Here is a 121896-nt window from a genome sequence, read left to right on the forward strand (position 1 = left end):
AAATTTCACATCATTTTTGTAAATAAATCACAAAATACAGTAAATTGAAATTGAAGTATTTATTGATGAAAAAATATCAACTAATGTTCATTTACAATACGTATGATTGCAGCCACTATGCACATGCAAAGGACTTTCTAAACTTTCGATCATTTCTACTTTCTTAGCATAAAAGTGTCAAACTCCTTTTGAATGTTGTCTTTTTGGTGATTAAATGTTTCCTTTCCAGAACTGAAACTAATGAATCTCTGATATCATCTAGCGTTTTGTGGAGAAAGACCCCAGCTTTCATTTTATCTGAAAAGAGAATGAAAACAATTGTAAAATACTAGACAAGCAGTTATGATAAAAAAACATTCATTTAACAATTAATAATACAAATACAAACTGAAAGGCCACAACAGGGAAATTTCCCAAGCGAGGACTGATGCTGGGAATAGGTTTTTAACTCAAGCAAGGACGGTGAGCAAACAGATGGTGTTCCAAAAAAGATGGGATAGTTTTAAAAAGATGGCAGAACAGGTGAAACCCCATTTTCACCTTAGCATCATGCATGGAACAAAAAACATGCTCCAATACACTTGAGCAGAATTGACTTCTGAGAGGAGGGGGGGGGGGGAAACCAAGGAATTTCCTACAGAAAAACTTTGAGTTACCAACCTTTAAAATGATCGAAAATGATTACAATAGCACGTAAAAGGTGTTTTCTTTTGTAATATTTTTTTCTGAAAATATTTGAAATCATTATTATAATATATTTAAAATTTTGCTGACAAGGGAGGTGGAGGGTATTGGAGGAGGCCAAAATTCTTCTTACACAATACAGTAGATGCGGTTTATTGAAATCATGCATAATGCTATCATTTGGATATTGCTATCAATCACTAATATAAAATATAGAATGGACCAATATTGTAGCATAGGCAAAAGTTCATCAGGACTTATGGCTTTTGTTATCTTTTTTTTTTTTTTGCATTTAGAAGCTGAGGTTTAACCATACTTTTGTAGGAGATTAAAAAATGCAACACCCCTCCACCCCATTGACAAACATTTCTGTATTCTGGTTGATGATTTTTGCTTGCACATGACATTGATAGGCTATCTGAATATTATTAGCTGCTATAATCCATGGACTTGTGGGACGTGTGAAGCTGCTTTTGTAATGAACTTACGGCAATGCAGGCACACAAAAGGTAAGATCAAAAAAAGAAACTTCAAATTCTCAGTCAATTATCCAAATCCAGTTTGCTTGAAAGACTGCCTTGAGGGATCTATAGAACACATACAGTACATAAATTAAACACATGACTGAATTAAAAAAAAAAGAGATTTTTTTTCCCTCAAAACAGTCCTAAATAATGTTTTTCGACTTTTCAGAGACTTAATGACTCCTCCTGATGTTGAAAGGCACACCGCAATAAAATCAGAAAATTTTGTGCCACCCTTAGACTCCATTTTAACAATCGCATGAATTTCAGGCGACCATTTACCCATTTTATAATCACCACGTTGACTGAGATTTGTCAAGCCCTGAGCTATATGTAAAATGGAGTTGCCCTGTTTTCATGTATCCTGTTTGACCAAGTAGATCATCATTTGGCTTCTGGGTTTCTTTCGGCTATAGTTATCAATTGGTTATTGTTATCTGAAACTATACGAGTCCACATTTTGGAAGAAAAAAATATTGGTTTGTTTTTTTCTTCATTTTTTATGAAAGCCCCATTTTTTTGTGATTCCAAACCAGGCCTTTGACGCTTAGAACCGAAGCTATGCCCACTTTAGAGTTGAATTTTCACCAGGATTGGCAAGTTACCTCAAATATTGCTTTTCAATATAAAAATTCTCATTGGAAATGCATATGTTAATTACATGTAATGTTCAAAGTGACTGTTATACAAAGAATAAATACTTAATATGATTGTAAAATAACTTTCTACTCTAAAGAATTATTTTGGACAATATATGTTTTCTTTCTTACAAATACACTTTTAATAAATATACATTTTTTAATAAATATACACTTTTTAATAAAGCATAGCATAAATTCTGAACGAAAAACTATGGAATGATTTAATATTCTTCAATCCAAGATGATTCTTGATCCTCCAAAATTTCTTTAACTGCTTATACATGTGTATTGATATAAATCATCTGCTGTACTCTCTTCATAACAGAGAGGTATTTAAAAAAGTTCTTTTACATCATATATGTAATGTTGCTTTCTGTTATTATTAAATTATCTAAATAATCACTGATATTCAAAGCGATACCCTTATCGTGTATAACATTAGAATATATCTAGCAATCAAAATAATAAATTGTAAGACTAAAATTTTCTCTAATTTGGCAGTGCTGGCTTGTATATGATGCTTAAGAAACTCTTGTAACTTAGTGCATGAGTAAGGATAAATTTTTTTACTATGATATGGTATATTTACTAGCATTTATAATGCAATGGTTTTTTGGCTGAAGCTGTATCTAAATATGCAATGGGCATCATGTCCTGCCAGTTCTTTGATTAAAAATACTTGTTAAAACTCTGGATTTATATGACCTAAGATATAAAATTTTTAGGTGAGAATAAATGAGCACAATTAGTGTATTAACAGATGCTACACGAGAAATTTTAAATGGAATAAAATTTTGTGGGTAGATCAGAAAATTTAAAATATCAAAATAGATATTTTGTGCTCAGTAATTATAATTCAAAATATAAAAACATGTTAATCTACATAAAAGCGTTTTGTTATTCAACCTATCTATCAGGTTAACAAAAACTGTTTGACATCAGTAAGTTTTTGACTGTTTTAATACTGAGCTAATTTCTGAGGTAAGAAACCTATCCCTGATCTCCTATCACACATATTTTGAATAAACAGCTCCACTTTGCTAAGTAAATTGAACGCAGGTAATCAGTAGTGTAGATAAAATGAAACATATGAAAGTGTTTTTCAAAATATTATATACTTATTGTGTTCAAAACATCATCCAAAAGCATTCATTTAAGATTTTGACGGTTCAAACCAGTTTTTGACACTTATGTCTTTTGACCCAACCCTGGTTTTTACATCAAGTAATCTGTGAATGAAAATTTTAATGGCGTTTTATGAAGAATGTTGTTATTTCTGACATTTTACTTGGGTTTAAAACACAATTTCTAAAAATCTATTGACTGTATCATTGCAAAATTTTATTATATTTTGCCATTTATTATTAAGTGTCATAAACCAAAACCTAAGGTGTATAAAAATCTAAGTATTTGTCTAATTGCAGTGTTTTACATACACGATATGTTAAGTGAGATTTCAAAAAATTCCCATGTACATCAATTGAGTGAAATGATACTTTTGCCAAAATTTGGGATTCAAATCGGAGTGAAAACGTAGTGTAGTTGAAGTTATATGATGCATAAATGAAATATAACTTTTTTTTAAAAAAAGTATAGAGAATAATTGAGGATAAATCTAAACGTAATATAAATGAGAAAGTATTATAAATTAGATATATAAACAGGGTTCCACTGTAAATAAGTGATTTCCCAAATTGTCTGGAAATACAATATCCTGTTCCCGGAGGCTCAAAAATATCAGGAATTTAGAAACCCTAATGTCAGCCTCTCTCGCAAGAGTTTTCTTTAGGGGCAGCACACAAGGCTTTGCACCCAGGCCGCAGTCAAGCTCGAGCTGCCCCTGGTGGAGGGGGCCATGGTACTATTTCTAATATAACATTGATTTTTAGATTGTTTCTGTAGTTTTCATGGCTATAACATTTTTGAAAAAAAAGGGCACAATTGAATATAGAAAAATGTAGGTTAGTGTGTTAATGACTTCATTGCTACCAACATGTCATTAAATATAGAGGTAGCTCAATAACTAGAAAAGATGCATTAAGGAAGGGGGAAGAATCACAATTTCTTGCCTCTCTGCTTTGGTAAGAGCCAAAGGTTTGCCCAAAGTGACTTTGCCAGTGCTGTACTTTGATTCCTGAACTTTCAAATAATATTATTTCAGCAGTACACTAGACATTCATCTTTCCGCTACCCTGACTTTTGCAACCTCTATGGCTAGTGCATCTGCTGGCGAAATTTCCTGACCTATGACAGACAAAGGTCTTCCACATTCATTTTGTATCATTCTGATGCTGCTTTTGATAAAAATATTTTGACTGCCTTTCCAAAGATCAAAATCTACAAAAAAAGAAAATTGTGTATTTAAAAAACACAACTCAGGGCCAGAACTGAGGGGGGGGGGGGCACAAAATTCAGAAGGGCTACTAATTTCACATGGGGAAAAAACACAGTTGCAAAATCAATAATCAAATTCTAGTGGTGGGAGCAGCAAAATCACACTTGGCCCCACAAAAATCACAGTAAACCCTTACAGCGGCAATCTTGAGATATCTTGTTAAACTTGATCTACTTTATTTTGGTCACCCCGAAATATCTCTGGTTCTTTTAGCACACTTTTATAAACATAAGTGGCAATTGCGATGCACATCAGGAAAATTTTAAAAACCGCTTAAAGGGTTAAGGTTCTGGAAAATAATTTCCATTTTCAGTCATTTTAAAGTTGTCGCCACTGGCGATTTCATGGTGGGGTGAACAAAAAAAAAAAAATGTTTTAGCTTTGTGTTTGCTTTACACGCAAACAAACGTATAATTTAAGAAATATGTCAGATACTAAAGATATGTTTACATAGATTAAATGAATTAATGGAAATACAGTGAACAAGCGTTATAACGACCATGTTCTTATCACTACCCAATTCTTCAACGTTTCCTATAGTGGAAAAACCATTATTTTATTCTAATTAGCTTATTTATTCAATATAAATTGAAATCAATTTTTTAAATGTATCATGATATCCTCATTGAACCTTGGTTTTCCCGCATGCTGGAAATGGACTAGACTACAAATTTCAATAAGCTGGATTCTCTCCTAATTTTTAAGGCATGCATTTCCTGCATTTTCTAATGCAGGAAATAGGCTACTGTAACTTTGATGCCAGTGTCATCTTAATGCATGGGACCACCCCAGCGTGTGCCTGAGGGCCTTGAGAGCAGCATGACTGAGATCCGGTTTAAATTGGACAGTAAGCATGGCAATTGGTGGGCATCAATTTGTCCAGGTGGGGGCCCCTCATTTTTTCCTAATTTTTGGTCGGTTTGGGAAGGCCCCCCCCCCCCGGCACTGCGTACGCCTCTGGGGGCCGTGATGCTCTTAGAACGCCCCTGCCCAACAATTTTAATGATGGTCGTATCACGATTTCTTTGATTCAAGGAATTTTAGGAAGTTTCTGTGCATATATCTGCATTAATAATGTCACCCCCTCCCCTCCCGATAAAACAATTTTCTCAATTTAAAGTATGTAAATGCCGGTTTTACACAATTCATTAAATCGAAGTTCGACACTTTATTACGAATAATTTTAACAAACGAATCAACTCACCCAGGATCGATGAGAATACATGCTCCTCGCATTCAATTTCATGTCAATAGCTTTTCAATCAGATGATTGCGAAGAATGTCGAGCCGAGTGCTTTCACATTCTGAACGCATCAACAGTAGTCGAAAGTAGAATATATTGTTTGTTGGCCGTTTATTTTCGTCATGGAATGACAATTACGAATTAAAAACCCGAGAAAAAACAAGCGCAAAACGTGAGGGAAAAATGGCGGTACGATCAGCGAAGAAGGAAAGCATAAACAAAATGAAATTTCGACGCCAACCATGTACTGCCACTTTCTTCACCAAATCCCTCGCAGCCGGTAACCCATTCATTTTTGTTGCATCATCGGCAGCCAATCATATCACGGAGCCGTTTTGGGTTTTAACGGCTCATGGACCATGAGCCGTTAAAATGAGCCGTGCACCATGAGTCATGGTGCACACACCGGTGTACGGGGGGGGGGGGGGGTCCCCCTTCTCTGAAAGATATAAAAAATTGAAAATGTCTTTGTAAAATTGTAAAAATAAAATATTTCGATTTTTTTCCTGTTTATATTTTTGTAGGAACACTGTATAACAGTGGTTCTCAACCAGTGCTCCGCGGAGCCCTTATGGTTCCGTGTGCACTTCTCGGGAGCTCGCGGTTGCTCCAGGGCAATAAAATAAATCAATGAATCTGATAATTATAAAGAGGCTTGTGTGTAGTGCTCCGTCATGGAAATAATGTACTAAAAAGAGCTCGCGTCACAAAAAAAGTTGAGAGCCCCGCTGCTGTATATTTTGGGCAGGGTGAGCCAAGAGAAAATTTTCATCCATGCGAAACATTGATTCAGCGTCCCTTTGTCGCATCAGTAAAGAGACTCTGAAAATTCGCAAATGTTTTCTCAGCTAGATAAAATGTATAGCTTTATCGTATTTGTTTTCCGTATATTTATATTTCGCATATTTGTAGCACCACTGTCATTTTCTGCACACGAGGGCTAATTAGACCGGGATATACAATTTATTGCCGATTCCGAATGGCAGTCTTTTTTTATACTCACCGAGAGGCTAGTGCGCTAACTCCTCGGTGTGGGACTTTCCCAGCGGAAATCTTTTTCTGTGGTCATGTGGTCGTTTCTGTTGTTCCCCCTGTGTCAGGAATGTTTCTGACAAGGATGAATTGGGTATCGAACTCGTGACACCTGTAACGATCCGTATATGGTAATTTAGGCGCCCAATCTAACAGAAATTAGTTTTTTCCGAGAATCATCAGTCCAATAAAATTTCACAGTTGAAGCATTTTTTTCTTCTAAAAATACGAAAAAGATCATGGAGATTAGCATAGGCAAGTTTTTTTTCTTTCTCTTTTTGGTTTTTTTGTTTAGTCATAACGAACACACTGACATTCGTCTGTCAGAGACATTTTCGAGTGGGGTGGTTCAAATGGTGATTGTTATGCCTGGAAGGCAACGGCAGGTTTTGGTTGGTATGCTAGCAAGTTCCGCCAAATAAAAGACAACATGCACAGATGATAGTGGGGTGGGAAGAAGCATGGCCCCCACAAGGGGTGGGCTGACAAGGCTCCAATTCAGTCCTTCAACGCGATTTGTGCAAGGTATTTACTTGGGCCGTTGATCAAGTGATCGTATGAAAATCGGACATGAGTATCGAGCACTCTGGATGCTTCAAAGAGCACAGCGGTGCTCGCGAGTAACGGGTTAAAGATGCTTGCTCTAAAAGTAGCCTTGTGCATGATAGCATGAGCTCGAACATTCTTTTGGGTTCGCATTTTGGTTCTGGGGCCCGGGATGATTTTCATAACTTTTTTGTTTTTGTTTTTTCACGCTATAAATTCATCATGAAGGGGCCCGTGAAAGTCTGGTCGGGTCCCGTAAAAGATCCCAGCCTTGGGGCCATGCTTCAGGATGTGGGGGCCATGGGAAGAAGCACTGAGAAAATAGCTAACCATATGTTTGACCATGAAAGAACATAACAAAACATTTCCCATTGGATTAGGATTTTTGTCTGTGTCTTTTGTGTCTTTTTTCACAAACATCAAAATGAAAAGTCAACGTGAATGGAAGAACGATGAGATTTCTATTGGTTTGAGGAAGGGGTACTTCCACGGACCCTTTGTGGTGGACGCAGATACCCCCTTACAGGATAATATTCAGTATATAATAAAAGAAAAGAGTAAATTACTTCCTCATCCAACCTCCCCGAAATCCTTTCAAAGAACCAAAATGCGAACCCAAAAGAATGTTCGAGCTCATGCGATCATACACAAGACTTTGGGTTATGAGGTTGCGTGATTTGGATAAAATGATGGATTCAGGATAATTGATTAATTTCTTAAAATAATTATTTATTTACAACACGAAACATAAGACGAAATAAAAAATCTACGGAGCGACATGTTAAGCTCTTGATGGTTTGATCGCTTCTCTTGCGATTTCCCGCGCGACAATCCAATGGCGTCGGCTTTACAAGTGCCGCCATCTGTGAGATAAAATACAAATCGAATCTCACCACATGAGTTTCCCCCCCCAGTGAAGGAACATGGTGAGAGAACGATAAATGAGATACAAAATGAAAATGTGATACAAAAAATTATTCATAAGATGCAGAATAATAGATGTGCAAGACATAATACAATGATGCAGGAAATCATGTGCAATAAGTATACACTTAAAAAAAAAATATGATGCAAAATGTACAATTAAATGCAGAAAATTCAATAAGCTGTACAAAATATATATCGGATGCATAATATAAATGAGATGCATGAAATACAAGATGCAAAAAAATATTATGATGCACAATTCGAAACAAAATTAATTTCGGTTATCAGCCTAGGACTACTTTTCTGCCAGACCTAGTGACATATGGTTGTACTGGCACAGTGTCATTTTTCTTTTCTTCGAGCTTGTTTTTGTCAAGTTCCACACAGACATCGTTAAAGATAAATGCGGGTTTCACTCTGTCAAGTGAAACACAGGTCTTTCTCCCATTTACATTTAAAGTGATATTTTTTTCATTACGAGAAATCACTTCATGGGGTCCAGTATATGGTTGTGTCAAAGGTGGTGTGATCTTGTCAATTCGAAGAAACACATGTGAGCAAGTTTGCAGTTGAGGATGCACATAAATTTTGGATTGACCATGAGCTGATGTTTCCATAACGGCAAATCCAACCATCGAACAAGGCACGACAAACTGTGTCTGCTGTGATGTCTGCTACAGGTATGACCTCCGGCCATCTGGTGTAGCGATCAATTACTGTTAAGCAGTATGTCTTTCCTTCTGAAGGAGGCAGAGGCCCAACCAGATCGATATGAATATGAGAAAATCTTGCATCGGGTGTTGCAAAGGTGCCTAAAGGTGTTTTGGTATGCTTATGAACCTTTGAGCGTTGGCACTCATTGCAACACTTTACCCAATCTTTGATGTTCCTTCTCATGTTAGGCCAAACGTATCTTGCAGATATTAGCTGAGTAGATGATGTTACACCTGCATGAGCAAGATTGTGGAAATGATGAAAAATAGTCTTGCGGAAGCTCGCTGGAACAAATGGTCTTGGTGAGCCTGTAGACACATCACATACCAGTTCTGTTGCGGTAAATGGACTTGGCATTGACTTGAAAGTCAGTGAACTAGAGTTGTCTTGCTGTAACTGTTTTAATTCAGGGTCCTCTCGTTGAGCGGTTGCAAAAAGGTCAAAATCCAGGAATGGTGATTTGGAAATCGAGTTGATTTCTATTCTTGAAAGAGCGTCAGCTACCACATTATCTGCACCTTTAGTATGACGAACATCAGTGCTGAACTGCGAGATGAAGTCGAGGTGTCGCCATTGACGTGGGCTGCATTTATCAGGATTTTGCTTGAAGGCGAAGACGAGAGGTTTCTGATCGGTGAAAATTATGAACTCACGGCCGTCTAGCATGTGCCGGAATCTTTTGACAGCAGTGTACATTGCTAACAGTTCTCGGTCGTAAGTGGAGAACTTCTGTTGACTCTTTGTCAGTTTCATGGACAGGAATGCAATGGGTTCCCATCCTTTTCCATTTGATTGCATTAGCGAACCACCGACTGCTAAATCACTGGCGTCAACCCATAGACTTAGCTTGGCACCAGGAATTGGATGGTGAAGTAATGTTGCACCCGCTAAAGCTTGCTTTGCATCGATGAATGCTTGCTCGGCTGGATGAGTCCACTGAAGGATATCAGCTGGCTTGGTTTGAGTAGCTCTTTTGGATTTCTTTTTGTTTTTTATTCCCTCCAAAAACTTGTGTAGAGGTGTTAAGATGTGTGCAGCTCTGGGCACAAAACGACGATAAAAGTTGAAGAGACCAAGAAAACGTCGTAATTGAGTGATGGTGTTTGGCTTAGGAAAGTTCAGGATGCAATCAACACGATCTGTTAAAGGCTCGATGCCAGATCCAGAAACTTGGTAACCCAAAAATTCAATTGATGAAACACCAAATACACATTTAGAGGGCTTGATGCTGAGGCCATATATTTGCAGACGTTCGAATAACAACCTTAGATGTTCGATGTGCTCTTCTGGTGATTTCGAGGCTACCAGTATGTCATCAACAAAGGCATATACAAATGGAAGTCCACGAGTGACCTCGTCAATAAACCTTTGGAATGTGGCTGCAGCGTTGCAAAGGCCAAATTGCATTCGAGTGCTCTCGAATAACCCAAACGGTGTGATAATAGCACTTTTATGGACATCTTCCGGATGTATAGGAATCTGATGATAGGCCCTAATGAGATCTATATGGGAAAAGATTTTACTACCATGCAATTCAGATGTAAAGTCCAGAACATTTGGAACACTGTACCGGTCTTTCACAGTCTGTGCATTTAAAGCTCGGTAATCACCAACTGGACGCCATTCATCACTGTCCTTTTTCGGGACCAAGTGCAGAGGTGATGCATAGCAGCTGTTAGATGGTCGTAAATGGCCGAGGTCAAGCATCTGCTGAAATTCTTGCTTCACGATTTTCAATCGATCAGGAGCTAGACGTCTTGGTTTGGCATGCACAGGTGGACCAACAGTCTCAATATGATGCACGACAGAGTGTTTCACAGGTTGTCCTGGTTGTGGTGGTTTGATGATGCCGGGAAACTTGCTGAGAAGGCTGTGGTAGATGGTGTCACCTTCGATGAGTTTGATTGAGTGAACTTCTGCAATGTGAAGATCACAGTCAGTATTGAGTTTTGTTGTCCTATCCAGCAAACATCGTCGTCGGAGATCCGGAACAAGATCAAAGTTGAACAGAAAGTCTGCCCCAATGATGGGTGTGGAAACATTAGCCAGTAGGAAAGTCCAAGTGAAATTACGACGGAGATTGAAATCTAATGTCACCCTCTTTTGACCATAAACACTAATGGATGAAGCATTAGCAGCAGAGAGCTTCATAGTGGCGTCGCGGCGTCGTTGTGATGGTGATGCTGGAAGGATGGAAACATCGGATCCAGTGTCAATCAGGAATCGAATTTTGGAATTTCTGTCCATGGCAAAAAGGCGACGAGATGCCTGTGGCAAGGAGCATGTCGCGATTACTCCTCGCCCGCCCCGTTTTTTTGAAACTTGCACGGCGACACGCACTTTTTGGCGTTGTTGCCGAATTTGTTGTGATACCAGCAGTTTTCCGATCGTGGATGCGGACTGCGCGCACGTGAGGTACGTTGACGAGAGTTGCTACGCGAACGCAGGACGTTTTTCAACTCGCGGCGTAACTGAGCCACTTCGTCCCGAAGTTGCGCGACGGAATCCGGCTGTTGCGGTTTCTCAACTGCGTCAACATGATGAGGGTTCACTTCATGAATTTTGTCGGCGAGTTGAGCAGCTTTCTCGAGAACGAGTGGAGTGACAGCAGCGAGAATGAACTGAGTTGATGCCGGTAGGTGTTGGAGAAAAAGCTCCATCAGCAATTCGTCGGAGACAGAATGCGATTCCGCTCGTCGTCGCAATTCGCGGAGAATGTCGGATGGTTTCCGATCTCCCAATGACCCGCATGTTAAGAGCTTTCGAAGTTGAGTGGACGACGACTCGCTCGACCGTTTAATCAGTTCCGATTTCAGCCTTTCATACGGATCCGTGGCCGGCGGATTAACGAGAATGTCCCGGACAAGAGCCGCACTTTCCGGAGGCAGATTCGCGACAACATAGTTGTACTTTGTGACAGATTCGGTTATCGGTTTCGGAACAGCGAGAGCGAAAGTGCTTTCACACATGATAAACCACAGCGCTGGATCATGGTGGTTAAAAAGTGGTACCTGAACGGCACTTACTTCCATGATGAAAATCCAGGAAAAGTGATGTCAAGTTCCGGAAAGCGAAAGTTCACTCACGGGAAACGCCAGTAGATTGCCTCGTGCTGCAGTGAAGAAACTGGAACTTGTTTGAAGTCCGCGGTCACCATACTTTGGGTTATGAGGTTGCGTGATTTGGATAAAATGATGGATTCAGGATAATTGATTAATTTCTTAAAATAATTATTTATTTACAACACGAAACATAAGACGAAATAAAAAATCTACGGAGCGACATGTTAAGCTCTTGATGGTTTGATCGCTTCTCTTGCGATTTCCCGCGCGACAATCCAATGGCGTCGGCTTTACAAGTGCCGCCATCTGTGAGATAAAATACAAATCGAATCTCACCACAGTACTTTTAGAGCAAGCATCTTTAACCCGTTACTCGCGAGCACCGCTGTGCTCTTTGAAGCATCCAGAGTGCTCGATACTCATGTCCGATTTTCATACGATCACTTGATCAACGGCCCAAGTAAATACTTTGTACAAATCGTGTTGAAGGACTGAGATCATCCCGATTTCAAGCATGGGGTTATGGTGTTCTTTTTTTGATGATGGGTACAGGCAGTTCTCACGACTAGAGAAAGGTTGAACACTTCTGTTTTAGAGTGAGTATCTAAAAATCGTGGCCTCTCCATGAGAAGGAGAGGGGACTAACAGTGCTCCAGCCCTGAGAGAGTTCCTATTTTTGTGTTTTGTTTATACTAAAAATTTGTTTTAGAGCTGCTCGTGAAAAAACTTGGGCTTGGGCTCTTCGAAATATCTCAGCCTGGGGACCCGGCTTCAGGATATGGGATGTTGAAAGTGCCTCCCTTTTTCAAGCAATTGCTATTCATGTACCCCCAAGTGGGTTTTCAGGCCAGAATATTTAAGGACATCTTTCAAATACATTTATGGTATGGGAAAAAATTAGACCTTTGGCTGAATTTTTGGCCTCCAATGGGCGGGAGGGGGGGGGGGCATGTTTACATTAAAACCTTCAGGAAACTTCCCTCGGTTGGAATGTACACCATTTATCATTCACTTTTTAATTATACCAGAAGAAAAAAAATGTAACGATTCGGTATTGTTAAGAAAACTATTTTATATTGGCTACAACTCGTTGTCATAGATTTTTTCCAGGGTCAAAATTTTTTCTCTTATCCTTTTTCTTTACGCATAGTTTCCTGGCCCTATCATCTTTTTTTTCCCTTCATAAATTTTAAAAATATCAAATATCCCTATGTACACTAGCACCATTCCTTAAATACTGTGACAAACAAATTGATAATTACAGTTCTATTATCACGTTAATTATATTTCTACCAGGGGGCAGCTCGTCATGAAGGCGGGAAGGAGGCCCCCCCGCCCACTTCCCTAGAGCCATCAGTTTAATGCCCTGAAACGTCTAAAATGATAATTCAATGTATTCAAGAGTGGATGACATAAAGCATGGCAGAAAAAAAAAAAAAAAAACCACACAAAAAATTTAGTTTTACTGCAGTGTATGCACAGTCAATCATTCATTTGTTACGCTAAACCGTTTCCTGCATTACATTTGTATTCCAGGAAAATATTGTTACGAACTATCGACGATAGATGGCGCGATTCGTTCGATGGCTCTCAGAAATATCGAAATCGGTTGATACCGGTTTCGGTTTGGCGGAAATGACTGTGATTGATGGAGAACTGGCAGGGCGTGTAGAGAAACAACTAGAAAGTCCCGCCTCTCCAGGCAGTCCGTATGGTGGCGCCGTCGACTAGGAAACTGTAAAATAGAATTTTGTGGAATGTTCTTTTTCTCGAAGTTTCCCCGGGGTTATAAATAGCGCGGCGCTCACAAGATGGCAGGCTAGACAGGCTCAGAGAGACTCGAATAGAGAGATTCAGTCAGTTGTGTTTAAACTTTGCGAGGAAGTTGTTAGCTCTCTGATTAGCTTGTAAATACGTGTAAATTGCTGTTCTGTAAATAAATCTGTGTTTGTCCGTCGAACCGCTTCTTGTTTTGCAATCTCGAAGTCTTGTGGAAAATTATCCGGAACAATATTAAAAATACTGTATATATATATAACATTCAGATGACTGAAAATAGACTTGATTTTGTGCGCAAGGTTTATGTGGATATAGATGTTATGTAGCAATAATTTTTTCACAAATTATCTAATAAATTAATTAGAACAAATTCGTTATCAAAGTTCATTAAAAGAGTAATGTTTTTGAAAATTGACCACCTGTATCTAACAATGAATATTTGATTCGGCAACCCCCCCCCCCCCCCCATCCTGAAAAAACTTCCTGCCAGGAGCTGCCACTGAATTCTACTTCGGAAATACTGTATAGCGGCACCCTGCCCTGACCTATCTCACGGCACACCTCTTCAGGAATCACTGCTCTACTAGCATCTACTAGGGATAGATTCTCCTCTATCTCTAGGAGGTGCTGGCTCTACTCGGCACTGTTTAATTTTGAAAGTCAAAAATATCGCTTCAAATGAAACCATGGCTCTAGAAGCGCACGCAGGGAAGGGACAAAGACGGTTCTTGTTTTACCTCGGGTGATCAGAAATAGATGGTTTAAAAATTCGAAGAAAAAATATAATGTGCAATATTTTATTTAAATTCCTTCATTTTGAATTGCTAATTTTTTTACGTTAGTAATGCAAAATTTTCCATAAGATATTCCCTGTATTCCCCCCCCCCCCGCCATGGGTTGCAGCAGGACTCCCAGACAAGATTTTTCATGGGCCCCTGCAAAGAGAATTTGTTGTAAGATGAAAAACTGGGCTCCTGGGTTGGAGCCCTGTCAGCCCCGAATTCGGGAGAGCCATGATTCTCTTCACTCCCCAAGTAAATTCAAGTAATCAACTAAATTGCATGCTATTGAGATTCAGTTCTGAGCATCTGTCATACCAGACATGGCCCGGCTCTGTCTCTTCAGGGATTTAAGCCTTTTGACTGTGTGGACCATGCTGGGTAGTTCTGAACATCTAGCAAGGATGTTTTAATAAATATTTTTCTTGCGTAATACAAGCGAATATGCTGACGCAGTTCTTGTTCCAAGAAATAGGAAGTTTAGTTTTTATTTTGCACTGAACACATTATTTACATTTGGGGCGGGAGGGGGGGGGGGGCACGAAAAATCCAGGTCTGGGATTCAGTGAAAGAAGCAAGCCTGGAGCGGCTTGATACCAAGGTGTGAGGTCCCAGTATAAAGGGCCGCCCCTGACTACACGGTCAATAGTGTGAGACGTAGTTTTGGCTCTCTTCTGGCGTATAAGTTGTAAAATGACCCTGAGAACCCACCGCTGTATTTTTGAGCTAGATAAAATGCTTGAAAAAAAATTATTTCTCTCCTACGAATCATTTACAGTTTGCATTTTATTGATACATGGGTGCTGGAACCTAGTGGCTGAAACCATTTCAACTCCTTCCCCCAAATAAATTTTGTGAGGGGGCTGAGCGCTAACAATAATTAATGAATATAAAATGCAATGCTATCTATTAATATAAAGTTTCTTACATAAAGAATTTTAAATAGCAGTGGTTTTCAAAGTGTGCCTCGAAGTTCCAAGGGGTGTCACTGCGAGTTTGCAACATTGATGCCTGTCAGTTCCGTGCTATAAAGTTTTTTTTTCTTTCTCTGAACTGTTGTAGAAGGCCGCGGTGAAACGATGGCTAGGAAAAAGAGGGTTGACAAAACTTCGAGAACCACTTGATACCGTATAAATGGAATTATTGCTTACCTAGTTGCTTCAAAAAGATGGTCCAAACACGTAAAAGTCTTAGCTTTAACAGTTTAAAGGAAATGAACAGCATAAATGGCCAAGCCACTCTGTCATGATCACATAAGCAAATTACCCCATATATCCGCCGGTATCAGTCACAAACAAGGAGACAAATTTTTCTTTAAAAAAACAGCACTCTCTCTTCGGGCATTCACTTGGTCTTCTGAAAACATGTGTGTCTGGATCTGCCCGTCGATGCAGTTTCATTTATTGTAATAAAACACGCTTTTACCCTTGAGGCAAAGGAAGGACACCTGCTGAGACACACTCTAGAAAAAAAAGGATGTGCAGTCTTTCTTTCTCTACGAAAATACTCTTCGTAGGTGCTTGACCATGCAATTAACTACTGGACACGTGTATAGATGAAACAAACCGACAGAATAAGACTATTATAGGGTGAAAACAAATTTTTTTGTTAGTTTTTTACAAAGGCAATCAGTAAATGGTTTCCGTTGTAAAATGTGGGTGCTCAAGCAGCCATAGCACCCCCGGGTTCCGATACCACTGCTAAAACATATGGTTTCTGGATACCCTCCATCCCTTAGGCAAAAACCGGGAATCTTTGACACAAGCAAAAATTGTGAGAAAGAAGGGTGGGCCCTCTTTATCTTCCTTTATCGGTGTCTTTAAAGGCTATATCAGTTGTCTTGAAACCAAAGGCTTCAGCGAGATTCAAGACGCATTATGAGGGAAATAGGCAATTCTTTTTTTTTTTCAATTTTTTTCCACGCGTTCGGTATTTGCGAAAAAAATTAAAAATCTACGTATGAGATTTTTATTTCTGAATCAAATTCTGTGGATGTTCTGCCCCATTCTACAAGAGAGTGTGGGTGCTCGAGCACCCACAGCACCCCCGGCTCCGACGCCACTGTCTTCAATTCACTGAGCTGTAACGAAAGTGGAGTGAGGACTGCCAAAGCTTCCTAGAAGTAAGGCTTTGGGACTGCGCGAGCCATCGCCTACGCGACCGCATCACACCTTTTTGGAGCTAGATAGGCAAAACTTTTCCTAACCGTGTTAATGCAACGAGACCTGTAAATTCCGTTTTCTTTTTTTTCTTTTCGGTCAATAATTATGCATTCTTTATCTTAAAATTTTTTATACAAATGAATACTCACTTTCATACAAGAAAAATACTTTTTTTTCTTCCAAAAACATAAGAACTATTTTTTTTATAAAAAAAAAAACCACATTTCTAATGATTAGCACTTTATTGAAAGCTTCCACTTCGAAAATTCGTAGCAGTGAATATATCCGCGAATTTACTGCTGAAAAAAAAACCTTTCAATGCAAGAAATGAGATGAAAATTAGAGAGAAAAAAAGTTTTTAATATTTTTTTTCAAACATATACGTACAACATTGTACACATACAAGTTTTTAAATAAAAAATTTACAAACATGTCCACACAGCATAATTTGCTATATTAAAATCATAATTCACAAGAGCACTTATATGTTTGCTATGAAATAATTTACAATGCAAAACCGGAACAACATCATCCTTGAAATAGCATTGAGTACTTGTAGATGTCAGTTGTGAAATGCTCAGCACAAACAACAGATGCTTTAGTTAGATGCCGAGACTTTCTTTTCACAGCTTCCGCGAATTGTTTAAGCCCTTCTGGGTTTCGAAGAGACCTTTATTTTTAAAAAAAAGTGTATTCATTAACCAGGCTTCAAGATAGCACAATAGAAGCAATCAATCATTGTTCGTAATAGTAGCTTTGACAATTGTTTGATAATTATAATACATTGATAATGTAATCAGATATTATAAACATAATTATAACACTTTGATGATTATGATACATTTATGATTTTGCATATTTCGCTTTTAATACTTAAGCAAAAACTGATTATGTAAATAATACTAATTGCATTTTACCACTCCTCATTCTCACATTATTTTCCCAAAATTATTTTTACCAGAAATAGGAAAAAGTTTAGGTTCTTCATTTCTTTAATTTACAAGGGATTGAGGAATGAAATTTTTAATTAAGCATATTTCTCGTCAGTTTTTCTGTCATAAAAATTCTAACCCAAATAGTATAAGCAATTTTCACACGATTTAAAAAAAAAAAATATTTATGAGGTTTAAAATTCATGTGAAATTAATTTGTTATTTCGAATTAATGCTCATCAAACAGAAATTGAATGTGAAATGAGAACCAAATTTTTTAATTTTACAATTGTAGTATAAAAATCAATGCATCTTTTAATATAAAACCACGCGCACTCACCTATGAAACCGAAGTTTATTTCCATCTTCCTTCAATTTTCCCCACCGGTTGGTGCAATTATAGGCAGAACACGATGTCACCATTTGTGTACGTGCAGATGGACAACTATACTAATGAAATAATATGAAAACAACTGAAAAAAATACTGAATATGGAAGTTTCCCCCATTGTTTACATGCTGAAATGCGCAATGCTTTGCCTATTTCTCACCGCCACGCCCACTTTTATATTCCTCCGCGTCGGCTCACGCCCGCTATAAGTACACTGGAGTGAAGACAATAACATAGACGTGCGCGAGCCGACGCGGAGGAATACAAAAGTGGGCGTGACGGAGCGAGACGGGCAAAACATTGCTATTTTAGCATGTACACAATAGGGGAAACTTCCATCTCGAGTGTTTTTTTCAGTTGTTTCATATTATTTCATTAGTATAGTCGTCCATCTGTACATACACAAATGCTGATATCATGTTCTGCCTATAATTGCACCAACCGATGGGGAAAACAGAAGAAAGATGGAAATAAACTTCGGTTTCATAGGTGAGTGCACGTGGTTTTATATTAAAAGATGCATTCATTTTTATACTGTAATTGTAAAATTTAACGCATGTAGTTTTCATTTCACGTTCAATTTCTGTTTAATGAGCATAATTCAAAATAACAAATTAATATCACATGAATTTTAAACTTAAAACATATTTTTTGAAATCGTGTAGAAATTGCTTATTATTGTTGGGGTTAGAATTTTTATTACAGAAATACTGACGAAATATGCTTCATATGCATTTATGTCCGAAAAAACTGATAATGCCTTAAAGAACTAAAATTATCCCGTGTAAATATCAAAAGAAACAAATGACCTAAACTTTTCTATTGCTGGCAAAAATAATTTTGGGAAAATAATGTGAGAATGAGTAGTAAAATGCAATTAATACTATTAACATCATCAGTTTTTGCTAAATATGAGAAGCGAAATATGCAAAATCATAAATGTATCATAATCATCAAAGTATTATAATTATGTTCACACCTAATTATATTATTAATATATTATAATTAGCAAACAATTATAATTTTTAAGCTACTATTATGAACAACGATTGATTGATTCTATTGCTTTCTTGAAGCCTGGTAATGAATATATTTTTTTTAAAAATAAAGGTTTCCCTCTTCGAAACCCAGAAGTTCTTAAACAATGGGTGGAAGCTGTGAAAGGAAGGACTTGACATCCTGCTAAAACATTTGTTATTTGTGCTTAGAATTTCGCAGCTGACAGATATAAGTCCTCTTTTCAACGCTATTTGAAAGAACACGCTGTTTCTACTATATTCAATTTTCCACATCGCCCTCAACCTTTGCAGATGCAATGCTGATCACTTATTAAACGCCCTCCACTGGTAAGATATTAAGTTATTTTTCCTTGTTTAATATCACATGAATTTTAAACTTAAAACATATTTTCAAACTGCTCCACTTAAATGGTTATCAACAGTTAATATTTGATTAACCAGTGTATTCAATTATGCGGCGAACAATCAAATTGCCATTGTGCACCATAGTACACAGCTTTTATATTGCAATATATATATATTATTATTATATATAGTTATAAATATATATATTTATATAATTTTCAAAATCTTTGGCAACATTCTGTTTTTCGCGTAAAAATTAGAAACAACTTTATTTGCAAACTCTATAATGGAAAATTACAGTAAAACCTTCTAACAGCGGCCACTAACAGGACCATCCAAAATAAATTAAGCCTTCTTTCCAGGGAATTTTTATGTTCAGTCAAGGCCGGACTTAAGGGGGTGCGAAAGGTGCGGTCGCACCGGGCCGAAAAACTCCAGGGGCCGCAATTCTTCCAAAAGAAACACTCTTCTTTCTCAGCAGATGTTTTGGAAATTTTTGATTAAAATTTAATTTTTCCCCCCATTAAACTATTATTGATTGTGAGAGGAGGCTTTCAGTTTAAAGCCCTTATAATATCATTTTTAGTGTTATTAGCAATGGCATTATCTTATTTCAAAGACGGAAAGAGTGTATGCAGGTGGGCAGGACCGCAACTATAGTTTGTTTCAGGTTAACTTTGCAGTGGAGAGAAAGGTAGAGAGTGTATCCCTTCGCCGCAAAATATAGTTCCCATACATCGGAGGTTTATGATGATCATTTATATAGATATTTCAAATTTTTTTTGATTTTGAAAAAGATACTGAAAAAATACCGTTTTGAACCAATGTATATTCGTTTAAAATTTTTAAATTAGAAAAATATTGGTTACCATTATCAAAAATCCATGGCGAGCTCAAGAACATTTTGGCGCAATTTCCAAGAAATTTTCCCCGCCAATATTACTATCGTGCATTTTTTTTGATTGCACAGTTATATATTACTATATATTATATATAGACGATATATTATATCGTCATTTTGTTTAATTTTTTCCGATACAATTTTTCATTCAGTTTTGCATGTAGTTATAGGCCTACACACCCAGACGAATATTCAATTAGTTTGTTTTTTTTCTCGCGAAAATAACCTCCAACGAATTCAGATATTCACTCATAGATTACAGGAAGTGTCCCTCTTCCACGACAGCGCCGATACCGTTGTGAGAGGCTCTCTTTATGGGTGTAGGTTACGGTTCCAGACCCCCCCCCCCTTTTTTTTATATCTATTTCTTGCCGTGTTCGTAGGATAGGGGTGGTTTCTGAATTCCGATAGCGGAGGGTGTTACATAAGTAATGTCTCTTTTTCACCCACACCAACTTCCTCCCCCACAGCAGAGACTGTTCCTCCAGATGCCCCTTCAGTGTCTCTCCAGATAAATATAAATAAGCAAGACAAAGACCCACAATGGTTTAGGCTTGCAGTGTTTTTTTTTCTTCTGTGACAGTTGTATCTTTCTTTTCACCAGAGATAGAAACACGCTAAAACGTTCTCCGTTCTTTTTAGCAATAATGCATAAAGCACGTTATTGAAAAAGAAGAGGAATTTTGGATTGCAGGCGGCTTGATGGAGCAACAACAATTAATAAGTAATAGAGAAACAGATAGTTCTACAACGTCAAGTGAGGATTCCATAGAATGGGAATCCGTGAAAAATGACTAAAACTGTAGTTATAATAAGTGGCATCGACGTATACCGTGCGTTTGGGTGGGTGAGCGACGGAAATTTCGGCAAGAAAAGTGAGTAAAAGAATTCTAAATTTTTCCGTATCATTTTTATTATTATTTGGGGCTATTCCCAAATTCAAACGTCAAAACCGGGTTAGTAGGAGTTACTAAGATACTTTTCAATAAAAAAAAAAATGATTTCAAAAACCGCACTTTAATTTGTGAAAGTATCGACAGTGACTTTTTTTTTCATTAGCTAATTTTTTGTTACTAACTGACTGCAATTTTTTCTACAAGCATTACGTTACACGTAAAAAATATTTTTTTCTGCGCGATTGGCGAGAATCAGCCATACCTTACCGAAGCCGCGCATCGATACATAAGTTAAGAGGCTTTCGTTGTCATAGCAACGAGTGATGCGGTTCCCTCGTAGCTTCCTCTTCACTGCACAGTTAACCTGAAACGGACTATAGAGGGGAGCAGGCGGGTCTGGTGCCTCGGACGCTGAACCAGAAGGGGGCGCCGAATTCACCCTTTAACTACTACTTCTACATTACAAGGGGTGCCAAAATGCCGGCTGTTCCCGGATGACAAAGTATCTAGTTGCGGCTCTGCAGGTGGGGTCACTTTCTTTACCATTGAAAAAGTTGAGCCTTTCTTTCTCCTATTAAAGAATAACAGGGCTATATTACAAATCAAGAAAAAACACATGCTTAGGGCATCAAACGAAAAGAGATATCACAAAAGAAATCTAGTAATTTTTTCCCCTTGAAAACCGTCCCTTTCGTTTAAGTTACCATCTGGTCTGGAGGGAGATACCTATAGTGCGCACAAGATGATCCGGCGGTGCTTCTACTATTGATAGCCTGTAGCATGGGCATCTCTAGATGATGACTGCCCCGGAGTGAGGCAACTTCCACTGCCATTCAGAGTGTTAATTGCATGTCTTCCTGGGAACATTTGAACTGGCATGATGTTTCGCTAGAGACGCTTGAGAACTTCTTCGAAATTTTCAAACACCACCATCTGAATCATTGTCATATATTCCGGAAGATGGATATACAATGTATAAATTCTAAATTTTGACAATTTTTACAATTAAACTTCCAAAAAAAAGGAAGACGTCTTCTCCTCAATCTGATTACTCATTCAGTACAGTACCGGCAATAGAAATATTTTGTTTCATGAACAGAGAATTCATGCATAAAAACATTTAAGAGCACAAAGGTCTGAAAATTTAGGATGTAGGCTACGTTGCTTGGTAGTTCATTCTCTGATAAGACAATGTGTTTGCCTACTATCAAATAAATTATACACTGGTGTGAGAAATTAAGAGAATTTGCAGACTTGGTCGATTATCTCTAGAACTACTGTACCGATTTTAATGAAATTTGATATGTACATACATTGATACAATACAAAACAAATAACCACTCAATAATTGTAATACACACGCATGATCGTGCGTAACACTCGTTGGAGTCGGAAGGTATGAAACAGCGGTTGTAGAATAAACAAAAAAAATGGGTTAATAGGGGGTATGGTCCCCTCTTACAGATATACAGGTCTGGTAGCGTGATGTCATACTTGAAATAAGGCAGTTTATCATTTCCTGTGGCAATTGGTCCCACTCGTTCAGCAACGCTGTTTTCATTCCCTGGATGGTTCCCGGAGGGGGGTTGCGAGTTGCAATTGCCCTCCCCAAAGCGTCCCAGACAGGCTCTATCGGGTTAAGGTCTGGATATCTGGCTGGCCAATCCATCCGGCGAATATCCTCACTCTCTGGAAAATCGTCGAGCAGAAGAGCTCTATGTGGCCTCGCGTTATCGTCTATTAAAATGAACTCAGGGCCAACTGCACCCCTGAAAAGGCGAACATAGGACTCCAAGACCTCATCCTATACCTCACACCAGTCACAGTGCCTCTTTCAGAGACATGGAGAGGTGTGCGGCCATCCAACATGATGTCTGCCCAGACCATTAAACCTCCTCCGCCATAATGGCCGATTTCGCGGACATTGGAGGGTAGGTAGCGGGTCCCTGGTTCTCTCCATATGAACGTACGGCGAGAATCGGTGCTTAGGCTGAACCGGGACTCATCAGTGAAGAGATCGGTCGCCCATTGATCCATACTCCAATCTCCTATGCTCTCTGCACCATGATAAACGGATTCTCCTGTCCGTAGAAGTGAGCGGGACGCACACAGCGGGTCTTCTTGCAAACAACCCTCTCTCATGAAGTCTTTTCGAAACAGTCACCCTTGATACACGGGTTCCTGTGGCATACAAGTCACGAGATAGCTGAGAAGCTGTAGCACTCCTGTTACGCCTCGCTATAATCGACAAATGGCGATCTTCTCTGGCCGTCGTGGCTCTTGGACGACCTTGCCCAGGCTTTCTCTCGATGGATCCGGTATCCTGGAACTGTTTCCATAAATTACACGCGACGCTGGGTGTTAAATTGAACTCTCTACAAATCTGGACTTGAGATTGGCCTGCTTCTAGCCTCCCCACAATTCGCCACCTCATTCCATCATCTAAACGTTGATGGTTACTCATTTTCACTGTTACAATTTGAAATTTACCGGTTGCTGCAAAATAACACCAAGAAATTCGCCGAGGTGTGCTAGCGAACGAAATGCGTCTTAACTTACGCGCGCTTATAAAGCCTGTTTCTCTACTGGCTCCGCCTACACACACGTGCACGCTTACGTATTTGACGTATAAGATTTGCATTTTTGTCTAGAAGCAGTGGTTTTACATTCAGTTCAGTTCTTTTCATGAAATTCGATAAAATATGCAAATTCTCTTAATTTATTTCACCAGTGTAGCTAAGGTTTAGGCTGATTGCAGCTAGGGTTGTTAATATTCGACAACCTATACCAGGGCGTCTTTTGAATTTTGAATATTCAAATATTGAGATTGCAATCTTGGATTCTATTTGTGGCAAGAAACTCTTGGTTTTAAACAAGTAATAACATTGAAGAGCTCACATACAACGAGTCTTACTTATATCGTTTTCCAAAAACTCGTTATAAAAAACGTTCGTTGTAGGCAGGAAAACGATTTAAACGGGAAATTTCGATAAGCGTTAGTAAAAGTTAGAATAACGAAAATTAGTCGTACTAAAACTAAACGAGAAAACTTTCTAAGTGGGAACGTTGAGCGAAATATACTGTAGTAATTTTAAATTAATCTACATTTCAAATACAGTTCCAAGTTTCAGAATTTTTATTTTTGGGAATCCCAGTATTTGATTCGGGAGCGACTGCATAAAATCTTTTTGGAGGGGCCGCAAAAATTTTTTTGCACCTGGCCGCGAAATTCCTAAGGCCGGCCCTGTGTTCAGTCCGATAGCTGAAGACGTTCTTGTGAAAAGAAGATTGACACATCCCTCCCAAAAAATTTATGCCCTGGATATTTCTCTTCATTTGTTATTTGCAAGGTCCATTTTAGGATTGAACCATGCCTTGAAGTAGGGAGTGCCACATAAACAAAGCTTTTCTAGTAATTGGACAGCTTGTGTATTAGTATTGAACATTGAAGGACCGGACACACCCCGCTTCCCATCTCAGAGAGATATCGAAGTGTTGACAGCAAGTCACAGACAGCATGTTTGGCTTGCCATCTCAGAGAGATATCGAAGTGTTGACAGCATGTCTTCTGTTGTCCCCCCTCTAATCTGTAAGATTTTTTTCCCCTCTCCACTGCCTTCAACACCTATCTAGCATTTATACCCAGGAATAGAAAGCATATACACACACGGTCGTTCTTTGGTGGGGGGGGGGGGGCTGCCTTTAAAATCAACTTGAATTTTTTTTTAAATTTTTCTCATTTATATTATATTTTTTCAGCTCCGTGTCAAGTGTGTTCGGAAATAGTTAATCGGAGATTACTTGTAACGTTAAGTCTGAGACAGAATCCTTTGGTTTCAACAAAATATGGCAGTAGTTCGGAGGTGGCCATTATAAGAGGTTTACTGTATATGAAATTAATATTTTAATTAGGATTTTTTTTTTGCAGATTTTTAAAAGGTTGAAAACTGCTGTTCACAATCATGACAACATGGCGAACACTGATGAATCAGATGTTCAAAATGAATTTGAAGCAGCTGCTCCAGCATTATGCTGTGAATAATTGCATATGTTGGAGGGAGAAAAAATCCTTTCAAATTTAGAGTTTGTCTGTATAAAATACTAGACAAAGGTTTGCATTGTAACTAAGTAATTACTTGATAGCAAGCATATGAGTGCTCTTGTGAATTGCGATTTTAATATTCCAAATTGTTCTCTGTGGATAATTTTTATTTCATTTCTTGCATTGAAAGTTCTTTTTTCAGCAGTTAATTCGCAGAAATATTCACTGATACGAATTTTCGAAGTTGAAGCCATCACCAAAATGCAAAACACAATATTAGAAATGTATGTTATTTTTTTTATAAAAATAATAGTTCCTCTTAAGTTTTGGAAAAGAAAGGGTATTTTTTGTGTACGAAAGTAAGTATTCATTTTTATACAGTTTTTTGAAGATAAAGAATACATAATTATTGGCCGAGAAGTGAGAAAAAAACGGAACGTACATGTCTCGTATTTGGAATTGCCCCATTGCATTAACATGGTCAGGAAATGTTTTGCCCGCTTCGCGCGCTCCAAAAGGGTGATGCGGTCGCGTAGGACGACGGCTCGCACAGTCCTCACTAAACTTTACTTACAGCTCAGTAGCTCGCGCTCATGGAGGAAAGAATAACAGGAGGTGACGTGACCAGCGCGCCCGTTGAGAAAGCATGGGGAATCTGGGTTGCCAGATGAAATCAGTGATCGCTCTGTTAAAGGGGACCAAGTAAGCCCAAACAAACCGTGGCTTCCCATGCTTTCCTATGAGAAACATCCCCGTTTTTAAAAATCATTTAAAAATTTACTATTCACTTTAGGAACTCGATTTTTCCCCTCAAATTCTGTGTATATATTTATACAATTAAACGAGAGCTTTTACACTTTTAGTTGTTATTTGTTTTCGAATATTAACTTCAACAACATGGAACCTTTTGCAAAAATAACCAAAATTTACCCATATCTTGTGCCCCAAAATTCCTTCTCGGCATTTTAATTAAAAAAAAATTATGCCAAAGTATGTAATACCTCAGTGCTGAGAGAGAGACTATGTTTAAAGACACTTGAACAAGCGGTGTTGGAAAAAATCTGACTGTTTTTTTGCGAAAAACATTAAATATGCAAAACATTAGCATATATAATGCCTTTCAGCTGTTTATATTAAAATATTGTAGAAATACTTCCAGTCCAGGTAGGACAACAAAAACTCGAGCACAGACAATTTTAGATTTCAAATTCAATTTGAAACTGTTTTTTGTCAAATTTTTGTACACATACCACTTTGAAAGCAAAGTAATAGGTACAAAATGAAGAGGGGGAAAAACAGCCCAAGTGATTATTTTCCTAAATACTATAGGCCAGAGAGATGACTTATCGCGGCTCGTAAAAAAAGTTTTTTATTTTTAATATTTTTTCTCTCAATACTACATCTACATAGCGAATGGTACGGTTGGCGGCATATATTTCAATCATACATATTCAAGAATATGAGAGTGGAACGGAAGAAAGGTGGCGAAATTTGTACAGCCTACAGGCAGCAAAACCATAAATACACAGTAGCGGAGGACTCACTTCTAGTACTTTGAGGGGGCGGCAAAATGCTGTTTGTCTCGGGTGGCAAAAATCCTAGCTATAGCCTTGTCAGAAGGTGCTCGAGCACCTCAGGATTGATTTAGAAATCAAAATTCCTCATGTAAAGCTTAAGACGAGCGCCCACGGGCCTGAAACACTTTCGAAATGTCCCGGATCTATGATAATAATGAACGAAACAAAAAGGCAAAATAAACAGCTAAAAGAAAAAAATATGAAAATTGCATTTCATTGGAGCTTCATATTATTTTAATTAATCATATTTCCATTGAAATGAATGTGATACATCGAATTTTAAAAATAAATTGAAGGCACTGATCTAAAAACTTGTGACGAGTTGAGAGGGAAAAATGATCTTCCCCTTTCAAAAATAAATTAAAAATATAAAAACCCCTTATACAAGGATAACCTTTCAAGGATAATCTTTCCCCTTTATTGGATCATGTAGATTACCTGAAGATGCATTATGAACAGTCATGGTGCTTAAATTTATTTAGTTATTAATATTTTAAAAGAATTCGATCCGGCAAAACACATGTTAAGTATAGGGAAAAGAGCGGTTTGTTTGGGCTTACTTGTCAGCCCATAGGGTTGCCACAACGGCTTCAATTTTCGTGCCTGATGTCACCTCCTTGTATTCTTTTCTCCATGGCTCGCGCACGTCTGTGTTATTGTATAGGGAGTCTTCATTCCAGTTTAATTATAGCTCAGTGCTTTAATTACTATATCTTTCACTATCGCTACTATATCACTATATCGTTACTATATCAATGCTTTATGCCTGAGGGCCATCCCGTTTGAGAAAAATTACACAAAATGCATAGAATATGATTCATGGAAAGTTACGATCGACAAAGACTGAAACGAGCGAAGAAAAGTCCCATCTTCTCCCTTTGAGAGAGATAGAAAAGATTAACAAAAAAAAAAAAAATAAAAAATAAATAAAATAAAAAATAAGCCAGACGAAAAAACGTCAGATGGATATATTGTATGAGATGAAAGAGGTCTTCAGACTTAGGGGCGATACTAAACCTCTTTTGAATGATATAATGACATGGAGTCCCTGGTTGAGTGTATGAGAACAGAAATAAACCAAACGACACAGTAGGGTATCTGGCAACACCGGAAAAGAACATTATTACTGGGCAGGAGATGGCAACACCTGGAGAGAACATAGATTGTCAACAACGAGAATGCCCACCTGATCACGGTCTCCAAGAACAAGGACATCGCCATTTGTATTTTAATGTTGTATAATTATGTAAAGTATATTATATTCGTCGTTTTGAACTGGAATTGCGCGTTTTCCGAATCACGGACGATGCCGATGTGCGCGATCTTATTCTTCGATGCATGGAACCGCATCTTTTCAAATTAGTGAACGATAATTTTGATCCTGTTTCGCCGAATGAAAAAACATATGCCGAGATCAAGGAATTTCTGCTCTCCTACTACAAGCCGGCAACGAACATTCACGCGGAGCGAACGAAGTTTACGCAAGGCCGTCTTAAGAGTACCATGGGCCCCCGAGCCAAGTAGTTTTTCGGATTTCCCTACCTGGTAAATCCTAGAAAATGTCAAGCGGATCTCATTTTTGTGAGGCCCCCCGGGCACTGAGTTTACGCAGCGCTATCGCCACAGTGGAGAAACAGTCAAGGAGTACGTATCGGCTCTGCGAACATTGGCGGTGAACTGCAAGTTCAAAAACTAATCTGGATGAGCGTTTACGGGATCAACTCATTCTAGGAATCAACGATTCGCGAATTCAAGAATTATTATTCCGCGAACACGCCGACGAAGCTGCAACACTCAACGAAGTGGAGAAATCAGCTGCCAACTACGAATCCGCTCTATTGAACAGAGAGGCTGTTGAATCTGCGATCAAGCCCGAACATTTGCTCGCTACTTCACAACCGTCTGCGGTAACACCGCGAAATCGAGATGGTGATGAGTGACCGTCGGTAAGAACGGTCGGTTTTTTTTTTTTGGCTTGTGTGTCGTATTTATCGCGTATATTTCTTTTTTGAGCACAGTTGTGTCTGAACTCAATTTTTAGTTAATTGGTGTTTTTCACAAATCTAATTAGTGAATAACTATTAGAAATTTTTTTTGTTAGGGTGCCGCGTAATCTGTCGTTTTGTGGAGGCTTGGAAGTCAGTCTTCACTTTTTCTTTTTTTCCTCGCTGTCTTATAGATGTCATCAAAGGAAATACTTCAGTAATAGCTAATTCCTCTAACATGGAAGTAGACCCTGTTACCCAAGTGGTATCAAACAAAACAAATTTTGACATTCTTAACCAGGCCTCAAATTCTGGTAGTGGAAAATTTAGCATTTTACTAATGAAAGGAAATGGAGATTCTTTTCCAAAGTGCAACAATTTTAACTTTCAACAATTTTTTGAAAGAAAACGTTCGTTCGGCCAAAGACATCACTTCAGCACTCTTAACATCGAAAAACCCTCCGGTTGTGGAAACATCAAATATAAATACAGCTTTGGATATTCTGAATTTAAAATCCTTCTTAGACATTGATATCAAACCACAGTTACTTCTTGAAGAACTATCCAGCCGATTTTTACTCAGAGACATAGAAGCACAAGAAGATTTGAAAGAATTACTAACAGAAATAGAAGAAAGAAATGATTTAAGTGTATTGGAGGTAAGAAGATTCTCTTTTAAAGATAAAGCAACTACCAATGTTCTCGTTACCATCTTGGGTCATTATGTGCCGGAAAAAAATCATAGTATGGTTGATCCGAAGAAATATCAAATTATTCATAGATATAGTCAGACAGTGCCTAAAATACTATAAATTTACCCATCCTACAAAATATTGCTCTCGTACAGCACCCATTTGCATCAAATGCGTGATATGGATAATTTGTAAGGATAATTGGTAACACTACTCCAGTTGACGCGCAAGAGGGTGTAATTTGGCGACAGAGGATGAGACCTTCAGGGAGAAGAAAAAACGTCGTCACAGAGTGACAGTGAACAGCAACAAGAACAGACCCTCCTGGCCATAGGCGTAAACTTATTGAAAATGTTGGGGGGGGGAGGGGCGGCTGTGCAGGATAAAATAATGGAACCTCGTTTATACGACTCGTCGTATAAAATTTTTCAATCTTGTAATTCGTCCATTAATAATAAAAATAATTGGGCATTTCACGTTAAAAATATTCTTGACAATGCTGGCTTCGGTTTTATTTGGGTTCAACAAAATCCAAGTCTTGTAAAAGCTTATCTTCCACTGATTATCGAGAGCATAAAAAACCAGAGTATCCAAACTGATTTCTCCCGTATTGTAAATAGTAAAAATTTTTCTCACTATAAAGATATAAAAACAACTTTCCTGATGGAAGACTATTTTTTCCTCCCTTTTCATATCTCAGTCAAAAGGGTTTTTGCCCAACTCAGATTTAATCAGACACCAATGTTTGTTAATGGTAAAAACTTTTCTATAGATCCCATCAGCAATTGTACGTATTGCAACCTTTTGGTATTTGAGGATTGGAATCATGTAATTTTTCACTGCCCTTTTTACTCTAATCCCAGATCCAAATATTTAAATCTCTCTTCAGGTCCCGCTAATATTGCTCAATTACTTTCGATCACTGATAACTTATACTCAATATATCTATTTATCTTATCATGTATTCGCCTACGCTCGCTCTGTTTGGACTGAAGTCCATATTTTTTCTATTCTTATTAATTTACTTTTTCTTTTATTACTTGCTTTTTGTCCGCTCTGTATGTATATTACCTATTTTTATTTGTCGGTATATTATAATGTTTATTCTGTGTCTGCTTATCATTCATTCATTATTTCCCCTTACCTTATATTAACTGTTCTGACACCAACATATGTGCTCCATTATATTGCCAATGTATGGTATATTTTGTAAATATGACTGTAAAATGTGGCAACAATGAATTGCCACTCATTGAAGGACCTACTGGTCAAATCAATAAAATTTATTATTATTATTATTACCTTCCCCGAGATGACCCAGCCGAACACTGTCTCGAGGGCATGAAGTGAACCATCATGAGATGATATTCGTCCAGGCAACAACAGTTTTCCATAAACATCTGCACCCAAAAGTACATCCACAGGACCAGTATGGAAACAATGTTTATCTGCTAGTTTCAAGTTTTTGAACTGTGTCAACACACTTGAAGAAATATTTGTTTGCGGCAAATTGCATGTTATTTTGGGCAACACAAAAGCATTAACCAGTTCAGTCGATTCGTTGTCACATGAAGATATGTTGAAATGAACCAGTCCTCTTACCTTGCCAAGCTTGGTTGACGATAATCCAGAGAGATTCAAGTTGCAATTATGTCGTCGGAGACTTAGTGTTTGAACGCATGCCTCCCGGATGAAACTTGACTGGCTTCCGGAGTCGAGAAGTGCCCTGAATGTGTGAGCTTGACCCATTTTATCGAATCCTTTGACGATGGCCGTCGGCAAGATGACATAACTCGAAGTCGACGTCTTCCTTGTACGCGACAACTGTGACGAAAAGACTGAAGTCGTTTTGACCGTCGTTGTGGTATCAACATCCGCTTCATGCAGTAGTGTGTTGTGTGAACTGTTGCATTTTTTGCAGTGTCCTGCAGAGCAACTCCGAACCATATGTGATGATCCCAAACAGTTGAAACAAAGTCGAAGCTTTTCGAGTGTTGCTTTTCTAGCTGAAACACTCTATTCGAGGAACTTTGAACATCTGAAGATGGGGTGGTTTCCTTTGCAAAACACACATATGCTAGAAAAACCATGATTTATCAACACTGATTTTCGCGATTCGAATGAATTCGTCGGGTGACCTTGCGTCTTCGACTTGGCCGAACCTGATGATTTGCTTGTGCTGACAGCTGCAAGAGCGCGAGCTCGATAGTCGATGAATTCCCGCCATTCACTGAAAGTGAAAAGTTTCTTATCCCACTGGGAATGAAGAGACCACTGGCGCAAAGATTCCGGATCCAGTTTCTTGGACAGGAAGTAGATCAGGATACTGTCCCAATGTTGCACCGGTTGCTGGAGCGATTGTAGAGCTTCCAGGCACTGATTTGTAGTATCTAGAAGTCGACGTAGGCATGTTGCTGACTCATGTGCGATGTTCGATTGCGAAAACAGCTTCTCCAGACTTGCCTGAACAATTTCAGTTTCGTTGTTGAACCGATCGTACAAAATCACCCATGCTTTGCCGTAATTGCTCCCTGCGAGCAGGGTCGCGTGAATTACTTGAGCAGCGTTTCCCTTTACACATAGTTTCAAATATTGTAGCTTTTGAATGTTACTTAAACTTTTATTTTGATCGATGGTCGTTGTGAACATATCGCGAAATGGCAACCAATCGTTAAGTTCGCCACTGAACGAAGGCAATTCAATTTTTGGTAAGTGCACGGAACTAGCTTCTGAATTTACAGTACCTGATTGTTTCGTCGATCCCGATGCCTGGGCCATGCTGAAGCGAAGATCGTCGATCCGACTTGCCAATTCGCCGAATTCCGCTTCGTGGTCTTCCAGATGTTCATCCGTTGACAAGATGACGATTTCATCATGCAAGACGTTGAACTCCGTGCACAGTTCTTTGGCTTGATCTTGATAGATTTCCAACTGATGCCGTGGGAGATCATCGCTATTGAGCTTCGGCTTGATGATGTTGCAAAGCCGCGCGATCTTGCCTTTCACCGAACTTTGTTTCTTTACCAAAGATTCCATCTGAAGACTGCTGTCGCTGGTTGCGTTTTTCATCCCGGGTTTCGGCACCATAAATGTTCACGATCTTGAGGCGTGATTTTCAGGATGGGTATCTGGTAACTAGCATTGAATATTCCGCTGAACGAACCAGCGATAATTAAGGACAATTGAAGATGAAATTAACTGAATTTATTGAAACATGAGAGGGAAAACGATACATGAGCCGCGTTGTTGTCGGTTTGATCGCGGAGATGATATTTCCGTTTCGCGCGCAGTCATTCAAGGCAACGGCCGCTCGCCAACGGTATGATGCTGTCATCTGGGGGCGTCAACAAAACCATTATAGAAAGAGAATTAGCAGTGGAGCAAGCAGGTTTCAGAAGAAATAGGGGAACTGGAGACCGAATTGTCAATATAAGATGGATAATGGAGGCAGCAAAAGAACGTCAAAAGAAGTTATATTTTTGTTTTATCGATTATACAAAGGCCTTTGACTGTGTTGATCATGATAAGCTTTGGGATATTCTTGGAACAATGGGAGTGCCTAATCATATCGTCTGCTTGATTAGAAATTTATATATTAATCAAGAGGCAAGTGTAAGAACAAACTATGGCTTAACTGAATGGCTTGGAATTGAAAAAGGGGTTCGATAAGGATGCATCCTTTCCCCAACCTATACTGAGAGCATCCGATTTAGGAGAATTAGAGGTAGTGTTAAAATTGGAGGAAAAGTGATCGACAACCTTAGATATGCTGATGACACAACTCTTATGGCAGAATCTGAAGAGGACCTTAAGAACATTATAACAAGAGTAAAAACATAAAGTGAGAAGCTTGGACGAAAAAAACAAAGATCATGACTACAGCAGATATTCACAGTTTTCAACTAGATGCGAAAGGTTTGAGATTGTGGACAGATTTGATTTCCTAGAATCAAGAATTGTAAAAGAGGGAACTAGCACAGAAGAAATAAAAAGACGAGTAGTTCTGGGTAAAACAGCCATGAGAAAACTTAATATAATAATGAAAGACAAAGATGTATCAATGAAAACAAAAATTAGAATTATAAATGCGTTAGTCTTTCCTGTCTTTATGTATGAATGTGAGTGCTGGACACTACGGAAAGCAGATAAGACAATAATTGATTCCTTCGAACTTTGGTGCCGGAAGAGGATGCTGAGAATTCCATGGACAGCTAAAACGACTAACAAATCGGTTATCGAAGAAGTCAAGGTTGACTATTCTCTAGAAGCAACAGTCATTAAATAGAAACTCTCTTACTTTGGCCATGTAATGCACACAGAAGGCTCAATAGAAAAAATGGTAATGCTTGGGAAAATGGAGGGAACGAGAAGGAGAGGCAGACCAAGCACCAGATAAAAGAGGTGTTGCAAAGCACTAGAATGAAGCTAGCACAACTGAGACATGCTGTGAATCACAGACCAGGTTGGAGAGACATGATCTATAGTCACCAGGAGTCGAAATCGACTCGATGGTTCCTAACAACAACAAAATACTGAAATACTGTATCTCTATCTTATTAGTGCTATTCTAGAAATAAAATAACCTATTTTACACTCACTCAATTATAAGAAGAGAAAATTCGTGAAATTTTAAAAACTGTACAATATTACTTGAATATTTCTTGATATAAAACTTAAAAGACATATTTTACACTTACCTCTTAAGTTATTTTAGTTCTACATTACATTAGAATCCCAACATGGAAGATATATTCACTGAAAATTTGTGGTGGCAAGCAAGGTTGGCAATACGTTATAGCAACGGAGTTCAACTATACATTCAAGATATGCAGGAACATTGAGCACATTTACTGTGAACGAATTTGGGGATAAGAATGCACCTGCAGTGACCGATTGTATTGTACATCAAATGTAAATTGTATTTTGCATCATCATCTGCCTAAGCGTAAAACACACACGCACGAATAGTCTACAAAAGTCTCATTAGATATTTGGATGCGGTGAAACGCTGTTCACCTACCTCGCCGCTGTGGTTGTCGAGTGGTCATAGTGATGGACTCGCATCGTGAGGATCCGGGTTCGAACCTTGCCGGGATCCGGAACTTTCGCCCCCGACATCTCGCCCCTGGAACGTTTCGTCCCCGTTACATTTGTCCCCCGGAAATTTCGCCCTGGTACATTTGACACCTGGTGCGTTTGGCCCCCGAAAAATTCACACCTGACATTTCACCTGCCCTGACAGTATGAGTCCACCATAGACGCTGTAACTGCATATTTTTTAAATTTGCCACATTGCTACGAATAGCAATACCATAGTAATTTTGTAGTTTATCGGTTAATTTACCTTTACCACTCAGTCCTTTCTTGGTTTTCGTCAGTTAACTCAAACGTGCACCAACCATCTTCTGAACATGGGCAATGCATTCCAATTTAGGAATGTTAGTTTGTGTTAAGGAAGAAACTGTCGGGTTCGTTTTCAATGACTGATTGCCACAATCATAATCACTGTCACTTTTATATATATTACTTGGCTTAATCATAATTTTCAACAATGAACATAATATTCACACGTCCTCCTCGCTTACAGCGAGCCTTTAAAACTACCTCCTGAGTCCACAGGAGCCACTCTCTAACTACCCAAAACACATCAAGCTTCTTTTCTCTTCACCGTCGATGGCCTTTCTCCCCTACCCACGCTTTCTAATCCCATCATGCTCTTTCCCGATAGGGGGAAACCTTACAGAAACTATTTATCCACTTTCCAACACATGCCAATCATGTTAAATTCCTTAGAGAAATGTGTATATGTGGTGCAGTAGTACCGTATAAGTGGGACCTTGATAACTCTACACTCTTATAGGATCGAGAAAATTGTCCACTTAAGAAGGTGTCAAGTTAGCAAGGTTTCCATTTTATCTCACCTTCAATGATTTTTAAAAACTGTTTATGTATGTCCCTGTTTATAATTATTGTGAATAGGCATCTTTAATTAGGCAGAAAAATCATATTTGGATTGTCTGTAGATATTTTATCTCTAAATGAGCAGTGCAATTGTCCAAAATAAGCAAAAACTTGCTCTTTCTCATTTAAAGTGAGTTTGGTCTAGCTTTCCCAAACAATCTCCTGCTCAAAAAGTTTCAGAAATCATTCACCCTACCCAAAGATGTGAGAGAATCTTTGACACATAATCAATTGTTGAATGAACATTGAAAAAAAAGTTATTGAAACACACAGGTGAGCAATTTTGTAAAATTTTTCGAACTAATCAACAAATGAACAATTTCTAGAAAGTACGCACAAGGAAAATATGAGAGGAATGTGTGTGAAGTGCATGCATGGTTGTTAGTAGTGTTCCATCACTATGGATATATTGAAATATTATTTGTAACTATTTAAAATGTTTTTAGGTTTTTGACTTTGTTGAAGTGGGGAGTTATAAAAAGGAAGAAATTACATTTTTCTGTTAACGACGTAGAACTCAGTGCTCATGAAGTGTGCAGATGGATTTAATCCATGAATTTTTCAAGTAAGTTGAACCTTCATTTTTAACTCTGTCATTTTTATGACACACACACAAAGCTTCCAATAATCATTAATTTAACCACTTCCTCCATTTCAGGTGAAAATGCTGAATGAAATGACCTTTCAGTGCTGACTTGGAAGTTGATCATCATGTATATTCATACGTAGCACGATCATATATGTGCATGTGAAATGATTTTGATGAGACTGTATACAAGTATCTAATAAATTTATTCATGAGTTGTAAATAGGTGTTTTCGGTTTTGTGATTACAATTTTTAATTCGAAAAAAATCTATGGATGTTGCTTTATTGCAGTGAATTTGACGCAAGAATCAGTTGCATAGGAAATTCACGTGTATTTTTAACAACTGGATGGAATAACATAAAGTTAATCTATCCAAATTATAGTTGCAATTTATTTTTTTATTAGATGCAGCTGAAAAAACAAAATGAACAGTTCTAAATAACCTTATTCTTATAACTTGAGTGTAAATACATTATAACAGATGTAATTACATAGTTGATAACTTGCTTGTTATGTTACAGTACAAAGTGGGTATCCTAACTAAGAAATCTCTGGTGAATACATTTCCCTGAGTGAGAGATCACACTTCTCTTGAGAATATAGTTGACCCAACTATATCCAACTGACCCGCTGATATTGCAGGGGCTCTAATTGTATGTAGCATTTGTTTAGGAATATGAGACATAAATCCAAATGGCTTTAACACTGACATTAAATTCATAGACTTGGAAAATGTTCAACATCCCACCCCGATGATTGAACATAACTGCTGTGTCAACCTCTAAGTGGTTGTGCTATGCAGCATGCGTTACATTTTTTTAATGAATATAACTTAGGTGTCGTTGATTCCCTTGGGTTTTTATCTAAGAGGATATATACCTCCCTTGTATATACCCTTATTAATTTCCTCATACTTCCACTAAGGTTTTTATATCATAGATAAAACTCAACATGGAGTTTAAAAAAAAATTCAAGTAAAACTAACAATCTCTATAGTAAAAAAATTTCTATACAAAAAAATTGAATCTAAAAATTTAGTCACTTTCGTGGATATTTAATTTTTTTGTTATGTAATTATTTAAGACCGGGAAATTTTTGAAAACGAATGTTTGCTAAGTATCTCACCCGCAAGGGTTAAAGGGATGAGCTGGCTAAAATATAATGGAAATAAAAAAAATATACATATATATATATATAATTTTCAGGAAAAAACTAATATGAGATATATAATGAAAAAACTCTGAAACTACTTATTCAAATGAAACCTAAAAGTTGATACGTATAAAAGCAAATGCCAATGTAAAGAAATAAAAATTAGGGAGGGGAAAAATACGCGCGAAATTAATGTAAATAAAGCAATTGTTGCCACTGATGTAGAAGAAACATTGATTTTCGATACGTATAGTAGTAGTTGTAAAATTTTTGCTTTACGTTGATTGGTCAAACGATGAGCTGAGCTGAAGAACCGAACTGAACGAACCGAAAGACCCGTTTTTTCTCCGCAACCAGGGGCTGGATTCTCCCCTTGTCCTTAGAAAACGCTCGGTCAGCACTTGTCCTTAGAAAACGCTCGGTCAGCACTTGTCCTTAACTTAAGGAGCTGCTCAACAGAGAGCTTCAAGGAGAATTCTCCGAGATGGATTCTCCCCCTTCTCCTTAACCATTATCCTTAGGATCACGTGACTGGTTGCGGAGAAAAAACGGTTCTTCGGCTCAGCTCGTCGTTTGACCAATCAACGTAAAGCAAAAATTTTACAACTACTACTATACGTATCGAAAATCAATGTTTCTTCTACATTAGTGGCAACAATTGCTTTATTTACATTAATTTCCCGCTCCCTAATTTTTATTTTTTTACATTGGCATTTTCTTTTATACGTATCAACTTTTAGGTTTCATTTGAATAAGTAGTTTCAGAGTTTTTTCATTATATATCTTATATTAGTTTTTTCCTGAAAATAATATATATATGTATTTATTTTTTTTATTTCCATTAAATTTTAGCCAGCTTATCCCTTTAACCCTTGCAGGTGAGATACTTGGCAAACATTCGTTTTCAAAAATTTCCCGGTCTTAAATGATTACGTAACAAAAAAATTAAATATCCACGAGTGTGACTAAATTTTTAGATTCAATTTTTTTACTATAGAGATTGTTAGTTTTACGTGAATTTTTTTTTAACTCAATGTTGAGTTTTATCTATGATATAAAAACCTTAGAGGAAGTATGAGGAAATTAATAAGGGTGGTATATATCCTCTTAGGTAAAAACCCAAGGGAATCAACAACACCTAAATTATATTCATTAAAAAAATGTAATGCATGCTGCATAGCACAACCACAAAGAGGTTGACACAGCAGTTATGTTCAATCATCGGGGTGGGATGTTGAACATTTTCCAAGTCTATGAATTTAATGTCAATGTTAAAGCCATTTGGATTTATGTCTCGTATTCCTAACCAAATGCTACATACAATTAGAACCCCTGCAATATCAGCGGGTCAGTTGGGAAAACTATATTCTCAAAAGAAGTGTGATCTCTCACTCAGGGAAATGTATTCACCAGAGATTTCTTAGGTAGGATACCAACTTTGTACTGTAACATAACAAGCAAATTATCAACTATGTAATTACATCTGTTAAAAAAAATAAATTGTAACTATAATTTGGATAGATTAACTTTGTCATTCCATCCAGTTGTTAAAAATACACGCGAATTTCTTATGCAACTGATTCTTGCGCCAAATTCACTGCAATAAAGCAACATCCATAGATTTTTTTCGAATTAAAAATTGTAATCACAAAACAGAAAACACCTATTTACAACTCATGAATAAATTTATTAGATACTTGTATACAGTATCATCAAAATCATTTCACATGCACATATATGATCGTGCTACGTATGAATATACATGATGATCAACTTCCAAGTCAGCACCGAAAGGTCATTTCATTCAGCATTTTCACCTGAAATGGAGGAAGTGGGTAAATCGATAAATTAATGAATATTGGAATATTCATGAGCACTGAGTTCTACGTCATTAACAGAAAAATGTAATTTCTTCCTTTTTATAACTCCTTCACTTCAGCAAAGTCAAAAATCTAAAAACATTTTAAATAGTTACAAATAATATTTCAATGTATCCATAGTGATGGAACACTACTAACAACCATACATGCACTTCACACACATTCCTCTCATATTTTCCTTCTGCGTACTTTCTAGAAATTGTTCATTTGTTGATTAGTTCGAAAACTTTTACAAAATTGCTCACTTGTGTGTTTCAATAGCTTTTTTTTCAATGTTCATTCAACAATTGATTATGTGTCAAAGATTCTCTCACATCTTTGGGTAGGGTGAATGTTTTCTGAAACTTTTTGAGCAGGAGATGCTTGGGAAAGCTAGACCAAACTCACTTTAAATGAGAAAGAGCAAGTTTTTGCTTATTTTGGACAATTGCACTGCTCATTTAGAGATAAAATATCTTCAGACAATCCAAATATGATTTCTCTGCCTAATTAAAGATGCCTATTCACAATAAATATAAACAGGGACATACATAAACAGTTGTTAAAAATCATTGAAGGTGAGATAAAATGGAAACCTTGCTAACTTGACACCTGCTTAAGTGGACAATTTTCTCGATCCTATAAGAGTGTTGAGTTATCAAGGTCCCACTTATACTACTGCACCACATATACACATTTCTCTAAGGAATTTAACATGATTGGCATGTGTTGGCAAGTGGATAAATAGTTTCTGTAAGGTTTCCCCCTATCAGGAAGGAGCATGATGGGATTAGAAAGCGTGGGTAGGGGAGAAAGGCCATCGACGGTGAAGAGAAAAGAAGCTTGATGTGTTTTGGGTAGTTAGAGAGTGGCTCCTGTGGACTCAGGAGGTAGTTTTAAAGGCTCGCTGTAAGGGAGGACATGTGAATATTATGTTTATTGTTGAAAATTATGATTAAGCCAAGTAATATATATAAAAGTGACAGTGATTATGATTGTGGCAATCAGTCATTGAAAACGAACCCGACAGTTTCCTTCTTTAACACAAAACTAACATTCCTAAATTGGAATGCATTGCCCATGTTCAGAAGATGGTTGGTGCACGTTTGAGTTAACTGAAGAAAACCACGAAAGGACTGAGTGGTAAAGGTAAATTAACCGATAAACTACAAAATTACTATGGTATTGCTATTCGTAGCAATGTGGGAAATTTAAAAAATATGCAGTTACAGCGTCTATGGTGGTCGAATGGTCATAGTGACGAACTCGTATCATGAGCACCCGGGTTCGAACCCCACCATTGCCACAGTGGTGGTTGGCTGAAGTTGGTTTCTTGTGGTTCCTAACTTTGAGGTGCAAATGTAAGCCGATCTCCACATTAAAAAAGTGTCGCCACAGAGGGCAACAGGCCTACAACGATACAATTACTTAATCCTTACACTTCAATCATAGTTAGAAAAACTAGGGGCAGATAGCAGCACTAAGCATAAACATCGAAACAAACTCAGCATCAGCTCTCACTACACGTACATTCCAACATGTACCAGTTCTTCATAATATCCACAAAGGAATATAAACGAGGTGCATGTGTGGTTTATTAGTAGTCTGCAGTTACAGCTGTATTTTTTCATTGTTGATCCAGTCATAAAGAGCATGAGTGGACAATGTCCAAGAGGACCTGACAGTTGGTGTAAGCATCAGAAAGCTGCATGTGAATGACATAAAATTACTGATAAATCTCCTGCTGGCCTCTCTAATGACAGCATAAATATAATAAAGCCAACATACATGAGTGCTTGTGCACAATCCCTGTTTCGAAGTGCTTGCATGGTACGCTGCAGAACAGTGTGATTTGGAGAATTTTGCCTCTAAGGGCACTTTTATCGAACTGCAAACAATGCTTTTGGGGACTATTGCAGTTCTGCGCTTTAATTCTGGCTATGTAGGCATATTGTCTGTACTTGAAATCTAGGAATCCTAGTTGATGAACTAGCGTCTATTTACTCTGGGTTGGGCGATGCGAGTGTGACATGTTCGAAATATCATACAACACTGGCAAAAAATGACCAGAAGAAAAAAAAAAGCAGAAAGTCAAAATTAGAGATATTTGAAGCAAAGGAAGTTCTGTCATACAAATGTGGAGAATTCTGAATGTTAGGAATGTATGTGAAACTTTTTTTTAATGCATTTTCTGAGAAACTGATTTACATCATTCTTGTCTGCTGCATACCTGATGCCTACAAAACTTTACAAGATATAAATTTTTTCCAGGGGTTCTGTACAGCTATGAGTATGCAATGAACTAGGATCTAAGCAATATCTTTGAAACTTTTTGTGATTTACATGATTTTGAATGATTGAGTTTTTTTAAATAAAGTTTTTTTCCCCGTAAACAACCATATCTCAAAATTTTTTCATTTTTTTATATTTCAAAACTCTTAGTTCATTGAACAAAACAATATTATAGCAACATACTGTGTGAAGAACAAGTTGATATAAGTAGTAGTATTTCACAATGTTTTGCATAAATACTGAAATTATATTAATTTTAGATGTATAATTACTCTAGGCAATATACATTTTTTTGTTTCAAAATATTAATGAAAAACATTTTCTTATGTTTACATATGTTAAAAAACATGTTTTAGTTTTATTCCACATTCAAATTAAAAACACAAGCATTTCATCCAAAATGGCGTTTTTGAAAAAGTACCTCGCATGTAATCAGTCGCCTTAATGCATGCTTCTCAAATAAAATACACATTATTTCAAGAACTTAATTACACTTAACTTTATAATGCTATTTCCTATGTAAGTTCAATGTTACAAAATTATAAATGGTTAGATACAGAAAAATTTCAAACAAAATGTAGAAAAATTAGACTTACATTTAAAGAAATTTGCCAAAATCGTACAAGATCTGCCTGTCATTTCCTTTAGAATACACCAGACTCTCCATACTCTCTAGTACAAAATATTAACATTAATACCACTAAAACTTTCACTCATAAAAATTAATTACTCATGCAATACATTGATAAAGTGCTTAATAAGCTGTTATATATGCAACCATTAAAAAAATTCAAAATCATGATACCCTATAATCAAAATTATAGAGCCTGCAGCAATTAAGGAAAGTATGCGAGTTAAATATAGAATTTGGCACTCATTTTGCATTGAATTAAAAAATAAATTTTTAACAAAATATATAGTGGGGTCTGACTGGGTGGCATGTAGTTTTTTTAGGATGCATTACATTTTTATGCAGGAATTTTTAAGCGCTTTTGCACATAGCGAGTGTGTGTATTATGTTTGCATGTCAACTTTTACATCCAAAATATACGACTGGCATTTTCATAATAGGGTTTAGAGAGCCTTGAACTGTTTCCAGTCATTAAGACGGCCCGAAAATGAGCATTAATAAGACAAACATAAGATGCGGCATTATCGGTAGGCCAAACATAATATATTACTATAATACATGCTATTCCTATTTATGAAGGGAATTTATTTACGAATATGTCTCTTACGCACACACGTAGATCATCTTGCGATCAGCACATATTTTATGACGAGGTCAGTCAGTAGTAGGGTGACCACACGTCCCGTATTTCCCGGGACAGTCCCGGTATTTTCTGTTTTTTTGGCCGTCCCGACTTTTTCGCAAAAGTGTCCCGGTTTTTCCCGTATTTTACACGAAGCCAATTTGGATTTTTATTCTTTATTGAAGTCAAAGATTGACATTATTTTTCAACTCATAAATTATTTTACGACAATTACAACTATATATGAGAATATTAATCTCCCACATTTGCCTTGAAAGTTTGTCTTTCGTGGAATACATTGTAATTCACTGCAATTTGCATCATTTCCCGCCATTGTGATTTTTCCATAATTTCAACAATATTTGGCAACTTTGTTTGGTTTCGGCGTTGCTTTTGGCGAAAATTGGCGATGTCCCGTATTTTCCCGTATTTGGAAACGCAATGTCCCGTATTTCTCTCGAGGAAATATGGTCAGCCTAGTCAGTAGGATTTTTCTCCCAAAAATTTCGACTAATTTAATGTATATTAACATGCAAAGTGAGTGATATGTCATGACTAAAAATATTACGAAAAATAAAAAATATTCGGTTTCAACACGTTAACTTACCCTTCCGTTCAACAGCATGTCTTGTCATCTCGGCTGCAACTCCTCAGATAGCCGCCTTACTAGGGTGACCATACGTCCCGTATTTCCCGGGACAGTCCCGGTATTTTCTCTTTTTTTGGCCGTCCCGACTTTTTGGCAAAAGTGTCCCGGTTTTTCCCGTATTTCACACGAAGCCTACTTGAATTTTTATTCTTTATTAAAGTCGAAGATTGAAATTATTTTTCAACTCAAATTATTTTATGATAGTTACAACTATATATGGGATATTAATCTCCCACATTTGCCTTGGTAAACGTTTTTTTTCCCGTGGAATACATTTTAATCCACTGCAATTTGCAGTAATGCATCATTTCCCGCCATTGTGATTTTTCTGTAATTTCAACAATATTTGGCAACTTTATTTGGTTTTGGCGTCGTTTTTGGCGATAATTGGCAAAGTCCCGTATTTTCCCGTATTTAAAATCCCGATGTCCCGTATTTCTCTCGAGGAAATATGGTCAGCCTACGCCTTACTGTATTTTTCGTTAACCTACATTCCTTGCATCATCTTAAATGCATATATCAAGCATTAATAGCATCGAAAAACACGAAAACGATTGTTTGAATGTGAATATATCTTCTATTAGAGCACGCATCGCCGCCGCCATTACGGGAAATGTAGTTGTCCTCAAGCTTAAGTAGGCTGACCATATTTCCTCGAGAGAAATACGGGACATCGGGATTCTAAATACGGGAAAATACGGGACTTCGCCAATTATCGCCAAAAACGACGCCAAAACCAAATAAAGTTGCCAAATATTGTTGAAATTACAGAAAAATCACAATGGCGGGAAATGATGCATTACTGCAAATTGCAGTGGATTAAAATGTATTCCACGGAAAAAAAAAACGTTTACCAAGGCAAATGTGGGAGATTAATATCCCATATATAGTTGTAACTATCATAAAATAATTTGAGTTGAAAAATAATTTCAATCTTCGACTTTAATAAAGAATAAAAATTCAAGTAGGCTTCGTGTGAAATACGGGAAAAACCGGGACACTTTTGCCAAAAAGTCGGGACGGCCAAAAAAAGAGAAAATACCGGGACTGTCCCGGGAAATACGGGACGTATGGTCACCCTAAGCTTAAGGAGAGCGTCTCCTCACTCCTCCACTAGCGCCATCTTTGTCCTTGAGTAAGGAAGTAAAGCTTTCCTTATTTAAGGAAAAGCGAGCGGAGAATACGGAATTTTTTCTCCTTTCCTTTATTAAGGACAAACAGCGGGCTGAAGGAGAAAAACCTCGCTAAGGACAAGGGGAGAATCCAGCCCCAGTCACGTGATCCTAAGGATAATGGTTAAGGAGAAGGGGAGAAGCATGTTCACGATATCTACAGACAAAATGTTCGGAAGCCCGTATTCTGTTCCCTGATTGGTTAATTTAGTAGAGGGTGGTCAGGCCATTTATCGTTGGCGACAAAATAACGTTAGCAAATATCCTGACATAAATACCACGGGAAAAAAATACTTGAAGCATAATAGCTAGGGATACGTAAATTTCGTATTTAAGAAATAACTGCGATAAATGCGAAATTTACGAAATAAATGCGGTAAATGCGAAATTTGCTAACTTTGACGAATAAATGCTGAAATTGATTTTTTTTACTACTTTTTCGCGAAATCTAGGTTATTTACACTTTTTGAAGTGGAAAATCGTAATTTTGCTCAGTACTTGTGAGCGTGCTTGAAAGGGAAACCACAAGCATCACTTTTTCCCTCTTTGGCGTTGTGTTAGATGTAAATACAGTCAAGTTCGGTTACAACATAGCCCTAGGTGATTCGAGAAGTGTATTTAATAACCGGCGTGTATGTTATAGAGAGGTGTTGAAATTAGATTACGTAGCAATGATATATATGCATTATTGAGATTGTCGTGGAAAAAATAAGCTTATACTTCACATAATTGAACTATAATATAGCATGAATATATAGTTTTTGATTGGTACCTGGAAATTTATTTAGAAAACGAGATAATATACAACAACATGCAGATATTTTTTGAAATGTTAATGAGAGAGAGATTTTTTTTGAGTTTATGCTAATGGGTTTTCCCTTTGAAGTTGACAGTATTGTACAATTAAAAAATTCAGAAAAAATAATCCCACTCTGTGATGTTCATGAATTCCCCAATTAATTGGCCACCAATTGAATTGAGACTTGAATTGAGACCACGAATAAAAAAAGATCACAAAGTTATAAAAACAAGTAAAAATTCCATATAATTCGAAAAGCATAGACGATAAAGTTCTGCACAGCAAGATAGGATTTTATAAAATGTCAAAAATTTCATTGCCAAAATAGTTACATTTATTATCGACAGATGGCGCTAAAGTTTTCCAATTATAATATTCAGTGCTATCTGTTGGTTAGGAAGTATAACTATTCCATCCATGTATTTTCGCGTTTATTGAAAAAATTTAGGTCAGATATCACCCGTATACAATGAATGTTGTCCATAAAAGGCTGTGTTTTTGACTATATAATTTTTTTTTTTTGCAGTATTATATCTGGATTATTATTTTTTTGGTTAAATTAATAGAAAATATATTTTCTTTAATTTATATAATATTTTCTTTCTTCTTTTTTTTTTTTAAATGCGCAATTTTTGATTTAAACCGTTTCATTTATTCGAGTTGTTCTTCGTGTGTGTGTGAACGAAAGTGAATTTTTTTTCATTTGGAATTCGTTATTGTGAATAAATGCGAAATATATTTTTATATATTTCTGATTTCAATTTTTTTTTTTTTGCGAAATTTACGTGTATCCCTAGGAATAGCAAATATTGAAAAGAAAAGCCCCCCCCCCCACGCCTTTTCATTGGATTTTTTGTGATATGAATATTAATTTCAAGAAATAATCATTTTTTTTCATTTCATCGCTTTTTCTCTCCCTTCTTTATTATGTAAACAGGCAAAAATATGTGGATATGCAAACGATGGAACAGATGCGCCAAGGTAGGAAAATACAAACACCTAGCATAATTAAGTTTTTTTACGTTTCTGCCGACCAGAAATGGTCCTATTCAGTTCACGCGGATTTATAAATGCAGATTATATAATGAAAAAAAAATTCCCTCCCCCAAGAGTTGAGGGGTGGGGGTTATATAATGTCTGCTTTGCCCAAGGCCATGGTCCTCACATCCTGGAGCAGGGCACCCTAGGCTGAGATCTTTCACGGGCCCCTATATGATGAATTTATAACGTGAAGAATACTGAGAAGCGTCCCAGGCCATCTCGTCCATATTCCTGGGCCCCAAGGCTGGAGATCTGTCATCCCCACTCTCGTGGGGGCCATGTCCAGAGTCCCTTGCAAAAGTTGGTTCCTAAGGTGTATACCCCGAACAGGGCCGCAACTAGATACTTTGTCATCCGGGGCAAGCCGGCATTTTGGCGCCCCTTGATGTAGAAGAAACAGTTAAAAGGTGAATTCGGAGCCCCCTGTGGTTCAGCGGCCATGGCCCCCACATCCTGGAGCAGGGCCCTAGGCTGGGATCTTTTACGGGCCTCCTCAGTCAGACTTCCCACGGGTCCTTCTATAGTTAATTTATAGCGTGAAAAAGCAAAAAATTATGAGAATTGTTTCGGGCCCCAGAGCTAGAGCCCTGTCAGCCTCACCCATGTGGGAGCCGTGGTTGCGTCCCTGAGATCCCAACCGTAGGCATATATATATATAATATATGAATTGACGTCATCGTGTTCCCCCAGATGTTCAAGTCTGTCTCCGCCTATGCTGGTTGACCATGTCCACCCACAATTACGGGTCTGACAGAGCTCAGGATGATTCTTTTAACTTTTTTATATTTTTCACAGAACAAATTTATTGTGGGGGATGGGACGCCAAAGATCCCAGCTGAAGGATGTGGGGTAACCTATACATATTTTGTGTAAGCTACCGTAAATGTAATAAATCCGGTGATTATGGATCGTCATGGCCCCCACAGCCTGAAGCAAGGCCCCTAGGCTGCGATATTTTGTGGGCCCACAGGCCAAACTTTTCATGGGCCCTTCCTTCAACAGTGAATTTGTAGCATGAAGAGAAATGATAGTCCCGGGCCCTACCTAACCTTGCGGGACTATGGCGACCATTATATATTGCATATCATCGTGCCCTTTCCCCAGAACTTCTCTATGTATGCCTTACACGGGTGGAACAGTGTCATCTTAACACAATCTCACCCGAGCCTGGAGGGATAGTCTTCAAATTTTCTTTAGTATACATGTAAATTCATAAGCAGACCATTTTTATTCAGGTAGGACCTCAGAAAAATCTTGGTCAGACATCCACCTGCGTTTCAGGTAGCTGTTTAAGATCTGAAGTTCTCTTACATAGCCAGCAATTTTTTCTGCGGGGAGAGAGAAATCTACCCCTTTCAATGACCTTGCTTTGACTACACCCAGCATAATGTTAATTCTTGAAGTGGTTTACAATTGGGCTGTTGAACATCACTCTTGGGTACTAGCAAGCAATAGGCGAGATGAGTTTTAAATCATTAATCTATAGGGAAATTCAAAGGCATCTCTTTACACACATACAGCCTTCGCTCCTCAGGACCATTTCATCACCCCCTCAAAAGTTATTGGTTGAAAAGGAGGAAAAAATTTAAGGTTTGGGAAACTGGGCTGATCACTTCTCCATGGTGTCAGAAGTGTTTCAATCATGTGGGTGATTGTCTTGAGCTTCACATAGGAAATTCTTTTATTTCTGAATCGATTCTGGAATTATTTATTCCAATAATTCAGGATTCTCATCAATTTTGGAATTATCTCTATCATTAATTCTGAATTCTCGATTAGTTTTGGAATAATTACTTAACTACATTTTAGATTTCTTTCATTCATTCCTAGAATAATTTCTTTCATTTCTTTTAGAACTATTTCCTTCATTTATTCTAGAATTATTTCTTTTATAAATTCCGAAATTACAGTATTTATTTCTTCTTGCATAAATTCTGAAATTACTTTTTCATTGATTTCGAAATTATTCTTCAATGAATTCTGTGGAATAAATCGTTTTTCAATGTTTTCAACTATTTTCAGAAAATGATCAACGGACCACACGTTGAAGACAAAGCGAGAAAATTTGCCGAGAGAAATGTATAAAGAACGTGATGGTAACCTCTCCTAGCAAAATTTCCCGCAAATAAATTTCCCTTTTGACTAAATTTTTCCCACGCATTCCAAAAAATGTGCTGCCATCAGCCGGTGAAAATTAGTAAAGTATTTTACAATAGAAAAGTATCGCACAGCATTAATATTTTTATTCAAAAAATTCTTTTGCTTGATGAACTCTCAAAATTTCCCACAAATGCTAAGAAATTTCCCACTTGGCCAATTTTTCCCGCGAATATGGGAAATTTCCCATGAGTTACCATCACATCAATTAAAGAATGACGCGACATGGCCAAGCAAAGGGAAAGTAGCCAAACAGACAGCGCTCCGGCAACCTTTGTTTCGTCCAATCAGGGCGCAGAATCTGGACTCTCGAACATTTTGTCTGTAGATATGGTGAACTTGCAGGGGCAGGGGAGAATCCATCTCGGGGAATTCTCCTTCAAGCTCTCTGTGGAGCAGCTCCTTAAGTTAAGGACAAGTGCTGAGCGAGCGTTTTCTAAGGACAAGGGGAGAATCCAGCCCCTGTATCTCTATCTTATTAGTGTTATTCTAGAAATAAAATAACCTATTTTACACTCACTCAATTATAAGAAGAGAAAATTCGTGAAATTTTAAAAACTGTACAATATTACTTGAATATTTCTTGATATAAAACTTAAAAGACATATTTTACACTTACCTCTTAAGTTATTTTAGTTCTTCATTACATTATAATCCCTACGTTGTTTACATTAGAATCCCAACATGGAAGATATATTCACTGAAAATTTGTGGTGGCAAGCAAGGTTGGCAATACGTTATAGCAACGGAGTTCAACTATACTTTCAAGATATGCAGGAACATTGAGCACATTTACTGTGAACGAATTTGGGGATAAGAATGCACCTGCAGTGACCGATTGTATTGTACATCAAATGTAAATTGTATTTTGCATCATCATCTGCCTAAGCGTAAAACACACACGCACGAATAGTCTACAAAAGTCTCATTAGATATTTGGATGCGGCGAAACGTTGTTCACCTACCTCGCCGCTGTGGTTGTCGAGTGGTCATAGTGATGGACTCGCATCGCGAGGATTCGGGTTCGAACCTCGCCGGTGCCGGGATCTGGAACTTTCGTCCCCGACATCTCGCCCCTGGAACGTTTCGTCGCCGTTACATTTGGCCCCCGGAAATTTCGCCCTGGTACATTTGACCCCTGGTGCGTTTGGCCCCCGAAAATTCACACCTGACATTTCACCTGCCCTGACCGTATGAGTGACCCTGTGAGTGATCGAGTGACCGTATGAGTGACCAAGTGAGTCTGAAATGTACTGTAGGAGTGCGTTAGTGACCGCACAGTGGCAGAATGACTCACCACGTGAGCGACCGTATCAACTAGTGTGCAATTGACTTTATGAGTGAATGACCGTATGAGTGACCAAATGAATGACCGTATGAGCGATCAAGTGAGTGATCGAGGGATTGACCGTGTGAGTGACCAAGGGAGTTACTGAGCGATGAAACGTTTGAGTGAATGAGTGACTGAGATTAAATGCTTGTTTAATTTTCCAAGTGAGTGATTGAGCATATGAGTGACCAAAGGAGAGACTGAGTAATGACCACATAAGGGACAGAGTGATTAACTGTATGAGTGACCGAGTGAGTGACTGTATATGTGACCAGGTGAGTGACGGTACGAGTGTCCAAGTGAGTGATCAAGGGACTGACCGTGTGAGTGACAAAGGGAGTTACTGAGTGATGGAACGCATAAGTGAATGTGTGACCAAGTGAGTGGCTGCATGAGTGACCGAAAGATTGATAAAGTGAATGACCGTATGATTGACCCAGTGAGCGATTGATTGAGTGACCGAAAGATTGATAAAGTGAATGACCGTATAATTGACCCAGTGAGCAATTGATTGACAAAGTGAGCGATTGAGTGATTGACAAAGTGCGAGCAGTATAAGAAGAGGTATTACCGTCTCTCTCTCCTGAACAAAATCCCCCGAAGTACCTTTTCCCTCCCCTCACGCTTCCTAGATATCCCCAGATGGGTTTAAATAAAAACCTTCATACTTAGGTTCACCATGCATCATCGAGGAGAATGCAGGAAATTGCAATGCTGAATACGGCTTATCACTAAATTTTGCCAAAAATTGCAATTTATTGCACTTATATGATCACTCGATGGGTCAGGGCGGGTGAAATGTCCGGGGGGTAAATTTCCATTGAATTTATTTAATTTCATTTCTTAACTCGATCACTCACATATTCACTCACTTGATCACTCATATGGTCACTCACATATTCACTCACTTTATCACTCATATGGTCACTCACTTAGTCACTCGTACTATCATTCATATGTTCACTCACTTAGTCACTCGTACCATCATTCATATGTTCACTCATACGGTCACGCGTACGGTTAAGGTAGGCAAAATGACAGGGGGGTCAATTTCCGATTCACTTGATTACTCACTGAGTAACTCATATGATCACTCACTGGGTCACTCATATGGTCAGAGCAAGTGAAATGTCCGGGGGTAAATTTTCAATTCACTCGATCACTCATGTATTCACTCACTTGGTCACTCATGCTGTCAGGGGAAGCAAAATGTCACGGGTAAATGTCCAACTCACTCGATCACTCATGTGGTCACTCACTCGTACCATCATTCATATATTCACTCATAAGGTCACGCGTACGGTCAGGGCAGGTGAAATGTCCGGGGTAAATTTCCGATTTACTTGATTACTCACCGAGTCACTCACTAGGTCACTGATATAGTCAGGGCAAAATTTCCGGTGGCCAAATGTACCGGGGACGAAACGTGCCAGGGGCGAGATGTCGGAGGGGAAATATCGGGGGCAAAGGTTCCGTGAACCAGAACAGAAATTTTGCGGAGATGCCTGGCCCTTGTGCGGGCCATATATTCCCCATAAGGGCTGGGAGCCCGTCACGTCCCCTTGATGAAGAGAAAGACAAGGGAGTAATGTAAATGTGAATGTATGAGGGGGGAAGGTGTTTTGGGAATAATTCCTCTTTTGATTAAAAAAGTTTTTAAATGGTTCACTGGTTTTAAATTAATTTAAATTTAAAGATGATAAAATGCCACCACTGCCTTACATTTTTAGTATTATTATTATATTAGCTTCGCTTGTGAAGAAGCGCGGTCGGGCAACGTCTTTGATGTTTGCCTAGTCGTCTAGTATTGGCTTAGACGCTTCCTCGATTCCCTATTGGCTGGAATCTGAAAATAAAACATGTTATGCACAAAATGAATTAGTGGCAAAATATAGGAAAAAAAAGACATAGTGTTAATACGATTATTTTTCAAAGTCGAGAAAAGATAGAATTTACGATGAGAAGAAAAAGTTTAAAGCACGATTTTTTTTTTTTGACACAAAAATTTTTGTTTTTTTGAAGAATGGGGATTTTTTTTTGACAGAAATAAAGATGGGAGAAAGAAAAGAATAGCATACTTCCCGATTAAATATGAAATTTCTTCGAAATTTCGTGGCGAGGTTGAACGAGGCGTAAGTTTCCGAGATAATGTTCCCGGATTCGTAAATAAATTTTTCAAAGACTGCTCACCGATCTTTTTTCGAGTTTAACTTTAGCGTTGAATTCGGGTAGTCATCAGTGTCGGCTCCTGAGTCAGCGCCGGTTGTGTCGGCCTTTTTGGTTGCCGGTGGTGCCGGGTTTGGTTCGGCGACTTTTTTGCCTTTCGGGGCGGCTTTTCTGTGTTTTTGCTAAGTCCGTAGATCGGCCGCCCGTTGAGAAGTCCGTAGAGGTGGAACTCTGATTGGAATTGGCTCCTGTGGTCTCTTTGGACTTGGGGTGGGGGGGTTTCGGTCGATGTAATTTTCGTCGATTTCTTGGACTTCGTTGATTTTTCGAGAAGCACATCTTGTTGAACGGACGTTCGAGATGCATTGATGCTCTTCCAAACACTTCTCGGAAGAAACGTGGGGCGTTCCGGCGATTTTGGTGGGGTTCCGTCATCTGCTTTCGTTGGGCGTCCCGTATTTTCCGGCGTCTTGGCTCCGGCTTTTAGCCTTTTCAGTTCGGCTATGTATGAGCTACATTTTCTGTAGCTCGCTGGGTGGGCTCCGTTTTTGCAGTTAACGCACTCCGGTTGATGTGTCCCTCTGATTTTTTTGCATGGAAGGCCGATGTGGTTTTCCGTACATTTGATGCATCTTTCGGTATAATTACACGCGTCAGCTGTGTGCGACCATCTTTGGCATTTTATGTAGCGCTGCGGAAGGATGCGGCTTGGGTGTCGTTTGTAGAACTGGAACCTGAAAATACATATTTTATACACAAAAATAAATGTTAGTGGCAAGGCATTGAAAAATAGAGGTAGTATTAGTACGATTATTTTCAAAGTCAGGAAAAGATAGATATTTTCAACGATGAAGAAGAATTTAAAGAATCTAAGAAACGATCACAAGTTTTTTTTTTTGAAGATATATTTTTCATATTTTTTTCGATTAAGACAAAAAAGATGGGGAAAAGAAGAAGAAAAAGATAGGGAGAAATTCCGATTAAATAGAGTTACTCCGATGGAGGCTTAGCTAGGCTTGATTATATTTTCTGCCTCAGCGAGAAATTTCTCGTAGACCGCTTGCCTTTCTTTTTTAGTTTTCAACTTCAGAGCGTCCTCAAAGCACAATTTAGCGTACTCGAAAATATAGTACGTCGAGTTAGGGCAGACTTCATCTGAAACGGAGGAGCTGTCAGAAAGTTCGGCACGGTTGATGGCCGGTGGTGCCGTCGAGGTTTCCGCATCTTTTGACTGCTTCTCGGCGTCAGAGTTTCTTTCGGCTGGGGTCTTCAAGGATTTTTCCAAGTTTTGCTGGAAGTCGGTAGATCCATTCGGTCATGGAGGAAAGAATAACAGGAGGTGACGCCACCAGCGCAACCATGGGGAATCTGGGTTGCCAGATGAAGCCAGTAATCGCTCTATTAAAGGGACCAAGTAAGCCCAAACAAACCGTGGCTTCCCATGCTTTCCTATGAGAAACATCCCCGTTTTTAAAAATCATTTAAAAATTTACTATTCACTTTAGGAACTCGATTTTTTTTTCTCAAATTCTTTGGATATATTTATACAATTGAACGAGAGCTTTTATAATTTTAGTTGTTATTTGTTTTCGAATATTAACTTCAACAACATGGAACCTTTTGCAAAAATAACCAAAATTTACCCATATCTTGTGCCACAAAATTTCTTCTCGGCATTTTAATTTTAAAAATATTATGCCAAAACATGTAATACCTCAGTGCTGAGAGAAATACAATGTTTAAAGACACTTGAACCAGCGGTGTTTGAAAAAATCTGACTTGTTTTGCGAAAAACATTAGCATATATAATGCCTTTCAGCTGTTTATATTAAAATATTGTAGAAATATTTCTCCATTCCAGGCAAAAACTCGAACACAGACACAATTTTATATTTCAAATTAAATTCGAAACTTTTTTGTGTTAAATTTTCGTACACATACCACTTTAAAAGCAAAGTAATTGGTACAAAATGAAGAGGGAAAAAAACAGCCCAGATTATTTTTACAAACACTATAGGCCAGAGAGATGACTTATCGCGGCTCGTAAAAAAAAAATTTTTATTTTTTAATATTTTTTTCTCAATACATCTACATAGCGGAAAGTTCGGATGGGCGGCATATATTTCCAGTAATACGTATTCAAGAATATGAGAGTGGAACGGAAGAAGGGTGGCGAAATTTGTACAGCCTACAGGCAGCAAAATCATAAATACACAGTGGCGGACGACGCTCGAGCACTTCCAGTACTTTGAGGCCATAGGCGGCGATTGACTTGGAAGTCTGGGGGGGGCAAGGTCATTATTGTTGGGGGGGCGCGATGATGATGATGTCAGCTCATATATACATTAGATCAGTCGACTCCACCTTTCCCCCCCCCCGGATCTCCGCCCATGCTTGAGGCACGGGGGCGGCAAAATGCTGTTTGCCCCGGGTGCCAAAAATCCTAGCTACGGCCCTGTCAGAAGGTGCTCGAGCACCTCAGGATTGATTCAGAAATTAAAATTTCTCATGTAAAGCTTAAGACGAGCGCCCACGGGCCTCAAACACTTTCGAAATGTCCCGGATCTATGATAATGATGAACGAAACAAAAACGCAAGATAAACAGTTAAAAGAAAAAAATTATGAAATTGCATTTTATTGCAGCTTCATATTATTTTAATTAATCATATTCCCATAGACATTAATGTGATGCATCAAATTTTTAAAATGAATTGAAGGCACTGAACTAAAAACTTATGACGAGTTGAGAGTGAAAAATGATCTTCCCCTTTCAAAAATAAATTAAAAATATAAAAACCCCTTATATAAGGATAAGATTTTATTTCCCCCCTTTATTAGATCATGTAGATTACCTGAAGACGCATTAAATGGTCATGGTGCTTAAATTTATTTAGTTATTAATATTTTAAAAGAATTCGATCCGGCAAAACCCATGTTAAGTTTACGGAAAAGAGCGGTTTGTTTGGGCTTACTCATCAGCCCATAGGGTTGCCACAACGGCTTCAATTTTCGTTCCTGATGTCACCTCCTGTTATTCTTTCCTCCAAGCCATTCGGTGGTCGGAAGTCCGTAGAGTCGGTATTTTCGTTGCGATTGAGATCCGATTTCTTCGAGGACTTGTATTTTTTTCCTGGATCGAGCGGAGGAGCGTTATCGGTGGTTTTTTGCGATGGAGGCGAGAGAGAAACAGCAATTTTTGTCCTTGGAATCGATTTTATGGGCGTAGCGGTGTCCCGATTTTTTTGGACGCTGCGAGGCACGAAGATTGTGGGGAGGGTTTTTTCAGTCTCGCGCGGTGCTACACTAGTTTTTGCGGGTACAACGTCTTGCATGTCCGGGCGGTTAGCTTTCATTTTTTGGAGTTCGGCAATGTAAGCGCTGCATTTTTTGTAACTGGCTGGATGATTGCCAGTTTTACACTTCACACAGGACGGTTGATCAACTCCGAACACTTTTGAACATGGCTGTCCCGTATGCTTTTCAGTGCACTTTATGCATCTTTCCTCAAATTTACAGTTGTCTGCTCGATGGGTCCTCCGTTGGCAGCGAGTGCATCTGGTAGGTGTAGGCCGTCTAGAAGAGCGTCGAAAAGGGGAAAATTTGATGGCAATGAATTTAAGTGACGTTAACTCGAGGATGCTGCGGGACGTGTGGTCACACGAAAGCGTGACCTTCCACAGTGGAAGTTTTGTACGCCGTGCTGATTTTTTCCTTGAAGACATCTGAGAGATGCTCAGGACGGAGAAACCAAGGCGTTTGAGTTTATTTTCGATGACGGAGGTAGACGTATTTCTACCAAGACCCTTGAGCACGAAGCTCTGGCTGTCTTGGTCGTTGTTTGCAATTTGGGAATGTCGAAGTCGTTATTGCGAAGAAATTTTGTGGCAGTGTTGAAATCACTTTTGCTGTGGAACGAGATTTTATAGAGTTCGTTTTCCAGCTTAACGTTGGTGTGATGTGCACAGAGATTTCGAAGGGAGTCCGCTATCTGGAACCAGCGGTCATCTGCCGGGATGAACATTGCGAAGCTAGGCCTGTTTCCTTTCGGTAGCTGTGAACTGTCACTCATGTTGGTGGGTGTGGTGGCTTTAGCAGAGACGCTTTTTGATTGGTCCGTTTCGGCCAGCTTCTGGGTCATGGCCGGGCATGCCGCAAGGGATTGTGGGAAGGCTTTCGTCGTGTTTTCGAAGATGATAGTCGGAATCGTTTGAAGTTCCCCGGGATCACTGTCTTTTCCTGGATTTTTCCGGGAGAATTTTTGCGATGATTCCGGTTCGTTTCTTGTATTGAATATTTAAAAATTACCTGCTAACCGTTAACCGTGATATACTTTAATGCTTTATTTGTGGCAACACATGTTTTATTTACTTTCGTTGTTTTGCGTTCGTTCAGTTCGGACGGCTTGTTTTTTGTGTATCCATTAAACTTCAATTCTTTTCTCTGCTCACTCGTACTTTAATAATTTGAATAGGTTATGGGCCCAGTGACCCTCCACTTCGTAGTGAGTTTGTTTAATGGTCGTGTGTCTACGGTTGCGGAATTTTGACTTCGGAAACGAAATTTAGTATCTATTTACTTTTCGAGCTTAAGTTTCCAATTCAAGTGGGAAAATGGAGAAGCTTCATTCCATCGATAAGTTGGAAGGTATACAGAACTGGACAAGCTGGAAATTCGATGTGGAACTACAGCTGACTATCCAAAAAGTGATGCCGGTCGTTTCGGGACAAGTCACGTATCCTGCTTCGTTGGATGAAAACGCAACCGAGCCTGAACGCATGAAGTTTGCCGCTGATGTCAAAGCTTTTGAGGAGGCTGATGCTATTGCACGATATATAATCGGGTCGAGTGTTCGTGGTGAGTCAAAGCAGCATATTCTTACCTGCAAATCTGGCAGAGATATGTGGAATGCATTGCACACTGTATACGAACAGAAAAATGAGATACGCTTGGACTTACTGTATTCGCAGCTATTTAACTACACCAAGGATCCAGCTGACAGTATCGCCTCCCATGTATCAAAGCTGCGACGAATTTGGCAAGATTTGCAAGAGGAGCTCAAAGAAGAAAATGTAAGTCTTCCTGTTTCAATGTTGCTGAATAGGATACTCAATACTCTTCCGAGTGAGTACCTGGAGTTCCAAAACGCTTGGGAGTCAGTTCCGCATAACGAAAGAAGTGTAGCGACTTTGACTGAACGTCTCAGGCTTCACGAACAGAGACTTGAAGAACAGAGATCTAGCAGTTCCGAACCGGGCACTGTAGCATTTATTGCAAAAAATGCTAGTTCGACGGCTAAGAAAAAGCTCGAAACTTCGAAAACTCAAAAGCCGAAGAAGAAAATTGTGAAGTGCTACTCCTGCGGGAAAGTCGGTCATATCAAAAAGAACTGCCGTTCAAGTAAAGATTATGAAACTTCTGACCAGAGTTCTCAGGGACAAGCATTCATGTCTGTCACAGATGTTAACAAGGACTGTTGGATAATTGATTCGGGGGCTTCTCATCACATATCGACTCGTTCGGATTTCTTCTCTTCGTATGTTCCTTTTGATGAGCCAAAACCGCTTCGTCTCGGTGATGGAACTTTCATGAATGCTGAAGGATACGGCACGATTGATGTGGAAATGCTGGTATGTGGGAAGTGGAAACCAGGTCATTTGAAAAATGCTTGGTATGTCCCTAAATCTGACCAGAATCTGTTCTCATCGGGATCTGCTCTGAATCATGGTCTCATCGAAGTTGCTACACAAAGCACAAGAGAGTTCCGAAATGGGAAGCAGACTGTTGCTGTTGGAATTCGTCAACTCAGTGGTGTGTACAAGCTTTTGATGCGTGCCATAATTTCTAAAGCTTGTCTTGCTGTGAAAAATTCTGATATTCAACTGTGGCATGAGCGACTAGGTCACCAGAACAATCAACATGTACAGAAATTCCTCAAAAGTAAAGGTATGGACATTCAGTTCAGTCGAAAATTTTGTGATGCATGTGCATATGGTAAAATGCATAGACTCAGTTTCGGTACCAGAACAACGAGACCAACTACAGTTGGTGAACTGATCCATGCAGATGTCTGTGGGCCGATGCCTGAAAAATCGTTGGGTGGAAGCAGATATTATGCTGTATTCAAGGATGACTTCTCGAGGTACAGATCGGTATACTTCTTGCTGAAGTACGAACTCGAGGTCATACTGTTAAAGAGCTACTAACTGATGGTGGTTCAGAGTTCAAGAATTCCGAAGTTGAATCCACTGTAAAAGAAATTGGATTGATTCACCGAAACTCAATGCCATACACACCAGAGCAAAATGGAGCAATTGAGAGGGAAAATCGGATTCTTGTGGAAGCCGCCAGGACTATGCTACACGCCAAGGAATTGCCAGAAAAGCTATGGGCAGAAGCTGTTAATACCGCAGCCTATGTTATCAACCGAACAGGACCGAGTAGTGTTGAGGAAAAATCTCCTTATGAACTGTGGTATAACAAAGAGTCACCATTCAATCATTTACGTGTGTTTGGTGCTGAATGTTTTGTGCATGTTCCAAAACAGAAAAGAAAAAAGTTTGATAAGAAAGCTCAGAAAGGATATTTTGTTGGGTATTGTGGCGATAAAGATGGCTACAGGGTATGGATACCCAGTAAAGATGAAATAGTGCTTTCGAGGGACGTTGTGTTCAAGAATGAAATCACGAGCAAGCAGATTTTCATCAACAATCCAGAGTTTACTGAAAAAGTTACCGAAGAGACAGATGGTTCCAAGCAAGTTGGATCACAGCCAGACACAGATACGTATAATTTACGAGACAGGTCGAAGCTGAAGGAGCCATCCAAGTTTGATGATTATGTCATGCTGGCAGAATGTGATGAACCAGTCACTTACACAGAAGCAATGTCATCAAAGGATTCAAGTCATTGGCAAGCTGCTTTACAAGAAGAGATGAATTCTCTAATTGAAAACAAGACATGGAAGCTGGTGGATTTGCCAAGTGATAGAAAAGCCATAGGAAGTCGATGGGTGTTCAAAGCTAAGAAAAATGCAGATGGTGCAGTGACAAGATATAAGGCACGTCTGGTCGCTAAAGGATTTGGACAGATACCTGGTGTAGATTACACTGAAACGTTCAGTCCAGTTGTTCGCTGGGATACCGTGAGAACGATGTTAAGCGTGGCTGCTAAGAACAAATTAAAGGCTGCTCAGTTTGACATCAAAACAGAATTTCTTCATGGAGAACTAAAAGAAGAAATCTACATGAACCAGCCAGAAGGTTTCGAAAATGGTTCAAATCAGGTCTGCAAATTGATGAAGAGCATCTATGGACTGAAACAGTCCCCCAGGTGCCGGAATGAAAAATTCAGCAAATTTCTAGGAAATCATGGCTTAAAATCTTCAAGTTCAGATCCATGCTTGTTTGCTAATGCAGAGAAAACCTTTTTTCTTATCCTTTATGTGGATGACGGTCTGATATTTTCCAAGGACTTGAAAATTATAAATATATTTCTTGACCAACTCAGATCTAAATTTGCAGTTGTAATAGATAATGCCAAGTACTTTTTGGGTATGCAAATTAATTATTTGGATGATGGATCGATTTTCATCCATCAGGAGTCTTATTGCAGACGAACCTTAGCCCGTTTCAATATGACAGATGCAAATCCGGTAGGCACACCAATTGAAAAGTGTTGTTTAACAGCAGAGATGTCTGCTGCTCCAGCCCTTGATGTTCCTTACAGAGAGGCTATTGGGAGCCTCATGTTTCTAGCTACGGTCACTCGACCTGATATAGCTTACACGCTTGGTATGCTCTCTCGGGTATTAGACAAACCTCAAGAGTGTCATTGGAATGTTGTGAAAAGGACATTGAAATACCTAAAGGGTACAGTGAATTGGGGTATTTTGTACTCATCTGATTCCAAAGCTGGTGCTTTAGAAGCATTCAGTGATTCAGATTACGCAGGGGATCCTGTGTCAAGGAGATCAACCTCTGGCATGGTGTTTTTGTGCAGCAGTGGCGCAATAACATGGAAGAGTCAACGTCAGAAATGCCTAGCTCTATCTACAACTGAAGCTGAGTTTGTGGCGGCGAGTCAAGCTGCAAAAGAAATAGTATGGCTTCATTACTTGTTTCAAGAACTTGGTATTTCAAGTGGTGTTCCTTTACTACAGGTCGACAACCAGAGTGCCATCAGACTCATAAAAAATCCAGAGTTTCACTGCAGAACCAAGCACATTGATGTGAGATACAAGTTCATTCGAGAACTGTACCAGAAAGAACAACTAGATGTGCATAACTGTTCGACTCAAGAGCAAGCTGCTGATTTATTCACTAAGCCACTTCCTTGTGGAAGGTTTAATCATTTGAAAGAAATGATAGGGATGTGTGCATTGAAGGAAAAATGATGTGTTGCATTGTGTATCGTTATATATATATATTTTTTTCCTTTTGTATCTGTTCAGTATTCTTGCATCTGTGCTTATGTATTGGTTGTTTTCTTTTTTTTTTTACTTGTTAGCATGTTTAATTTTAGGGGGAATATTGAATATTTAAAAATTACCTGCTAACCGTTAACCGTGATATACTTTAATGCTTTATTTGTGGCAACACATGTTTTTTTACTTTCGTTGTTTTGCGTTCGTTCAGTTCGGACGGCTTGTTTTTTGTGTATCCATTAAACTTCAATTCTTTTCTCTGCTCACTCGTACTTTAATAATTTGAATATCTTGCGGTATGGGCTTCGTTGGTGGTTTCGAAGCGTGGGCCAGTGGTGTTTCGGCTCTCTTCAGGTGGTCTGAAGTCTGTTTTTGTGATTCCAATTTTTTCCGGGTTTCTAGCTTTTTCCTAACGGCTAGTCCAGGGTACTCCTCGTAAAAACGTGGGCTCGGAAAGTTGATCAGGTACTTTATACCTCCTTCTATAAGAACTTGAAGGCGTTTGATTTCCTCTGGCTCCGATGTTTTTGCGATTTTTCCGAAGTCCAGGAAGGCATTCTGGAAGGTGAGACCTTTGTTGCATGCTTTTGATGACATGCTGTCAGCTTGTAGAAGGCTGCTGTAGTCATCGTGAATGCCTTCGAAGAAGTCCTGCATGGACTGCACGTGCTCGGCTGTGGATTTTTTGCTGCAAAATTCCGCGGTGAGTCGATGCCAACCGGAGTTGTTTGGTTGAGCTATCACTTCGTGAAAGAAACACACGGTGATATTTTTACAATCGTTTGAGGGGTCCATAGCAAAGCTGAAGTAAACTAGAATCAGGGGATAGTGATGAGTTAATTAATTTAAGTTAGAAGTAAATTTATGGCTCCGACTGAGTACGGACCGGTGATGGTAATTTTGTCTATCATTTGAGAGCAAAAATTTTTGCGTCTGTCCCCTTCGGTGACTGGGGCTCTTTCTTTGTTCCGTGAACCCCGGTGCTACAGTGGTGGTCGGCTGAATTTGGATTTCTGTGGTTCCAACTTCAAGGCGCGAAAGCGAGCCGATCTCCCCGTTAAAAAGTCTCGCCACAGAGAGCAACAGGACTACAACGTTACAAATATTCAATCATTACACTTCACTCACAATTTGAAGTATAGACGGCAGCACTGAAATATCAAACACAACACACACTAGCTGCGCACTCAGACTGCCACGAAGCTGGGCTGGAAGAGATGTCGGCAACGGGATAAGTCCGGTGGCAGAGCCCCTGGCGTTCATTCATTCATGTTCACCTACCTCACTGTAATTCAAACGCGTGCTACTTCATTGTTAATTATATCTAATCAAAATGTTTCACAAATGTTTATGCCCACACACACATACGTCTCGACTTTGTTGGTCACAAGATGGCACGAGGCAAGTCCCATGGAAGACATCTAAATCAAGATCGTTGCATCGGCAATGGATTGCTATATTTGTTGCATGAATTATACAAATACAACGCCACAACAGGCAAATTGCCCAACGAGGTGGCTGACTTAAGAACATCATGGATCCCCGAGCCATTTTTTGGAGGCCCTACCTACTACTGCTGCTACACCACACATGCACCCCCCCGCGGAACCCCCCAACGAACCGGTACATGTGGGAAATGTGCGTGTACGTGTAGTGCAACCTGACGTAAAGTTTGTTTCTATGTAATGCTTGTTTATGTGTAGTGCTGTCATCTGCCCCCAGTTTTTCTAACTATGAGTGAAGTGTTATGGTTGAATGATTTACCGTTGTAGGACTGTTGCTCTCTGTGGCGAGACTTTTTAACGGGGAGATCGGCTCGCATTTGCGCCTTGAAGTTGGGAACCACAGAAAACCAACTTCAGCCGACCACCACTGTGGGGTTCGAACCCGGATCCTCGCATCACGAGTCCGGCACTATAACCACTCGACCACCACAGCGGCTCCAATCAATGATGAAAGATGATGATTTCAGTCCTCGCTCTTCTCGGGTGCTCAGTAAATTCACCTGATCCTATATGATACTGTCAAGCCATACACACCTACTGACATGAAATAAAAGCATAATTAAACTTTGAATTTTTTCAAAATTTGTGAATGTATTTAGTTGAAGTTACAACATTAAAAAAATTTGGGATTTTCATTACTTTGAACCTAGAAGGTGGCCCTCCACAGATCTTACCAAGGGACCCACTTTCAGAGGTGGGGGGGGGGGAGACCACGAAATAAAATATTTCCTCTCACGTAATTATTTGAAATTCCATCGAAGGCCCCTGTGAGAAATATTGGCGTGTTGTTCACCAAAAATCTGATCATAGAAGTCCGGCTCCAGGATGTGGGGGAAAGGGGGGGGGGCATGCAATTTATTTTCAGTAATTATTCTAAATTACCTAAAAACTGTTTATTCGTTAAAAATTTCTTACGTTGAATGTAACATTAAAAAAAAAAGATTCAAATAGCACAGCATTAATATTATCAATTAACTTGATAAAGCCCTACTCCTGTGTATAGCACTGAGTTTATGAATGTTGGGATTAAGATTAACGATGTTTGCAATAATATTATATAATATTCATCAATGCATTTCATGTAATAGTAAAAAATTAACTCCCGCCTGATTTTAAATGCAGCTGTACAGGTAGGCCTATATTCCCTTCATCGAAAACAAAAGCTCGCTGGCGGCCGGATTAGCTGTTGTTTTTTCAACTATTCTTTTTAAATGACTCGGGCAACAATATTGTTTAGTGCCTTGCCAAGAAATGAATAAAATAAACATTTAAACTAGAAATTTATCATGAAAAACTGCTCGCACGTGCGTGCTAACGACTATCAATATGGCAATTATCAGTGACAAGCAGCTTCCGTCGGGGAAGGAATCAGCCGGAGCGTGATGACGTCATGGCATCGAAAATATTGCGAGTGAAGGCTTTCTGCTTTAGGTGTTTGTCCTGCGAATTCGAGTGTTGATTCCCCAATTCCTGCCTGCTATGTAGCGAAGCCTTGTGAGTAGCTAATTAGATCTTGTGTTCAGCTCAGTGATATGGTCTTTCCAGTCTAATTTGTCGTTAAAATGGATGCCCAGAATTTTAATTTCATGGACTCTCCATAAAGTTTCTCGATAAACGAATTTGTGGCGGACGTGGCGGGAGACCCGTAGAAATTTTGTTTTGCTGGTGGCTAATTTAAGGCCGTTCCCAGTTAGCCAGTTGTTGATATCAGCCAGGACTCTGGAGGCGTTATTGTCAACTCCCTCCACCGTGGGGCCCTAGACTAATACGATAATGACATCCGGATAGGCCTGCACCAGCACGTTATTTGGCCACTTGAACTGGAAGATTTTGTTAAGTACCAGATTCCAGTATAATGCGGGCAACCTTGAGTTAGTTGTTTCGTCACTACTCGATTGCCACTAACTATAGAAACTGTACGGTTAGAGAGGATGTCTTCAGCTATTTTCCTAAGCTGAGAGAACCTCATTTAATCTGCTGAGGATAACTGAATATTTTACAGAATCGAAATTCCACTGAATGTCAAGAGTTATGATTGTCATGTCATGCTTTTTCTTCTTCTGTGTATTTATTTCTTGCTGAATGGAAATCAGGGCGTGTTCAGTGGAAACACCACGTCTGAAACGAAATTTGTAGTCATTGATCCAGTTAACATTGTCCAACTCAAATGCAATTCTTTGTGCGATTTTTTCCAATATTTTTCCCACAGTCGATAGGAGATGTATAGGCCTATATGACTGAAGGCTTGGGTTTTTATCTTTTTTGTGTCTTAATAGGAGGAGTCTGCTTCTTTTCGATTTAACTTTTATTTGAAGGTCTAACGGTAAATCTCCAGAAGAAATTTGTAGAACATCAGGTGGCGTATTATATGCACCTGTTACAAAAAGTAAGTGTTGTCTTTGAGCAGTCAGTATCTTGCGTTTCATTTATCGGGAATTATGAGAGGCATCGGTTGCGTGTAATTACAAAACATAGACATGCATTTATCTTACACGAAGGGACGGACTTTATTTCACACAACATACTATATACAGGGGGAAAACGAACTGCCCAATTTGAGTGGACGACAGATGGCGCTTTTAGCGCGTACATCAATCCTCGCTTTTCGTGTCGGCGGCGACGCCACAGACTATCCCCCCAGTGAGCGAGCGAAAGCTAATGTAGGAAATACAAGATTGACATTCACATATTGATGATACAAAATTATAACAAATAATAAGCAATGCGCATGTGTGTATAAATATTTGCGACAGCTGAGAATTCAATATTTTGCAAGACGAATGTAAAATACGAATGTATACGATGTTAACATATTTGCAATGATTTGAAAAAAAGAAAAAAAAATATATATAAATTAACACTTATGCGAGAAATGCGAAAATAATATATACACATATGCGAAAATATAAAGGTATAACACAAGAATATAAATGGGTGTAAAAACATATGCAATCAAACATACGAAACAAATCGTTCTGGAAAATGAACTCTTCGTCCATAACGAGTTGTTACTGTTTTTTCTGTCGTTGACACTGGACTTTTGGAGTCCTGTTTAGAACTGATCTCATTTGGTAGTTCGGTGACTGCAGGTGGTTCTCTGTCATCCATGGCGAATGCAGGTTTGACTCTGTCAATAGACACTGAGATAGATTTACCATTTACTTTGATTACAAAAACTTTGTCGGTCCTTTGCACTACAGGATATGGTCCAGTGTAGGGTGCGCTTAATGCAGGTCGAACTTTGTCTACGCGTAAGAACACATGAGAACAAGATTTTAAGAAAGGATGAACATAAATCTTGAAAGTATTCTTATGAGATGGAGATACGGGTGATAAACTCCTCATGAGCGAAGACAGCATTGATGCATAGGTAGCGTCTGGTGTAGATTTGGACACCTCATCTGAAAGTAGGTCAGATGGCAATCTAATAGTGGTTCCATGCACCAGTTCGGCACAGGTAGCTTGAATATCCTCCTTGAAAGCGGTTCGTAGACCCAGGAGGGCTATCGGAAGCGATTCTGACCATTTAGTATTGTCGTGAGCAATGATGGCACTTTTTAGGGTGCGATGAAATCGCTCGACCAGACCATTGGCAATTGGATGATATGCAGTGGTTCGTATGCGATCTGTTCCTAGTAGTGCTGCGAGCTGCTGGAAGAGATGAGATTCAAATTGAGTTCCACGATCTGTGGTCACTGTTGAGGGACAACCAAAACGACTGATCCATGAATCAAAGAATGCTTTGCAGATGGTTTCGGCGCGTATGTCCGGTATCGGTGTTACTTCGGGCCATCTTGTAAATCTGTCTATCATGGTGAAACAGTAGATGTTCCCGTTTGATGATGGATAAGGGCCTATAATGTCAATGTGCACATGTGAAAAACGAGCGTCGGGAAGTGCGAAGGTGCTCAGAGGTGCTTTTGTGTGCCTCTGGATTTTTGATCGCTGGCATGATTGGCAGCAGCGTACCCAAGCTGTGATGTTTTTGTTCATGTTTGGCCACACATATCGTGAGCAAATGAGGTTTTTTGTTACAGCGATTCCGGGATGCGATAGATTGTGAAGGTGGTCAAAAATCAGCTTTCGATACGAGTCTGGAACGAAAGGTCTGGGTGAGCCAGTTGAAACGTCACACCATAATTCACCATCTGCTAGATGGCATGGCTTCAGTTCCAGCTGTAGAGATGTGTGCTGACCCTTCAAAATTTCTTTCAGTTCCGGGTCGCTTGATTGAAATTCCCCAAATTCTTTAAAATTAATGTCCTTAGAACCAGTTATTGCGTCGATTTCGATTCTTGACAGTGCATCTGCGACATAATTTTGAGAGCCTTGGACGTGACGGATATCGGTTGAATACTGGGATATCAAGTCCAAATGACGAAGCTGTCGCGGCGAACATTTGTTTGGATTTTGCCTGAAGGCATAAATTAGGGGGCCTCTGATCTGTGTAGATAATGAACTCCCTGCCTTCGAGCATGTGCTTGAATTTTTTTATAGATGAATAAATTGCAAACAGTTCTCGGTCGTATGCGGACCATTTGTTTTGACTTTTGGACAATTTCATAGAGAAGAATGCGATGGGTTCCCATTTGTCGGCTAATTGCATGAGAGCACCACCCACTGCGACATCTGAAACATCTACCCAAACACTTAATTTAGCTCCAGGAAGTGGATGTCTCAGGAGTGTGGCATTTGCCATGGCATCTTTGGCCAAAGTGAACGACTTTCTTGCTTCATCGGTCCACGCGAGTTGGTCGTTGGCACGAGCAGAACGAGGTGATTTTTTATTTTTAGGACCTTCGAGAAATTTTATTAACGGATGTAACAAATCGGCAGCTTTCGGAATGAAACGTCGATAAAAATTGTACATACCGAGAAATCTTCGAAGTTGTGTCAAGGTCGTTGGCTGTGGATAATCCAAGATACACTGAACTCGATCTGTCAGAGGTTCGATGCCGCTTGTAGATAGCCGGAATCCAAGGAAGTCGATGGCTTCTTTACCGAAGTTGCACTTGGAGACGTTGACGCAGAGTCCATATTCTTGAAGTCTGTTGAAGAGAGTCTTGAGATGATGGATATGTTCATCAGGATCTTTTGATGCAATCAGGATGTCGTCGACGAATGCGTAAACTCCAGGAAGTCCTCTGGTCACTTCATCGATGAATCGCTGGAAGGTTGCAGAAGCGTTGCACAATCCGAATTGCATCCTGGTGCTCTCAAACAATCCGAAAGGTGTGCATATTGCTGTTTTGTGGATGTCATCAGGATTTATTGGGATCTGATGGTAGGCTTTTATGAGATCCACATGGCTGAAAATTTTAGTACCATGCAGTTCAGCAGTGAAATCAGCAATGCAAGGAATGGGATATTTGTCTTTTAACGTTTGTGCATTTAAAGCACGGAAATCTCCGACCGGTCGAAATTCCAAGGTACCCTTTTTTGGTACCATATGAAGTGGTGAGGCGTAATTACTCCTCGAAGGTCTCAAATGCCCCAGTTGCAGTATGTTGTGAAATTCCGATTTCGCTATTTTTAATCTGTCTGGAGCTAACCTACGAGGTTTCGCCACCACAGGCGGTCCTTTTGTGGATATATGATGGATGGTGTTGTGCTTTACTGGTGCATTTGGATTAGGAAGTTTAGTGATCTCCGGGAATTCAGAAATCAGCTTGTGATACACTGAGTCACCGGTAATCGTTTTCACCGAATGAATGCACGTTGCGTTTGAGACGCGTCCGGGACGTTTCAATTTCGTTTTCAAGTCACGCAGGAACTTGTTGCTAAGGTCTGGGACTAAGTCGAAATAATGAAGGAAGTCCGCACCCAGTATAGGAGTTGACACATTGGCGATGTAAAATGGCCAGGAAAAATTTCGTCTCAAGCCGAAATCCACGGAAAGAATACGTTGGCCGTACACCTCGATGGATGATGAATTCGCGGCTGCGAACGCTTGAACAGGCCGTTGTTTGCGCTGAGAAAGGCTTGCCGGCAGGATCGAAACATCACTGCCCTTATCAACGAGGAAAGATAGATTCGTTTTCATGTCTTTCACAAACAGGCGACGTGACGTAGATGACAAAGAGCAAGTCGCCTCTACTCTTTGCTGAGTTCGTTTCCCGAATATTTGCAGGGAGAGACACATTTCTTGGCATCGGTGCCGAATCGTCGATGATACCAACACTCGTCGTGATTTTTCGATCTGCTACGCTGTCGCGGGTAGCGGTTTCGGTACGGGCTACGACTTCGCCCTCGGGAAATCTCGTCGATTCGCAGATGGAGCTTTTCGATTTCCCACAACAAGCGTTCCTCGATGGAATTCGCGGAAGAGTTAGAACAGGCACTGCTAGTTAGAACCGCTGGTGGTGCTACGTCCATGACGCGATCGGCGATTTCGGCCGCTTTGTCCAACGTTAGTTGTGTGACCGCAGCCAGGATGGATTGCACAGATGTCGGCAAATGCTGAAGAAACAGTTCCAACATGAGCTCGTCCGGAACGCTGTGTGATTCCGCGCGACGCCGCATGACGTGCAAAAGTTCACTTGGACGACGATCACCGAGTTGCTCCCCAGTGAGAAGTTTCCGTATCTCTTGCTGCGACGATTCACCACTGCGCTTGATTAACTCCGATTTCACGTGTCCGTAGGGATCTGTTGCCGTTGGATTCGTAATGACATCGCGGACGATGGAAGCTGCTTCCGGTGGTAAATGGGCCACTATGTAGTTGAATTTTGTGCGACTGTCCGTTACCGGTTTCGGGATCCCCAGTTCGAAAGTTTATTCGCACATCAGGAACCACAGCGTAGGATCGGCGAAATTGTACGGTGGTATCTTTACCGATGCAACGTCCGCCATGATTTCTCTTTTTCGTGGGCGAGAATGTTCAACAGCACGTGTAGTTTCCGTTGAGATTTTAGGAAGATTTGAGAAATTTCTTTTTTAGATATAATGTCTCAACTGATGATCAGACTTTCCAAGGTCACCAATATCGGGAATTATGAGAGGCATCGGTTGCGTGTAATTACAAAACAGAGACATGCATTTATCTTACACGAAGGGACGGACTTTATTTCACACAACATACTATATACAGGGGGAAAACGAACTGCCCAATTTGAGTGGACGACAGATGGCGCTTTTAGCGCGTACATCAATCCTCGCTTTTCGTGTCGGCGGCGACGCCACAGACTATCCCCCCAGTGAGCGAGCGAAAGCTAATGTAGGAAATACAAGATTGACATTCACATATTGATGATACAAAATTATAACAAATAATAAGCAATGCGCATGTGTGTATAAATATTTGCGACAGCTGAGAATTCAATATTTTGCAAGACGAATGTAAAATACGAATGTATACGATGTTAACATATTTGCAATGATTTGAAAAAAAGAAAAAAAAATATATATAAATTAACACTTATGCGAGAAATGCGAAAATAATATATACACATATGCGAAAATATAAAGGTATAACACAAGAATATAAATGGGTGTAAAAACATATGCAATCAAACATACGAAACAAATCGTTCTGGAAAATGAACTCTTCGTCCATAACGAGTTGTTACTGTTTTTTCTGTCGTTGACACTGGACTTTTGGAGTCCTGTTTAGAACTGATCTCATTTGGTAGTTCGGTGACTGCAGGTGGTTCTCTGTCATCCATGGCGAATGCAGGTTTGACTCTGTCAATAGACACTGAGATAGATTTACCATTTACTTTGATTACAAAAACTTTGTCGGTCCTTTGCACTACAGGATATGGTCCAGTGTAGGGTGCGCTTAATGCAGGTCGAACTTTGTCTACGCGTAAGAACACATGAGAACAAGATTTTAAGAAAGGATGAACATAAATCTTGAAAGTATTCTTATGAGATGGAGATACGGGTGATAAACTCCTCATGAGCGAAGACAGCATTGATGCATAGGTAGCGTCTGGTGTAGATTTGGACACCTCATCTGAAAGTAGGTCAGATGGCAATCTAATAGTGGTTCCATGCACCAGTTCGGCACAGGTAGCTTGAATATCCTCCTTGAAAGCGGTTCGTAGACCCAGGAGGGCTATCGGAAGCGATTCTGACCATTTAGTATTGTCGTGAGCAATGATGGCACTTTTTAGGGTGCGATGAAATCGCTCGACCAGACCATTGGCAATTGGATGATATGCTAGTGCTGCGAGCTGCTGGAAGAGATGAGATTCAAATTGAGTTCCACGATCTGTGGTCACTGTTGAGGGACAACCAAAACGACTGATCCATGAATCAAAGAATGCTTTGCAGATGGTTTCGGCGCGTATGTCCGGTATCGGTGTTACTTCGGGCCATCTTGTAAATCTGTCTATCATGGTGAAACAGTAGATGTTCCCGTTTGATGATGGATAAGGGCCTATAATGTCAATGTGCACATGTGAAAAACGAGCGTCGGGAAGTGCGAAGGTGCTCAGAGGTGCTTTTGTGTGCCTCTGGATTTTTGATCGCTGGCATGATTGGCAGCAGCGTACCCAAGCTGTGATGTTTTTGTTCATGTTTGGCCACACATATCGTGAGCAAATGAGGTTTTTTGTTACAGCGATTCCGGGATGCGATAGATTGTGAAGGTGGTCAAAAATCAGCTTTCGATACGAGTCTGGAACGAAAGGTCTGGGTGAGCCAGTTGAAACGTCACACCATAATTCACCATCTGCTAGATGGCATGGCTTCAGTTCCAGCTGTAGAGATGTGTGCTGACCCTTCAAAATTTCTTTCAGTTCCGGGTCGCTTGATTGAAATTCCCCAAATTCTTTAAAATTAATGTCCTTAGAACCAGTTATTGCGTCGATTTCGATTCTTGACAGTGCATCTGCGACATAATTTTGAGAGCCTTGGACGTGACGGATATCGGTTGAATACTGGGATATCAAGTCCAAATGACGAAGCTGTCGCGGCGAACATTTGTTTGGATTTTGCCTGAAGGCATAAATTAGGGGGCCTCTGATCTGTGTAGATAATGAACTCCCTGCCTTCGAGCATGTGCTTGAATTTTTTTATAGATGAATAAATTGCAAACAGTTCTCGGTCGTATGCGGACCATTTGTTTTGACTTTTGGACAATTTCATAGAGAAGAATGCGATGGGTTCCCATTTGTCGGCTAATTGCATGAGAGCACCACCCACTGCGACATCTGAAACATCTACCCAAACACTTAATTTAGCTCCAGGAAGTGGATGTCTCAGGAGTGTGGCATTTGCCATGGCATCTTTGGCCAAAGTGAACGACTTTCTTGCTTCATCGGTCCACGCGAGTTGGTCGTTGGCACGAGCAGAACGAGGTGATTTTTTATTTTTAGGACCTTCGAGAAATTTTATTAACGGATGTAACAAATCGGCAGCTTTCGGAATGAAACGTCGATAAAAATTGTACATACCGAGAAATCTTCGAAGTTGTGTCAAGGTCGTTGGCTGTGGATAATCCAAGATACACTGAACTCGATCTGTCAGAGGTTCGATGCCGCTTGTAGATAGCCGGAATCCAAGGAAGTCGATGGCTTCTTTACCGAAGTTGCACTTGGAGACGTTGACGCAGAGTCCATATTCTTGAAGTCTGTTGAAGAGAGTCTTGAGATGATGGATATGTTCATCAGGATCTTTTGATGCAATCAGGATGTCGTCGACGAATGCGTAAACTCCAGGAAGTCCTCTGGTCACTTCATCGATGAATCGCTGGAAGGTTGCAGAAGCGTTGCACAATCCGAATTGCATCCTGGTGCTCTCAAACAATCCGAAAGGTGTGCATATTGCTGTTTTGTGGATGTCATCAGGATTTATTGGGATCTGATGGTAGGCTTTTATGAGATCCACATGGCTGAAAATTTTAGTACCATGCAGTTCAGCAGTGAAATCAGCAATGCAAGGAATGGGATATTTGTCTTTTAACGTTTGTGCATTTAAAGCACGGAAATCTCCGACCGGTCGAAATTCCAAGGTACCCTTTTTTGGTACCATATGAAGTGGTGAGGCGTAATTACTCCTCGAAGGTCTCAAATGCCCCAGTTGCAGTATGTTGTGAAATTCCGATTTCGCTATTTTTAATCTGTCTGGAGCTAACCTACGAGGTTTCGCCACCACAGGCGGTCCTTTTGTGGATATATGATGGATGGTGTTGTGCTTTACTGGTGCATTTGGATTAGGAAGTTTAGTGATCTCCGGGAATTCAGAAATCAGCTTGTGATACACTGAGTCACCGGTAATCGTTTTCACCGAATGAATGCACGTTGCGTTTGAGACGCGTCCGGGACGTTTCAATTTCGTTTTCAAGTCACGCAGGAACTTGTTGCTAAGGTCTGGGACTAAGTCGAAATAATGAAGGAAGTCCGCACCCAGTATAGGAGTTGACACATTGGCGATGTAAAATGGCCAGGAAAAATTTCGTCTCAAGCCGAAATCCACGGAAAGAATACGTTGGCCGTACACCTCGATGGATGATGAATTCGCGGCTGCGAACGCTTGAACAGGCCGTTGTTTGCGCTGAGAAAGGCTTGCCGGCAGGATCGAAACATCACTGCCCTTATCAACGAGGAAAGATAGATTCGTTTTCATGTCTTTCACAAACAGGCGACGTGACGTAGATGACAAAGAGCAAGTCGCCTCTACTCTTTGCTGAGTTCGTTTCCCGAATATTTGCAGGGAGAGACACATTTCTTGGCATCGGTGCCGAATCGTCGATGATACCAACACTCGTCGTGATTTTTCGATCTGCTACGCTGTCGCGGGTAGCGGTTTCGGTACGGGCTACGACTTCGCCCTCGGGAAATCTCGTCGATTCGCAGATGGAGCTTTTCGATTTCCCACAACAAGCGTTCCTCGATGGAATTCGCGGAAGAGTTAGAACAGGCACTGCTAGTTAGAACCGCTGGTGGTGCTACGTCCATGACGCGATCGGCGATTTCGGCCGCTTTGTCCAACGTTAGTTGTGTGACCGCAGCCAGGATGGATTGCACAGATGTCGGCAAATGCTGAAGAAACAGTTCCAACATGAGCTCGTCCGGAACGCTGTGTGATTCCGCGCGACGCCGCATGACGTGCAAAAGTTCACTTGGACGACGATCACCGAGTTGCTCCCCAGTGAGAAGTTTCCGTATCTCTTGCTGCGACGATTCACCACTGCGCTTGATTAACTCCGATTTCACGTGTCCGTAGGGATCTGTTGCCGTTGGATTCGTAATGACATCGCGGACGATGGAAGCTGCTTCCGGTGGTAAATGGGCCACTATGTAGTTGAATTTTGTGCGACTGTCCGTTACCGGTTTCGGGATCCCCAGTTCGAAAGTTTATTCGCACATCAGGAACCACAGCGTAGGATCGGCGAAATTGTACGGTGGTATCTTTACCGATGCAACGTCCGCCATGATTTCTCTTTTTCGTGGGCGAGAATGTTCAACAGCACGTGTAGTTTCCGTTGAGATTTTAGGAAGATTTGAGAAATTTCTTTTTTAGATATAATGTCTCAACTGATGATCAGACTTTCCAAGGTCACCAATATCGGGAATTATGAGAGGCATCGGTTGCGTGTAATTACAAAACAGAGACATGCATTTATCTTACACGAAGGGACGGACTTTATTTCACACAACATACTATATACAGGGGGAAAAACGAACTGCCCAATTTGAGTGGACGACAGATGGCGCTTTTAGCGCGTACATCAATCCTCGCTCTCCGTGTCGGCGGCGACGCCACACATTCTACAGGTGGTGTTTGCAAACCAGATGGTTCGGTGATAGATATTTCTGAATAACCTGTTAATATCCGACTTGCAGCCCCCAATCCTATAGAAAGACTGGAGCAAAGCGGTTCAAGATTAAGCGTGCCCACTTAATGTTAAATTTTGATGCAAAGTTGGCCACCTGGCGGTAAGCGTACGAAACTGGGGAGAGGCTTGACCACGCCCTCATCTGTTTTGATTGACAGTTCACCCCCCTTCCCTCCTCACTTTCTCCACCAGTTTGATATTGTGTATTATTTAAAACTCAACATGTTCGAAGAGAAATTACATTATTACTTGTTTTCCGGATGAAGAAATAATTTATTTGTAATCCACCCCGGATGGCTCTTTAAATATTAATCTCTTAATCTCTGAAGATGTTTGAAGAATGATTAGAAGAAAAACAATCTCACAACAGGTAGATTATTATTATACAGGAAGAATTATCTGGGCGGAAATGTGTAAAATTTTAAAAGAATATTTGAGGTGTGCAGTAAATTAAAATTGATGGTTGCGAGATTTACTAAATTATTTCGTACCCCAGAAATATATCTACATAATACCGATGAAAAAATTTAGAAACTAGCTTAAGGTATAATTAGTCCTTACAATTTCAACTGGATGCCTACTAAATAGTAAAATTGATAAAATAAATATTAGGAAAATGCATTAAATGCACAAACATTAACGTACTGAATGTATTATGATGACATCAATAAGCAGAGCTGTCCCAGTCTATTTCCAAAATGAAAAATGCTAATGATTTATTCAAAATTATATGGAATATTGAGGTCATTTTCTAATTAAAATATTTCATACAAAGTTTAACAATTTTAATTAACTTGTGATTTAGTAATCCATGTTACAATGCATAACTTGATACAATGATCAAATGATGTGTGTGTTTCATTTAAATTAATTTCATTGAACTCAGAACTCCACTCACATCTACGTATAAAAATTCGCCATTGTCTGTTATTGTAAAAAAGAAAAACCAAGTTGTGAAATAAAAAAAATGCATTTATTTCATCCGCTAGAAACTTATGTATAACAAAAATGAATTACAAATGTGAATTCTAACATAAAACAACCACAACCAAGTAACATGCCAATGACAACACTTGTGCTTCAAACTGATAAAAATCTCTCAATGACATAAATAAATAGTTCTAAACTGGAGGTATAATAAATTATTTGTGGAGTGCAAAATGAAAAAAAAAAACAAAACAAAAAAGTTGACTCAGGAAAATCAAAATGAGAAAAATTGAATTTTTTCATTCTCAGGAAAATCAAAATGAGAAAAATTGAATTTTTTCATTCTCAAAAAAATTATGAATCATACTGTCATTTAGACTTCTCATATTTTAGCTGTCACTTGCAAAAATGTTGAATGTGAAATTCATGTTGCAAACATTGCTTTTATGGTTGGTTTCACGTTTCGATGCAGGAAAAAAATGTCATTAATACCCAAAATATTAAATGGTTTGTTTATATGAACATCAAATGCCCAAAACTTGAAAGTGCCAAACAAACAGTCTCAACGGTTTGCTGTTGCGTCTAAAATTAATAAAATAAAAAATTTATGTAAAATAAACCAGTAATTAAAAGAAAAAAAGTATAACATACATCTTACCATACATTCTCTTACAAGGGAAAAAAATCTAAGGAATGTTGTCACTGTCAGCACTTATTGTGGACCAAGTATGGTTTTAATGGCACTTCCTCACACACACAAAAACCAGGGCAAACAATCAATCATTCTTGCTTGCCTTTCCCTGGAAATATAATTTCAATGCAGGGTACACATACATATGAAGAGTACCATATGTCCTGCTTGACATTTCAATGATGCTTGGGACTTTGGACTAGCGTTATGAACCAAACGATCTTTCTGGCTGATGTTCATGATACACCATTCCTGGAAATGATGGTTTCAAACATTGGCAATCATAGTCAACTTTGCCGCAAGAACCCCAACTAATATTGGATTTTTAGACACATCTTCCCGTGCTTGACGTCTGGAAAAAAATGAAATAAAATATTAAATGCAAGGGAAAATGTTACTTATTTAAATTGATAACAAAATTACGAGAAACAATATGTGCAACAATGAATGTTTTTTGCTATACATAAAGCTGGGCACGACAAATCCCTAAAAAATTGAGGTGGCGGGAAGACTTTTAGGGGCCAAACATTTTTTGAGAAAAACAGGTTCAAAAATATTTCTTTCAACTTTTCCAGGACATAGCAAATGTGTGGCGATGCTGTCGGCAAGAGTGTGTAGGTGTTGGTTTCGAATAGCATAAATCTGCCAACACCTCGTTATGTGCGCGCGCCTTTTCTTAGCCTCTCTTCCGCTTTTTGGCAGAGAAGGCTTTGGTTTCTTGCAGAGTAGAGATGTCTTTTGACTGTGTGTCCGTGTATTATTATTTCGTATATATGTGTTAACGTGCCGTGTGTTTCTTCTAATTAATAAACCGTATATTTAACCGTATCTAGAATTGAACAGTCTTAGTGGAGTCAAATAAAATTTAACTATGGATAAATAGCTACTTCAATTTAAATGTCATTATCACCTCCGGCAACTACATATGGTGTCCACAAACTGGTGACTCAGGACTATCGGATTCGTTACAACGAATCATGAATACCTCTCTGCAATGTGGATTTTAATTTCAGTTTCGTGGTGAGTGAATATTTCTCTCTTTCGTAGGACTATTGCCGTCTTCATTCTTTCGCTATGGCAAATCCGCAAGCAACTGCTAGTCAGACTGAACTTTCCCTTTCGGGAACCGAAGTCTCACGTGTTTCATTCCGTGCGCCTCCATTTTGGGAAGCCGACGTTGATTTATGGTTCCTTCAAGTGGAATCCCAGTTTATCACGGCAGGCATTACCGCGGATAAGACGAAGTTTCATTCGGTGATTTCCGTTCTCGACACAAAAATCTTGTCTTACGTGAGTGATTTAGTACGTAATCCTCCCTCACACGATTTATATGAGACTCTAAAGAAACGTATTCTTTCCCGATTTGCTCAATCTGAAACTGCTCGCTTGAAATCTCTTTTTCATGAGTGCGAGCTAGGCGACAAAAAACCGTCCCAGCTACTTTGTGAGATGCGAAACTTGTCGAATAACACAATCAGTGATGATGTTTTGAGCACATTATGGCAGCAAAGATTACCCGTCAGTGTTCAACAAATTTTGTCGATTTGTCGGGATCCTCTTGACTCTTTAGCTCAGATAGCTGATCGCATATTAGAAGCTTCGAGTTTCAACGCTGTCGTTTCTCAGGTGTCTCAACCTCCTCTGCCTTCTTCAGAGTTGCATGAGCTTAAAAAAGAAATTGCATCGCTCGCTACACGAGTCGAAGAGCTCTCTCGTTCTCGAAACCAATACAGAGGTCGGTCGCGAAACAATTCGAAAACTCGTGAGCGGAAAAAATCTTCAGATCGCTCCGATCGACGCAAATTGTGCTGGTATCATGCTCGATATGGTGAAAAAGCACATCGTTGCATTTCACCTTGCCAACACTCGGAAAACTAGTGGGCAATCCTGTTACAGCGGCGGCCGGAGATTGCCACTTTCAAAGTCGCTTATTCATTTGTGATAGAAAATCGAAAATTCGTTTTCTTGTTGACAGTGGTGCAGCTGTGAGCTGTTTTCCTAAATCACTTGCCAAAGTTTCCAAGCCTGACGACCTTTCGTTATATGCGGCTAATGGCACTAAAATTCACACATATGGAACTAAGCATTTTGAACTTGATCTCGGACTGAGGAGAATATTCTCATTCAATTTCTTAGTGGCCGACGTCACAAGTCCTATTTTGGGTGCCGATTTCTTGGAGAGATTCGGTTTACTTGTTGATGTCAAGAATCGCCGGTTGGTTGATAATTTGACAACTCTATACTCTCTTGGTGTCGTTACCACTGGTCCTTCTCTCGGTCTAACTACAGTTTCTGGTGCCACTACATACCATAAAATTTTGACCAAGTTCCCAAATCTCACTGGTTCGGTCTTAAATTCTCAACCCAAACCACATGCCATTATCCACTTCATCGAAACATCAGGGCCTCCCGTCTTCGCAAAGGCTAGACGTCTTTCTCCTGAAAAACTTTTTGCCGTCAAGAAAGAATTTAACTTGCTTTTGAAGCAAGGCATCATTCGTCCTAGCAAAAGCCCTTGGGCTAGTCCTATCCACCTAGTCCCAAAAAAGACAGGTGGTTGGCGCATATGTGGTGATTTTCGTCGGTTGAATGCCGTAACTACTCCTGATCGTTATCCTATTCCCAATATTCAAGACTTTTCTTTCGGTCTGGCTGGAAAAAGAATATTTTCTAAACTCGATCTTGTAAAGGCATACCACCAGATTCCTGTGAAAGAAAGTGATATTCCCAAGACGGCTGTGATTACACCGCACGGTCTCTTTGAGTATGTTTTCATGACCTTTGGGCTCAGGAACGCCGCACAAACATTTCAACGATTCGTTGACAGCATCCTCTCGGATCTCGACTTCTGCTATGTTTACTTAGACGACATTCTTGTTGCGTCAGCTGATGAGAAGTCGCATGAACAAGATCTCGATGTGTTGTTCAAGAGACTAAGCGAATACGGTTTAGTTCTCAATCCTGACAAATGCCAATTTGGACTCAAAGAAATTCAGTTTTTAGGTCATCTTGTGTCAGAAAAGGGCATTTCCCCGTTGCCGGATCGTGTTACCGCACTTTTGGACTATCCATTGCCCAACACAATCGATGAGCTGCGACGTTTTCTGGCACTAATAAATTTTTATCATCGTTTCATGAAAAACGCTGCCTCTACGCAAGCATGTTTACATGATCTAGTTAAAGGCAAACAAAAACGGGATAAAACAAAAATCGTCTGGTCTGAGGAAGCAAAATCTGCATTCGAGTCATGCAAGGAAATGATTTCCAATGCTGCTCTATTGGCTCATCCTATTTCAAGTGCGCATCTCCTTCTAGCTGTCGACGCGTCTGATTTCGCGATTGGCGGAGTTTTGAATCAAGCAGTTAATGATCAAACTCAGCCATTAGGATTCTTCTCGCGTAAGCTAACTTCAGCTGAACGCAGATACAGTGCGTACGATCGAGAATTGCTAGCGATATATTCAGCAATTAAATATTTTCGACATATGCTGGAGGGATCTGACTTCGAAATTCTCACAGACCACAAATCATTGGTCTATGCATTTTCCCAAAAAAGTGAAAAATGTTCACCTAGGCAGATTCGTCATCTAGAATTCATTAGTCAATTTTCAACCCGTATCAAGCACATTTCAGGCGATCGAAATGCAGTAGCCGATGCATTTTCAAGAATATCGGAAATTGAAATACCTCCTAGTATCGATTTCGCCGAGATGGCTCGCGCTCAGGATGAGGAAGAATTGCGATTACTTCGTGAAATGGACTCAGGTCTCGAGTTAAAACCAATGACTTTCGGTTCTCCTGAAGTCACTCTACAGTGTGATGTTTCCACTGGTTCAATTAGACCTTACGTACCGTCAACGTTTCGCCGCGCTATTTTTGATGCAGTGCACAACCTCTCCCACCCTGGTGCCAAAGCTACTACTGAAATGGTTCGCAGACGATTCATCTGGAAATTTTTAGAAAGGGACTGCAAAGAGTGGTGCAAAACTTGCATCCATTGCCAGCGATCCAAAGTTGGTCGTCACACACATTCTCCTATTGGTGCATTCGGATTACCTTCCGCAAGGTTCTCGCATGTCCATATTGACATCGTGGGTCCACTTCCACCAAGTAAAGGAAATCGCTACGTTGTGACTTGCAGTGACCGATTCACCAGATGGCCGGAAGCTATTCCTGTACCCGATCAGACTGCTGAAACTGTGGCATTCGCTTTCCTGTCGAATTGGATCTCCCGTTTTGGCGTTCCAGAACGCATTACTACGGACAGGGGTTCTCAGTTTGAATCTGAACTCTTCCGATCTCTTGCGAAGTTGCTGGGTGTGGACAGGGTGCGTACTACCGCTTACCACCCACAAAGCAATGGAGCCATCGAGAGATTCCACAGGGACTTGAAAGCTGCCATCATGTGTCACGCCACTGAAAGATGGGTTGATGTTCTTCCTACCATTCTACTCGGGATACGCTCAAGTTTCAAACCTGATTTTGGTGCTACGCCGGCGGACATGGTCTACGGAACATCTCTGAGGTTACCAGGAGACTTCTTCAAAGATTCCGGTAAGCACACCTCAAAATCTGATTATGTCACGAACTTGCGTATGACTATGTCAAAGCTTCGTCCTTCGCCTTTGTCCAATCATTCCTCAAAAAACATTTTTGTGCACAAGGACTTGGCCAGATCCACACACGTTTTTGTGAGGGTTGACACTGTAAGGCGTTCGCTACAGCAGCCTTACCAAGGACCTTATGAAGTTTTGAATAGGACTGATAAATTTTTTACTTTGCGTATCAATAATGAATCTAAGCGTATTTCTATTGATCGTTTAAAACCTGCATTTTTGTTTAATTCTCTCGAATGCAAAGAATCTAATGTTCGCAAATCATCTATATGTAATGCCCCAGCCTCGCCACAGGGCTTCGTCACGAGGTCCGGACGGAAAGTCCGTTTTGTAACACCTTATCAAGCTTAACGTCCTTCGGACTCGTGGGGGAGTACTGTGGCGATGCTGTCGGCAAGAGTGTGTAGGTGTTGGTTTCGAATAGCATAAATCTGCCAACACCTCGTTATGTGCGCGCGCCTTTTCTTAGCCTCTCTTCCGCTTTTTGGCAGAGAAGGCTTTGGTTTCTTGCAGAGTAGAGATGTCTTTTGACTGTGTGTCCGTGTATTATTATTTCGTATATATGTGTTAACGTGCCGTGTGTTTCTTCTAATTAATAAACCGTATATTTAACCGTATCTAGAATTGAACAGTCTTAGTGGAGTCAAATAAAATTTAACTATGGATAAATAGCTACTTCAATTTAAATGTCATTATCACCTCCGGCAACTACATATGGTGTCCACAAATGCCAAAATGAACTTGATTCTGCAGCCAAATGAATTTTTATAAATGAATTATTGAAAATTTGAAATTTTGCTGCGTATAACTTCCTCAATGAAATGGGATGACAAAATGTTTCTGGCAATGAAGAAATTAAGTTTTACTTCATATTAATAACAAAAAATATTTTTTTTTTCATTATTTAAAAGAATATTCTCAATTATTCTCTGAATTCACATTCATGAGAATATTCTACCCTCACGACTCTTTGCATAGTACCCACAAAGGGTGGGGTTGACAGAGCTCCAGCCCTGGGCCCCCAGCAGTGGACAATTCTATTTTTTTTTTCAGGCTATAAATAAACTACAAAGGGCCCTCTGCTAGGGGTTGTGGGGGGATAGCATGCAATAATTTCTGTCATAGGCAGTGAACAATTTCGGATAATTGACGCTCTTTTGAAATGAACTGCGAGGCGTAAGCACGATCGAACTTCGGGAGGGGGGGGGGGGCTCAAGGAAAATCTTCCAGCGAAAAATTTTAAGTTAATAAATCATCACACATTCCTTTTGAATTTACAAAAATTCAGTTAGCCTACAATGTGAAATATTTTTCGATATTGTAATTTTTTTTACAATAGCATTAGCTGAACTGTAAAATACATATTTTACTAACCTGCTGCCATTTTTCGGAAATCTACTTAGATGAGTTTCTTCCGACTTGGAATTTCTCTCGCCATCCTAGGAAGCCGCAATAATTCAACATTTACTATCATGATGAAATGGAGAAGAATGAAGTCGAAGGAAATGGTGTAGAGACACAAAAACAAATTAATTTAACCCAGAGAAGAACCTTTTGATAAATTAATTAAGAATTATTGATTAAGAATACCGATTTTAAAATGAAATGAGACGGGAAAAAAGAGATACGTGATTGGGAAGAGCAATAAAAAAAAAATGGCGGCTGCCTCGCTGAAAAATTTGTTTACAACTGTAGTTCGTACGCTTACCGCTTCAATTTGTGGCGCGCAAGTTTGCATCAGGCCTCTCCATTGAAGTGACAACGCTTTTATCTTTAATACAGCTTTGGACTGGAGTGTTTTATGCGCTTTAAGTACTTGTTGGTCAATGTGGTAGATACATTTAAATTTTTCATCAAAATTGATTCCCTGATATTTCAAGTTCCGAGTTTTTTTTGATCTATTGGTTGTCATGTTGGAATATTTTTGGTTGTTCCCCGATACCTACAAGTATATTTTACTCAATATTCAGTCTATAAACTAAAAAAAAAATTGAAATTTTATATTTCAGAAGTGACTAATCTAAGGATGGGATTTCACTCTAAAAGGTTTATGAAAGTTATTTTATAAAACTTGGAAAAGCGACCAATAAACTTAATAAATTTATCGGTTGCATTTGCTCGAATGCAACCGATCACCTTATTGGTTGCATTTGTAAAAGAATTATTATAAAATTTTTATAGTGTCCGGACTTAAGACAGAATCGTGATGTGAATATTTCTAAGCACAGACTTTTTGAGTCTCCACCTCTCCCTTTTTTTTCTACTTGCAAAGTGTTTGATATCTCTTGAATTTTTTTTTTTTGGAACATCATTGGATGTGTTTTTTTGTAATTTTTCTTTCATATGTTTTCCAAAAAGATAGATCTTAGTTTTTTTTTTATTCAAAATCTTTTGAAGCGTGCGTCCATCCCGTTACCATCTCACGCACAGCGTGTGTGTGTGCTTTTTTTTTTTTTTTATCGAAAAGGCATTCTATACAACTCGGGTACAGCCAAGATTTAAATTTCAGAAATAAAATCTAATCGGTTTGTTTAATTGTTTCGAAATCCATTTCGTTATTAATTGTTGGGAATAAAGTCGCAAATTAACGTAGTTTAATCATTCAAAAAAATGTATACACGCGTATATATAGCACTATATTTTGATCAATTGAATTACTGTAATCTCCATTTTGCGAAACGAATCGATCTTCAGTTCCCACACATTCAGGGATCGAGGTAGACCTAGATACACCGCGGGATCTAATCTAACCAATACGGGGCCGTTCAAGTAATACGAAAGCAAATTTTTAGCCATTTTTGACCCCCCCCCCCGCTTGTCAGCAAAATTTCGTCATCAGCTCTGCCCCTCTGAATCCTAATGCATATTGGTGGGATCAGAGACGTACACGGGGGAGGGTGGGCATAGCGGGGCTCCTGCCCCCCTCCCCCACGATCAAAAATTTATTTTTTCAATGCAAAAAAATATTTTTTCAAATTGAAATTTCGGGAGAAAATACCTTTATATGTTATTATAACCAATTTCTGTTAATTTCAATGCTATTTGAAGGCTATTAACTCAAAATTTATCTTTAATAAATTCATTGCGACCCACCCTCTAAGCCATATAATGATAAATCGCATAAAGGCCCTTGCCCATGGACCCACTATATTATAAAATTTAGGAATGAGGAAGAGCTAAAATGTTTTCGAGAATATTTTTATGAACTAAAGGTTATGAAATTATGTCTGTTGGATGTTCGTGACGAATTCGGACGTAAAGCGAACTGTTTTTTCTTGTGACTATTCGTAAAGTATCATCCAAATACCGATCAGTCAGACGTGTTTCAGATTTTGATTTTATATTCTTCATATCGATCTGTAAAATTTTACAGATCGCTTAAGTGTCCCGTGGTACAATTCCAGAACATTTAAGCAGCCCGTGGCACATTTTTAGATCACTTAAATGACCCGGACATAGTTCCAGAACACTTAAGCGATCCGTGACACATTTAGTGTGCACCCTTGAGTGACATGTGACGTAGTTTTAGAGCACTTGAGTGGCCCCAGTGCGGTTCTAAATCACTCAAGTAACCCGCGGCACATTCTCAGATTATTTAAGTGATCCGCGGCATATAATTAAGGATCACTTGAGTGATGTCTGGCACAGTTCCAGAGCTCCTAAGCGGCCCGGACACATTTACAGATCACTTGGATCCGCGAAAAATTTAGAGGTAACTAAATTGGTCCTGTAGGGCACTTATCAATTGTGGGGGTATGTTACTTCAAGAGTATCCACACACTATCGAAAGGTTTTTCTCGTTTTTGGCTCACCGAGTAAGATGCCATTAAGAATATTTCATATTTTCAATAAAGAATGGTGTATGACGTAAACATTATCTAAACCCTCCTCCCCCTTGTCACCAAAAGTTAGCAAATCGGAACCCCCCCCCCCATCGATGATGACGGAATACTTGAACGGCCCCTACCTCCTAGATCAGTGATTCCCAACTTTTTCTCACCATGCCCCACCAATGCATCTCGTAAAATCCTAATGCTCCCCTCCCTTAAAAGGCACACCTAAGGAAATGGTGCCCAAAGAGTGCCCTCCTCAAGATGATCAAAAATTGAAAAAAAATTATGAAGGAAGTTAAAAAGGTTGAAAAAATTCCTGTGTAGTTTCGAACAATTTCTTTGAATTGAATTTGAAACGCTATTTGAAAGCTCAAAAATTCAAAATTCCCCTTTCGAGAAATTCTCTGTTGCCCTCAAATTAGCTTGAGCGTCCCCCCCTCCCCAAATCCACGTAGAGTAGGGAGGGGTCTTCAACGTATTACGTTCAAGGGCCACATAAAAAATTTGTCGCATTTCGCGGGCCACTCATTAACGGCGTCGGGGGAGGGGAAGCCCCCCCCCCCCAAAGACGATCACAAATTAAATATATTTCAAAATATTTTAAAAAATTTAAACATTCAATTCAATTAATTTTAACAAATATTAATTTCGAATGATTTAAAAAAACACTTCAAATTATAGTGTCGAAAAATGCCTTTTTTGCTATATTAATACATTTCTGTTACTTGAAAATGCTTTTCAAATTTTTCTCAGAGATTTCTTGTGCTTCCAATCAATCTCAGTGTGTCCCACTCCCCTGTGGCAAAGGTTGATCGTATCTCCCCTGTGGCAAAGGTTGATCGTATCTCCCCTGCCAAATGTTCTACGTACGCTCAGATACGACAAATTAAAATGCGACGCGTACTACATATTTTATGATTCCATTATGTAGCATTTTCGTTTTAAAAAATTTAACTGAATTGTAGGTAAGACCAATTATTTTAGGTATTTTTATATTGTATGAAACAGAATGAAAATGGATGATTTTTGTTCACACATGTGTATGTTGAATTAATTACGTACCTCAAATAAAAGAAAAAGTCTTTGGTAACTTACGTTACGAATGCGGGTGGATGTAATTCCTAAATTAAAGGCGAAACTTGACATTGTTTTTGCTTGACTAAAGCTTCAATGTTAGGTAAAATTTGTGTTGTTGCTATTCGTAAAGTATCCTCCAAATACCGATCAGTCAGACGTGTTCTAGTTTTTGATTTTGTACTCTTCATTCGACTAAACAACTGTTCAAAGTCGAAAAATCTGCTTCCGAATTCCATTCTTCGATTTGAAATGCACTGTGCATAATCGTCCGGTTTCCAAGTTGTAGATCTAACAACTCCAATAAGTTAGGAAAATGTAGGCTATGCAGTTTTTATTTTGCCATTGACGTTCCCAAAGGACCAACTTAGTTTCGAACACTTTAATGTTGTCATAAAGATTATAGACAAGTAGGTCTTTTCCCAGTAAGGGGCCGTTCACGTATTAAGTAAGTAAATTTTTAGCCATTTTTGACCCCCCCCCCCCATCAGCAAAACTCTGACCCCTCCCGCCCCCTGTCAGCAAAATTTCGTCATCAGCTCTGCCCCTCTGAATCCTAACGCATATTGGTGGGGTCAGAGACGTACACGCCCCCCCCCCCCAACGATCAAAAATTAATTTTTTAATGCAAAAAAATATTTTTTAAATTTAAATTTCGGAAATACCTTTATATATTATAATCAATTTCTGTTAATTTCAATGCTATTTGAAGGCTATTAACTCAAAATTTATCTTTAATAAATTCATTGCGACTCACCCTCTAAGCCATATAATGGTAAATCGCATAAAGGCCCGCGGACCAAATATGCCCCTGGGGGTTATCTGATGCGGTCTGCTATCCTCAAACCTAATTTTGTAAAAATGAACTAAGTGGCACACTTACAGATCGCTTAAGTGTCCCGTGGTACAATTCCAGAGCATTTAAGTGGCCCGTGGCACATTTTATGATCACTTAAATCACCCGAGACACAGTTCCAGATCCGTGACACATTTAGAGATCCCTTGAGTGACATGCGACGTAGTTTTAGAGCACTTAAGTGGCCCCCAGTGCAGTTCTACATCACTCAAGTTACCCGCGGCGCATTCTCAGATTATTTAAGCGATCAGCGTCATATAATTACGGATCAGTGATCCGTGGCAATATTTCCAGAGCACTTAATCAGCCCAGACATATTTCCAGAGCACTTAAGCAGCCCGGACACATTTCCGGATCACTAGGATCCGCGAAACATTTAGAGATCACTAAAGTGGCTCTGCAGGGCACTTATCAATGGGGGGGGGGGATGTTACTTCAAGAGTATCCACACACTATCGAAAGGTTTTTCTCGTTTTTGGCTCACCGAGTAAGATGCCATTAAGAATATTTCATATTTTCACTAAAGAGTGTCTTTTATGTCTATCTGCGCTTAGGGACAGGTCGTATAGAGGGAGCACCATCTGTAGTTATAGCAGATATGTTGCTTAAGTCCAACTCACACTTAGCCAACATTTCTGCTAAACTTGAATATGAGTCGAAACTTCGTGTTGTACCCTCAAGTGAAACGACACTAGCTAACTCCTCATCAATTTTGAAGTTTTTGTCAATACCACGAATGAAAATGGCTGCTTGTGCAGTATGTGTTGCATCTGTCTATTCATCCATAGCTACTGAGCAGGACCGGATTAAGCATTAAGCAAAATGAGCACGTGCTTAGGGCACCAAGAGAAAAGGGGGGTACCATAAAAACTGTCGACTTTTTTTTATCTTTTCTGTTGCTTAATGTCACAGTATAGAAAATTAAATTCAAGGATATTCCCTCTAAAAGGAGTGCTGGTCAGCTGAAGTTGGTTTTCAACTTCGAGCCCTGAATGTGAGTCGATTTCACGTTAAAAAGTCTCGCCCTTTACAGCAACAGGCCTACAACGGTACAAATATTCAATCATTACGCTTCAATCACAAATTAAAATATTGAGGGCAGCACTAGAAAATCAGACACAACACTAAATAGGCACTCAGACTGTTAGGAATGACTGACATTTCCGGCTCAGTAGTAAAATGCCCATGATGATAGACCGGAGTTGTGCTGGGTTTGAAAGAAAGTCTTTGTAAACGTCAGAACCATTTAAAAAGCGATAACAATTCAACGGACCACGTACAGCCATGATTTTTAAAATTTTGCCTTCCATGACTCGATTGTCTCAGTCAACGTTTACCCACGGCTCCCAAAATACTTGAAGTACCACTTCAAATCACTGAACAGTTGAAGATCAATATAGGCAGCTCGCCTCAGATAAAGAGTGGCAACTCACACTTTGAGAACCACTGGCATGCAGTACATGGGCATTAACCTGTTCTACGTCACCTTCTCCTCTCATTTGCCACTCCCTTCTCTGGGGCAGGGGGAAGATGATTCTCTTCCGGTGGGTATTTCTTGGATAAAAAAACTTATGTTTTCAACAATAAAATATGATAAAAAATCAGGAACGTAACTAGGCTGGAGCAACTGCGGCACTGTCCCAGACCCCCCCCCCCCCAACAAAAATTAGGGTCTAAATTTAGCCAAAATTTGAAGGTTTACAATTAGCCAAAATTTGGATCCGTTTTCCGGACCCTTCACAAAATTCTGGATCTGAAAAACAGACCCTACAAAAAATAAAAAATAATGAAACTATAAATTTGACATTTCATTTTTTTGTGATAGATCAGCTAGATTATTTCGCTTCCCCCAAAGTTACTAATTTCTCATGGAAGTCTGCCCTGGGGCCCCCGAAAAGGAACAGTATGGCCTTAGAGATAATGCTTTTTATGTCAACCGCGGCTCACTTGCCCAGTTCATAGTTTTCCTGCTGCTCCCCAGAATAGTTATAAGTGGTGTATTTTCACCTATAAAAGAACCAATTCAAAGCAAAAAGAGGCACGAAAATCAATATCTTCATCTTGCCGGCTCTAGAAGCCATAGTGCACACTTTGAAAAGCGCTGTCATATCACATCACTAGCGGCTAAAAATCCGACATTCCCTGGTGAACTTGGCCAATCACAGAGGAGCGGGAGTGAGTTACTCTCGAACCGGTCGTTACTTTGTGTACTGTTCGGAACTTACAATGCGCAAGCGCGTTCTCGTAATTTTGTAATATTCTGTGCTCTTTTCTCATTTCTTTCTGGCTTTCATCTTTATTTTTTTCCATCAATATTTTCTACATAGTTCTCTTTTTTTCATCAATTTCCTGTTGGTTTGGGTTCATGTATTTGAGTTTAATTGATTTTTCTTTTATAATTATTTTTCCTACATTGTGTATTATTCTGTTTTTATTTTTCCTGCATTAAATACATTTTCCTGTTATTATTTTTCCTACATTACGTATATTTTTTTTTATTTTTCCTACATTAAAAGTACATTTTCCTGTAATTTTTCCTACATTGTGTATTTTCCTGTAATTACTTTTCCTACGTTGTGTATTTTCCCGTAATTACTTTTCCTACATTGTGTATTTTCCTGTAATTACTTTTCCTACATTGTGTATTTTCCTGTAATTACTTTTCCTACATTGTGTATTTTCCTGTAATTACTTTTCCTACATTGTGTATTTTCCTGTAATTACTTTTCCTACATTGTGTATTTTCCTGTAATTACTTTTCCTACATTGTGTATTTTCCCGTAATTACTTTTCCTACATTACATGTATTTTTCTGTTCTTATTTTTCCTGCATATTAAGTACATTTTCTTGTAATTATATTTTCTATAGTAAGTATACTTTCCTGCAAAGAAAGATAAAAAATCTGAAAATCCTCTCCTTGAGAAAATTCTACATACACCTATGCTTTCCTGTAATTAACTATATGTTTAATTTCTGTCAACCCCTTTTAAATATGAATCAATAGAATTAAAGAAATCTTTGGGATGAAATAAAATAGAATTTACAATGTCTAAGTCTCTTCGCGCATGCCGTTTCCATGATTTATTCAATGTGGGAATAAAAAAGGAACCAAAAACAAAATAAAGCTGTCTAAATTCATTAACATTTTTCGAGCACTTTCAAAGTGGTTTACTACAATTTCTGCTTGTATCGCTGAACTTTTGTGACAAGCTTATGACTTTTGAATTTAGAAAACTAATCACTTCCACAACCCTTAAGGTTTTTCTTGACTTGGCACACACTGTGGATACAACATATCCTCAGACCAATATTTTGGGATTAGCTCATGATTAGTGGTAAGTTATTAAAAGTTGTTTTAGCCCCACTGTTTGAGATTGTCAGCTCAAGTTGGTTTTTCAATTTTAAGGTGCAAATCTAAGCCAAACTCCCATTTAACCCTTTAAGTGGTTTTTGAAATTTTCCTGATCAGCATTATAATTGCCACATTTGAAATTGCAAAACCTTGCCATTACGTGTGTGGCTTTCTATGAAGAGAACCCCTTTTGTATTATTTATATATTGAGCATATATTTCTCTTTTTTTTCTCGCTTCCTCTACTTATCTAACCTGGAACAATAGCTAACTCTGCCCACTAACAGTTGATTGGTTGGAGGGGAATGAAAAACATTTTATCGTAAAAACAGTTTCACTGCATTTTTATAGAAGACAAAATATTTCGGGGTGGCAGAAATAAAGCAGATCGGGTTTGACAAGATATCTCAGGATTGCCACTGAAAGGGTAAAAAATATTACCTAAGCACCAATAGGGAAAAATAGGGTTTTATATTTGCTTTTAATAGCAAGGGAGGGAGGGATTGGAATGAAGATTATCTAAGCATTTGGATGAGAACATATTGGCATGGCTTTATTCAAATCGGGTTTGAAGAAAATTGAATATCAGTTTATCGAGGATATATAACTACAGTACTTTGGCTAACAATTTTTTATTTCATAGTTTTTCTGCCTTGGCTAACGGATGCGATTAATGAACATTTTCTTTGATACAAATGCAAGCACCGACATGAATCAGCTGCATCATGAGATGAATTTAAGCTAATCATTGTCAGAATGTCACTCGAGCATTGATTTACTCGCATCCCCTTTTCTGTAATCTTTTCTCCAGATGTACCAAAACACAAATGGATGGGGGACACCTACACACTCGACTGTGTTAACACTGGCTTAAGCAGAATAAAGCTGGTGTTTGTGTGCATAGTTTAAAATAAAAAGATCTGTATCTTATACTCCTATAAATTCTCATTTATAGCTCTCAAAGCTATTCATTTTAGCGTTTGGTCAATTTTTATCGTCTTTATAGCATTTCTTGGTATTTTAAAAAACAAACTTGGTATTTTAAATTTTGAGCCATACTTGGAATAAATCAAACAATATTCCATAGAAACTTATGGGAAATTGTGTTTCAACAAACAAAAGTGATTCTGGAGCGAATTTCTTCATACAGTACTGTATCCTCATTCAGAGCCTCAACTAGATACTTTGTCACCCAGGGCAAGCTGGAATTTTGGCGCTCCTTGCATGTAGAGGAAGCAGTTAAAGAGTGAATTTGGAGCCCATTTCTGGTTCAGCACCCAGGGCACCAGACCCGCCTGTCTTCCCCCCAGTTGCAGCCCTGTCCTCATTTCCAACCAAATCTAATACAAGTACCTCATACTACTAAAGACATAATTATCAAAAATTTCCTGTTAATTGAGCATTCATCGCACTGATATAGATTTTTAATGGAATCATTTTTCATCCTTTTAATCAAAGCATTAATATGTGATTTGGAAAATGATGCATCAGTACTTGGACCAGATTTTGAACACATTTGACATTTTAATGAAATGAAACTCACAGGGCACTTAGATATGCTACACATATTAGTAAACAGCTCAGCAAACCATGCATTGAAGATTATTGTTTAGATGGAAGGGGTTTTGAAACCAACTTGATCTATGCTCTTCTGGGCATTCAAAATGTACATGCACTATTTAGGAATCAAAACGTTATTTTTTTAGTTTTGCTGGCAAAAGATGTTAGTAAAATATTATAAAGCACAATGGCAATTGATGGTTATTTTGTTGATTGGTAGAGGTGCTCACCTCAGCAGTGCAATGTCCTGAAATCCCGATCTATTCTACTAGGTTGCTTCTGATCAACAAGAGAAGTAAAGAGGGCCCGGGGGGGGGGGGCTTACACAGGACCTACCTTTAAAGGGAGGGGGGTACAAGGTAAAATATTTCCTCTCATCACAAGCTTTCAAAAAACATTTTAAATTTACAGAAATTAATGAAAACAGTACAGATATTTTCACACAATATTTCATTAAAATTTAAATTTTTAAATAAAATTTTTATCTCTTAGAGGTCACGAGGGGGGTATACATTATACAATATATTATTATATCCCCCACCCGCGTATCTCTCGAGAATGGGGAGGGCAGCCGAAGCCCCCTTGGTCAATAACGGTACTAATCTAGAAGGTTTTGGTGCAGTTTACTTGATTTTGCTGACAAGTGGGGTTGGGGAGGGGTAAAAACCCATAAAATTTTACTTAAGTAATACTTGAACGGTCTATAGTTACGGCCCAACCACTTCCTTCTGGAACTATTTTAACTTTTCTCCAGCTCGGAAGGTTTCAATCTGTTGTTAATACTTCTCTCACAGTGTTTACGCCGCTAAATTTACGGTTCGAGAGTAACTCATTCCCGCTCCTCCGTGATTGGTCGAGTTCACTAGGGAATGTTGGATTTGGAACTGGACTTGATGGTTCACATTAGGGGCCATTCAAGTATTACGTAAGCAGATTTTCAGCCATTTTTGACCTCCCCTCCTTTGTCAGCAAAAGTAAGCAAAACATTGACCCCCCCTCAACAAAATTTCGTCAGCAGCTTAGAATATTTCATATCTTCAAAAAGGGGTGGTTGATGACGTAAGCAACCTTCAAACCCTCCCCGGTCATTTTCATATTGCTGATTGACTTGGTCTCAAGTCACCAAGTAAACAATGAAGTTAATTTAGTTACGGGTCGAGACAGCACACAAACACAGAAAAATTAATATTAATATAAAGGTTTCGGGCAATAGGTGTTCCTAGAGCCAGAGGTTTACATGCTTATACTGGTGGAGACGGGAGGAAATTTTGTAGGTAATTGAAAAGAGAAGTGGATAAAAGTGCACCTCAATCTTCAGAGTTATAATGACACTCTAACAGCTTTTCAATAACTCGAAGAACCTATTGTGGATCCATTATCCAATTCATCTGAAAAATTCACTAACTTGTCTTATTTGAAAGATACAAATTTTTCAATCATTCCAGAATTAAGATGGCACTTTTTCAGAAGTAAAAGTTTTGAGAGGGAATAGTTAACATCAACTCCCTTGCAGCAATGAAGCCACATATTTTACGATCCAACTTGATTTGCATTATCGGAAAGGGCGACAAAAACTCTCGACCAACAATACCCCCCCCCTTATTATTAATGGGTGGGAAATAAATAACGAAGAAGCAATTTCTCCAGTCAAATGTCTGACGCCCGAGTGGCATGGTGGTAAGATGCTCGTCTGCCAGCATGAAGGTTGCTGTCACGGTCCTGGGTTCGAACTCGAGAGAGGATATAGAAAAGATATTTTCCCTAACGAACTTGAGGCGACCACCGATAGACAACATCTTCATTTCTAACCCATCTCATTAATGGCAGTAAATTGCAATACAGCGATATGGCCAGGTTTGGTGAGGTAAAATGTCTGGAGATACCTGCACACCCAAAGGAGTTATTTAACTTGTCAAATGTGGGTGTATATACGTATAAGGGTATGTGGGAAATGTTCTTGATTAAAGAAATCTCTTGTTTGCACTGCTCTTTACAAATGCAGTGACTAGCAATGTGAAGGACTAATATCAGTACAGTGATTCAGAAGAAGGTATGTATACATGCAAGTGCTGCTTTTTTATAGTGATTCTGTCACTAGTCTTATATCAAATATCTCCACTTATTTATGTTATTTCATTAAAAACGTTTGCTTGTGTATAATTGGTTAATAGAACACTATATACATTTAGAATGTAATTCAAAATTTAGACATGACCTTCATCCAAAAGTGCATTGAAAATGGGTGATGATAGTATAATGTAATTCATATTTCTTGTGCTTTATTCGCATCACATCACATAAAACACTTGAAAAACTCAATGTACGCCTATTTTGATTGAAAATTCGTATTTCTTGACCCCAAAACATAGGTTACGTACCCTGTGCGACCAAATCCTTTTCTATTGTTCACTTCCACAACAAGGGGCCATCCCTCATGTCGTGGCATTATAATTGAATTGCTATTCTATTTCTGTAATTCATCTACTACAGAGATTATGTAACATTTAATTTAGTATGTGATGGAAAGCAAAAAATATTTTTTTTTCAATTTATTTAAAATCGTTTTTATATTTTTTTATACCGTTCAAATCGTATGAACTAATTTAGTTCATCGAGACGAAAACTTGAATATCCATCTTGAGAGTAACATTATGCAGTAAGACTTCAATATAACGTTGGCCACGTTTAATGTCATCCCGCCTATAGCGTCAATTTTCTTTTTGGTCCTGTTAGTACAATTTGTAAAAAAATTTATTCGTTATTATGTCACCCCGCTTATGAAGTCATTTTTATTCTGCCCTGAGGCGGGACGTTATACCGAAGTATGGCTGTAATATCAATTAAGACAGTTATTTCCAACGGTGTGTCGCGTGTCACGTTAGGGTACTTAGAGATCAGAAAGGGTTGCCCGCTAACTTCTTCAGATATTATTTTCATAACTTAGGGTTTACTCACACCAAAAAGTTCTTGTGGAGAACATATTATTTAAAATTCAGCCCATCACATCGTTTGACAAGCTGTTTTCTCACTAGACTCCAAAGACAGTTGCGGTAGTATAACAACTTGATGAAAATGAGTAAAAAAGTAGGTCAAAAATTTATTATCCGTTTATATTTAAAATATGTTCATATTTGACTATTTCGATGAGAAGATGACTAGTTCAATGTTTCACAAATACTTTCGCTACAGACCATTCGATAACATAACATAGGAAAAACTCAGTCATTAGTCATTACAATTAACAGTCGTTACAGTTTTGTGAAAACTTAACAAGTGTGAAAAGATTTTCTGAAGAATTGGGCGATGGGACAAAAAAAGGTTGGGAAACATTGACCTAGTGCAAAATAGAAGTTTTGTAACAGATTCAAAGAAGGCGACCAAACGTCCCGTTTTCAGGGACAGTACCGGTTTATAACTAATGTTTAGAGGTATCGCGAGTTCGATATCCGTTTCGTCCATGTCAGAAACTTTCCTAACACGGGGTGCTACAGAAATGGCAACATGACCACCGAAAAAGATTGCTGCAGCAGAGTCCCACATCGATTGGTTAGTGCATCAACTATTCGGTGAGTATGAAAAAAAAAGTCTGTCGTTCTGGGAATCGGCAATAAATTGTAGGTCCTGGTCTAGCCCTTGTGTGCAGAAAATTACCATGGTTCGACAAAAATGATCAAATGACATTTTGAACTTCTACAAATCACTGTAGAAAAAAATTATTTCAGGAGAAAAAAATCATTCATCATGGTGTGGTGATCATATTTCGTGAGAAAAATATGGAAAATTAGAATTTTATAAAGAAAATACGGGACATCACTGAAGATGTTGGCAAAACTACCAACTGTTTTAAAATTTCTGAAAAATTAACGAGGGTTGAGCAATGACGGGATAATAGAAATCGCAGCGAACTGAACTCTAATTGTATGACATGAATGTCGCTCTCCACTTGTTAATACAAGATATAACGAAGACTGGATGTTGTGAAGATATTTATTATTTGAGATGTTAATTTTTTAAGGAAGGAAAAAACTCATCTCTGCCTCTACCGGGAGTCGAACCCGGGTCCCTCGATTACCGGACGAGTGCTCTGACCACTAAGCTACAGAGGAGATAGAGATTTTCCTTCGCTAGAGCGTATATATGCCGAACGGAACCGTGCAATGGACGGTGAAACCGATCAGCTAATAGCTCATGGACGACGAGCCACCAGAGGGCTATATATATATGACATGAATGTCGCTCTCCACTTGTTAATACAAGATATAACGAAGACTGGATGTTGTGAAGATATTTATTATTTGAGATGTTAATTTTTTAAGGAAGGAAAAAACGCAATCGAGGGACCCGGGTTCGACTCCCGGTAGAGGCAGAGATGAGTTTTTTCCTTCCTTTAAAAATTAACATCTCAAATAATAAATATCTTCACAACATCCAGTCTTCGTTATATCTTGTATGAACTCTAATTAACCGAAAAAATGTTTAGTATGGAAAATACACGAGATGAGATTTTAATAATTATCTAAATATTTTATAAATTATGAAAATTACCTTCATTCACAATTTCAGTAGAAATTTTAAATTCAAATTAGCATTGTTGGAAATATATAGGAAAATTGTATAAAGTCGGAACGGCCAAATTTACGTGAAAGTACGAGAATGTCCCGTAAAATAAAGGACACGTGGTTACCCTACTGATAATATGCTATAAATTAGTGTTAAGTTGAAAAACGCGATTTATACTTTTAATACTATTTCTATGGTTGCCATGTAGCCTTCTACACTTATTACAATAAAATTATTTTTCAATTATGCTGATGTATGTGGGATGACTATACGTCCTGTATTTCTCGGAACATCCCCGTATTTTCACGTAATTTTTACCATCCCGACTTCTTGGGGAAAAAAAAATGTCCCGTTTTTTTCTCTGGATTTTTTCAATCAAGTCAACTTGAATTTTTATTCTTCATTGAAATCAAGTACTAAAACTATCTTCCTAACTCATAAACTATAATACGATAATTACGACTATAAATAAGAATATTCATCTCGCATATGGCCCGTGATACACATGCTACTAAGTAGCACGAAAGTGGCATGCTTTCGTGCTATTTGTAACATGTGTATCACGGGCCTATTTCCCCGTAGTTTTTTTTGAAGATTTGTTTTCAATCCACCGTCTTTTACTGATAAATACACTGTCTTGAAATCTATGACAATAATAAAATATGATTTTCAAATGTTTCAATCTATCAAAATTGTGGAACTTCTCAGCAGTGACATTCAGAATTTCAAGTGAAAATTTTTCATTTTATCTCGAATGTAATTTAAACTCAGCAGAGAACTGGTTACGCAGTTTCTCGGTTAATAGTGATGGATTCAAACAATGAGGAATAATGTTTGCACATAATCAAGACTTGAAATAGACATTTTTGTCGAACCATGGTAATTTTCTGCACACAAGGGCTAGACCAGGACCTACAATTTATTGCCGATTCCCAGAACGACAGACTTTTTTTTTCATACTCACCGAATAGTTGATGCACTAACCAATCGATGTGGGACTCTGCTGCAGCAATCTTTTTCGGTGGTCATGTTGCCATTTCTGTAGAACCCCCTGTGTTAGGAAAGTTTCTGACATGGACGAAACGGATATCGAACTCGCGATACCTCTAAACATTAGTTATAAACCGGTACTGTCCCTCAAAACGGGACGTTTGGTCACCTTTTATGAATCTGTTACAAAACTTCTATTTTGCACTAGGTCAGTGTTTCCCAACCTTTTTTTGTCCCATCGCCCAATTCTTCAGAAAATCTTTTCACACTTGTTAAGTTTTCACAAAACTGTAACGACTGTTAATTGTAATGACTAATGACTGAGTTTTTCCTATGTTATGTTATCGAATGGTCTGTAGCGAAAGTATTTGTGAAACATTGAACTAGTCATCTTCTCATCGAAATAGTCAATATGATTTCTCCATCAAGTTAATTTCTCCATCGTTCAAATTTCGTTTTCGCGCCTTGTGCTTTCCGTTCGTACGCTCTTCAAAGATGAAACTTTTCTAATCTCCTAGTCTTTTGGATATACTATATATATTTTTTTCAAGTCTACTCGTTTCTACCCAATATAGAGACGGTCCTGGAAATTCGATGTGAGGAATAAACTTTCTACTCTCGATTTGCCGGTCTCCATACTTGCATTTGTCATGGCTCAACCTATTGCATCAGCTGAAGTTTCACGTGTTGCCTTTCGAGCCCCTCCGTTCTGGGAAGCAAATCCAGAGATTTGGTTTCTTCAAATTGAGTCACAATTCAAAACGGCAGGCATAACCGCCGATGAAACTAAATTTCACGCCGTTGTAGGAGCTCTTGATTGCAAAGTTTTGAACTATGTTTCTAATATCGTTCGCAATCCTCCCCAACAGCACATGTACGAGACTCTCAAAACTCGCGTGCTGGAGCAGTTTCAACAATCAGAATCTTCCAAATTGCGAATGTTACTCCAGGAGCTTCAACTAGGCGACAAACGCCCGTCCCAGCTTTTGCACGAAATGCAAACGTTAGCTGAGGGTAAAATGGAAAGTGACATTTTGAGAAATCTCTGGATGCAGAGATTACCTTTGCACTACCAACAAATATTACAAGCTTCTAGTGAACCGTTAATTGGGTTAGCGAAAATAGCCGACAAAATATGTGAGGTTTCTAATGTGTCATCTAATACTTCAGCTGTGTCTCACACTTCAGAGTTTGATGATTTGAAAAACGAAATTGCTTCGCTACGGCAATCATTTGAAAGGCTTTCGCGATCTCCTAGACCATCTCGCGGTTATCGCAAACGATCTCAATCTCGTAACCGAAATAAATTCGGCGATGCTTTGAAAAACGGAAGGCTTTGCTGGTACCATGAGCAGTTTGGAGAAAAAGCTCATAAATGTATTCCTCCATGTCAGTTTCAGGAAAACTAGTGGGCTCGTCTGTTTCGGCGACAGCTGACGAAAGCCTTCTCCATAGTCGCCTATCTGTCATCGACGTTAATACGGGTTTCCGATTTCTAATTGACACTGGCGCATCAATCAGTTGTTTTCCGAAACGCCTGACTAACTTGACAAAACCTCACAAACTCTCACTGTATGCTGCAAATGGATCCGAAATCCAAACGTTTGGCAACAAAAATCTAGTTCTGAATCTTGGACTAAGAAGGGACTTTCCTTTCGTTTTCACTGTGGCAAATGTTTCACATCCCATTATTGGAGCCGACTTTTTGGAAAGATTTGGTTTGCTTATAGATGTTAAAAATTCTCGTTTGATCGATAACGAAACATCGCTATCAGTGAATGGTTTAGAATCCCAAAACGGCTCTTTTGGTTTAACGCCGATCTCTGGTGATTCTCCATACCACCGCATATTAGCCAAATTTCCTCAGCTTACCAGCTCAGTTCTAAATGCAGTTCCAAAGAAACACTCTGTTATGCACTTCATCGAAACTACGGGACCACCGGTTTTCGCAAAAGCTGGAAGATTGTCTTCTGAAAAACTTGCAGCTGTTAAAAAACAATTCAATGAACTGTTGCAACAAGGTATAATTCGGCCCTCAAAAAGCCCTTGGTCGAGTCCCATCCATCTTGTACCCAAAAAAAGCAACGAATGTGGGGACTTCCGCGGACTCAATGCAATAACCATCCCAGATAGATACCCGCTTCCAAATATACAGGATTTTTCCATCAACTTGAGTGGTAAAAAGATTTTTTCAAAAATCGATTTAATAAAAGCATATCACCAAATACCAATCAATCCTAAAGACATTCCCAAAACCGCCATAATTACGCCCATTGGGCTATACGAATATGTTTATATGTGCTTCGGATTGAAAAATGCAGCTCAAACGTTTCAGCGTTTTATTGACGAAGCATTTCGTGACTTAGATTGTTGTTACGCATATCTCGATGATTTGCTAATCGCTTCCATTGACGAAAAATCTCATGAAGCTGACTTAAAACGTGTTTTTCAAAGACTAAATGACTATGGTATCGTGATCAATCCATCTAAATGTGTATTCGGTCAACGTCAAATTAATTTTCTGGGTTTTCTTGTTTCTCCCGATGGGATTGCACTTTTACCAGATCGAGTACAAACATTGCTCGATTATCCATTGCCATCAACAGTGACTGAATTGAAGCGTTTTTTGGCAATTGTAAATTTCTATCACAGATTCCTTAAAGATGCCGCCAGGGTGCAAGCTCCTTTGCATGAATTAGCAAAAAGCAAGATAAAAAAAGATAAAACTGAAATAGTTTGGTCTGAGGAGGCCAAATCTGCTTTTTTGTCATGCAAGCAATCAATTGCCAACGCCGCACTTCTGGCCCATCCTGTTCCGAATGCAAAATTGTTTTTGACTGCCGATGCTTCCGACACTTCATTGGGTGCAGTCCTTCAACAGCAAATAGGAAACAAAACCCAACCATTGTCATTTTTTTCACGCAAGCTCAGTTCGACTGAAAAAAAGTACAGTACATATGACAGGGAGCTCTTAGCAATATATTCAGCTGTTAAGCATTTCAAGCACATTTTGGAGGGACGCAACTTCATAATTTTCAGTGATCATCGTCCTCTCACGTATGCCTTCAAACAACGTAACGATAAATGTTCTCCCCGGCAACTTAGACATCTTGAATATATTAGTCAGTTTTCGACAGATTTACGATATTTGCCTGGGGATAGTAACGTCATAGCTGATGCTTTCTCAAGAATTTGTGAAATCCACACTCCTTGTACAATCGATTATGCAGAATTGGCACGGGCGCAGGCAGATGATGATGAATTGCATACCTTGCTTCAAAGTGAAACTGGGCTTCAGCTAAAACGCTTCGATATCTCCGGTGTTAATATCTACTGCGATGTGTCTACTGACGATATACGCCCGTATGTACCCGTTTCAATGCTACGTCTAGCGTTCGACTCCGTGCATAATCTGTCCCATCCTGGGATAAAAGCCACTCTAGGTATGGTACGCAAACGATTTATTTGGAAATCGATTGGGAGAGACTGCAAAGATTGGTGTCGTACTTGCATCGCTTGCCAGAAGTCGAAGGTTATCAAACATACCAAGTCTCCTTTAGGCTCTTTCCAGGTTCCTGATTCTCGTTTTGCACACGTTCATCTGGACATTGTCGGACCTCGGACCCTTGCCTCCCTCTAAAGGATACACGTATCTCTTGACATGCGTTGATCGGTAAACACGGTGGCCCGAAGCGGTACCAATGTCTTACCAAACCGCTGAAACTACAGCTGAGACATTCTTTTCTACCTGGGTGTGTCGGTTTGGCGAAAAGTTGACCACAGATCAAGGTCGTCAGTTTGAGAGTTATCTATTTCGCTCTCTTGCACGGCTGTGCGGCATCGAAAAATCCAGCACCACTGCCTACAATCCAAAGTGTAACGGCCAGGTTGAGAGATTCCACCGCGATCTCAAAGCCTCTCTGATGTGTGTCCTCAAAGGTAACGAGCACTGGACAGAGGTTCTACCTACAGTCCTGTTGGGGTTACGTTCCAGCATCAAAGAAGACCTCCAAGTATCAACCGCTGAGTTGGTATACGGCACAGCCCTACGCCTTCCTGGTGAACTCTTCCGGCACTCGGATGAGCGAGACGTCCTACCTCGATATGACTTCTTGCAGAGACTGAGAGACCATTTCTCCCGTGTGAGACCAGTACCAACCTCTCATCACAATTCGTCTAAGCCCTTCGTCTCGACAGACTTGCTAACTTCTCCATCAGTATTCGTCCGACAAGACTGTGTACGCAAACCTCTACAACAACCATACACCGGACCATTTGAAGTTATTTCAAGAACTGATAAGTATTTTATGTTGAACATTAATGGCAATCATAAAAATGTATCCATAGATCGCCTTAAGCCATGTTTTATGTTAAATAATAATTTATGTGACACGTTCAAAAATCAGTATATTTCCAGGTCTGGCCGAAGAGTGCGATTTCGTATTGACCCTTCGAAATTAGCTATATGATTCGTAATTATGTATGGTATATACATATATTGCAATTTTTTTTTATTATTTGTATGATTATTATTCAAATTTTCTTCTCTTAAATGTTTCGTCTTCGACTGGAGGTGGAGTGCTGTAGTGCGTTCTTATCTGTATAGATGGCGCACCCTCCTCACGCTCCTGGTGATTGTAAAAAAAAGAAAAAATGTCAGTTGGAATTATACCACCGATTTGTATACACGTGTCATCCTTCTCGTTATGTTTCTTTCGTATATTAAATCGTTAAGTTTTCATTACGTTTTATGTCGTCACTACAAGCATCGGATCACCCTAAGTTATGAAAATAATATCTGAAGAAGTTAGCGGGCAACCCTTTCTGATCTCTAAGTACCCTAACGTGACACGCGACACACCGTTGGAAATAACTGTCTTAATTGATATTACAGCCATACTTCGGTATAACGTCCCGCCCCAGGGCAGAATAAAAATGACTTCATAAGCGGGGTGACATAATAACGACGGGCGCGGGCTGCCGGAGGGGGACGGACGTTTGGTTCCGTTCTGTTGCTCCTTTGAGCGATGAGTGGCGGACGGGGGTGTTCTCTCGTGGACTAGGGGAGCCGAGGTCCTCGGAATGTTTTTGCTGGGTCGGCGGGCGGTCCACCTGTGCTCCTTCTTGACCATCGGAGGTTTCCGGGAGCTTCCCAGAGTGTGGCTGCTTGGGATGGAGTGGGGTCCCGGCGGGACGGACCCGGTGGCTTGCGAGTCGGGGGATGTTCGCAGGGATGTCAAGAGAGTTCTTCCAGCATGGCCCAGCCGCAAGGTAATCCGCTTATATCCCGCAAGGGACAGAGCGGGGGCCATGTTCGGTGTTAAGGGGTGACATAATAACGAATAAATTTTTTTACAAATTGTACTAACAGGACCAAAAAAAAAAATTGACGCTATAGGCGGGATGGCATTAAACGTGGCCAACGTTATATTGAAGTCTTACTGCATAATGTTACTCTCAAGATGGATATTCAAGTTTTCGTCTCGATGAACTAAATTAGTTCATACGATTTGAACGGTATAAAAAAATATAAAAACGATTTTAAATAAATTGAAAAAAAAATATTTTTTGCTTTCCAGCACATACTAAATTAAATGTTACATAATCTCTGTAGTAGATGAATTACAGAAATAGAATAGCAATTCAATTATAATGCCACGACATGAGGGATGGCCCCTTGTTGTGGAAGTGAACAATAGAAAAGGATTTGGTCGCACAGGGCACGACGATATTTATCTTGGTCGCACAGGGCACGATTTTTCCTTAGTCGCACAGGGCACGGTCGCACAGGGCAGCAACCACCAAAACATATAATTTGACATACAATAGTGTGCCGTGAATATTAAGGAAAGCGGTAAATGGCAGCCATCTTAGACACCATGTTGAAAATTACCTACTACTACTAAACCAGACATGCATATCGTCCATATTTCTCTGCGGAACCTCTAACGAATTGGTACATGTTGGAATGTGTGTGTATAGTGAATTTTCTGTTAAGTTTGTTTCCGTGTAATGCTGGTTATGTGTGGTGCTGCCGTCGCAACCAATTTTTTTTTTAAACTATGAGTTTTTCCTCAACTCACAGTGCGTTAACTGTAACGAATGAATAATTATACCGTTGTAGGCCTGTTGCTGTGTGGTTTAAAATCACCTGGAAAATGAGAGAAGAAAAAATGGCACTTAAGATATTTTATTTTTATTTATTTATTTATTATATACAAACCTGTGCAAGGCCAGTAGGCTCTAACTCCACAGGTGCACTATTCAAACAATCAATAAAATTGGAAAGAGACGGCAGGGAACATCAGTACACATTCATATACACGAATATATACAAAGAGAAAAATGCATAAAAGATGACGCCAATAAAAAAAAAAATAAAAAAAAAAAATCCCCGAACACAAAACAACAATAAAATAAACATGTTTACACAATAAAATTCAATATATAAATCAGAATAAAATACATGTATATATATATATATATTTAAAAAAAAACAAAAAAAAAATAAACAAACAAATAAAAAATCATCACATGTAATTCCAAATTGAAATAATCAATAGAACTGATGGGAAAAAAAAGTTATATAAATAAAACAAGCATATATGCACCAATAAAACCCGACATGAACTAAAATGCATAGCACATTAAAAATGTTGAAAGATCAGAAGCGTTGAGAGAGTGACAGAATCTGTGATATGTAGATGAACATACGAGATCTGGTGGTAATTTGTTCCATACTCTTCCAACTCGGCATCGGAAGTTATAAAATTTAGCATTGTTCCTGGCAGTTGGAATTTTTATTTGTAATGAATGTCTTCTCAGTGATGGTCTGGGATTGATTTCAAAAAATGGAGTTGACTGACCCGTATATACTAAGTTGTGTACAAGTTTGAAGCACAGCTTTAAGTCGGCTTCAAGGCGACGCCATTCTAAAGAGTGGACGCCGAGACATCTCAGCCTTTCCTCGTATGGGCGATGACGCAGACTGCAAAACTGTTTGGTAAATGACTTCTGGACCTTTTCGATGAATTTTATATCTTTCACTTTGTACGGAGACCATATTTGCGAACAATACTCCAGGATTGGGCGTATAAAAACGGTAAATGCGTGCATGAGTGTAGCGGTATCACATTTTCCATACGCCTTCCGTAGGACATAAGAAGCGCGTCTCGCTTTACACACTATATTCGAATAATGTAAGTCGAAATTTCTGGTATTGCAAATGGTGATCCCCAAGTCAGTGTAGGAAGTGAACCTCTGGAGCTCTTCGCCACCCATCGAGTAGCTTGGACTCATTCTGTATCCCCCTATGTGCATGACACCACTTTTGTTAACGGATATTGGAAGACGATTGACCACAGTCCAGTTGTGGAGACGTTGGCAGGCAGAATTAAGCTCTGTGTGTTCAGACGTGGGGAAAAAACAGTTTAACATCATCAGCAAATTGTACTAGTGGAATTGGATGAGTGTAAAAAGCAATGTCATACGTGAATAGTACAAACAACAGTGGACCCAACACAGAGCCCTAAACTACACCGCTAGATACGCATTTTTTCCCAGAGAGGCAATCTTCAACACGAACCTGAAAAGTTCTAGAGCCCAGATATGACTGCAGTATTCGGCACATCTTTTCTGGCACACCCAAGTTCAATAGCTTTGTGATTAGAAGAGAGCGGTCTATTTTATCGAATGCTTTATGAAAATCAATAAACAATATATCAATTTCGGTTTTTTCTTCAACGGCATTTGTCCAATAGTCGTGGTAAATTAGTTGTTGGATTAATAGTGATCGACGAGGAACAAAACCAAATTGATTAGATGGTATAAACCCTGAATTGATAGCAAATGTAAGAAGTTTTTGGACCAGACATCTTTCGAATATTTTAGAAGAAATATCAGTCAATGATACCGGGCGATAGTTTTGAGGATCAGAACATTTGCCTTTATTTTTGAAAATAGGACGAACTATGGCATTCCTCCAGGAATTGGGTATCATACCAAAGTCATAAAAATACTGGAACACTGCACTCAAGAAATAAGATGCCTCGTCTCGTAAGGCCCTGTAGAAGCTACCGGGGATACCATCAGGCCCAGTAGAAGAGCGAGAAGGCAGTGCATCTATTAAAGAAGCGATACCTCTAGCATCAAACATATCGATGAATTGGGAATGGTCTTGCATAAGGCCGCCATCAAAATGAACTTCCGTCGCGAACGGTAACAAGTAAGCGTCTGAAAATATGTCCGCAAATATATCAGCCTTAGATTGACTGTCAGTAATTATAGCTCCATCTACAACAAGGGATGATATAGATGCAGCCGAACGTAGTTTCCGTCGAGCGTCTTTGTAGAAGGCAGTACGATTATTATTGCCACAAATCGAACGGAGGTGTGCACTCTCGCTTGATGCAACGTACGCATTGTATTCCTGAGCCATGGCACAATATATTCGTTTGTTTAGAACACTCGGATACCTCCTCAAATTGCGCCAAGCAATCAGTTTCCTCTTACCGATTAGTCGCAGTCTTTTATTTGCCACGTTGCTAAGTTTTAATGACATACGAGGAATATACCTCCAACAAATCAAAAAGAAAGTTTGAAAGGCATCGAGGGGAGACATGCGCTTTTCCCGGATAGAACCAAAGAGATCATGTAGTAATAGAGAAAGAGCGTCATAATCCGCACTCCTAAAGTCATGTTTAGCCAAGCCTGAATAATTATTGGCTATTAAATTAGGCAGTCGAAAGAGAAATGGTATATGCGGTGGGTTGTCACTATTGCAGAAGGGTGGCAATGATCGTATGTCGATTATAAATTCGGGAACAGTGCACAAAAGAAGATCCAAGAAATTCTCTCCCTTAGTGGGAAAGTCAACAAGTTGATTGAATCCCAAGTCTGCAATAGAGGCAAGAAAGAATCTGTCAGTTGCATGTGTAGATATGAGGTGGTATGAATCCCATTTTATGTTTCTCATATTCAGGTCGCCGGCCAATACGATGGGATATCTAACTGTACAATATAGTCTGAGAGCATCGAAAAAACAATGTAAATGTCCGGCATCGGAAGATTTGTCCGGAGGAATATAAGCACAGATCACGCGCACACACACTGAATACCGACTTTAATGTCCACAGCTATTATTTCGATTTCAGCATTATTTGTATCAGTTCTCGCCATAACAGCAGACGGGTTCAAATTATTTTTTGCGAATATGCAGACACCACCTCCAGGAGCGAACAATCTATCAGATCTAAACACGTCGTATCCCCGCGGGAATAGCAGGGAATCGGGTAGACTTGGGGACAGCCATGATTCGGATACGCATACGAGAGAGGGATCATAAGTTTCGAAAAATGAATGCAAAGTATACAGTTTATTGCAGAGACTGCGGGGATTCAAAAAGATTCCAAACACATCACATGGTCCTTTAGGTGGATCCGGATATCCCAGTGATCTTCCTAGTCACTCTGGGCCGTTAGAGACCTCTCTAGTAGAAGAGTCGTCATTTGTAGCTTGTTGTCCAGACGAATCCTCTAGAATAAATCTCGGAATTCCAAAAAATTCTCTTATATGAATTCCAACTGGCCAATGAGATGGATCACTTAAGATATTATAGTTCTCTTCAGCACTAGTCAAGACAAAAGAAGCGTAATGCATAACGTTCTTCGTGTTCAACTTCACGCACTCAAACTCGAATTGAGTATTCTGGAATAGCCCGCGTCCGTCCGATACTGAAGTCTCCACATCAAACCTATTCACCAATAATCGCCTTTTACGAAGAGCTGGCACTACACGTATCTGCGACGATACAGCCTGGCCAACTCTGATGTTATGTCGACGACCATTTGGCGCTGTTTCTGCCAATCTCTGCTCATCCCTGCGATGTAATCGAACTATGGGATGATTAACCTCACGCATGGTATCCCGCTCTGACGTTTCACCATTATTTGGATGAGTCTGAGTCAACACTTGGGCAAATGAAACTGAAGCTGCAAGAGATTGAGGTGTTGATTCCGATTGGATTGGTTTTATCGATGTATTCACAGAGGGGCGGAGAGTGCTCGACAAGGCAGAAATATCCGACTGCATCTTCGGAATAATTTGAGTGAGACTTTCCAGTTTGCTGAAATGCTCTTCAAATTTCTGAAAATTATTTACGATGAGATTTGATAAACTACTAAACTCTTGACCAGCAGAAGAAAAATTAGGGCTTACACTCGTAGTTCCCGAACGTCTATTCGAAGCGACGTGAGCATCCTCAAATAACTTCGAGATCTGAGATTTCAAATCCAAAAATCGTTGTCTCTCCGATGCCCTCACAGATTTCCTGTCACAAACTCCCGTAAAAATTTCGAACATTTCATCTAAGCTTTTGTAAAATTCTCCATTAAAAACATTGCCTCCGGAGGACGATAGAGGGCGTTCATCAGGCATTCCTATCAGAAAAAACTGCTCTGATACAGATACAGATAGATTAACGTCCTCTATTCCTGCTAAGGGCTCTAGGACAGCTTTAGTTCAAAACGTCAGAGTGCAATCTTGTATAAAAACATTTGCGAGATGAACAGGAACAACAGAACTGTGGGGAACAAAGTACAATGAAGAAACAGTCTTAGCAAAAAAAAAACAACAAAACAAAACAAACAAACTGGTAGATGATGCAAAGAAAAAAAAAACCACAAAAATCTCAGCTTCTAGAAAAATGAAAGCAGCCAATGTTAAACACGGTTACATTTTCCCATGAAAATTTCAAATTCCTTGATCAAAGTGCTTGGAGTCACTTCAATGAGTGTGTGCCAGTCAGATATCTGATTATTACCAAGGCCTACATTCTGCAGAAAGCATTCCCTAAAAATTGACCATTTAGGACACGTAAATAAGAAATGATTGTTAGATTCACAATTGTTGCCACAGATACAGTTAGGTGAACTTATTTGATGAATTCTGTGAAGGTAACCATTGGTAGGTGCTCTGTTGGTCATGAGACGATAAAAGAGTGATTCAAACTTGCGGCTAGTAAAATAGGGAGAAAATTTTTTAACAGCATCGAAGAAACGATCTGCAACTGGATAAAGGGGTTGATTACAAAAATATTGATGAATTGATGATTGCCAATTTTTGTGTGAAAGATTAATCACATCCTCGAAGTAAGCATATGTAGGGAAAACTGGATTTTCGGAATCAACTGCTGTACGTGCTAGATGATCTGCAAGCTCATTGTAGAAGACCCCCTTGTGGCCTGGACACCAAACTAATGAGATTCTTGTCGCCCGCAATGATGCTAAATATAAGGCATAAAAAGTTGCTAAAACCACGGAATGTGATTTTGGGTTGATGTTGGCGATTGCTTGAATAGCTGATTTGCTATCGGATAAAATTATGTAGTTTTCATTACTGACAATGAATTTTAGTGCTGCGATCATTATTGCAACACATTCTCCAGTGAAGACAGATGAGCAATCATGGAGCGCTGCTTGAAATGAATTACGAGTTCTTGCACAGAAAATTCCAATAGAGGTATGAGCTCCTTTTGAGGCATCTGTAGCTATAATAGTAGAACAAGACCAGAATTTTTGTTCATGTTCATAAAAAAGTTGCTTTGTGAGGAGATCATTTGATGATGTTTGAAATGGAAGAGAACTGGTTGTGAAATCAATATTGGTGATAAGCCAAGAAGGATTCGCAAAAAACAGAGGTTGAAGAGGAATAAGTAAATTGTTGTCTTTGATGAATTGAATAATAGAAGGATCCAAAATTTTAGTATGTAAGCCTTGACGGTCAAAACTGAAATTAGAACAGATATGTTTGAACACAGAGCTGTAATGGGAAGCTCTTGCTTTGATAATATGATTAGTAGCATTTTTTAACAAAAACAGTGAAAATGGAGGTTTTCCACAGATGCTGAGTAACAGAGGAATCGGTGTTGAGATTGGAAGACCAGTAGCAATGCGAAGAGATTGGTGATAGATAGCAGAACACTTTTGAATATTTTTCTTGGAGCTATTATGCCACAAGAATGAACTGTAATTCATGAAGCTTGAAGTAATGTTAGAACAGATAGTCAAAAGTTTATGCCCTTTAGCTCCACGAAGCCTGCCTGCAATCAACTTCATGATATTACAAATGTTAATGGCTTTTTTGGAAATGTGATTGATCTGGGGGCTCCAACTCAGCTTTTGATCCCAAATAACTCCAAGAATCTTGATATTTTCCTCGTAATTTATCTGAGCACCGTTGATTTGGATATTTGGGAGAAAAGGAACATTTTTTTCGTAAAAATGCTGTAACTGCATTTCTCAGTAGACAGAACAAATCCCCACTGATCCATCCAGTTTGAAACAAGGTTTAAGGCAGAATTCAATTCGTCTGTAACAACATTCAAGTCTGATTTACTGATCCAAAGAAAAATGTCATCAGCATAAATGAAGGGATGAATGGAGTTGGGAAGGTGAGAAAGAATGTCAGAAATATAAATATTAAATAGCCATGGAGAAGTAACACATCCTTGAGGCAATCCCCTTTTTAAGTCAATCCAATCTGACTGATGGTTTCTCCAACTAATGATGCATCTTCTGTCCATCAAAAAATTCTCCATCCATTTAACCCAAAGGATTTGAGCTTGTATAAAAGAGCAGAATAGATGACAGAGTCATAGGCGCCTTTAATATCAAGAGAAACAATGACGCCAAATTCTTTGAGCCTGAAAGTATTAGAAATAAAGCATTTTAAGTCATTAAGAAGGTTTTGAGATCCAGAACGTGGTTTAAAGGCATAAATGTTCGCTGGGAAGAGTTTGTATTTTAATGAGATCCAGTTGAGTCTGTACAGAATTATTCGTTCCAAAATCTTCAGTTTTACGTTTGTTAATGTCAGTGGACGATAAGACTTAGGACAACTTGGGTTTTTATTAGGTTTGAGTAAAAAAATTACTTTTCCATAATTCCAATCCACTGGAATAGTTCCAGAGAGCCAAATTTTGTTGTATTCAGCACACAAGAGATGAATTTGATAGTCAGGAATTAAAGAGTATGATTTAGCGTTGATACCATCAGGACCTGGCGATGTGTTTGGAGTACGACGAATTGCAGATTTGAGCTCTCCAATGGTAATCGGAACATTCATCAAACTAGAGAAGTCTTGATGGGGGCCACTGAAACAGTCAAAGACCTTGTGAGTGTAATTATTTATAAGAGATGACTGGAGAAGATTTAGCTGATCCATAGGGTCCACCACTTCTAAATTGTTGACCTGGAACACAAGATGACGATCCACTTGGAGTTTAGACTGGATGAGTTTGAGTTTTCTAAGAATTGTAAAAATCTTAGGATAAGTGGCATGAATAAAAATATTTTCTGACATAAATTCCCTTTTTCGGAGGTTGAGCTCCTTCTTGAATTTTGCATTATTTTTCTTAAAGATGATCCAACACGGAGGACAAGGGCATCTCAGATATTGTCTGAATGACCTTTTCTTGCAGATGAGCAATGATCTTAAGGATGAATCAAAATACTCATTATACTGGTGAGGATGTGATTGTACCTTTTTTGTAGCTGATATGCAGGATTTTTCTACATGATCAGAAAAAGAGCAAGTATTGTCAAATGATGTCAACTTTTCCTTGAAGAAATCCCAGTTTGTGATGGCTATTTTGCGAGAAAATTTATTTACCCGAAGATTGATGTCGAGACAAATAGGCAGATGATCACTGTCGTAAAGGGAGTCACTGCTGTACCAGTTAATTTTACCCATTAAGTTTGAAGAACAAAAACATAAATCTATTGTGTTAGACGAATTGCTTGAAAAATGAGTAGCACACTTGGGTTGGATCAGACAAACTGGGTTTTGTTGAAGCCACAAAAAAAGATTTCTGCCAGCTGTGTCTGTCCGAGGACTGTTCCAAGAAGAATGGGGCGAATTAAAATCACCAACAATGATGAATGGAGATGAGATTTTAGAAAGAATAGTATTCATGACTGTAGGGATTTCGGAAGTGTCAGCCAAATAGGTGTTTGCTATATGAATGTACTTGTTATGGAAATGAATCTTGATAATGATTACTTCAACGCCTTGAAGACAGAATTTATGAATAACGTGTGAAGGGTATGTAGAGCGAACAGCAGTGAGAACACCACCTCTGCCTGAGCTGTTGTCTCGGTCACATCTGTATATTATAAAGTTTGGTAAGTGGAAACGGTCATTACATGTAAGGAATGTCTCCTGGAGACAAAGTACATCATAATCTTTCTGAAAACGAAGAAGGTGTAATCTCTTGTTATTGATGCTGCGCAAGTTCCATTGAAGCACCTTCAATGATGTAAACATACAGAAAATTGAATAATCTTGACTAAAGTAGAAAGAACAAAATTTTGAAAACCATGAATAGCTTATTCAATGAAGTAAAATTGAAAATGAACATATCTGCAAATCTAGCAGTTGAACACAAAAACAGTACTGACTTGCACTGAAATAAGAGAGGGGAAAAAGAAAAACAAAAAAAGTTATCATTGATTATGATGGTTTGAACAGTTTCGCTTTGGTGTGACTGTAGATGACTCTAGCAATGGCTGCTGCGCAGGAGTATCCCTTGAAGGAGGAACTTGTACTTTATTTTTCTTATGAGGCAGTTCACTGGTAAATGCGGATGCGATCAGCTCGCTGTTAAGTGCAGATGACAATAGTGGTACAGCTTCCTTGATGACTTGAGATATCAGATCTGGAACAATTGACTGAATAGCTTCAGTGATCAGTACATGCATGGAGATTTTCACATCTTCAATTATTTTTTCATGCATTGATTCGATTTCTTTACGGACCAAATTTTGGATATCGATTTTTAAGTCTGTGATAGTTGATGGCACACAATTTATACTTGCTCTGTCAGCAAAAGTTGGCAATTTATCTTGGAAGAATTTGCGAGCTTGATGAATTGGAATCCGCTTGATTGTTTTTTACTTGATTATTTCTGCCTCTTTAATATATGTTGGGCACTTCTTGTCCATGGGATCATGACCTTGAGCGCAGTTTATACATTTAGGAGCATTTGAACATGATTCTGTATCATGATGATCACCACAGGTCCTACAGATAGTGTTCGTAACTGGACAAAATTTAGTACGATGGGTAAATTTGAAGCAACGAGTGCATTGGCTTGGTTTTTCTATAAACTCTTGAGGATGGAAGATTTGGAACCATAATTTGAGATCAGCAGGAATGGAACTGCCCAAGATGGTAATTAACAAAGTATTTGTGGGTATTTTATTTTTCACAAAACGTCTAATGCACAATGGAACCAAACCATTGTCCATCAGCTCTAACGCCACATCACTCAGCTTTTCGGAACATGGAATATCTCTCAGAAGCAGTTTTGAAGATAATGTATCAGTAAGTAGAGTCGCTCTGACCCGAATATTTCCAATAGAGGACAGCGATAGGGCCTCCAATACAACTTCAGGTGATGCTGAAGTGAGAAGTAGGTCACCATTTCTTGCGAATCGGATTTCATCGATGAGTTTTGCATTCAGGAATTTTTGTTCAAGGCACATACGTAATTCCTTGGGCTTTGATTTTGGGATGGTCGTATCTCCAACAATCTTGACGGTGAACTGTAAGTTTGATCCAGATAGATTTTGAATAATGTCCTTGGGGTTGATGTCCGAAACCCAGAGATTATTTTCCGCCGATGTAGAAGGTAAGTCATTCAATGTCTCCATGGGAGAAAACATATTAGAGGATAGAGAATTCAATGATTGATGGTATTCATTGGGAGAGAACAATGCAGTATTAGAAGTATCTACACCTACGTCACTGAAGAAACACCCCAGATACTAACTAGTTGACCAAAAAGAGCAAAATAAATATTATATATACGTTTGAACACTGAAAAAAAAACGACAAAAGCGAAGAATTAAGAGAAACAGAGAAATAAAAAACCCTGAAAATTTAGCAAACAGGAAGAAAAAGCCGACCTCAAACGCGTGACGAATAAGCCGCCATTTTTTTCTCACTGCTCTGATACATATGAATAATAATTTCGAGCTTCTGACTACGACGGCTGTGACTGCATCAAATACAACCAGCACTGTTTGTTTACACCGCCATGTTTATGGGCGGTTCAATTAAACTTCAAAAAATCCAGAAACGAAATTCAGTCGTGGTTCTATTTAAAACAAAAATGTCATGAACTCGGCATTCACCACTTCCGATAAGAGAATATAACAAAATCTCCCCGAACAACGCTGATAATTATGAAAAATACTATGTAACTTACAGAGCTCCAACGAACACGTCAAGCACACTTGTAAATCAAACTCCGTCTCTTGGAATCTTTTACACATTAAAATCTACAGAATTAAAAAAAAAATATCAAACTGGGCACAACAATCCAGCTCTGTGAAGCCACATTTTATTTACATTTCAAACCCTACTACATGATACTGCATGGGATCAGCGAGCGAAGCGCACCCGGCACTCCCGTGCGTCAGCGTGAGCAGTGGGCCATCATGACGAAATAAGTTTTACTTAAATACGTATTACTATTAATTCATTAATAAGCGTCATTCATTAGGTATTAAGCGTCATTCAAACTAGTAATTATAATTATTAAACAATTATTAATTAGTCAAGACGAGTGGGGAATTATTAAGTTAATGATGGTTTATTAATTCATTTAAAACGGGCTTTAACTGGTAGGAATGAATTAATTATGAGCATCTATTACTTAAATAGCGTCAAAAACTCATAAGTTCATGGTGGTTATTTCGTTTGTTAATTCATTATTTGTTTATAATTAGTAAATTATTATTCATAAACTAATAAGTTCATGATGATTATTTGATTCATTTAAACTTTGACATTTTTTTTTCATTTAAAATTTTTCATTTAGACTTTGACTTAGTAACAATCCGAAATGAAAACGTTTACAAGCGTTTTTTGGACTTCCACTAACTCGCCTAGGTAAAATCCGTATCTTTGGTATTTTACCGTGACATATAAGCCTCAATAAGTAATATGGTGAAATACGGGCAATTGAGTTCATGAAGGAGTTGAGGAATATAAAGACCAGAGTGAAAGTTTAGCGACTAAAAATTTCCCGTGTTTCACCATATTACTTATTGAGGCTTATATATTGAGCTATATGTAATGTATCAAAAAAATTAGGGTTTCTTCTGCAAATTATTCCATCCAATATATACAACCACCCACACAAGCTTCCTTTTTTGTAAACCGAGAAGTCATTACAGAGATTACAAATGATAAATTTCCAATAACAAATGGTAAAAAAAATTTCTTCATCCATTTAACTACTACCACAACACAAGACTAACGAAAACTTTTGCAAATCAATTTTATATAAATCATTTATATAGTGTAATATATGATCCATTTCCTTTCTAAAATAAACTTATAAAAGAAATTTGAATACAAAATTTATAAAAGATCTTTATCAAGTTTGTAAAAGATCTTTTATCGAACTTTTATATGTAATCCTGTCCTTACACAACAAATTTACGTACTGCATGCTTGCCATGACGCAAAAGTCATTTCCCGGCTATTAACACAGGGAAGTAATCTGTATTTGAGTCGATTTTGAAATAATTTAATGAGAAGTCGAGCTTTTATTGAACCTTTTATGTTTTCTTTCTGGTCGCATTCGAATAATTAGTTGTCGTGAGTATAATAAAGGGGAGAGTTTATTCAGCGTCGTCTTAAAGAATGAACCTACCCGGGTACGGCCTAGAGCCCTCAAGTGCAGGGGCCCTCAAAAATGTGATAAGGATAAAATTTCCGAGAATAAGCATGTAAACTGGTAGGAAGACATTTCTGGCCTAGGTAGACCCCAGGAAAATCACTCGGCCCAGAAGCCCATGATGTTCTTAAGACGATCCGAAGTATACTTGCCTTATATAAACACACACACTCTTCTCTTGGATAAAAAAAACATACCCGTCGGTGCATTACCACAGTTATTTATACACATTATATACTATATTGTCTAGAGTTATCTTCTTTCATCTGACATGGAGACGAAAGTCACCGATAGTGAGTCATGGTCAACTCCCACTTTTGCTTTCCACCCATATGTTGAAAAATTGTTTCTGTCATTGCGCTTTTCTTTGAAAAAAAAAAGATTTTTTTTTCTCTCTCTTATACCTGAGGTATATCCCACACGTCTTATTTTCACAATCCGGGTCGCCTCTTTTTCAGCCGGATGTTTCTGACCCACTTTCGTGATTTTTTTTTTTTTTCGAGTCGAACATTAAATCTCCCGTTGAATTCAAAAAGCGAGACGGTTTCTCATCTACAAAAGATCCAATAACATATGCATCGTAAGAAACCACACTTTCGCACTGCAATGCCCTAAATAGTAAGAGGTGTCAATCTCTTACATTGATCTCTTTACATTATATCTCTGTGTATGATTGCACGGTGGTTTCTTTTACCACGTCATTAACGTCATCGTCTACAAATTCAACATTTCCATTTCTGAGGAAAATATTCAACTGACGGTCGTATTCAACGACTGAGTTTAAACTACGATCACATTCTAAAGAATTAGAAATCGACAGGAATTGTTAAAATTCTGAATTTAACAAATCTGTTTCGATCTCCAATCCTTTCACCTTTGATTACAGTTTAAACTCTGTCGGTGAACACGGCCATGATAAGGAATAAAAAAGGGATCTAAAATAAAAGAGGAATTAATTATTATTCAGTGAGAATATATATCCCAAGTAACACAAAGATATAGATCTATATCGTAAAATTTCATTTTTTAATATTGATCTATATCGGGCCACGATATCGTTCTGGCTAAAAAAAGCATAGTCAGCGATAAATAGATCTATATCGTGAAAGTGATATATGCAAATGGAACAAATAAATATTAATTGATATTATATAATTGATAGTCCAAATAAAACTTTTGGACGACAGATGGCGCCCTATCAGAAGAAATAAAAAAGTATGGTCCTTCTGCGGGTGGGTTTGGTCCCATGCACCCTGAACTCTTCCCATCTCCAACTTTATAACTTACCAACCCACCACGATAGCACTGGCTACCGCATGCTAGTATAACATTAATTTACAAGCAATAGCTTTTTACATATGGCAAAAAAAAAACATAAAGAAAGACAAATTAATGTATTGTGTAATATATTAATTATTTAAAATTATTCATTTATACTAATAGAACAAAAAATACGCAGCACAAAAAAGTTAAAATTCTCAAAGTATGGTAAAAAATGAACAAAACATTAAAGAGAAACAATAATAATAAATAATTTTACAAGTGCAAATTTTTTTAAATTAAAAATTATGTGCAATTATAAAGTGGCAATTAAAGTTACGGTGAACAAGTTCTGCTCTTCCTAAAATACCAACATCTACGATATAAAACATACACAGTAAGGATTCAATTATAATTGATGAAATGATTTTTTGATATATCAACATAATTTATCCTAATAAAATCAAAATTTCATATGAACAGTTAGTTGTTCATTCAAACGTTTTTAATTTCCATTCAAAGAAAAAAATTTACACTTTTGACTTTAAATTTTCTCCAAATTTTTATTTGAAGGCACACTGTATGTTAATATATCAGCATACTGTATATCTCATATCTTTGTCAGGTTCAGGATATAGTTCTATGAATTAAAACTATATTAAAATAATTTATTGTCCCAAGTTGTCCTCAAAAGCAACGATTATTCACATGGAATTAAATACATATTCGACTGAAAAATTAAGACTTGATCAATTAATATCATAAATAATGTGCACCATATAGGACGAGCTCGTTCTACCGTATATCGTTATGATACCTGATATTTCTCTGACATTCAGATATATAACGATATGGTCTAGATATTGTACTATGTCGTTGTGCTACTGGAGATTGAATTATGTGAAAGGGAAGTAGAGGGAGAGAGGAAGATTTTTGAGGTTATATTTTCAAGGTGGTTATCACCCCCTGAAGACCAGACAAGACCCGGACTTTGTCCCTTGAGGAATATAAGCCCTTTAAGCTGTTGGGTTGGGTCATGCTGTAGAGGAGTATCACCCCATCTCCCGCAACCTTGTTAGAAAGCTGGGGCCTGACTTTAAATTAACGTATGGTAAGGTGGTTCTCCCCCATTCCCATATTAGTTAGTCTGGAAACAGTGTGTAAGGCTAACTACACACTACGGTTTGGCGGCTGCTGCTGTTGATCTTATCAGCAACCGCGTAGAACACACATTACTGTTAGCAACCGGGATTTTTTGTTTTTAATGTCACGTGACATCTCGGGATTGGCTAAATTAATTTGTGCCAAGTTAAAGTTGGCTACGGTTAGCATGCAAATTCGTGTTCATAAATTGCATTATACAATAATGAAAATTTTCAAGTAATGAAATTATTCAATTTTTTGTTGCAATATTTGCCGTTTCAAATTATTTCGGAGTCAAAGAAAGACCTACAAATTTACCCATTTTTGGGCCATACTCTTACAATTCGTGACCAAAAAATTTCGCAAATTTTTTTATACAGTACTATACATATGATTGATGACTGGCTACTTAAATAACATATTTTCAAAAAATTGGACATCAATTTAGCATGTTTTTCTTTGTAATTTAAGTAAATTTTCGATTAATTAAATTTCTAATTAATGTAAATTAATCATCGTGGTTTAATCAAAATAATTAATAATTATAATTCTGGGGAACCCCATGTACCATGTGACAAAAAAAGGGAAAAATTATTTCTCTTTATGGTTAGGGAAAAAAACTCAAATAGAAAATCGAAATAAAATTTCTAAAAATTTCATTTTTAAAAAATCATAAATAAAATTTCTGCCTTTTTCAAATTATAATTTAAAGTTCTTTCCCACGACTTAAGAAAATTTTTCACCCCTCCGACCTTACTACCCTGGTCTCGCTTAACCCCCCCCTGTACATATACATATAACCCCCTGTACGTATCAGGGCGGCAACTAAGGAGCAGCGGGTCTAGCGCCCCTAACGCCGAACCAGAGGGGTGCGCAAATTTCATCCTTTCATTCCTCCTTCAATATTACAAGGTGGCGCCAAAATGCGTGCTTGCTCCGGCTGACCAAGCGTGTAGTTGCGCCCTGTACGTCACTGTCTGTATGTTGTAAGGTATATAAAGGGCTGCAGCTAGATACTTTGTTAGCTGGGGCAAGCACGCTTTTGGCGTCCCCGTGTGTAATGTAGGATCGGCTAAAGGGTGAATTCGATGCCCTGTCTAGTCCAGCGCCCGAGAGGATAGACCTGTTCTCCCTGTTTGTGGCCCTGTGTGTGCAAATAAATCAAAAATTGCTTTAGAAACCAATGGTAGGCGTGAAAATTGTCTGAGTGCACTCTTCGATACTACCCGCGTAAAACGTTTTGTCGCGAGACGGTTTTTTTTCCATTACAATAGCAACCTATAGACAGGCACATTCATATACGATGGAAAATTAAATACCAAAGATACACAATAATGAAAGCAAAACACACACAATGCAGTTCTTAGGGAAATATTTCCTCCCCTGTTCATACTTATATTTTTAATGTTCAAAAATGTGATATGGAATTTTCAAGTATAAAAACTTGCAATTCTGTCAAGCTGGTTCGGTCAACATCAGCTGATGACGTGGAGAAGACTTCTCGGAATTTCTCGATAGTTGACTGAGCTCGTCTTCTCTGGTCAAGATCCAGCTGGCCATCTCCTATGAGATTATTGAAAAACTTCGAAATCTGGTTGGCTTCCGGGCGAATCACGAACCACACATGTGACGGGAGCACACGTAGCGATCTCTTCACCCTTTCGAACTTCCTTCGGCTTGCCACTGATATTTACTAATCTGACCGGGACGACGTCCTTCGATGAATTCACCAGAGCGGCGGCAATCAGTAGGCCGTTCTTGTTTCCGCTAGGAAAATCCACCAGTCCGAGCTGAACGTCCTTGGTCGTCTCAGCTGTGCCGTGGATGATGCTCTCCGTTCTTGGCGGAATCATCAAGTCCCGGGCAGCCAATATCTTTCGGGGAAGGATCTCTTCGTTGTCACATCCGAATAGGGCGACGTGTTCTTTTGGTGTGCGCAGTTGGTTATTTTTCAAGTCCATGGAGATCCCGTATTTTCTTAGAAAGTCCAATCCGATGCATGGATCCTGAATGTCGCCCACAAAGACAGTGTGAGGATAGGAAGCCGCAGCGAATTTCACCGAGGCTTCCATCTTCCTATGCACGGTCATCTTGTCCCCGGTAACTGTCTATAGAATAAGTGAAGGTGCCGGAGTACACAGGAGTCGTCGGAATTTTTGAGCCAGATCAGTCCGGACGATGCTCACATTGACTCAGGTGTCGGTGACCAACCGGCGAGGAAATCCGTCAATCCTTCCACGTACATTCCATGGTCTCCACCACTCAGCTGTGAGATATGGTAGACACTTGATGGGGCATCTCCGCCCCGCGAGATGGCCGCGTTTCAGTTTAACGGCTCGGAGCTTCGGGAGGTGTCTCCTCTCTTGGGAACTGTCATTGGACAGAACCTTCGTAGGTGGCCTTCCTAATAGTACCTCCAGCAGACCAGGGAATTGTCTTTCCGATTTTCTCGGTCGTTCTTGGCACTTTTCAGGAGTATTTCACCTCTCTGATAACGTCCGACATAGCATCCTCCACAACAGTACCGCGGACCACTCGTCGCTCTCTTCTCGAAGCTTGATGAGCTGCTTCGAACTTCATGGCGTAGACGAGAGCACTCTTGACGTCCTTGTATTCCCCAGACTCAACGCCTGAAGGATGTCCGGATCCTTGATGGCATCGACGAAGCATTGTAGGGTCAACCCCCTCATCGGCAATCGATGTGGCGATTTACTCTTTGACGGCAGCGATGGACGTATTGACAGCGGCGACGTCGTCTTTTATGGCAGCAGTGGAGGTGGTGGCGTCTTCTTTTACGGCAGCAATGGACGTGGTGACGTGTCAAGGTGAAAAAGTCATGGGACACTTTTCCCCCTCTTTTGACATATGACAAGAGAATTTGTAATTGAGAGTTGTTCATGTCTTGTTTATGTGATTTTTTTGTGTCAAATCGTAGATGTGTGTATTTTGTTTCAAGCAAATTAGTTTGTTGTCCTTGTTTATTTGGGAAAACGAGTATGTTGCACACCTACTTTTGATACACACTGTATGTGTTTTCGAAATTTTGGATGCGATCCCGACATCGGAGAGTTTTGCCGATTTTTCTAAATTAATCCTCTAAAATTTTGCCCCTATGTGTCAAGTTTTGAGCCGATTTGAGGCGTCTTCGTAGGAAAAATTGATAGTTTTGTAAAAATTTAAAATTCGACCCAGTACAGGAAAGCAAGAAATAGCCTTTTTCCCGAGTTTTTGAAAATGACGCAGTGAGAGGATTTTTTTTTATTTTGTTTATTTTTGTTGTTTGAAACACACATAATTACCGCATTTCGTGCCTGAAATTTTTTGTTACGTCATTAGAATTTTTCTAGGGCATGAGATATTCCTACTGAGCTAAATTTTGGACACAGTAATTAAGTAATTCGTTAATAATTTCTGATTTTTCGAAAAGGAAGGTTACACACGTGCCTTTGATAAATGTTAACGTTGAATATTGATTATGATTTTGATCGTAAAATATACAGTTGTTCCAAGAAAGCGTATTCTGTGTGTCATCATGAATTTAAGATCATATGTTAATTAATTTTTAATTTTCTTTGTAATGTGCCAAAATTTTTCCTGTACTTTAATTATGCATCAAAGTATGTCGTGTCACCTATCGTTGGAAAGCTGAATTGAATCCCCTGTTAACGATAAATTTTGATATGTTGTGTGAGCTTAATTAAGCGTTTTCGTTAACATAATTGCATTGTCCCTGATGTCACACGATCCCCCGTAGGAAGTTTTTTTTTTGTTCAGAGCGTTCTCTCGTCCAGGTTAAGACATGCCCTTTCACCTTAATTGGTCAAAAGTGGTGTCATAAAATTTTACGCCACGAATCAAAGTGTGCGCATTTCGAAGCCAAGCCCACTTTTCCAGTTTATTTATACTCTCGAAACGTCAGTGGTCTTCAGTGGTGGTCAGTTCAGTCTTCCGTTTTCTCGTGGTAGCACCTAAGTTCGTCCGTATGAAGTCGTCCCCCCTTTCCCTTTTGAAAAAGTTGAATTTTTCTCACGAAATGTAATAAGTTTTCCCATTTACCGAGTCTATCCTGATGAAGTATCCCGAGATTTGCCACCATGGCCTAGCGGAGATGGAGTTCGCGTCTACGCGGGTCACAACGTCAGCTAAGAAGGTTCCTGAAAATGACTATCCTGTTTTGGATGAGGTCGTCTGCTACCCGGTACTCATCAGACTTGGATGTTTGATTGTTGAGAACTGTACTTGTGACACTCTGAGGACTCGGAATTCTGACCCCTGAGAGATTAAATTACAAGCCACTCGGAGCTTTAAGGTATGTGAGAAATTTTTCCTGTTGTCACTCAAATTCTGGTTATGTTCTGGTGTGTCAGTCCCTTAAATTTGCTTTTGTTAACTATACTTAAATGACTGCTCCAAATTTTCCCCCAATAAAAATTATTATGGTCTCGTTTAAATTAAAATAATTCTCAGAAAACCCCGAGACGTTTATTAGGGACAATGCACATGTATGGTTGGTGTTAGTATGTCTAATTTTCTCTGTTTAAAGTAAGAATTGTTTGATAATTACGTTGGAAAAGCAAAATCCTACGCAAAGAGACTGTTTTGTGTTTCTTGGAAGAACTTGTTCAATGTCATGTTTTTGCAGTAATGAAACTCTAAAAGAAAAGTAATTAAATTTGAATTCTCTTTATTTAAAATTACTGTGTGACATGTATTAATTTTTTCTGGTGAATTATTTTTTTTGTTGTTCATGTGGTAAGGTTTTGGTAAAGGTGGTAAACAAAAGCACTCCCCGTAGAAAAGGGTTTTTGTGGGCAGGTTAACCGTGCATTGTACACACAACCCCCCACCCAGCGTCAAAGGTGGAGTCGACTGATCTAATGTATAAATATGACATCATCATCGTGCACCCCCAGCAATAATGACCGTGCCCCCCCCCCCAGGCTTCCTAGTCTATCTCCGCCTATGCCCTACATTGGTGCCGTGTAATCTAGAACCACTACAGACGTCTTCTTTCACTGCAGCGACATCTTCCTTGACAGCAGCAATGGACGTGTTGACCGCTGCGCTCGTGGCATCTATCCTGTCACTTACGGTGGCCGTAGATTTGTTCATCTCTTCCACAATGCCGAATTTCATCTGCCTCATCACAGACGTGAGTTGGTTCAGCTGTTCTCGCATCTCCATTCCTCTCGTCTTCACCATTCAAGTCCTTGAATTACCACACTCCTGACACCAAATTGTCCCGGATAATTTTTCACAAGTCCTTGAAATAAGCAGAGGATGAAGCAATCTTCAGGACGTCACAAATTTATTTACAGAACAGCAATTTTTACATTATTTACAAGCAGAGATACACGCTAACCAAATCAGAGTTCTCTTATTGAGCATCTAATCCAACAACTCTTGTGATCGCCTCACTATTTATAGGTACGCTCGAAACTTCGAGAAAAAGAATATTCCACAAAATTCTATTTTACAGTTTCCAAGTTGGCGGCGCCACCGTACGGAGAATTTTTAGATACATCCAGAAGCTTCGAGCATATCTTGATATTTCCGGTTTGGCAACAGGAGATTATTGTCCCAATGAGTTTTTAAAAAAATGTTACCGATATTTTTCGCAACAAGATGTTTTTATTTTTACTTCTGATAATTTTTAAAAATTTGTTACAAATGGTTGTGCTCCCCTGGTAATTTGTACTTTTTTGGATGACATACTTATCGATTTTTTTGCTAAAACGTTATAAGCGGGATCTAATGCATGTCATTCAAGTATTTTCAAATCTTAGTTTTTACGACGTAATCACGTTATTTTATGAATGTCATTACAACCGAGTTTTACTGTATGCTCATGTAGGGGAGAGCAAAAAAAATATTTGTCAGAAAAATTTA

General features: G+C 38.9%; 3 protein-coding genes, 1 long non-coding RNA gene and 1 other non-coding gene across 6 annotated transcripts; 1 reads left to right on the forward strand and 4 right to left on the reverse strand.

Moving 5' to 3' along the window:
* Positions 1-31283: 31283 nt before the first annotated feature.
* Positions 31284-32354, reverse strand: LOC149083297 (uncharacterized). Its single transcript, XM_089236812.1, has one exon. It carries the CDS (start codon positions 32352-32354, stop codon positions 31284-31286), a length of 1071 nt encoding a protein of 356 aa, XP_089092938.1.
* Positions 32355-38634: 6280 nt separating this feature from the next.
* On the reverse strand, positions 38635-42409 carry LOC149083298 (uncharacterized). 2 transcript variants are annotated; one of them, XR_016193244.1, is made up of 3 exons: positions 42358-42409; positions 41716-41791; positions 38635-38785 (listed from the first exon to the last, which is right to left on the reverse strand). It is a non-coding gene; the product is annotated as an uncharacterized LOC149083298 (long non-coding RNA). The 2 variants fall into 2 exon arrangements; XR_016193243.1 differs by having other exon boundaries at positions 42343-42398.
* Positions 42410-72236: 29827 nt separating this feature from the next.
* LOC149083299 (uncharacterized) lies at positions 72237-72665 on the reverse strand. Its single transcript, XM_089236813.1, has one exon. The coding sequence runs from the start codon at positions 72663-72665 to the stop codon at positions 72237-72239; it is 429 nt and encodes a 142-aa protein (XP_089092939.1).
* A 21677-nt stretch (positions 72666-94342) lies between these two features.
* On the reverse strand, positions 94343-94414 carry TRNAT-GGU (transfer RNA threonine (anticodon GGU)). The gene has a single exon. It is a non-coding gene; the product is annotated as a tRNA-Thr (tRNA).
* A 2094-nt stretch (positions 94415-96508) lies between these two features.
* On the forward strand, positions 96509-97267 carry LOC149083301 (uncharacterized). Its single transcript, XM_089236815.1, has one exon. The coding sequence runs from the start codon at positions 96509-96511 to the stop codon at positions 97265-97267; it is 759 nt and encodes a 252-aa protein (XP_089092941.1).
* Positions 97268-121896: the final 24629 nt, after the last annotated feature.

Source organism: Pholcus phalangioides, unplaced genomic scaffold (assembly GCF_987345545.1).
Source record: "Pholcus phalangioides strain wild (caught in Gottingen) unplaced genomic scaffold, Ppha-v1.0 ptg000009l_1, whole genome shotgun sequence".
Lineage (NCBI taxonomy): Eukaryota > Metazoa > Arthropoda > Arachnida > Araneae > Pholcidae > Pholcus > Pholcus phalangioides.

Coding starts and splice junctions, on each gene's coding strand:
- LOC149083297 (XM_089236812.1), bottom strand. CDS start 32,354: ATGGTGCCGAAACCCGGGATGAAAAACGCAACCAGCGACAGCAGTCTT.
- LOC149083299 (XM_089236813.1), bottom strand. CDS start 72,665: ATGCGGCGTCGCGCGGAATCACACAGCGTTCCGGACGAGCTCATGTTG.
- LOC149083301 (XM_089236815.1), top strand. CDS start 96,509: ATGGCTCAACCTATTGCATCAGCTGAAGTTTCACGTGTTGCCTTTCGA.